Source organism: Cricetulus griseus, chromosome 8, assembly GCF_003668045.3.
Source record: "Cricetulus griseus strain 17A/GY chromosome 8, alternate assembly CriGri-PICRH-1.0, whole genome shotgun sequence".
NCBI lineage: Eukaryota > Metazoa > Chordata > Mammalia > Rodentia > Cricetidae > Cricetulus > Cricetulus griseus.
Genome location: NC_048601.1, coordinates 63,870,626 through 64,014,804, shown reverse-complemented (window position 1 = coordinate 64,014,804; position 144,179 = coordinate 63,870,626). Strand labels below are relative to the sequence as shown.

Genomic DNA, 144,179 nt, shown 5'->3' with positions numbered 1-144,179 from the left:
AGCCTAAAACCCAAAGAACCACTAGAGGGAAAACCTGTTTTAAACATGGTTCACATGCTGCCACCTACTGGAAGAAAACCATGTTTCATCCTATTATATAATAAGAGGGTTTTTTTTTGTTGTTGTTTTTCTTTTGTAAGTCTCCACTCTTTCAAACTCTTTCTTGTTTTCCCTCAGATCAACTAATATTATGGGCCAATGTTTCATTGCAACAATTAGGTTGCAATTTTCAACCACTGGAGTTTTTTTCTGTAAGCTGGGCATGATGGTGCATACCTGCAATTCTAGTCCTCCACTGGAGACCAAAGGCTGGAGGACTAACATCGAATTCACAATGAGTTTGAGACTAGCCCAGACTACATGAAACCCTGTCTCAAAAACAAAACAAGGGATTAGAGAGATGGCTCAGTGGTTAAGAGTGCTTGCTCTATCATGAGGACCAAATCCTAGCACCCACAAACACTCACAAACACTTATAACTCTATCCCAAGGGATCCAACACCCTCTTATGACTTCTGCTGGTACACACACACACACACACACACACACACACACACACACACACACACACACTCACACGTATACCAAACACAGAAATTCACACATGTGCACATACATACACACACACACACACACACACACACACACAATCTTTAAAGAAAAACAGCAGGGGCCTGGAGAGATGGCACAGTGGTTAAGAAAAACAGCAGCAGACCAACAGATGGTTATGGTGGTACAAATTTCTAATCACAATACTTGAGAGGCAGAGGCAGGTGGAAGTCTGTAAATTTAGGCCAGCCTGTTGATATAGCAAGTTCCAAGTCAGCGAGGGCTACACAGTCAGACCTTGACTCAAAAAGCAAAATAAAACAAGAACACTAAACAATAATAAAAAGGTCTTAGAAATCTTGAACTTTTTCAAGTATATTCTGCAATTAAGCAAATAAGTAATTATATGCTGGATAGTGGAATCAGAACCCATGTAGCAATAACACAGCTGCTCTGTTAGACTGGATCCTAGGCATTGGAATGAGCACAGAAATGGTCAGGCATTGGCACGCCACAGCACAGGTTGTTTTTAAGTTTATGGATGGAAATATTGGAACAAAAATTCCAGCAAGTTCCAGATAGCAAGACTTCAGATAGTGAGAACTTATCTCAAACAAAACAGACTTGGATTTGCTACTTGATGAGCAATTAAAATGGAGGTGAATAAAGTGTAGGATAGAGCCTTCAGCCACTTCCAGCATGCTCAGTGTCTCTCGGAGCTGTAAGCATCGCCTGCCTTGAGTCTCATTTGTGTGTGTGTAGTAGGACCTACTGTAGCTTTCTGTATCCTGAACAGGTACAGATAGTATCCTTCTCATCATTAACTCCTAAAAACATAGCATTCATTTTTCTTTTTTCAGTTGTATGTGTGTGGGTGTTTAGCCCGTACAATGCCTGTTCAACACATGCATGCTGTGCTTGAGGAGGTCAGAAAAGGGTGTGACAGGTCAAAAGTTCCTCTACCTGGTCTCAGGTGGAGCCATCTTTGGTTTAACCTGAAACTGACCCCTCTTTTCTACCCTCATATGAAAAGTGAAAAGTCTCACAGGAAAATACCCAACCCCATTCTAGAAATACCCCCAGATAACTACATGTTTTTCACTTCTGTTGAACTGATTTACTATCTATCTATCATCTATCTATCTATCTATCCATCCATCCAATCCAGGTTGACCTTGAACTGGTTATGTAGCTAAGAATGAGCTTAAACTTCCAAGTGCCGGGATTCTAAGGGTGTCACTACACTGGTTTTATGTGGTGCTGGGGATGGAACCCAGGACTTTGTACATGCTAAGGAAGCTCTCTATTGACTGAGCCACACACCAGAGCCCTGATATCATCTTATATTAGGAACTTGTACCTGTGTCAATTTTGATATCCTAGCTGAGTTCTCTTTGACAGACACTTGTAACGAGTCTTTCTCTGTCTCGCCAGCTCACAAATAACAACACAGAGACTTAGTATTATGAAAGCTTGGCCTTAGCTTAGGCTTGTCCCACTAGCTCTGATAACTAATTAACCTGCTTTTATTGATCTACGTTTTACCATGTGGCTCTTTACCTTTCTTTCATTTTGTATGTCCGACTCCTTCCATGTCTTGTTAGCTTCTCCTCTGTGTCTACTTTCCATCTCTGCCTACAAGTACCGCCTATACCTCCTGCTTAGCTATTGGCTGTTCAGATCTTCCTTTATTAAACCAAATCACAACAATTTATCTTCACACAGTGTACAAATATCCCACAACAGACACTAGGACTAAAGATATCCTATTACTATGAGACTTTTTTTTGAGACAAGATCTCATGCAGCTTAAGGTGACCTTGAACTCACTAATAAACCAAGGATGACCTTGAACTTTGACCCACTGCCTCTACATCCCAAGTGCTAGGTTTATAGTTGTGTGCCTCTACCTCAATTTTATGTAATCCTGAGGATCAAATCTAGGGTTTAAGCATACTAGGCAAGCACTCTGTCAACTGAACCACATCCCGGATGAGATATGAATGTACCACAGTTCACACAGGGAGGTCAGAAGGACATCTCGTGGGAATTGCTGGAGATGGAACTCAGGCTCGTTGGCAAGTGCCTTGCTGAGCAACCTTGCCAGTCCCCCAGTGAGAACTTGATCTTGAATATCATTCTATTTTTTTCATTTTTGCAGACAGGCTCTCAACCATAGTTGAGCATCATATGCTGTTGCTGGTCAAGTCTAGGAGAACTGGAATAATACACAATGATTTAGAATCAGACCAACGTTGGTTTCTCCATGTTGAAATAAGCAGAGTTAAATAAATAAGCTGTCAAGGGAAGAATGATGCTTTCTCCTCTAGAATTCCACTTGGTCAGGGGAGAAGGAATGCTGTAAATAGAAAAGCCAGGCTTTGGCTGACTTCACAGTAGTTAGTAATGGCTAGAAGATCATTTATAAAGCTGAAGGAAGTGGTAGGATATGGCAGACAAAAGATACTGCATTTTCTCAAAATGTCTCTTCACACAGCATGTTAATTTCAAAGGAGAATGGAGTGACTTTGCTTGTAACCAATCCATTGGGCACCACCTAATCCAAGTGATCATCTTACTGTCATCAGGAACAGAGGCAACAGCCTCTTGCCCCCTTGCTGGGATGACTGAGGACACAATGTCTCTTCAGTGGCATTCTTGCCCAACATACAGACCCACAATCTTATCATGAAAAATACCAGACACACCCAATGTGAGGAACATTCTGCAAAGTAACTGGCCACTGCTCTTCAAAAATGTCACAATCATGAAGGGTAAAGAATGAGGAAGCTGTCTCAGATCACAGGAGGCCACGGACACAGGCCAGCTCAATATACGATCCTGGGTTGAAAAAAGAACACCAGCAAGACAATTGACAAAAGTTAACTCATGTCTGGAGATATACTTCTGTTTCATACTCTGGCTTTGCTGATTAAGTTGTAGCTGTGTAAGATGTCAACATTGAGGGCTGGAGCATAGGGATAGAGCCCAGTTCTCCCAATGCTCTAGGTTCAATCTGTATCTCGAGGAGAAAGAAAGGGTTAGCATTTGGGAAAGCTGCAGTGCTGGGACCAGCACTTTACCACTGAGCTACACTCTCAGCACCCGAGTCTGTCAGTTATTTAATTTTTATTTGTATGAGTATTTTGTTTGCTTATGTCTGGGTACCATGTGTGAGAAGTGCCCTCAGATCTCCCAGAACTGGTGTTCAGATGGTTGTGAACCATTGCGTAGGTTCTGAGAATGGACCTTAGCTTCTCTGGAAGAGCAGCCAGCGCTCTTACCACTAAGCCACCTCTCCAGGCCCATATGTGATGTTTTTAATGTTTGAAGTGATTGAAAATAAAAGAAATAAAAAGGAACACACATATATGCTTTTTAAAAGGCAGTACATGGGGCTGGGGTGTAGCTCAATTGGTAAAGTCTTGCCTAGCATTCAGGAAGCCACAGGAGCAACCTTGAGTTCATGAAACTGGGTGTGGTCGTACATACCTGAGATCGAAGCACCCAGGAGGTGGGATCAGAGGACCAAGGTCATCCTCAGCTACACAGAGACAAGCCCGGGATACTTGAGACTCTCTCAAATAAAACAAAATAGTGTGTGTGTGTGTGTGTGTGTGTGTGTGTGTGTGTGTGTGTGTGTGTGTGTGAGTGTGTGTGTGTGCGCGCGCGCGTGCGTTGGGGGGGGGAGGGTAATTACAAAGTGAGCTAGGTTGTGATTGCTAAAGTTCCAACCCCTTTAACATTAGCCAGAGTCTCTACTCTTCATTCCCTTCCAGCAAATGGAAGGCATCTGATGTTGACCTGTGTCATACCTCAAAGGAAGTCTCTGGGCACACACCGAGTAGGTCAGATAGCAAAGGCTCATTAGGTGGTTGAACTGAAAAGCAGAACACACATTAAATGGTTTAAGCCTGTCCCAGCCCTCAAGTTTTCTGGTCATTGCTTCTGGCTGCTATTTCTACATTTCAGAGCTCTCCAGCATGGTCCTGAGGGCCGCAGGCCTTGACACTTCCTGCTTTTATAGACTGGTCCCAGAAGGCTATAGTTCTAGGGACTATTGGGACAGCTCTAGGCCAGGAAGATGGCTATGGCAGCTAAATGGGGTCCCAATGTTCTGATGGCTAACCAGCTTTTTGCTTTTGTTTTGTTTTGTTTTTTGAAGGGGGTTTTTCAAGATAGGGTTTCTCTGTGGCTTTGGAGGCTGTCCTGGAACTAGCTCTTGTAGACCAGGCTGGCCTCAAACTCACAGAGATCCTCCTGCCTCTGCCTCCCGAGTGCTGGGATTAAAGCTAACCAGCTTTTTTAGACAGAGAAAATTGCTCAGGATCTCTCTGGCTTCTAAGCCCTGCCACTTAAGTTGGGACACAGGCTCTGACCAGAGAGAGCTGCTTCCAGAGCCCGGGCCCAGATGAACAGGAATCAGAACATGATGCTGGGCTGAGTTGGGAGGACTTAGTGCAGAGCTGGCTAGGTTCATCCTCCAAACCTGTTCTTCTCTGTCTCTGCCCTCTCTGTATCTCTGTGTCTGTCCCTCTCTATCTCCCTGTCTCTGTCTTTCTCTCTTGTGGGGTTTGGACCACTAGCCTGGTGCGTGCTAGGCAAGTATTCTGCCACCACTCTTCATGTCCAGCCATGCTCCCCACTTTGAGTTTGGTACAAATCTTCATTGAAACATGGAGCAGACTGGTGCATCTGGAGCCTTTCTGGCCCTAGATTTCTGTTTCCATAGCTTCAATGTCCCTGGAGGGGGCTGGTACCCCTGCCCCTACCTACTGCTTACCTAAGCAAGTTTTTTCAGTTGAAGGTTCTTTTCCTTCCTTCCTTCCTTCCTTCCTTCCTTCCTTCCTTCCTTCCTTCCTTCCTTCCTTCTTCCCTCCCTACCTCCCTTTGACTGGGTCTCATGTATCCCAGGCTGGCTTCAAACTCACTATGTAGCTGAGGCTGACCTTGAACTTCTGGTCCTCCTACTGCCACTTGCTGAGTGTTAAGTTTGTAGACTTACACCGGGTGTTGGTGGCGCACACCTTTAATTCCAGCACTCAGGAGGCAGAGGTAGGTGATCTCTGTAGTTCGAGACCAGCCTGGTCTACAGAGAGAGTTCCAGGACAGGTTCCAAAGCTACAAAGAGAAACCCTGTTTCGAGGAAAAAAAAAAAAAAAAAAAGATTGTAGGCTTGTCCCACCATGCTCAGTATACTTGGAGCTTCCAACTTACACCCTTCCAGACAAAACCAATTCTCATTCCTGGGGTGCCTGAGGCCCCTCTTTGCTGCTGTGGTGCACACTACTTGACCCCTGAGGAGGAAAAAGTCCTAAGAAAGTATGGAACAGAACCTCAGCATCAATGTCTGAGTTTTTTCCCTCCTCTCAGCCCTCTGAGAAGTGTGTAGGGCAGGCCCACAGGACTAGCTCTGGAATCCCACGGCTGTGTGACCCTGATGCAGCCTGTCTTCTCTGGGCTTCAGTGAACTGAACCTGAAAGAGAGATGGAAGCAAATGATTTCTTCCTGGGGTTTCTGCTTTCGGCTCCTCCATTTTATGGCACCAGGAGCCCTCCACAAAGGCAGAAGGAAGCCAGGCCCATTCCTGGAGGACTTGAAGGTGTTTGCTCTTGGCTGTGGCTCTAGGGAGGGATTGTCTCTGTTCTGTCTGCAATTAGGGCTGAGTCAGAAGTGAACATGCCATGTGTTAAAATAAGAGCGGGTGTTTCTGAGAAGGGAAGTCCCAGAGCTGGCCAGCCCGGGATTAGCTGTTGATAAGGGGCCTGGCATTGTTCTAGCTCTCCCCTGAGGCCCACACCACATCCTAGAAGAGAAGCCAGGTCCCTTGGCTGGGACAGTTGTGGGCAGAGCTGCAGGGGCTCTCCTGGAGGCCATCTGTGGCTGTGGCTATGAGGAGGAGGGCAGCACAATGGTCAAGCACAGGACTTATCCTTGGTGCAACTTTCCTATTACAGCCTGGGTCCTGTCTTGTTGTGCAGCCAATTCTCACTCTCAGGAAAGACTAGAGGCAAGTGAAGACAACGGAGGATACCCCAACCAGGCAATCCAAAATCCTGTGTAAATCCAGCAATGTGGGCCAGCCACGTCCTTAACCCCAAGGTCAAAGCAAGAGCCAAGGAATGGGGAGGGAGGGGGGGACCTCTCCAGTTTAGACTCTTCAGTTTTAAAAAACAAAGGCTGACAGGAATGTGAGGAAACCACTGTTTACTTGGTTCTCATGAGTGTTCCACTCAAACGTGTCCTAGGACACTTTTGGGCTGAGGACGAAGGGGGAGGCATGCTGAGGTGGGAACAGGAGATGGGAGTTAGAACTCTGTGGGGAGGAGGCCAGCTCTCTTTCCACTTCCCTGAGGATGCAGGTGTCAGCCACTCTGAGGTTCAGTGGGAGCAGGACAAGAAGGAAGGCAGGGGTCTTAGTGGAACAGCAAAGATTTAGTATCCCTTCAAGAAAGTGGCTATGAGGGCAATGGGCATCAAGGTTGGATGGTGGCAGATGGCCACCCATGGTGGCCTAGTGACAGAAGGACATGGAGAGGGATGCATGGAACCAGGGGTCAAGGTTTTGAACCCAGTTGCTGGCTGGTGGAGGCTGGAATATTCTTGGAAATAAGGTTGCCCGTTTTGATCATTCGTGTTCATGACTCAATCTTTCCTCCTCCACACGGCCGCAGCAGACTGTTCGTGACCTTCTGCAAACAGAACACGCTTGCTGCTGCTCAGAGATCCTGGGTCTCAGCCCTAGATTCCAGGAAGCAAACATGACTGACCCTGAGTGCCACAGGCCTGGCCAGGTGAGACAAGCGCATGGGGACAAGGGATCCTCCCACCTCCTCAGCAGTTATGGGGAGGAAGAAATTCTTACAGCCCAAAGAAGGAAAACGGGAGACGGGGAGTGAGGGTGGGCAAGGAAGCCATTGATGCTGGGCTTCAGCGGGGACAGAGCCAGGCGAGAGCTGGGAAAGAAGCGTTATCAACTCAGGACATAGCATACCCACACCCATGTCCTTTACAAGTGATCTGAACTCTTGCCTGGGGTCATGGCTCAGGGGCTAAGAGCACAGGCTGCTCTTACAGGGACCCAGGTTTAACTCTCAGCCCCCTTCATGGTAGCTCTTGACCCAATCAAAACTACAATTCCGGATCTGATGCCCTCTTCTGGCTTCCTTGGGCACTGCATGCATGTAATGCATAGATATTCACGCAGGCAAAACACTCACACACATAAAAGAAATAAATTGTAAAAAAAGCAAACAAACAAACCCAAATGGCTGGACTTTATAAATTAGACTCTCCAGCTAGGTGTGGTGACAGATGTCTGTAACCCCAGCACTAGGGAGGTGGGGGCAGGAGGATCAGGGTTTGAGATCATTCTTGGCTACATACCAAGTTTGAGGCCAGGCTACATGAGATGCTGACTCAAAAACAAACAAACAAAACAAAAGCCCATAAGCAGACAAAAAAGGCCGGGCGTTGGTGGCGCACGCCTTTAATCCCAGCACTCGGGAGGCCGAGGCAGGCAGATCTCTGTGAGTTCGAGGCCAGCCTGGTCTCCAGAGTGAGTGCCAGGACAGGCTCCAAAGCTACACAGAGAAACCCTGTCTTGAAAAAAAAAAAAACAAAAAAAAAAGACAGACAAAAAAATAAGCAGAATTTTCATGAAGACACTATAATCTGTTTTCCACCAACTAATATATCAAAATGTCTGAATTCTCTGGGGGCATTTTAAAGATTTTATTTATTTACTTATTTATTTATTTATTTTCATTTTCATTTTTATTTTTATTTTTTGATTTTTCGAGACAGGCCCTTCATGGTGAGCTATAACTGGGATGTATAAGATGAAACAAACCCTTTCTTCCCCCAGTTACTCTGATCATGGTGTCTTATCACAGCTGTGGGAACCCAGCTATAGTCAGACCCAGGGCTTGAAGCTGTGGCTTGTTTCATTGGCGAGCTTGTCCTGGGGTTCCCTGCCTGCCTTTGGAGGCTGGAATTATTTATGGGCAGGCTGCCACAACCACTCAGTATGTACGTGTGTTCTGGGTACCCAGACTCTGGTCCTCAGGTTCATGCTGCAAGTGTTATAAACACTGAGCCATCCTCCTGGCCTTGGAGTGGGGACCTTTTAGATTAATTAAGACAACCTCAGAAGATCAGACACATTGAAGAGCATTTTATTTCACATATAGGAGAGACGTTTCTTACCTTTCTGTTCCCTGCTCTAGGCCACTGACACCAAACTTTCTGAGGTGGCACATAAATGCCTTGTTTATTCCACATGGGATGCTAACCTAGGGATAAACAGGTGCTCTTCACCACAGTCATTCGGATATGTAGAGTCTGCCAGCAGAAGTGGATGGGGGCCTTGGATTTTTGAGAAATGATGCCTGAGAGGCATCGGAGGAGTCTGTAACCACCTCATTTATTTCTTTTTAAATATTTATTTTATGTGTCTGCATAGCTGCCTGCTTGTCTGCATGTCTGTGTGAGTACAGGTTCCTTCGGAGGCCAGATGAGGGTACCAGGGTTACTAGAACTGGGGTTCCGGCAATTTTAGGCTACCCAATGCGGGTGCTGGAAACCAACTCCAGGTCTTCTGTAAGAGAACCAGCTCCTGCTCAGCAGTCACATTTCTGTCCCAGGAGCCACCAGGCCTCAGGAGGACAGCTGGATTCTACCTCTGCTAAGCATCCAGGAGGTAAAAATGGAGGTGATGCTCACACACCCACAACTATCATGGGTTTCTGGAACTTCCTCAGTTTAAGCTCTGCACTGTCTTACATCTCAGGAAACCTCCCAGTCCTGGTTACAGCTGAGGCCCTGGTCTCCCCAGACAGCAGCTTACTTAGGTGGTGCATATGTAGGGCGAGATCTCAAGCTGAGAACCAGAATAGCCCAGCCACCCACATTGGGCACCGACTCCAGCCCACCCCCACCTTCCCAGGGTGTTTCAAGTCCTGGGCCCTGCCCTGTCCCAGGGAACTCTAGCTTTTCTCACACCCACACTTGCACATTCATAAGCAAAGCAAAGGAAAAAAGCAGGTATTGTTCGAATTCATAGCAGGTTATATTCTAGGAAAAGGTGGTGTAAGTGAAAAAGATAAAAATTGGATCGATTTTCCCACAGAAACAATGCTGTGATGAGAAACCCTGAGCTAGGGGAAGGACTCTATAAGAAGTCCTGACCTGGCTGTGAAAACTCTCCCTAAACCCCTCTCAATATTCTCTCAGGTCATACACTGAGGACTTAGGGCCCAGATGTAACTAACCCAAAGAAAGTCACTCTCCAGGCACGACAGTGGAAGTTTTGTGCAGGGTCAATAAGCCATTAGCTTCATGTTGTACTATTTTCTTTGTTGAAAAAAAATCTAAGTGAGAGGGGCCTCAAGTTAAAGGTATGGTTCTCAACGTGGCTGCACATTGGTGTTTCTCAGAGGAGCTGTCAAACCCATTGTCCTGGGTCATCTTCTAGATATGGCTTGGGGCAAGGTGTCACTGTACAGCCCAGGTTGGCCTTGCCTCCTGCACGCTGGGATTGCCGCTATGCCAGCACATCTGGCCTCCAATGAACTTTAATTAAAAAAATTTATTATAGTGTGTATAAGGGTGGTAAGAGAGGGCTTGTGTGCCGTGGTATGTATGTGGAGGTCAGAGGAAAAATCTGTGGTGTTTCTCCTCTCCTACCTTTACATGCTTCCAGGAATTGAACTCAGGTTGCCAGGTTTACATGGCAAGAGCCTTTATCTACTGAGCCATCTTGCTGGCCCCAACTTTCTTAATTTGGACCTGTGCAATTAATAATGGACATTAATAATTTTACCTTTGCATGTTCCAGAAAGAAAGGCCTTCCAGGCAGATGAATCAGGGGACTAAGAATGTACTCAAGGTAGTCTAATTTAGGAAGAAAAAAAAACTTTGATTTCACACCCCCACCCTTAGAGGCACCTATTAGAAGCCCTGGCAAAATCACAAAGAATATCCTTTCTTCTCTGAGACACCCGACCACACTCTGACATAGAGGAATGATTTACCACCACAGGTGGGCAAGATGGCTCAACAGGTGCTTGCTGCCAAACCTGTGGGCCTGGACCTAAGTTTGAGGCTCCCATAAGTTGTCCTCTGACCTCTACACATACTATGGCATTCGAGCAAGCACACATACAAATACATAAGTGTAATAAAAATTAAAAAAAAACAATTAAAACCGCACTCACCATCACAACAGTGTGCAGGGATGTTATGTAGCAGGCTTGGGATGCCCTTGAGTGGGGAGTCTTGCCTTGGCTGGGCTCCTCAGGTTTGACATATGGAGAACATTCCACTATCTTGAATGGCCTGTAGGAAGAAATGCCATCTCAGCAAATCTCTGCTTCTCATCTCCTTCTTTTTTTTTTTTTTTTTTTTTTTTTTTTTTTTTTTTTTTTTTACTTTTTAAAGACTAGGTCTTCTATAACTCTGAGGATGAGAATGACCTGGCTGAGGATGACCGTGGGCAGCTGATCTCCGTGCCTCTACTTCCTGTATGCTGGAATTACAAATATGTGCCACCATGCCCTATTTATGTGGTGCTCAGTGTGGAACCCAGGGATTTGTGAGAGCTGGGCAAACATTTGGTCAGCTGCTCTCCCACCCCCAGAATCTTTCCTAAGCGGTATACTCTTCCTATGTGCTAAAATGAAATAAGGAGAAGCCCATCTCCTCACCCACCCCTGGTGTGTGTGTGTGTGTATGTGTGTGAGTGTGCATATATGTGTGAGTGAGTGTGCGTGTGTGTGTGTGTGTGTGTGTATGTGTGTGAGTGTGCATGTATGTGTGAGTGAGTGTGCGTGTGTGTGTGTGTGTATGTGTGTGAGTGTGCATGTATGTGTGAGTGAGTGTGCGTGTGTGTGCGTGTGTGTGTGTGTGTGTGTGTGTGTGTGTGTGTGATGTCGGGAATCATCCTTTATCACTTTCCCACTTTACTCTATGAGGCATGGTCCCTCAATCAAACTCAGAGCACATCAATAAGACTAATCTTGCCAGGGGGTGTGCTCTGGAGATCCCGTCTCTGCCTCCCACGGCTGGAATTGCAGGTAAGATGTCGCTACCTGGGTTCCGGGGATTCAAACTCCTAACTCCACTTCTTACACTTGTGCAGCAAGCACTTTAACCATAGAGCCATCTCCCCAGCCCCAGAAGGGATGGTTCTAAGTGTCATCTCTGACCTGACCCATTGGCAGAAGGCTCCTTCCAGTGAGCAGGCCTGTCTGGTGGCTGCCTCATGCACATGAAGGGAGCTGGGAGCTCTGCTAGGAACTCAGGACCAAGGACGGTTAGGTTGGGCTCCTGGGTCCTCAGCCTTCATTGTTTGAGGATGGGGTGCTGTCTGGGTGGGTGCTGTGGGCTGAGCCAGCTGTGAGATCTGGTAAATGAGCTGGGCAAACAGAGTAATGAGGGTGGTGGTGGTGGGGCAGGAAGATTGGACAAACAAGAGCTGGTTCCCAGGGATCTTAGCTGAGGCAGACAGCTTACCAGGCTAAATTACTTCTTCTAAATCCAAGGTCACAAACCACAAGGCAAGGAGTCCTACTCCAATGAGTGTCAAGAACAGATGACAGAGATGAAACTAAGTACTGGGAAGAGGTCGTGTGACTCCTAATGGTGTCCCTTTGACTGTGGCTTCTGATGGAAGAGGAAACAGAACCTTTGTTGGATCTCTAAATTTGAGTTCAAGTTCACCAGTGAATTCGCCATGGAATCCTGGAAGAGACTTGTAGCCTCCCTGGGTCACAGTCCCTTTGTCTTTGTGATGGGGATGACATGTGTCCTCTATGTCCTGAGAAGTGTTGGGAAGAGAGGGGGTAGACAGATGGGACCTGTGTGAGCAGTGATGATGGAGGGTGATACAGAAGGGTGACTGTAAATCAGGCGTCCAGGCTGGGGTTGGTGATACCAATAGTGTGATGGGAAGAAAATTCTAGAATGGTGTCTCTACAAATTTCTTCATCTGTGGGCACTGGAAACCTTGACCTTGTACTGTTTTAGAGAGCTGTCAACAACATCACGATGGCAGCAGCTTTTGCCTGCCCTTCCCCCATTCCATTGGGCTGTCTGGTTCTCAGAATTGGCTGGACCTGCGCCAGGTGGGCCTGACACCAGTGTGCTGTCTGAGACTGCTGGCGACCAGACTCCAAGCTGAGCCTCCTAGGGAACCCCCAGCCTGCTCGAGGCAATATGGCTTCTGGGGAATGTGAGGAGCTTGAGAGGAATCAGAGTTGGTCAATGATATTTCCTAGCTCCATGACTGCCACTGTACAGTTGCCTCACACACTACGCTTTGAAACTGCCTTTGCTTTCGGTCATTGTCCCATTAAAAATATTTGCCAAGAGCTAACATGGCCTCTGTACCGCTTGCAACCTAGTGAATAAATAAACATGAAAAGAATATGCTTCCAGTTGTGATGGGAATCTGTTGAACAGGGAGCAGTGGCGAGGTGGCCAAGAGACTCCCTGAGCAGTCTCACTGAAGCCAAAGAGGAGACCCAGCGGCATTGTGGGAAAGTGTCTGGGCAGAAGGGATAGCATATGCTAAAGCCCCAAGGCAGGAGAGAGCTTAGGGTCTCAAAAACCAAGCGGCAGAAAGTACTGGAGTAGAATATATGGGGAAGGCAGGGCCAAAACCATGCAGGGGGACAGACAGGGTTCACATCACACCCTGCTTCTCAGGTTGTGGGAAGGAATTTGGATCTCTCTGTCTCTCTGTCTCTCTGTCTCTGTCTCTGTCTCTGTCTCTATCTCTCTTGTGTGTGTGTGTGTGTGTGTAGGCCAGAGGGGTGTGTGTGTGTGTGTGTGTGTGTGTGTGTGTGTGTGTGTGTGTGTGTAGGCCAGACCACCTTGGGTGTTACTACTCAGCCACAGTCATGTTGCTTTGAAACAGTGTTTCCCATTGGCCTGGAACTTGTCAAATAGGCTAGACTTTCTGGACTGTGAGATCTGCATGCAGGGATCTTCTGAGAAAACAAGTACTGGCCACCATCTCCTACTCTGTGGGCTTTAGGGATCCAACCCAGGGGATCTTGCTGGGCACTCTAGTGACTGAACCATTTCCCCTGCCGAGTTTGGATTTCTTCTACATACAACAGGAAGTGCTGTGGGGCCCTAAGGAGAGTGATGGATTTGATCCACACCCTACAAAGGCTGTTCTGTGGGGTCAGATTCATAGAAGCTAGAGGCTGTTTCAGGAGTTTGGTTGACGGGCTATGAGGGCACTTTAGGCAGGATGATTTTAATGACTTAATGTATTAGGTATTAGTTTACTTTGTAGGTCAGCAGAGGGGTTTCTTAGCCACTTAGAGGCTCCAAAGACAAGTCTCCCTCTTGAACACAGTTCCTGTAATCTGCATGGCAGGAAGAAAGGAAGCATGTTGGCCTTGGGATTCACTATCAAAAGTGAATGTATGTATGTATGTATGTATGTATGTATGTATGTATGTATGTGCATGTGTGTATGTGTGTATGTGTGTATGTGTGTATGTGTGTATGTGTGTATGTATGTGTGTATATATGTATGTGTGTATGCATGTGTGTATTCATGTGTGTATGTGTGGTAGTTTGAATGTAATTAGTCCCCATAATCTCATAGGGAGTGGCATTATTAGGAGGTGTGGTCTTGTTGGAGGAAGTGTGTCACTGTGGAGGTGGGCTTTGAGGTGCTCAAGCCACCCCTAGTGTCACAGTACAGTACCTGTTGCCTTCTGATCAAGGCGTAGCCAGCAACACGTCTGTCTGCACGCCACCATGCTCCCTACCATGCTGATGATGGGCTGAACCTCTGAACTGCAAGCAAGCTACCACAACTAAGTGTTTTCCTTTATAAGAATTGCCCTGGGGCCTGGTGAGATGGTTCAGCAGTTAAGAGCACTGACTGCTCTTCCAGAGGACCTGGGTTCAATTCCCAGCACCCACATGGCAGCTCACAGCTGTCTGTAACTCCAGGTCCAGAAGACCTGACACCCATGGCAAAACACCAATGCAAATAAAATAAAAGTAAGTAAATTTAAAAAAAAGTTTCAGTGGTCATAGTGTTGCTTCACAGCAATAGAAACCCTAAGTAAAACAGTGTGCATTTACTTCTCACATGGTAATGGCTAAACCACACAGGCACATCTACTTTCAAATGCATAGGAAAGCACCCTCTGGATGAGACACAGTGGACCATGTCACTGGCCCATCACAGGCTGTGGGAATGAGGACAAGGAGAAGGAATGAGTTGAGGACATGCTTGAAAGTAAAACGCCAGATTTACTTTATACTGTACAAAGTTAAAGGAGTTGTGTACGCAGAGCAGAGGGCGGGGAGAGTCTAGCTGACTTACAGGTTCATGGACAGGTGCTAGCAGTCCCATGTGCTAAGAGCAATGGGTTCAAGTGGGAATTGGAATGAAAAGTTTGGACCATGGCAGGCTCCAGTCTGGCAACTGGATCTTTCGAATCTTAAAGCTCAATGGGGGAAGTCTAGGCTGGAGAGGAATCTGGGTGTCACCAGGACTAGGCCTTTGGAGGTGGATGGTTCTCACGCCTTTGGATTGAGTCTGTCCATCACCATGGGCTCCTCTGGCTCTCAGGCTTTCAGCCAGGCACCGAGTGATACCACTGGCTTCCTGGGTCCACTGGTTTGCAGGTGGCAGATGGTAAGATTTCTCACCCAGCACAGTTGTGTGAGCCTAGTCCTGTAACACATCCGTGTATAAACACAAGACCTGTCAGTTTTGCTTCTCTGGAGAATCCTTACCCAACATCCTTACCAGTTTGCATTTCCACCAACAATATTGAAGATTCCCATTATACCATCCCACACCCACACTGAAAGGGTGTGAATCCTCCAGGCTGGATGCTGAAATTTCAGCCAGTGCACCGGAAAGGGAGAGATTGGGAAGCAGGCTGACTGGTTGCAATCTTGCCTTCAGTTTGTGACTAGTGTGGAGGTCCAGGACAAACTAACATCCGTGAAGCTTGATCTTCATATCTGCAGAGGGGTAAAGGCATCATTCACTATGGCCTCTTTAGTGTCAAAGGTCAGAGCTGCCTCTGGCTAGCTTAAAGGGGCAAGTGATTCATTAGAAGGGCTTTGGGTAGCCCATGGTTTGTGAGGCAGGGAAGGGTCACTTCACCTCTAGCAGAGCCAGGAAGTCCAGGTTCAATATGACCAGCAGTGGGACCAGCCTTCTGTGCAGCACTGCTCACACTCCGTGCTTACAGGACTAAGGCCTTAAAATTCCAAATGTCATATTCTGATGCTTTTGAAAATGCAATAAAATTAGATGATTGGGCAGAGAGCCCGGAGCTTGGTGCTCTGGGCATCATTCCACCCTGGCTGGAGCCCTGACGACTGTCTTAGATCCAGGGTGTTGTAGCACCTGCTATTCAGAGAGATCTTCCTCTGCAGGGCTCTCTCTGCCAAAGTCACTCCACTTTTATGAGAATTACGGGCTCCCTCTGGGGACTGATCTCCAGAGGCTGGATGTGGCCCTCTTTTATGAAGGACATTTCTTACAGATGGGAAGGACAGGTCCAGCATTTGGTGTTCAAGTGCTCCCAGAGGCTTGTAACTTCTCAAAAATGATTCGCAGTGCTCATGTTACAATGCAGTGCTGCAGGAGGGGTTTGGTACTTTGGTTTGTTGTTGTTTGTTTTCTTTTGAGTATGGCTTTCATTTGTTCATTTTGAAAAAATGTTGATGCAGTTAAACCCCATTTTACCAGTTCAGGGCCAGTGTTGAAGAAGCTACTGATATCATTGACAAATATTTTAATTCCTATGTCTCCCTTTTGTGGTCACTCTAATTTTTATATTCCATAATGAACTTTCACTGGGGCAGCTTTTTTTTTTTTTAATTATTTTCTTTTGTTGTTTTTTTTTTCATGACAGGGTTTCTCTGTGTAACAACTCTGCTGTGCTGGAACTTGCTTTGTAAACCAGATTGGCCTTGAACTCACACTCACAGAGATCTGCCTGCCTCTGCCTCTGGAGTGCTGGGCCACCACACCCAGCTTAAACTTTTTCTTTTTGAGACAGAGCCTCACACAGGACAAGACTAGCCTTGAACTTGATATATAGCTGAAGATGAACTTGAAATTTGGATCCTCCGGCCTTCACATACTCACTGCTGGGATTGCAGCTGTGTACCACCACATCTGGGCAGAACTCATTTTTAATTATTGAGGTTAACAGGCATGAAGGTGTTTTGTCAAATCGACGTTAATGTTTTTAAAACTTTCTTGACCTGGATGAGGCTTGACAGCAAAGCCTGCATCCTCCCTGGCCCCAGACACAGCCTGGAGTTCCACCCTTACATTAGATTATTGCAAAGTGAGCTCACAGCTCAGCATCTTTAGTCTTTACCTCTCTGCACACTACTACACATTTTATTTTAGTCAGAGCCTCATGTGTCTCAAGCTGGTCTTGAACTTACTATGTAGCCAAGGATGACCTTGAACTCCAGAATCTTCTGCCTCCACTTCCAAAGTGCCGGGATTATTGTCATGCACCATTGTGCCCAGTTATGTGGTGCTGGAGATCAAATCTAGGCCTTCATGCAGGCTAAGCAAGCACTCTACTAACTAATATACATTCCCGACCCTGATATTCCACATTCTCTCTCTCCCCCTTCCTCCCCCCTTCCTGTGTGTGTCCCTGTCTATATGATATACATGTTCTGTGGGTTTATGCACATATGCGTTCAGGTATATAGGTCATAGGTTGACATATGACGTTTTCCTTTATCAGTCTCTGCTTTCTTTGAGACAGGGCCTCTCACTGAACCTGTTGCTCCTTGATTCAGCTAAGTTAGCTGGTCAGTGAACTCCAAGGGTCTCCTTGTCTCTACCCCTATCCTTAGGGTAGGGTCACAGACACATGTATTCACACTTGGCTATTATATGGGTGTTGGGGACTTGAACTCATGTCCTCACGCTTGAGCAGCAGGCACTTTACTGACTGAGCCATCTCCCTAACTCCTCCATATTCTCAAAGGGACAGCCTGTGTACAGCCTGTATTCTCAAATATCTCAGCCTGTGTCAGATGTCAGTCAAGACTGTCACTAAAGACATGACCTCACTTTGGGAAGACCTCATTTGTGGCTGGCCAAATCTGTTGCGAGAGTCCCATTGTTTTTACCCGGGGTGTATGACCTTCCTTAAGAAGAATCTAGAAACCTGCATCTCCTGACTACTCATGTTCAGGCTTTTGAACCCACTGTGTGTGATGTAGAGTGGCAGCTGGGGCAGTGATTTTGCTAACACGAGAACACTGGGGTTATTGCTTTCTGGAGTTGGCATGGGAACCAGTTCCATGCCAGGCCAGTTCAGCAGTGGGCTCCTAGGAGGTTTCTGGATTTTCTACCCCTCTGACTCAAGAGCTATCTAGTATTTCCTCCCAGACTGAGGACTGGACTCGGCTTCATGCGCAATAGAAAGTGCTCTGTCACTGAGCCACACCTCTGCCCTTTAGTAATTCTTAATAGAACCACTTCTCCTTTAGCTATAGTGGCTTCTGTTGTCTTCATCCATAAACCATAACCAACACAGGCCCACATCCCTGTGTGCTGGGGGATGATCCCCGAGAAGGGGCGTTGTGAACTGAGAGTCCACGGGAAGTTGTCTAGGGTCACAGTTATCATCCTACCTGGATGTTTTGAAGATGAATCATAGGTGTCTAATGAAACTGTCTCGTTATGAGTGCTCAGTGAATAGTTGATGGTGCTAGGATGAAATGCTGGACTTTGTCATTTGAGTAGCTCTGAGATTTGGGATGGTAGTGGCTCTTTGTTAAAACTTGTCTCCTATATTGGAGAAAAGGCTGGCAGAGTGCATGTCGTCAGAATCCAGAGCAAGTGCAGACACAGGAGGGTGGAGGTGACTGTGGTGTAGAGCCTTGCACCCTCAGAGTACCCCCTGTGAGTCTGCTGAGGGGAAGGTCTGTCACATGTGCAGATCCCAGGTAATACAAGTGCAGACAGACATGGGAGGGTGGAGGTGACTGCGGTGCAAAGAGCCCCCCACCTCAGAGCACACCCTCTGAAGGTCTATCACGTGTGCCAATCCCAGGTCATGGACACATGAGCCTTGGGTGAAGGGAAGAAGTGAGAGAAAGAGGAATCTTAGACATTTATTCACACTCATAAACCTCCGATACAAAAACTGCCACCTCCTTCAAGGAGCCTCTTCATGTCAGGCTTTCTTATGAGGTAACCAACCTTCCTCTCTGTCCCCAGTGCATGGTTAAAATCTCTCTCTCTCTCTCTCTCTCTCTCTCTCTCTCTCTCTCTCTCTCTCACACACACACACACACACACACACAAAGTCTTAAGACCACCAGAAGCTGCTGTTTCTCCCTCTGGCTGTAAAACCAAGGCCCCATGAGAAGCAGCCTGACTGTTCAACTACTGGAGTTGTCCAGCTGCCTCTGCTTCCCATGTGTCCCTGCTGGGGCTGTTGCCCTCTGTCCTGCAGACTGGCTTTCTCTACTGTGGGGCAAGTCAAGGGCCTGACGACTGTGCAGGAGGGCAGCCTTAGTCTTTTGCCCTTTCCCCATCCTCCTCTCTCCCTCCCCCTCCTCTTCTATTCTCTCTCTCTCTCTCTCTCTCCTTGAGTTCTGAGTCTCCCTTCTGCCTCTTCTAGCTTTTCTTCTTCCTTTCCACCAGGATTAGCAAAATAAAAGCCCAACCAGGCTGAAAACCTTGAATCTGAGAAACAGGCTAGAATTCTCTGAAGAGCTGGGCTGGCTTCTGTGCCGACTGCGTCTGATGTCTGTCGGTCCGTCCATGCAGAAAGACAGAGCAGATCCTCTTTGATGGGGAAGGAGCTGTGTCAGAGCCAGGGCTAGTGAAGGAAACAGAATCAAAGACCCTTCCTGAGGTGTCAACACCTTGCTTGCTGATGTGTGTGAGTGCACACATGCACGCGATCACACACAATTGTGACTGTGGGGGCCAGATGTCTCCCAGATTATTCCCGAGGAGGTGTCCATTTTGTTTTTTTGAAACAGGGTCTCTCGCCAGGACCTGGGGCTTGCTGAGGTGAGCTCCAGGAATTTGCTTGTCTCTGCCTCCTAGCACTGGGATTACAAGCATGTATCACCTTGGCCAGGTTTTTACATGAGTGCTGGAGGTCCAAAGTCAGGTCCTTAAGATGTACACATCTAGGCTGGGCGTTGGTGGCGCATGCCTTTAATCCCAGCACTTGGGAGGCAGAGGTAGGAGGATCTCTGTGAGTTCAAGGCCAGCCTGGTCTCCAGAGCGAGTGCCAGGATAGGCTTCAAAGCTACACAGAGAAACCCTGTCTCGGAAAAAAAAAAAAAAAAAAAAAAAAAAAAAAGATGTACACATCTTCACACCACCACCCTTTGAGTGACAGGCAGCAAGGAGTTCTCACATTGGCCAAGGAAGTGGTCTGGAAGGAAGGAGATGCTGTGAAGCTTGCTGTAGTCAGAATGGCCAATAGGGATTGCTTCTTTCCTCTATCCAAAGTATTAGACAATAAAGGAAATATATTTTTGTGGGAAAGTAGAGAAATTTTAGAAAATAATCTGTTATTAAGCCAAGTGTGGTACATGGTAAGACTTGGGAGGTGAAAGCAAGGGATTTGGGAGTTCAAGGTCATCCTCAGAGAAGTCCTTAGGAAGTGTCACCAGTAAGCCTTGCAAGATCATTGGCTGGACCGTCACTGGGCCACAGTGGATTTGCACCCTAGTTAGAGGGTGGCTGATCACCATGGACAATCTGTAACTCCCAGGTAAGAGCAGGACACTTCACGGGGTGAACAGAGTTCTTACACAGTCCTCCCCCGCAGAGGGCACTGAAGGGACTTCACTAGCACAAAGATGACACCGGTCAAGTATATAGATGCAGACCTGGAAGGCTGGGGATGATAGCATATGCCTTTCATCTCAGCACCAGGCAGATCTCTGAGAGTTTGAGGCCAGCCTGGTCTACAGGCAGATATGAATTCTAATTGGTCTTAATAATAAGAACTTGGAGTCAGATATTAGGGGGTGAAAGCCAAAACATCAGAGAAGCAAAGCAGCCAGCCACTAGAGTTCTTACCTCTACGAAATCCTCAGACTGAAAAGAGTCCAAGTTCCTGTCTCCTCCCACTTATATAACTCTCTCTGCTCAGCCATCTCACTTCCTGTCTCTCTGTACAGACCTACAGACCTCTATGGTTAGCTAGTGGCTAGCTCTGTCCTCTGATCTTCAGGCAAGCTTTATTTGTTAGAGTACAAGCAAGATGTCACCACAGGGATATGTAGTGAGGAGGGCACTAGATCTGGGCTACATCTCCTGGGATCTATCTACTCTATCTCCAAGTAGAATGGCTCCCTAAGACAATGGACATCAGGTGTATAGCTATAGTGAGAGCTAGGCTGCTTTCCCTGGGCTCTGCCTTCATCATTATCCTGGGTTCTGCTGCTGGCCCATTGTTCCTGTTTCCTGTCTCTCATTTTAGTCTGTGTTCCTTGTTCCACATTCTCCAGTAGCTTCAAGAAAAGGGGTGACTGTTAGGTCAATTTGGGGGGAGCTTGCTTATCTGAAAACACATTTTACCCCTCTCCATTTGATTGACAGTTGGCTAAGCTTATGTTCTAGACTGGAGACAAGCTTGCTTCACCAAGTGAAGCAAGTGGCTGTTGATCCCATTGCTACTAGACTTTGGAAGCTAGGAAGCAGCTGTGTGAGTACAACTGGGTTTAACAGAAACTAAGACAAGCTGATCCTAGAGACAGGAGAAGCTGAGAATCATCCAGATCTGTGGAGTGGAGTCCTCAAGAGTGGCTGTTGAGCAGCCGGAAACTGTTCTGAAGGGAATCTTTCTAACGTGTTCTGTTCCTTCTTAAGCCCATCCAATCCAATCGTTCTTGTTCTCCAGTGTCCTGAAATCTCACAGCAATAGACTTCAGTTCAAGTGCATTTTACCCACCTTTTCTGGGTTCATATAAGCCTTTCCTTGTCATCTGGAAACACACAGACTTCAATTTCTGAGTCTCATTTTTAACTGTCTTTATTGCTTTCTTCCTTTTTTTCTTATCTCTCCAGAATTTATAACAATTGTTTTGGCTGTTGGATTGCCTGGTCTTTCTGTTTGTTTGTTTTCTTTGATTTGTTTTTAATCTTTTTTCTACTTTCAGGGAAATTTCCTTAACTTTATCTTGCCTTCCTCATTTCTTCAGTTTTTCCTTACCCCTATTATTATTATCATCATCATTTAACTTAACAAATTAGGTCTCTCTGTGTTACATATGCCTGTGCACATATGTGTACCAGGACACATGCTTATTGTGCGGAAGTTAGAGGTTGCCATGCTGTTACTCTGCCTTATTCCTGTGAGACACAGTCTTTCACTGAACCTGGAGCTAGAATGGCAGCCAGCAAACCACAGCAATCCTCCTGCCTCTGTCCTGTAATACAGTGGGGTTGCAGACCCACAAGGCCACGCCTGGTTGTTTTAGTGTGGGCGTTGGGGCATTGAACTTAGGACTTCATGTTCTCAAGTTTACTGACGGCCTCCCTAGTCTATCATTTGTTTTTCTGAGGCCAGGTCTCACCATGTAGCTCAGATTGGCTTAAAACTGTGATCCTCCTGCCTCTGCCTTTTAAGTGCTGAGATTACAGCTGTGTACCCCAGCTCCTCGCTGCTGCCATCATTGTTATTTTCACTTTAAAAATTTTGTAAAGTTCATATAATGAGCTTTTTAAAAGCACAAGTATCTTGCGTCCATTTGATGGACATGGTGGTCTTTCTCTTTTCTGAAGTCATTAAATCAATATTAATAACATATTAATAGTCTTTCCCTTACTCACACACATTGCCTGTTTCTGTTTTCTCCCCCAGGGTGGGGAGACAGGGTCCCAAACAGGCTTCAAACTCACTGAGTGGTTAAGGGTGACCTTTCTACTCTTGATGCCGGGAATATAGTTATGTGGCACCATGTTGGGCTGTTCTGATTTCCGTGCTTGGGCTGTGCCTCTCATCTCAATATGGCTGGCATTCCTCAGTCTCTTCACTGAGCGAGGACTGAAACTAGGCATGAGGCTTGTCATGTTGAAGAGTCAGGCAGTGTGTTGCTAGGTGACTCAACTTTGGGAAACCTGATGCCAAGGGTTTTAGGTCTCTCTTCTCTGCTCCTCGATTTTCAGAGATGTTCTCAGATCTCTTGCTGGGAGGTGAAAGGGTGGCTGCTGTCATTGTGGGGTCCCAGAAAAGGAGAAGCAGAACTCAGCAGCCAGAATGCAGCCACCATGCAGCCAAATGGACTCTTCTGGAAGTCACACCCTCACCTGAACCCAAGCACCTCTGTTTCCCTCTCTCCAAGGATCCTTTAAGGCACATGCTCTCTCTCTTCTGGTCTCCTCTTCTTCATCCCCCTCCTGTCTCTGTGTGTACTGGGGAATCACCTGATACTGCAGAGGAGTGAAGGACCTGGGATGCTGATGGGCTCCCCTGAAGCTTTCTCTCATGCTCTAATCAAGCCCCTTTGGCCTTCACCTTACTCCAAAGCTGTACTTCTGGGGCTCTTGAGGACTCCACTCCACAGATCTGGATGATTCTCAGCTTCTCCTGTCTCTAGGATCAGCTTGTCTTAGTTTCTGTTAAACCCAGTTGTACTCACACAGCTGCTTCCTAGCTTCCAAAGTCTAGTAGCAATGGGATTTATCATCTGTCTATCTCTCATCTATCTATCTACCTATCTATCTATCTATCTATCTATCTATCTATCTATCTATCAATCTATCTATCTACCTACCTATCTATTATCTCTCTATGTTGGTGCTTCTATCATTTGTTTATAAATATAGTTTTTATACTTATTTATTTGTGTATGTGTATACACATGTGGGGGTCAGAGGACAGTTTACAGAATCCCATTTTCTCTTTTTACCACATGGTTTCTGGGGACTGAACTCAAATCCTCAGGCTCGACAGCAAGCATGTTTGCCTACTGAGTCACTTACCAGCCCATATTTATAAACCTTTACTATAGTGTTAATGACAGTTCAGAAAGAACAGTTGAGGGTGGGAACTCAGCCTACACTGGTCCAGGGAAGTCTCATCAGTGTCACCATGTATACAGAAATAGCCAGGCGAAAAGCAGCCAAGGATGGAAAAAGCCACAGTATGAAACAGAGAGAAAACCAGGACAAGTGGAGCAGAAAGACAAGCTGTTTGGGGGCAGAGGAGAGCTTCCCAAATGCATCATGGCTGCAACCCAGTCACATTCAGTAGGTGTGCTGGTATTTCTGTTTGCTTATTTCACTGTGGAACCCTGTCTGGTGTGGAACTTGATGTGTAGACCAGGCTGGCCTCAAGGTCACAGAGATCTGCCTGTGTCTGCCTTTTGAGTGCTGGGATTAAAGGCATGTGCCACCAGGTGGTTTTATTCTAGACATGAAGAATTTGAAGGACAAGAAACTTAAAACTGTGTAAATACATTAAAAAGCCTGTATGAAAAAGGTTTGGTTATACTATGTAGCTGGCACTGACTTTGAACTCTCTACACGGTGGCATTGAACTTGTGGCAATTTTCCTGCCTCTGCCTCGCAAGTGTTGGAACTATAAGCATGTGCCACTATGCTTGGTTGTATTTTTAGACTTTGGTTGACTATGGAAAAAAAATCATAAATAAGGGGAGATTATTGTATAACTTAAGCATTTGAGACTAGGAGTATAATTTAGTAAATTATATTGTGTAATTATAGTGTAACACATTGTAGCCCCTAAAGATGATGTGATAGAAACACATGCCAATGGGAATTTAGTTCTAGTGGTCTCATGGATAAGGAACAAACAGATGATTATCCTCATCATTTTAGAACACAGAATCAAAATAGCACAGTAAATCCAACTTTGAAATAAATGTATTTGTGCACAGAAAATATACTATTTGGACTAAAATATAAGGACTTTCAGGCTTCACTAAACAACCTCCATGTGCAGGTAAAACCCTGGAAAAGAGTGTATCAAGGTTAGTAGTTGGAGGGTGCTATTGTTCCCTTAGCAAGCAGTTGGCTAGCACACATGAAGTCCTGGGATCTTTCCCCAGATTAACCATGTGTGATGATAGATTCCACCCTCAGCAGATGGAGGCAGTCATCCTTAGTTACTTAGTGAGTTCAGGGTCAGCCTGGGATGAATAAGACTTTGTCTCCAAATAACAACCCCTCCTTTCAAGATCCCCAAACAGACAGAATTATTAGTAGTAATTATTTAGGAGTAGTAGAAATAGATGACTATTATTTTTCCTTTGTATCTTTCTGTATTATGTCAAATATGTATTCAAACAGTTGTATTATTTTACAATCAAAGAGAACCATTGGGAGGACGGGGTATGCTAGTTAATTCTTGTCAGTTTGTACAGACTAGAGTCACCTGGGAAAAGGGAACCTCAACTGAGGCAACGCCTCCATCATATTGGTCTGTGAGTATGTTTGTGAGGCATTTTCTTGATCACTGACTGCTGTGAGAGAGCCCAGCCCACTGTGGGCAGTGGCAGGTGGTCCTTGGTTGTAAAGGAAGGCGAGCTGAGCAGGCCATGAAGAGTAAGCCAGTAGCCAGTGTCCCTCTGTAGTCTGTTTCAGGTTCCTGCCTTGACTGCCCTCAAGGATGGACTGTAAGCTGAAAGGTGAAATAACCCTGCCTCCCTGAGTTGCCTTTGGACAGTGTTTTATCACGGCAACAGAGAAGCAAACCAGGATGGGAGTTTACACACACTCTCCCCGCCTTACTTAATAATAAAGTTCAACACTTTTTGTTTTTTTCTGATAGTTTTTTCATTTCATCTAGTAATTCACTTCCCAGGAAAATATACTAGAAAAATGAGCAAAGTTGATCATAAAATAATCTAGCAGGATTTAGTTGGAAGGAATCTAGGTCAGTAGATAGACCACAGAAATACATACCTGCATATCCAGGTTTACTGTACCACTCACTATTCACTAGCACTACTCACAAGAGCCAAGAAATGGATCCAGCCTAGATGCCCAGCAGCAGAAGAACTGGTGAAGAAAATGTGGTATGTATGCACAATGGAGTTTTATTCAGCCACAAAGAAGAGTGAAATCATATCAACCACATGGAAATGGCGGAACTGAAAATCACCATGTTAAGTGAAATAAGCCAGACTCAGAAAGACAAAAATCACATTTGGAATCTAGACTTAAAGGAAAAAAAATTTAGAGAGTATGAAAATAGAAAAAGACCTTTATGAGTAAGGAAGGAGTCTGAAGAGAGAAAGAGAAGTGAGGAAGAAAAGACAAATATTGCATCTTTTCTCTCTTATGTGACATCTAGATTTAAATATACTTCCCTGAAATGGAAACAGAAAGGATACTATCCAGGGAGGACACAGGGACCAGTGAGAGTGGTGTCTACATGGGGAACTGAAAGGGCAAATGTGAGCCACTTACAACGATGTGTGTATGGAGATGTCACAGCGGAACTCATTACTTTGTATGCTGTGATGGTTGGTTTTAAATGTCACCTTATCACAATTTAGAATGACCTAAGCAGAGATCCTCAGTGGAGGACTTGTTTTGATTGCCTTAACTGGTGTGGGGTGACCACCCCCAAATGTGGACCCCATATTCTGATAGCAGTCAGATAAAAGGGAAGAAGAAAGGTTTCCGTCTCTTGCTCTTCAGCCTCCCTCATGTTGCCAAATTGCTCTCCCCATCATGGCTGCTGCTGATTCCTTTGGTGATTACAGAACCCATGTTTCCAGGCTTCCAACTATGACTGAGGACCAGCCGCTCTCTAGGAACCCCCCACGTCTCCAGTACCGTAGGGGAACTGTGAAGACACCCAGCCTCAAGGATAGAACAACTACTATGTTCTCAGCCTCTCTGGGAACACTGATACATACACTTACTGAAAAAAATAATAAAAATAAAGAAATGGGTTTTAATCACACCATTATTTAGGATCTCAGAAAGATTGGAAACGAGAGAATAACAATACACGTGGTAGAATGTTTTTGGTAGGTAGCCTAAAGAGACACAGTATGACCTCAGTGCTTAAAATAACTAGGTATAGCGGCCAAGTATGGTGATGCATGCCTGTAATCCCAGCACTTGGGGGGAGGGGTGGAGGCAGGATCCGAACTAGATGAGACCATGTATCAAAAAAATAAAACAAAAGAGGGGTTATAGAGGTGGCTCAGTCAGTAAAGAGCTTGCCTCTTAAGCATGAGGACCTGACCTGAGTTTGATTCCTAGTTCACACACACACACACACACACACACACGTATTACATATATATAAAGCCAGGCATGATGGCACATACCTATAACCCAGCACTCAGGATGTGGAGATAGGAGATCTCTGGAGCTTGCTAGCCAGCTAATCTTCCAGAATTGAGCTCCAGATTCAGTGAGAGACCCTGTCTCCAAAAAATGTGGAGAATGATTAAGGGAGACATATAACATCAGCCTCTGGTCTCTACATACATGCCTGAAGACAGACAGACAGACAGACAGACAGACAGACAGACAGATGTGTACACACACATACATCAAACTCACCCCAAACCAAAACAAACTAGACGCATATTTAGATAATATTGAGCAAAAATGTGAAAGAAAGCCATCAAAGCACCCTTGGTGCTTGTCTCAGACACTGGGATGCCCTTGGCTGAGCAGGCTCTGGGTGGGCTGGGATGTGCTCTTTATCCCAAGGGGCTGCTCACTGGTACCTACCAAATGAATGGTTGTATTATGAGTAGGTTTGACCCTCTCTAGACTTTTTGTACGTTCTAAAATTTCTATAGTAAACGTATACTTTTATAATCACACACAAAAATGTTTAGTAAGGAAAAATTGAGGAAAGGAAGGGACATGGCACCGAAGCGTGGTGCCTGAATGGACCCCATTCTCCTTCTCCAGGTGGTGACGGCAGCAGCAGTGAGTGGTGTGAGCCAACTTCTTCCTCCTAACACCTCACCTTCCCAAAGCAGCCAAGGTTTGGGCTTCCAGACCACCCAAGGACCAAAGCCCTGGCACCTGGCCCGACGAGGTCCCGGTGTGGGGAGGTGGCAGGCCGTGGGGTGGGTGGGCTCCATTCTCCATTGCTGAGCCAGGCACACACTTGCCATCAGATTTGCTCGTGTAGATATCCAGGCAACCGTGGGGCTCATTATCATCTCCTGGGGTGAGACCGGCTGCCAACACTGAGAGGTAAGGGTGAACTGGGGAGAGTGAGTCATGAGGAGAGGGAGCTCCTGTCACTCATTGCCACCGCCACCTGGAGAAGAAGGCTGTGCATCGGGGAAGGATATAACTCCTCACCAGCTTCCCTCCTAGTCCCACCGTTCCCCATTAGTATGTTTTTATGTGATTTTAAAAGTGACTGTGCCTGTAAGATGAAACAAAACACTCCCCCTCAAAAAGTGATTATGCTCAATATTTGAATATATAGAGAAATCTTTTAAAAATTTAAAATTGCATTTATTTATTGTGTGTTGAGGCTGGGTGTGTACATGTGTGGAGGTCAGAGGACAACTCACAGGAGTCAGTTCTTTCCCTTCTACCACGTGTGTCCCAGGGGTCCAACACAGGACAGCAGGCTTGACGGAAAGTGTTTCTTGCCCACTAAGCCAACTCACTTGCCGTGTACACAGGAAAGCCTGAAGAAGAATGTTGAGCTCACCCGTGATGCATTTTTTTTTTGTTGTTTGTTTTTTCCAGACAGGGTTTCTCTGTGGCTTTGGAGGCAGTCCTGGAACTAGCTCTTGTAGACCAGGCTGGTCTCGAACTCACAGAGATCCACCTGCCTCTGCCTCCCAAGTGCTGGGATTAAAGGCGTGCACCACCACCCGGCACCTGTGATGCATTTATTCATTCAGCCAGCACCACTGAGCAGCCTCTGGTCCTAGGTATAGAACAGGGACAAGAGATCCCATCTCAGCTCTCCAGAAATCATGCATTGGGGCTGGTGATACAGTTCAAGGGTGGTGCAATGGCCTAGCGTGCACAAGGCTTGAGTTCAAGTTCCAGTACTGCAGGAAAAGAAGAGTAGAATTTTGTGTGGGCAGAGGCATCCTAGAGACAGCGAGGAGTGGGAACACAAGCACCTCTGAGAGCATCTTTGCTTTCATTGTAGCAACGGGGCCTGGGGAAGTAGCTCAACTGGTTGTATTTGTCTAACACAAATGGCTTTGATCCCCAGCACTGTATAAACCGGTGTGGTGGTGTGTGCCTGTAATCCCAGCACTCCAGAGCTGGAGGCAGCAGGGTCAGAAGTTCAAGCTCATCCTTGACTTCATAGTGAGTCTGAAGCCAACCTGGGCTACAACTACCTAGCAACAGCTGTCGTTTGTGTATTTGGGATTTATTAAACAGCTTTCATGTGTGGTCTGCTTTACACAACAACGGGTTGGAGTGGGATCCATCTTCAATTTGCAGATAAGAAAATAGATGCCCGGAAGATGAAGGGGGTCATGGAAGTTCATCCCTTGAGTCACACTGCAAAAAAGGAAGCCCCCCCCACAAACGCTCTTCTGTCTGCTTTTCATAGTACCCTATTGGGGTAGGATGTTCTCTGGCAGCAGAGGTGAACTCTGAAGGCTTGCTGCCTTCTTGAGAGCGAAATCTGGCTGCCTCAGCTCAGCCATGGCCCAAGAGCCACTAGGAGGCAGCAGAGGTCTGTATGCAGGGCTCCTCTGTCCCCAGCTGACTGGCTCTGGTTGGTTGTCCTGGGTCAGGCTCTGACGGCCAAGAATAGCAAGGGGCTGTAATTCACGTGGGTGGATGCCTGTCCAGGTTTCGAAAGCCCCTCGCGTCATCTCTGTCATTTCATAATCCTGCTCACAGGGTACATTTTCCATCTTCTTCAGACAGGTTTGGTGTGGGCCAGGCCCTCATGCTTCCCCGGGGTGGTGTGTTAGATACTGGTTGTGGCCTGGGGCCACAGAGATCAATAAAATAAAAGAAAATCCAGGGCTTGCCCTTGGGGAAGATGGACACACAAACGAATAGCCAAGGTACACAATGCTAAAGTGCAACCACATTCATTTTAGATTTTGTGGAGCGCAAAGTTAGAGAAAGAGGGGAGGAATTATGAGCTAGACGTTGGCTCAGAAGTAGCCCCGGGTTGGTGTCTGTTTGTGAATGTCCTTATTACACTTGATCGCCTATCCCCAAAATTGGGAATCAGTGGGTGTTGTCTTTAAAATGAGCTGAGGCAGAGACAGAGGCTCATTCTAGAGGCTGTCTGGTAAGGGGCCCCATGTTGAAAGGCATGAGACGGCAAGGGCAGGTTAAATGTTCTAGAGAGCGGTGTGGCTTGGTTGGCAGAGTGATGCCTGCATGGCTGAAGCCCTTGGCTTGGTCTTCAGCACTCCATAAACTGGGCAAGATAGAGCACACCGGTAATCCAGTACTCTGGAGGTAAAGGCAAGAGAATCCAGGGAAGAGTTCAAGGCCAGCCTCAGCCACACAGCTAGAGGCTAGCCTAAGCTACCCGAGACCCGGTCTAAAACAGAAGAAAACAAACAAGGGCCTGGGTGATGGGAATGGGTAAAGCGCTCCTCAAGCAAACTCGAGGACTGAATTTCTGATCCCCAGCACATACTTGAATCCTGGTGGGCATGGTGGCTTCCCTATAATCACAGGGTTCAGGGGACCAAGGAGTCCTAGGGCAAGTTGGCTACCTAGACCAGCTGAGTCTGCAAGCTCTGGGTTCAAATGAGAGACCTTGACTCAGTATAAAAGGTGGAAAGTGATTGATAAAGACACCCAATGTCAACCTCTGACCTCACCACACACTCACATACATACATATGTGTGAGCTCCTACACACAGAGAAAGGATACACACACACACACACACACACACCACCACCACCACCAATTAAAATAAAGAAAATAAAAACTAGAGTTCATGAAGCTTGCTCCTCTAAGTCCTGATGGGTGTGGGTTGGGACAGTGGAGGCAGGCCTCCCACAGGAGATGGTAAAGACAGGGTGAGGAGACTCACACATACAGTGTTAAGGCCAGCCTTGCTTACCTTCTTTGCACTGGACCCAAGACAGCCACAGCTCTTCACCTGCAGGGGTGTGGCCCTGCCTGGATCCTTTCCCCAGTGCAGGGACCGAGGGTCTCACACTTTCCCAGCTACAATTACCCCAGTGGGATTCCATGTCTCTCCCCAATTCCCCATTCTGTCCCCCCAAGAGAAGTCTGGAACAGGCCTGGCTAGATGAGGTAACCCTCACACCTGCCCTCATTCTTGGCTGAAAACCTGTGTGGTCTGTGATCCTCTGGGCTTGCCCAGGACTGGCCCACAAGGGGATGGAGTGCAGGGCTGGAGGGACTCTTATGTCTCCACCTGCTCACCGTAGCCCAGCAGCCTTCAGGGGTGCCCGTTCTGCTCCTTAGGCATCATGAACAGGTGTGCCTCAGTACCAGCAGGCTGCCAGGGTCACATGTGTGGGACACCTCTGCTTTGCCAGTAGTTAATTTTAGCACTAGGCCACTTCTCTTTGGGAAGGCTAGTCCAAAAGAGTGATATTAGGCAGCTGCCCTGGAAGTTCATCATGAGGCAGGTCCCAAGGGCAAGGGAGAGGGGAGGGCCCTGGAGTGGTCACACTGTGCCACACCTCATGCAAAGTGTTTTACAGCTATTCTTTTATTTTTCCCTTCTTTTGCTTTCTGTCCTTTTCTTTTTTGTCCCTTTCCTTCCTCCCTCCTTCCTCTTAAAAACTTTTAAATTTTATTTTGAATTGTTTATGTGTTTGGGTGTATGTGTACGTGAGAGCAGGTGTCTGCAGAGGCCAGAGGCATTAATCAGATAACCTGGAACAGAGCTAGCAGGCTGTGTGAGAAGTCCAACAGGAATGCTGGAACCAAACTCAGGTCCTCTGGAAGAACACGGACACACTCTTAACTGCTGAGCCAACTCTTCAGTCTGCCCTTTCCTTCCTACCTTCCTACCCTCCTTCTTTCCTTCCTTCTCCCCCCACCCTTCTTGCAAGGTTGGGTGGAATCAGGTGAGTGAGACAGAATCATCTCACTCATCTCTTGGCTGACCTGGAACTCACTATGCACACCAGGCTGGCCTCCAATTCTTGCTTGCCTCCCGAGTGCTGGATTAAAGGTGTTTGCCACCAAAACCAACCCCCATCCTTTCTCTTTATAAATGTATTCATGGGAGCTGGGAAGATGTCTCATTGGTTAATAGCACTTGCTGCTTTTGCAAAGGACCCAGGTTTGTTTACCAGCTCCCAGATCCCACTTAGCTGCTCATAAACACTGGGCAGCGGGCATACACACTGTGCCTATATATACTTGCAAACAAAACACTGATACATGTGAATTAAAAATAAATAAACTTTTAAAATGTGTATACTCATTCGAACTTCTGCTTTTTAGGGTGTCCTTGCAAGTTTTAGCACAATGACAGTATCTTAAATGACTTGCAGTTCCTTTTAGAATAAGTTAGGTCATTGGTTTATTTTCACACTTTGAAGATGGTGTGGATTGCAGGAGCTGCGGATGTAGCCCACTGGTAGAGGGCTTGGCTAGCTTGCATGGAACTCTGGGCTCAATCTCCAGCACCTCATAAACTGAGCATGGTGGTACACACTTATAATCTGAGAACTCAGCAGTCAGAGGCAAGAGAATTAGAAACTTAAGGTCATCCTTGGCTACATAGCAAATTCAAGGCCGGTAGAGGCTGCAGAAATGTCTCAAAGCATTTGCTGCTCTTCTACAGGACCCAAGTTCATTTCCCAGAACCCACGCTGGGCATCTTACAACTACCTCCAAATCCAGCTCCAGGGGCATCTGTCTGATGTCCTTCTCTCTCTCTCTCTCTCCTCTCTCTCACTCACACACACACACACACACACACACACACACACACACACACACAGAGAGAGAGAGAGAGAGAGAGAGAGAGAGAGAGAGAGAGAGAGAGAGAGTCAACTGCAAGAAGAATGCTAGCTACAATGAGAAACAAGAAGATGTATAATGCTTGACCTTGGCTTTGCATTCCCATCACGCAGAATGAGGTCCTGCTTGTTATAAGTTGTTCCTGAGTTTTCCTTCTGGTCACCTAAAATGTTCAGGGGCTCTGTTCTAGTCACTGGGGACATTTTGGTAAAACAGGGCCATCTGAAACACATGTGGATATGGGACTATTGTGAACTTACTGTGCAGTGCTGTCCTCCAGACACCGGATTGCTGTCACCACTGTGCAATCAGATGCTTGCCCATGATTCCCCACCCCACCCCACCTGCCCATGCCAAACAAGGTAGGGCCTATCAATATTTCCTCATGAAAGGAGTTGGGAGCCATCAGATCCCACTTGAGAGTGCTGGCACTCACAGCCTTTTGCACGCCCCTCCCCCCATCCCATCTGCACACGGTGGTGCTAGACTGTAGAAGAGATGGGACAGTAACTGAAGGGGGCTCCGTCCAAGCAGCTCTCCATGTTGCGGGGAAGGGAGGCTGTTGGTGATGTAGCTGCTTTTGGAGTCAACTGTGCTCTTGAAAGTAAGCACAGTTAGTTAGCACGTTGTCTCCATGCTGGGATTTTATTCTGCAATGCATTTATTTGCTTGTGTGTGTGCCTGCACACATATGTATGTGTGTGTGGGAGGAAGGTGAACTCAGGTCATCAGACTAGGTAGCAAGGACCTTTACACACCGAGCCATCCCACTGGCCTGGAGCTGATTGTTTGGTTTCTCACTGATGCTCGATTTGGGGTAAACAGGCATGAGTTCATGTCTCCCCACGAAAAGTTATACAACAGAACTTTCTTTTAAATTTTAAATGATTTTATTTATTTATTATGTGTACAACATTCTGCTTCCATGTATATCTGCACACCAGAAGAGGGCACCAGGTCTCATAATGGATGGATGTGAACCACCATGTGGTTGCTGGGAATTGAACTCAGGACCTCTGGAAGAGCAGTCAGTGCTCTTAACCTCTGAGCCATCTCTCCAGCCCACCTACAACAGAACTTTTTAAAACAGCCTCCCACAACACTCACTGACCCCTGCCATAGCTGGTTTCTCCACTTCTGCTCATGGGTGATGGATGACCTCACAGAATCCCTCCAGACTTCTCTCACCAACATGGGTTTTCTAGAACTGGGCAAAATGATCCCCTAGCTCACTGCTGGGCTACGTTTTCTTGTCAATCACTTTGTCACCTCTTTTTTTTTTTTTTACAACTGAATCTTATTGCCATAGATCTTCTTTCTCATGGAACCAAAGCATAAATTTCAGCTCTGACTGATGAAGTACCTTGCCTGGCATTGTGCAGGTGAGAGGGCAGGGCGCCCCGAGTCCCCAGGGCTTGCTTTCTTCATGGGCTTCCTGGGTACAGGAACTATCTGGGTGCTTTTGGTTTCACAAGAACAGTTGGAATTTAATATTTTTTAATTTCCTCTTCTATAACTAAGATCAACTTCAAATAACTCCAAGACATTAAGGAAAGGTCCTCATGGATTGAGAATTGGAGACAGACTATGATAAATGTCTTTTCAAAAATATATATTTATTTTTTCCCCAAAGGATATGACAGACTCTGAAGACCCCCTATGGTAGGCCTCACCCTCCCTGAGGAACAGAAAGGGGATGGGATAGGTAGGGTGTTAGTGGGGGACAGGGGAGGAGGGGAGGGAGAGGGAACTGGGATTGACATGTAAAACAAGCTTGTTTCTAATTTAAATAAAAAATGGAGAAAAAATATGTTTATTTTTGAGGTGAAGTGTCTTGTAGCATAGGCTGGTCTTGAACTAGCTATATAGTCATGAGTGACCTTGAAGTTCTGATTCTCCTGCTTCTACCTCCCAAGTGCCGCCTAGCTTCATGCTTTACTAGGGATCAAAACCCTAGTGATTAATGCATGCTGAGCAGAGCTCTACCAATGAGCTGGATCTCCAGTCAAATTAAGGCATATTTAAATGCATTCCCTCAGTAACTATTTGCTACTGCCCCAAATGTACCCTCAGCAAGGACAAATATGTCACCAGGGTGAGCTTGATATACTCATACCTGTCTGGAACCCTTAAGGACTGGCCCTGGTGGTCATATGTCTAAGGAAGACAAGTCATACCCCATCTCCACCAGACCACCTCAGTTGCCCTTGAGCCCCTGCTGGCTGGCAGGGTTGACAGACAGGTGGCTGTGAAGCCATCTGCTAACACAGCAGTGGGCACTCCGTGCCTGTGCATGGAGCTGCTGGGGGCTTTAATGAATCTGTTGGTGAGGAGAGAGGCAAAACGTGAGGCCAGTGTCAGGGACACTTGAGCTGGCCTCCTGAAGGCTGAATGGAATTTATCAGGTGGACAGAGGACATTCATGCTGGGGCAAAGCATAAAGACACAGAAGTCACAGCACACAGATGACAGTGTGGGGAATGAAAGTGTGTGTGTGTGTGTGTGTGTGTGTGTGTGTGTGTGTGTGTGTGAGAGAGAGAGAGAGAGAGAGAGAGAGAGAGAGAGAGAGAGAGAGAGGTGACTTCTCCAATGTTTCTCTATTTTTCACCCCACGAGTGCCATCTTGGCCCCCAGCAGTCCTCTGACTTAAGCTTGTTCTGTGAGAAAAGCTGTCTTGGAATCTGTTCCTCCTAAGCCTGTCCCAGGCTTGGCTTCCAGAGAGGACAGACACTCGATCCAGCCCAAAGCTGGGGAGCGGCACCACACTGGGGAGCAGCTGCCAGGGTGGTGTTGACTCCAGATGGAAAGCCTCTGGAGAATTCTGATGTGACATCACACCACCCGACACCACACAGGTTGTGCCACCCTTCCCAGCAGCCGGGTAAAGCCATCCCCCACCCCACCCCCACGTAGCTAGCCCAGATTAAGAACCCTGGCTTGCTGGAGGCTATGGGGAAGTGGGAATGGTATCTTCCAAGACGTGGCCTTCTGGGCATCCAGACTGGCTCTGAGCCCATCCTGGATGTGAACAAGTGCCCTTCATCTGTTCCCAGGCACTAGAATCTCGTCTGCCCTAGTCTGCCATCTATGCCCCTGGCTGGAAGAGAGACCCAGTATGGCTGCTCTGTGTTTTCCTACTCAGCCCAGAGTCCATTTCCAAAGGGCCACTGCCACCTGCCATGTGGCTTTCTGCAGCTCAGCCCCAGGCCTGATAAGCCCTATTGAGCCAGGTGAAGATCTGGGGCTGCCCCAGCCCTAGGCCGGAGGATGAAAGGGGAACCCTGTCACAGCTGACATGGTCCCCCTGGGCTCCAGCCCAGTGCTTGGCTTCAAGGCACCATCTGTCACCATGAGAGCTGATCAGGGATAAAAGGCTGGCAGGAAGGCTAGGAGGACAAGCTACAGCGGCCTGCACAGTGGTTTGTGGATGTCACTCTTTGCCTGTCTCCTGCCACCTTCACCCAGCTGGGCTGAACTGAGGCTGAAGGGTGGTAGCGTGGTCGGCTCCCAGCTAAGGCTGGCTTCAACTGCCCAGACTACCAAGAGTGCTGTCTTCTGGGGAAGCCAGAGGGCACAGCCAGATGGTCTCTAGCCCAGGCTAGCATCCAATTCCAGACGTCACTGCAGTCACCTCAGAGCCATAGGCATAGCTGGGCACTGGCATCAGCCACAGGAGAGGCTGCCTCGGGTTAGCACTTTGGCTGGCCCTCTGTCCCCTCCCAAGAAGCAGGGCACCGTCAGGGCACATAGCTGAATATGGCCAGGGACTCCTGTAGGTGGAGACACATCCCTGGCAGGGCAGAGCCCTTGGGATAGGGACATGTCCATACAGGCTGGATAGCAGGAGGCCTACCTGTGGCCTGAGCAGATCAGTTTTGCCACTTGTCACTTTAGAAAGGGTTTGTGAACTGCAAAGTAGACAGAAACAAGGGAGTCTGAGAATTTGGGAGGAGAAGAGGGGAGAGCAGATCAGTTTTGCCACTTGTCACTTTAGAAAGGGTTTGTGAACTGCAAAGTAGACAGAAACAAGGGAGTCTGAGAATTTGGGAGGAGAAGAGGGGAGAGGAAGGAGTAGACAAGAAATCAGACAGCAGGAGAGGGGAGAGGCAGAGGAGGGGAGATAGAGTTGGGTTAAGGTTTACACCAGACCCCAAAAGTAAGAGTGGCTCAAACAAGACAGAACCTTCACTACCTAATAGCTGTAGGGGAGTCTAGCGTTAGTGTGAAAACCCAAGCTCTTTTGCTCTAGACCCTTTCTAACACATCCTCCCCAGCCTTTTGTTTTGAGACAGAGTCTGACTGTGTGGCCCTAACTGAACTAGAACTTACTTTGTAGACCTGGCTGGCCTTGAACTTATAGAGTTCTGCCTGCTTCTCCTATATCTACTAAGTACTGGGTATGAAAGGTATGCGCCACCACTCTCAGCCCTATTTTAAGCAGCAGGTTAGAGGATGGGGTGTAGGGTACGGTCCTTACTTTAAGGACCTCAGTGTGAGCTAACATACAACGCTCTTAACCTTATCACTGGGCAGAATATTTCTTACCATGCTACATCTAGCTGCAAGGGAGTCCAGGCAATGTAGTCTTTTTTTTTTTTTTTTTTTCTGAACACTCATGGATCCAGAATAAAAACCTCAATGAAAAAGGAGAAAACAGAAACTAGGACAGAGGAGTGTGAAGAAGAGGAGACTCTTAGGAAGAAGAGGGGGATAGGAAAGTGCACAGGGGAAACTAAACAGCCTTGCTAGACCTGACCCTGAGCCTTCCTGGTTCTCACCCCAAGGATGACTAGGTCTAGGAATCTGTCTGTCATAGATAAGATCCTTGGAGTCCAGAGACTGCTAAGCCTGCTATGTGATCCTGGGAGTATGATGTAGAATGTTTTTGGTGAGGTTTTCCAGGAAAGGTCTATGTCTAACACTATGATCAAATGAAGGGGCTGGGGAGATGGCTCAGGCAGTAAAATGATAACCATATTAACATGAGGACCTGAATTTGATGCTCAACACCATGTAAGGCCAGGTATGGCTGTATACCCAGTGCTGGAGCGGTGGAGGCAGAAAGCTCCCTAGGGTTTACTGACCAGTCAGTCTAACCCAAAGCAGAAAACTCCAAGTTCATTGGGAGACTTTACCTTAAAAGAATGATAGCGAGATCCAGCAAGTTGACTCAGTGGGTAAATGCGACCTGATGACCTGAGTGTCGTCCTTGGGACCCACAGGGTAGAAGGTGAGATTCAGCTCCCACAAGCTGTCTTCTGACTGCCACATGTGTACAGTGGTATGTGCATGCAAAGCAAAAATGTAATGCACATGCACATATAATAAAGTAGAAGCAATTGAGTAAGCAAACTAATGTCAACCTCTGGCTTCTATGCCTACTCACCCACACACCTGTACGCACTCAGGAACTAGCACACACATAAATATAAAAACAAACTATATAGGTAAAGTAGAAATAAAGAAAGTCAGGGTAAAAGTCTAACTATCTCTTAAGCTGAGAAAAGGCTCCTGAGTATAGCTAGTGTATGATGTCAATAGAATTTTGTATTTTTGGCGTTCAAGCAAGAACCTTAAGGGGTTTTCTTCAAGGTAGCAAAGTTACATCCACTGTCTAGGACTGTCTCATGTAGCAATTAGGCTGCAATTGGATTCACACTATCGAAAACCCATCCAAAATGTTCACCAAGAGCATCTGCCTCTTTCAAAGCAACAAGTCCTGACGACTCCATCCAGGACTGGCTAATCCAACATCTTCTTGATGCTTGGATTCTTGTTTCATCTCCCAGAGCCACATGGTGCTTCCTTTTAGATGTAAGGTGGCAGTCAGCCCACCAAGAATGATACCCTTCCAAAATTGCTTTCTTTTTCTCTTTAAATATTTATTTTATTTATTAGTGTGGGGGTGAGGGTGCATGCATGTGTGTGGAGGTCAGAGGATAACTTCTGGGAGTTGGTTCTCTTCTCTCATCATAGATCCTAGGGATCAAATTCAAGTTACCAAGCATGGACAACAAGCCCCTTTGCCTAATAAGCCATTTTACCAGCCCTTTAGATCTCAATTTTGTGACTATCTGCATGTGTGTATGTCTGTGTTCACATGTGTGGGTGCACATGTGTGTCAGCATCAGTATTCTTCTTCAATCACTGTCTACCTTCGTTTAAATTCCAATGTTTTAATTTGATTTTATTTTGCTTGAATGTGTGGCTGGTCCCAGAAGAGGATGTCGGATCACCAGGAACTTGAGTTACAAATGGTTGTAAGACGCCGTGGGTACTAGGAATTGAACTTAGGTCCTCTGGAAGAGCAGCCACTGCTTTTAACTGCTGAGCCATCTCTCCAAGCTAACAATTTTTTTTTGAGATGGGATTTCTCATCACATTCAGAACTTGAAAATTAAGCTAGGTTGGCTGGCCAGCAAGCCTGTCTTATCTCTGATCCTTCTGCCTCTCCCTCCCCAGTGCTGAGACAACAGGTGTGCACCACTTTGCTTACATCTTAGGGGGACTGAACTCAGGGCCCCATGCTGGGATGGCAAGCACTCTACTGACTAAGCCAGCTTCCCAGGCCAGTTTTCTTGATGTTTTTAGGCAGGAAGGATCCTGCTTCTGCCTTGAATGCTTCTATTACACGTGTATGCTGCCATGCCTGCCCCCGGCCCCAAACTGTGTTCAAATAAGTATTCTTCTCACCAGTTTTATTTTATCTGGAGGGCATTCCTTTCCCAGGACATTTCGACCAGGACTTCCCTTCCCTTGACTAGACTGGGTACATCTTCATCTGCAAGTTAGCCACAGGTAAGAAGGAATGAACCTACCCTTTCCCATGGGTGGACGGTTTAGTCAGATCATGAAGCATCATCTAGGATCCACTTTCTCTGAGCACATTAAGGCTGGATTGTGAGCAAGGACAAAGTTCTGCTTTTTGTTGTTGTTGTTGTTGTTGTTGTTGTTCTGTTACCAAAAACCTAAGGAACAATGGTGCTTGTCTGGCTGCAGGCAGACATTAATAGTCAATCATAGCACTTTCTCAGAACCAATCAAACCATTGGCACATGAAATAAAAATGTGGAGCTGGGAGATATGGCTCACTGGTTAAAGAGTGTTGACTGCTCTTCCAGAGGACCCAGGTTCAAGTCCCAGCACCCATATGGTGGATCACAACTGTTTATAACTTTACTTCAGGGAATCTGACATCCTCTTCTAGGCTCCTTGGGCTCTAGGCATGCACACATTCAGGCAAAACACTCATGCACCTAAAAGAAAAATAAATAAATCTCAAAAAAGAATCAAAATATGTTATCTAGGCCTTAGACGGTGGGAAGTAAAGAAGCCATAATTCAAGTGTTTAGGAGATGCATTTGTTTTCACAGTGCTGGGGATTGAACACAGAACCTTTTAACTTTTGGGCAAGCATTCTATAACTAAATGAGTTACAGCCCCCCATACCAGACCTTCCCTGCTTTTTGAAGCAGGGTCTTACCAAGTAGCCCAAGTAGGCTTTAAACTCGCAATCTTCCTGTCCTCAGGGCACCTCTAGACATCCACCCATCTTGTCATTTCCTCATGTGGCACCTCTACAGAGGTCTACAAACACCATGGCATTCATTTCAGAAGGTAGACTACATCGGGACTGGTGACTTGCTTCTAATTGACAGTAGCTGAGAGATGGGGGTGTGACTTGTGTTTTTGTTTTTGTTTTTTTTTTTTTTTTTTTTTTTTTGGAGACAGTGTTTCTCTGCGTAGCACTGGCTGTTCTGGATGCACTTTGTAGACCAGGCTGATCTCGAACTCAGAGATCTGCCTGCCTCTGCCTCCACAGTGCTGGGATTGACAGTGTGCACCACCATGCCTGGCTCAAGGTGTGAGTTTTAAGAAGTCATAAAAGACAGTGTAGCTTATTACTTTCTCTTTCATATTATTTGCTCTGGGGTAATCAGCTTCCACACCATGAGGCCCTTTGGGGTGGGACCAGAACCTTCTGCCAACAGTCATTTTAGAAGTAGATCGAGCCCAGCAAAGCCTTCGGATGACTGAAGCACCCACTGACATCTGGACTGTACCTTACAACAGACTCCAAGCCAGTTCCCCCAGCTAGCCTCTCTCAGATTCCTGGCCCACAGAAACCTCCACAGAACAAATGGTTTTTGTTTCAAGTCAGCAAGTCTTAGGTAGTCTGCTGTGTAGTCAGGGCTGGCACTGAGGTAACAAATGGTACAGCTGGGGTACACGTCGGAAGGAGGTACACCACTCTCAGAGTTTTAGCAGGCCAGAGTCAGGCCTGTAAAAATGGCTCAGTACAGTGGCTCTCAACCTGTGGGTCTCGACCCCTGGGTGTGTGTGTCACATATCAGAGATCCTGAATATCAGATATTTACATTACGATTCAAAACAATAGCAAAATCACAGTTATGAAGTAGCAACAAAATGATTCTATAGTTAGGGGTCACCACAACATGAGGAACTGTATTAAAGGGTCCCAGCATTAGGAAGATTGAGAACCACTGGCTTAGTGGCTAAAAGTACTTGCTACCACACTGGTTGACATGAGTTCAATCCTCAGGTCCCACATGTGGGAAAAGAGAACCAACTCCTGTGAGTTGCCACTGGATCTCTACACATGTACCAATGCCACGTGTGCATGCCTACAAATTAACTACCTAAATAAAATTTAAAAAATTAAAAATGAGAAGGGCAGTATCAGCTCATGGCTTCCAGTGGGTGGGTGGTATTTGTTGTGTCCTTTGTTCCTCACGTGCCTAATCCTAGTCCCACCCCGTTCCTGGCAGGAGGTGTACCTCCACGTCCATTCCTCTCTCTGTCACCCTTCCAGCTTGATTCTGAAGTTCTGAAGATGCTGCTTCCATCTCTGTTTCTCAGCTGAAGTGGACAACTAAGCCAGCATCCAGGAACCTCTGGTAACAGAGACTGGGGTGGGTGACCCAGGCCAGTCCAATCAGAATAGACCTTGAGGCTTCTGCCAGGAATGCTGGTATAAATATGATCCCACTTTCCTGATGTGAACAACATCAGGCTTCTGGTGGCCTATGTGGGACCACCCAGGGGACCTTGTCTGGGGCTGGGAGGCAGTAAAGGTGAAAGCAGGAAAGTAAGAAACAGTCCAGGGGGAATGTACTCAGCGGCTAGATTAACACTTACCAAGAGCCAACCTCGACCTTGTCCTGGGGCTCCTTAGCCCAGTAAGCTAAGCATTTCCCTTTTAAAATTTAAACCAGTTTAGGTCTGGTTTTTGGTTACAAGGCAAAGGAAAGCATGAATGTGATGTTAAGCACACAGAAGAGACCCCCATCAGTTACTCACGCAGATGCTGCCAAGCGTGCAGCTGTTCCATGCTGTGCAGAGTGAGTATCCAGATGTTCGGTCACACTGCTCTTGTTTCGGCCAGATGTTTAGCATCTCCGAGACGGGAGGTTAACATGATCTCATGCTTAACCAAATGCATCCTGTATCCTTCCCATCTCTCCGCTCTGGGGCGGGGGTAGGGGGTGGTCTAAGGTATGCTTGCTCCTAGCCTCTTCCTGGTGGCCATGCCCTGCCCACATCCTGAGCAGGTGCTAAGTTTTGTGTCATGTAATGCCACCCCTTTGTCTCCTTCGACAGAGCCCTTTGGTATCCATATTCAGCACTAAGAGACAGCTCAATTCACTGTCTGATAATCCATGTTGCATGAAGAGAGGAGCTAGAGCCCAGGGTCTTTCTTGGCCTCTCTAAATGATGATGAAGAACAAGGCTGTCAGGCAGTGCTGCAAAGCACAGCTTAGCCCAGGAAGTGTGGAGAAAGCAAAAGTACCGTGGGAGCAGAGACCAAAAGAAGATCTAAATGAAGACCAAACCATCATAGAGTCCAGTGGAAAATGAGGATGGAACAGACCATAAAAATAGGAAGACAAAAAGAGAGGAGAATTCGGAGGGGGAGGGAAACAGAGGCAGCACAGAGGTCTGGTGATATGCCTCAGTGGGTAAGGCACTTGCTATACAAGCATGAGAACCAGAGTGTGGGTCCCTAGTACTTGTATATCTCTTTATCAGTGTCTCATATTGAAAAATCTGGCCAGGCATGGTGATGAGTGCCTACAATATTTGGAAGGGTAGAGACAGGTGAATCCACAGAGCTTGCTGGCTAGCCAGGCTAGCAGGAACAGTGAAAGATAACATCTTGAGAAATAAGGTGGAGTGTGATAGAGTTGGTTTCTGCCCTTCACACATGCTTACTGGCACAGCACACACACACATGCACACACACACACACACACACACACACACACACACACACACACACACACTCATGGGAACGCACAAAGGAAGAGATGCAGTGTGAGTATTTAGGCTAGGATACACTGTATTTTGGAGACAACTCGAAATCTTAGCAGTTAAATCAACCAGGGCTTCTTTTTTTTCCCTTAAATTTTATTTGCATGGGTGTTTTGCCTGCCTGTGTGACTGTGTATGTGCCACAGAGGTCAGAAGCTGGTGTCTAATTCCTTGGAACTGGAGTTACAGGCCATTGCAAGATACCCCGTGGATGCTAACAATCAAACCTGGTTCCTTTGCATGTACAACAGGTACTCTTAACCACTGAGCCAGCTCTGCAACCCTCAGAGTTTATTCTTGACCACACTGAATCTCCCCACAGATCAGAAGGGAAAACTTCAAGCCGTGGTCATCATGAAGGAAAACCTGGCATGAGCATTATGGCTGCAGAGGCAGGAAGAAGACATTTGGAGAATGGCACAGCAATTCTGAGGAGTCTGTCTGCAGGCGGCACAAGCCTTTTCTACTTATAACACACTGGCTAGTTTGAGTTTCATAGCCTCACCTAAATTTTAAAGGGAGAAAGAGGCAGACAACACTACCATAGGCACACACACAGGAACACGTGTGGCCATCCTCATCAATTGTGACAGAGACCCAGCTGGTCCCAGAACAGCCTGAGACATCGTGGGAAGAGCTTGTGAGGCTCTGATGTTCTGTGTTCACACAAGCTCTCTGTCCTTTCCTGAATTGCACATGCCTTGTGCATTTGTGTGTTATCACTGGAAGCATCCACCCACAGACTTCTTATTTCATCTGCAGGCTCCTTTTGCAACTGGGAATTCCTCCCTCCAGTGTTAGCAATGTGTCTGTGGGGTTGGTTTGTGTTGTTTCTGTGGTGCTGGGGAAGTGAACCAGACTCTCACACAGGCTAGTGTGTCACACTCCCAGCCCTGCTTCCTCCTGCCTTCCCTCTCTCCCTCATATTATTATTTATATTATTATTGTTGTTATCTTTATTATTGTTGTTATTATTAATACTTTGGTTTTGGTTTTTTAAGAGCGGGTCTCTGGCCTGGAACTTACTGTTAGACCAGGCTGGGCTCAAACTCACTGAGAGCTAAGATCCTCTTAGCTCTGCCTCCTGAGCACTGGGATTAGAGCACCACAGTGCCCTCGAGTTCTTTTACATTTATTTATTTATTTGTATGTGTATGGACATGTGTACGTGGCATGCATGTGGAGGCCAGGGAATAGCTTGCAGGAGTCAGCTCTCTCTTTATACCATGAAGGTTCCTAGAATGGAACCCAGGTCATTAGGCTTCATAGTTAGTACTTTTACCCACTGGCACTATCTTCTGTCTCTGCTTTCCTCTCTTCTCCTCCTCTGTCTTCTTTTTCACCTTCATCATCACTGTTTTTGAACAGTTACGGTGGCTCACTGGAGAGGCAGAGACAGGCAGATCCCTGTGACTTGCTGGCCAGTCAGCCTAGCTGAATCAGTGAGCTCCCATTTCATGGAGAGACAGCACCTCAAAAAACAGGGTGAAAGAGACCAAGGAAGAGGCCAGCATTGACTTCCGGCCTCCATGGGCTCACACACACAGTTTCACACATGCAGCACACTTTCAAAAAGATTTTTGGAGGACATTTAGAGAGACAACTTGTCCTTCGGAGATATAACAAAGCAAACTGAGGGGGACATTTTACAAAAATAGTCTTTGGGGCTCCCAACAATACAGTGAACTTGAAAACGAGTTGACCAACTTTTCCAGGGTTCTTCCAACATCCCTACCCTCTGGTTTCTCCAGGCCAGTAGAGACTCATTCTTTGGCATAAGATATGTCTTGAGTTTGGGTAACAATATCCTTTGGAAAATTTTGTGAACTACTTTGCTTGAAGATTGTGAGAGGGAAGTAGAAAGTCCTGGGGCTCCTAGGCCTGGGGAATAACTGGAAAAGGGCCAAGGGTTAAAGACTTGTCCCTTCCTTCGAGGGGAGGAATTCCTTACTTGGACAAAGAGAAGCTTCCAGGCTGGCCATTTGAAGTTCAGCTCCTTAGGATGAAGTCAGATGAAGCCCAGTCCACCAGGCTGAATGAATGGCAGGGAGCATGTTCAATGACACACCCCAGGTGGTCCTATCATGGTAACCCTCTGGGAGACACTGGTTTTTCTCCCTTGTTCTACATGAGTGAATTCCTGCTCCAACAACCCTTATCTGTCACCCTTATATGTCACTGCTCAGTCACTATAGCTACTTCAAACTCCATCTAGCCCCTCACCCTGAGGCCTCGTTCATCTTGCTAGTTCCCCACAGCCAGGGTCTTCCCTGTGTGGGGAGCTGGCATTATAGCAAAAGGCAAAATTGCCTGGGTCCGGGATTGTATTTACTCTCAACCCCCCCACCCCACCCCACCCCTCAGAGTTTTCCAGCTGTCTTGACCAGCTCAGCTTCTCCTGTGAAATGTGCCTGTTCCCTAAAGTCTGACAAGCTTTCTGGCTTGGCTGGAGGAAAGGCAACTCCTCCTGAGTGTCTAGGCTGGCCCCAGGACCTGGTCCCTGGTCCCTGACCATAATCTTTTTGGTTGCTCTGCTCATCTGTGTACTGATGGCATCTGTGTCTGTTAGTTCTCATCTAAGGATGGCTGCCCAATCTCTCTGTCCTCTCTCCTTGTCTACCTCTTCACCCTTCCCGGTCCCCACTTACCCTACACCCTGCCTCTCATCTCCAGAGCCATCCCCCAAGGACCGAGATAAACACCATGTCCCCAGACCACATCCATTAGTGAAGCTAAGAGCCCACCTCTTCCCCGAGGAAGGGCCCCCATAGACACTGACCTTCAGAATCCTGTCCCCACACACCCTGGCCCTTGGCTAACAGGCCTTGGCGGCACTCCCTTGCTCTGACACCTGGCCTTTGCCTGACCTCATGAGCAGGCCTGGGCGCCAGCCTCAGCCCTCCCTGGCTGGCCCATCCCCTGGCCGCCCCAGCCTGGCTTATGACATCTTTCCACTGAGCAGCCCTTATTTTGAGAAGGCAAACCCAGTGGCGCCCACAGGCATGTACACACTCTAACACACACACACACACACACACCCTGTCCTGCTAGCGCCCCGATGCTGCACGAAATGGCCTTCAAATCTGTCGGGCTGTGTTTATTTTTCTTCCTGTAATTTCCCCTTTGGAACAAACACTAGTGTGAAGCTCGGCCACCCGCCCCCCCCCGAACTGCCCCCACCCCTGTAGTCGTCTCCAGCCTCTTGTCATCTTTCTCTCCTGTTCTCCTATAACTCAGCTATGAATGAGAACAGAGTTGTCTTTAGCAGCAGCCTGAATGAGTTGGTTTCAGCCTCCAAGCCAGCATGAGAGGCGGGGTGAAGGGCTGCGTGTGGGTTTGCTTCTTAAAACTCTCTGCACCCCCTGAAGCTTATATTTTTCCATGTGCCTTGGAGCAAAGCCCTCACCCTCGGGTCCCCTCGTTTTAAAGTTTATTTTGTTGCAGTTTTTGGTCCCACGCATTTTGTTTTCTGTTTTCTACAAGGGAGACTGAATTAGGGCCTCAGAAAAACAAGGCCAGGCTGCCAACTGGAAATGTTTGCTCTGGGGGCGAGTTGGGAGGCTGGCGTCAGGCGGGGCAAGATCCGTGCCAGTGGAATGTGATTTGGGGAGGAAGCTGCAGGTCACTCAATCGCTGGCAGGCGGCCCGGGAGCAACTGGATGCTTGCTGGGCCGTGTGTGTGCATGAAGACTTTTTTTCCCCCTCTTGCAAACAGAGCCCCAGAGACGTGGAGACAGAAGCATTAGGAACAAAGTAGACAAGGGGTTGGAAAACCCAAAGAGGGGGGTAAGATGGGTGGAGTGGGATGAGCGGCAAGATCCTTTTGGCCACTTTGTTCAGTACTCCCTGAGTCCTTTGCTCCAAGGTGGAGGGGCACACTGGTGGGGTCCCTGTGCCCGAGAAAGAAGGCTCCCAGTACAGAGCACAAGCACATTGTCTTGGAAGTCTTCGGAGAGCAGGGTGCAGGGATAGACTCAAGTGTTCAGGGGAGGCTTCCTGGAGGAGGTGTGGGAGGTAAAATTAAGGCCCTGAACCATTGCACTCAAGGGAAAGAATCTGTTTGATTGCCAGATAGTAGTTACCATGCACCAAGCCTCTCCCACCAGAACTCTCCTTAATTCTTTTTTTCCTTTTTATTACACAGGGTATCCTGTATCCAGGCTAGCCTCAAACCTCCTATTGAGCTGATGATGGCTTTATACTTCCAGTCCTTCTACTGACACCTCCCCAGTGCTGGGATTACTGGAATGTACCACCATACCCAGTGTATGTGGTGTTAAGACTGTACCAGGGCTTCATGAATGCTAGCTATTAACTGAGCTGCAACCCAGGGCCCTGATCTCTTGAATACTCACCACAGCTTTGTGAGGCTCAGTAATCTTTAAGCCCCGACTTGGCAAATGAGGAAACTGAGGCCCATAGAGGTCTGGAAACTTGCTTGATCTGTGAGGTCATTAAGAGATGAGCCAGAGCTCAACCCCGGGCTGTCTCTCCATAGCCTGAGCTCTTGCCCCGCCACTGAGGTCTTTTAGCACACTAGTGAGAGCTAGTTTCTCCTCTGGCACCCTACATAGAGGATCGTTCTGCTCAAGGTGAGGGATGTTAAGGACCTAAGGAGGTGGCCAGATTTCTTAGGGCTCGGTGGGACAAGTGTCTGGAGATGAGATATGTTCCCAGGAGGTGGTAACCAGGCCTCTGGACAGCCTTGCTGCACTTTCTACCTCACGGGTCCTTTCCTATAGCCTAGCTACCTTCCTGTACCCCACCTTACACCCTCATCAGACTCCCTCCATGTGCCAAGTTCTTAACACCCAGACCTTATCTCAGGACCTTCTCTGGGCATCCTCAGAAGCTATTTGTGCTGTTCTGAAGAGTAAATGAATCTGAGGTGAACTCTATAGGATGTATTTACTCAAGGCAGGTGCCATGGATCTGTCAACCCCATGTGACGTCAGGTGGGTTCTTTCCAATCTCAGGCGGCAGGGTCCCTGGTTTTAAAAATGGGAGGTAGCCTGGTTGGTATTTGTGCTGTGGCAGACTTCGGGTAACAGAACTGGTCAGCAGGTGTGGTGGGGCCAGGAAGGCTTGTCTGAGGAACCCGGTGTACCTCAGAAGGCCTCTCTGCCAAGAGAAGCAAGGTCAGACTTGAGAGAGAAGGAAATGAACTGGGTTGGCAGGGCCCGAGGAGATGGTACAAAGAGGTGGGGTCGTGGGTAGAGCAGCAAGGCCAGCTCAACCCAAATACGCTGGACAGTGATTCATCCTATTTGGGCAACTTCATTGACTATTTGGGGGTTTTATTGTCCTGTGCCCAAATATTTAGTTAATCTTTCCCACAGATCCTGTCCTAACCAAACTGGCCACTAGTCTTAGGTCGACTGTAAAGGCCTGCCATGTCACCTGCAACTGTTGAGCCAACCGATCAGTTCAAGGTGATAACTGCATCTACCAGTTGTTTTCAGGAAACTGGCAATTAACCCAGCTCACCCAAGCTGTTAGTTGCCTTTGCTTCTGGAGACAGCCCTTGGATCTGACATCTGTAGCCTCGAGGTCAGGACTGGGTGCCATTTATCCAAAGCAGCTGGCTTCCCAAGAAGACTGGGGGGAAACCCTTATACAAGATGGGCTCTGGGACTCAGTCTCCCCCATCAATAATGTGGGAGGCATGGCCAGCAGCGTATGGTGTGAACACTGCCACTCCTCCACTTTCACCCATGGCAGACATCTGCCAATCAATTACAGTCCCCCTCTCCCAAGGGACCCAGATACCTCAGAATCCTTTTCAACATAGAGATTCAGGCCACCCCTACCAATCAATTAGATTTGGCATGCGTGATAAAAAGCATTTGTCCTTGGGACGTTAGATGATGGCCATGACCAAGCCTCGTTCCAGCTGTGGCAATCTAGGATTGCAACTGATGAGGTATTTTGAAGACTCCGCCAGGGCGGAGACCACCAGATTTCCAGCGGTCCCTGGGGCTTCCCGGGTCTATGGAGTGGGCCTTGCACTGGTATGCCTTATTAATTTCCCTCACTGCTAATAAATGTAGATTGCGTCAGCTCTCTTCTTCCCCCTCATGTTCTCCGACTGCCGCCATCAGCAGCGACTTTTTTAGAAATCTCACTGAAGAGGCAGCCAAGCCCCGCTCTCTTCTTTCTGAAAGACGGGGGGAGATGGGTTCGGGAAGACTTCACAGTGAAGGAATGTGCTCCGCGGGGAGTTGAGAGTTGTTTTCCTTAAGAAGAAGATGAAAAGAAAGGAGTCATCGCATTGTAGTTTCCCATCCAGCCCTTGAGCACAGCGGTGGGGACTGGGAGCCAATCCTGGGAGGATAGCGGCTGAAGCCTAGCCTTGTTAGGCTGTTGACAACTAGGTCGTGAAGCGCACAGCCTTAAGGAGCCACTTGCTGGCTCCCCGGCTGCCTCCTTGGCTGATCCGCTCTATTTCCAAGGGCCCGAGCCTTCCCTGCCTGTGGGGGAGGTTCCTGGGGCTTCTGTCTCCAGAGTGGAGGTTTCGCTTTTCCCCAGTGCTATGCTCTGAGGTGGGAGGAGGTTTAGCACAAATCCTAATTTGCTGGATCTCAGGGAAGTTTGAGGTCTGTGGTTCTGCATCCTCCTGCTTCTCCATTTACAGACGAGCTGAGCCTTGCAGGGGGCCAGGGCAGGGTGCAGACCTGTCTCGGAAGAGGACACAGCTCAGAGCTGTAGGAAACTCAGACACTGTTTAGCCCAGAACCCCGTGGACTTGAGTGACACCTACGGAAACAGTGTCCCAAACTCCTAGATTTGAATTAGATTTTTCCTTCTTTTAAAAAAGATTTTATTTAAAAATTATGCTTTAGACTTATTTATCTGTATGAGTGTGTTGTCGTCCCTCCCACCCCCTGGGTATAGGTATGTGCTGGATGGGTGCCAGGTGCCCAGGGATGTCAGGAGAGGGTGCTGGGTCCTCTGGAACTGGAGCTACAGATGGTTGTGAGTCAGTGGAGTGCTGGAAACCCAGGATTGCTTCGAGAGCAATAAATGCTCTTAACCTCTGAGCCATCTCTCTAGTCCTTATTTAAAAATGTTTAAATTACGTTTATATGTGTGTGGTGAGGACACATGAGTATAGTGTCCCAGGAGACTGGAAGAGGCTGTCAGATTCCCCGAAGCTGCAGAGACTGGTAGTGCTGAGATTCGAACTCAGATCCTCTGCAAGATCAGTGTTGTGCTCTTAACAGCTGAGCCATCCTTCCAGCCTCCTTTTTCTTCTTTTTGAAACAAGGTCTCATGTATTCCAGTCTGGCTTCAAAGTCTCTATATAGCTGAGAATAGCTTTGTCCTTAGATCCTCTTTCCTCCACCTCCTGAGTGCTGGGCTAACAGATGCGCACCCCCATGCCGATTTTATGTGGTACTGGCATGGAATTGAGCTGCATGTATGCTCGGCTCCCTATCAGCTAGCTTAGCCAACCCCAGCCCTGAATTATAGTCTTTGCTCTTCTTTTCCTTTAAAATATTTATTTTACGTGTGTGTGTGTGTGTGTGTGTGTGTGTGTGTGTGTGTGTGTGTGTGCATCAGATGTGTGCAGGTACCTAAGGAGACCAGAAGAGGGCGCTGGATCCTCAGGAACTGGAATTATAGGAAGTGCTGAACATCACAATATGGGTGCTAGGAACAGAATATGGGTCCTCTGGAAGAGCAGCAAGTGCTCTTAGCCACTGATTGGTCACCTCCCCTGCCCCCCTTTCTTTCTTGTATAACCAAGAGCTCCAAACAAACCAATAAAGGAACACAAAGGTGTTCCGTATTCCTACTGGCCACATGAAGTGACTAGGATAGATCTACCATCTGGTTGAAACAGCCTGGTAGGCAAACACAGCAGGAGCAGAGAGCCTTCCTGCCTGCACCCCTCAGTGTGTCCCCAATGCTGACCCTAGAAAGAGGAATGTAGAAGGAGGCCTACACTTCAGGAGTGAGGTCAGGGGAGGAAGAGGGCAGGACATGACAAGGGAAACTGGTGCCTGGAGACTTGCTTGCTCTCTCTTCACCTGCCAAATGTCCTTTTGGCTGACACTGTGTCAGCCTTGGGCAGAGATCCCTGCAGCTGAAGCCAGCCCACCCTTTCATAGCAAAACTCAATTGTTAGAGCAGCGCCCTGCCACCTGCCTCATGGGTCTTTGTTTACCCCAGACAGTGCTCCTATCTGATTCTTACTACTGCTGACTGGGGAGCACAGACCACAAAATCTGATGGAAAAGAAACACATGTACTGGAGGTTACAGACTGAAAAGGGTCAGGGTTCCAGTTGCAAATGGACAGAGAGAGTAGACCTCTGTGATCATGGGACATAACAGCACAGGCATGAAGAAAGAGAAGGAGCAAGCCAGGGGTATGGGTCCTCTAGGCAAACCCTACCTCCTTGTAGCCTGGTTCAAATGCTCCTTTTTCCAAGAAGTACCCCAGAGCTCTTCCACCACTCTCTACTTCCTGCACTCCTCCAGAAGCATGACATTTTGCAGAAGGTCAAACTCAGTCTTCTTCCAGGACTCTGCATCTCTTTGCACCAGAATGGTGGTTCTACTGAGGTCAGGGATTTTTCTGTATTCACTGCTGTATCCCCAGCCTTGGGAACAGCATCCAGCACTACAGATGCTCAGAGAAATGGATGGGAACTACCCACCCTTAGTATGTGGGCTCCTGACAGCAGGAACCTCATCAAATTCCTCCTGCTAGCCGGCACCATCATGGTACCTGGCTGAATCTGTCCATAGTATGAATGGCTATTGATTTGAACCATTGTCTCCTGCTCAAATTATCAGCACAGGAGAAGGTCTTAGAGAAGGTCTGTTGTGTCCCCTCCAAACCCCCAGCAGAATCACTGGGGCTCTACTCAGGGCTCCACCTGGCAGGAAGCTGACACAGCCAGTCCCTATAAAGCACAGGGTCACCTCCAAGGCTATGTTAGCTGAAGGAATCACAGGACAGCCCAGACCACTGCTCTCTTTGCAGGAATGCACAGAGAGAAGAACTCCGTAGAAGCCCTCAAGACAGTGGAGCAAAGTGAAGTTGCTGGGAAGATATGAGCAGAGAGATGACACATGCATCCTACACTTTAGCAGCCATCTCCCCCTCCCCCCCATGCTAGAAATCAAACTCAGCGCGCCTTGTGCATGCTGAGCAGGTATTCTACTGATGAACGACACCCCACTTCTCTTGTTCCTCCTTTGTCCTCCTGTTCCTCTGAATTTGAGAGTCAGGAGTAAGTCCTCCCCGCCCAACCCCATAGTCACTGCCCTTTTCCAGAGAATCTGCTCCACTAAGGGCAGAGCACACTCAGGACAAAGCTAGAACCACAGGGTCTCAGAGAAAGGCTCCTTCCTCCTCTCCTGCAGAGCCCTATTACTCTGTCCTATCCCCAAGACCTTTGGTTTTCTAGCTGGATAGCCACTGGGGTGCAGGAAGGTAGAAAGAGGATAGCTCATCCCTGGATCCAATGTCCTGTTGGCTAATAGAGCACAGTGCTGGCTCCCGGGCTAGATGGCTGAGAGGGGCTTACACGGACCCAGGATGATCCCGTTCTTTCTTTTCACTCCCCAGCTGGTCCTAGGCATGGCTGCTGTGAGCACAACTACAAAGGGCGCTGTTCGCATTGAATTCTGTTTGCACCTGGCTGTCTAAGTCTCACTCTTCCCCGATTTCTCTAGCAGGGCACAGGCACTTTGGAACAATCTGAACAGCCAGAAATAGACTCTGTGTTCAGGAATGTAGAGCTTCATGCAGCAAGTATTTAAGGTCCTGTCTTATGTGGCCAAGAAGACAGCAATCACAGAGCCCTATCCTGAAGAGCTGTCCTGTCCTCACGGGTTGTGCTTGTGTGCCATGGACTCGTAGGACAGGTTCCACTAGGCAGCACAGAGAAATAGAAGTGTATGGCTACTGTGGTTCAGGTTTTTTGAGCCTGAGATTCCAGACTGCTTAAGGTAGGGCTCCTTCCATTTGACTCTGATCTGGAAGGAACCAAGCAGACGTCAGGCTGGGCTAAAGGAGACCCGTGGCTCCAGTTTCTACTCAGGCTAGAAGCACAAGCAAGGGTCAGCCATCTGTCAATAATAGGCCAGTCCCTCATCTCCAGGTGCTAGGCACTAGGCTCTCAAGAGGCAGAGGAAGTACAATAGTTGAGAGCTCAGAGGTTCCAGGGTCAGTTGGTCTGGATTCAAACAGGATCTCACACTCCCTTTCTGCCAGCTACTTCTTCCTCCTGGAGCCTTGGTTTTCTTGTGGGTAGAATGGGTTTGCCTACCTGTGTCATGAAGATGACCTATGTGGTCACTCCCTATGTGGTGGTAATTATCAGCACTTGGCTGGCTAGCATGTCTCTCCTGTGGTGTAAACTCCAAGCATTTTCCTTCCCTTCCTTTTCTAGCTTCACCCCTGTGCCACAGAATAGGCATTTCAAGGATATGGAACCTTCCAGAGGCATCATTATGCTTGCTCTTCCAGTATAACCTCAAAAGGCTGTCTCAGTGGGGGAAGGTTTCACTAAGGATACAGATTTTCTTGGAGGGTATCTGTGTCATTTCATACAAAGCAAAGATGGAGAACTGAGAGCCTCTTCACCTCAGCACCTCTATGGATTCGTGAAATTCTTAGTATTGTCTTTATAGGGCCACTCTTCTTGAGGTCAGTAGTGTGGTGTCAGTCTCCTAAGTTTTGTGCCACCAGGGGGCGCTGCCCAGCTGGTTTCTATCCAGCTTCTCGAGATTGCTGAGGGGAATCCAGAGTACTGGGAGTGCTGGGAAAAGACAGGTTTTTGCTTAGGGATGTGTGCAGCTCGCCTCATCCTGCAGACTGTGGCCCGGCAGGCTGAGAATGCAGTCACAGGCACTCTTCCCATAGGTTAGGTTACTTACATTTCTCTTCTGTTCCTTCAAGCGCCCTTCCACACTGAGGAGGCAGATAAGGAAGGGACACTTGCCTGTTGCCAACTCCAGATGCTCAAGTTGACCAGAAGGAGAGGTGGCAGAGTGAGGGGCTGGAAGATATATCCAGCCTAGGTGCCATTCCTGTCTCTGCTCCGTCTCCTTCCATCCCAGGGGTCTGCAGTGGTCTTTCCCTTCTCTTGGGGATATCAGGAAAGGGCTGGGATTCAGCTTTTATGGGAAGCCCTTTGTATTCAACCAAAGACCTGCTTCCCGAGAATACTCACTGCCTCTTTAAGAATGATATCCTACCATGTGGAAGCTTCTAACACACTCCAACTGCCATGGGCAACCCAGTCTGCAACTCTGCCCCACTCTGGGTAGATCCTCAGACACAGCTTCACCACATCAGCGTGTCCGGAGCCACCATTCACTGACTTTGAGCATCATTCAAATACTATATGCAAGCCTCATTTAATCCTCTTAATGACCACGCCCCTCAAGGAAGAAGAAGAATGCTGGTAAACTCAGTGAGGAGAGAAACCCTTTGTGACTCGACTCGGGGGCAGGTCTTCGGAGAGGACCTCCTGGTTGGCCTCTTTTTCTTTAGTGGTGTCTCCAGTGGAATGGAGGACTGGGGATCTGGAGAGTGGGCTCTGCGATTATATCCACATCCTAGCCACAAGGAGAAGGAGGAGCACAGGGGTTACAGGACTGGGCCGAGGTCACTCGGTAAAGGATTAGGCTGAGCTCTGGAACTAAGAACTTCGCTTCCTTGAGGAGCCGACCTGCCTTGGCCAATACCATTAGCATTAGCACAGCTACTGTTGAGCGGGCACCCCCATGAGTCTAGTGCTTGAAGTCTTGTGTGACAAGCATGGATGTTCTCCCGACTTCTCATTTCACAGATGAGTAAATCTGGGTTTAGCAGGGCGCCTCGGGTGAGATGACTTCAGATCTTCACAGATGTTAGGTCTCCTAAACCAGAAACTTCCACTCTCCTCTCCCTCCTGTGTACTTTGGTGCCTCAGTTTCCCAGTGTCAGTGTGTCCTCTTCTGTTTCTAGGACCAGTGAGAGAAAGAAGGGAGAAGGCCTTGTAGTGCGATGACAATGACCAGCCACTCTGGGGTTCTCTCCCACTTACCTTCCCCTCCCAGCAGAAGTCACAGCTCTGGGATTTCTCCCTGTGTTGGCCAGTTTGGGTGGGAGGGAGACGGGAAGGTTCTGGGTGGGGAAGGTCGGCGCAGCGTCAACCCCCAGCCAAACAGGGCAGGGCAGTGAAGGGCCAGAGCGGTCAACGGCCACGTGCTCAGGACAGTAGTGGAGGGAGCCGACTGTCTTTGGGGAGAGGAGGCGGGCGTGCCCCTAACTTGAGTAGGGGGCGGGGAGGGCTAGCAGGAGGAGGCAGGTTCCGGCAGAAGGCATGGGGGTAGGGGGAGGCCGAGAGCACGCGGACAAAGGAGGCGGCCCTCAGCCCAGCTGTTTTGAAAAATGCTTCCTGTTTCTTTAAAGGCGCTCGCGGCTCGGGCGGCTTGGGCTGGGGAGGCGGCAGCAGCAGCGGCGGCGGCGGGAGCAGCCTCCTCTCCGGGCGGGCGGGGGCGGGCGGGCGGCGGCGCTGAGTGATCTTGCGAACTGGGCTTCTGTGTAAACTGAGGCTAAACAAACACAGATGGAGCGCAGCGGGCGTTCTGCTGAAATGCTGGCCGGGCGGCAGCGACTTCTGATGACACCCTGAGCGCTCCTGGGGGAACGGGCAACCCCCGAGGCTTCACGGAGCCGGAGGCACAGCTGCCCCGAGAGTGGGGGAGCGAGGGAGGGACCCGGGGAGGGAGGGTAGGAGGAGAGAGCGCGGCGACAAGGCGGCGCTGAGCACGGCGGCCACCGGGCGCAGCCAGGCGCTCAGCGTGCAGAGCGATCGCAGCGGGCGCGCGTCCCGGGCAGTCCCACGCCCCTGCCTGGCGCGGTGCGCGCCATGAAGCACATCCCGGTCCTCGAGGACGGGCCGTGGAAGACCGTGTGCGTGAAAGAGCTGAACGGCCTGAAGAAACTCAAGCGGAAAGGCAAGGAGCCGGCGCGGCGCGCGAACGGCTATAAAACTTTCCGATTGGACTTGGAAGCACCCGAGCCCGGCGCCACGGCCAGCGCCACCGCCGCCACCAACGGGCTCCGGGACAGGACACAGCCGTTCCCGATCGCGACCCCAGTGCCAGCCTCAGTGGCGCCGGCGGTTCCTCCAGGTGGAGGCACGGACACAGCCAGGGAGCTCAGGGGCATCGGAGCGCCTGAGGTCTCAGACGCGCGCAAACGCGGTTTCGCTCTGGGCGCAGTGGGACCGGGACTACCCACGCCGCCACCGCCGTCCCAGAGCTTGGCACCCGGGCGTCCCGAGGTGCAGCCCTACCGCGAGCCGGCTCTGCGTCCCCGCATCTTGCTGTGTGCCCCTCCCGCGCGCCCCACGCCGCCTGTGCCTCCCGAACCCCCAGCGGCGCCACGAGAGTCCCCCGTGCGCCCTGCGCCCCCCACGCGCCCGGGGGAAAGTTCCTACTCGTCAATTTCACATGTAATTTACAATAACCACCCGGATTCTTCCGCGTCGCCTAGGAAACGGCCAGGCGAAGCGACCGCCGCCTCCACGGAGATCAAAGCCCTGCAGCAGACCCGGAGGCTCCTGGCCAACGCCAGGGAGCGGACGCGGGTGCACACCATCAGCGCAGCCTTCGAGGCGCTCAGGAAGCAGGTACCCGCTCTCCGCCCAGGGGCAACAGTGGCAGCAGTGGGTGGGTGAGTGGCCCCAGGATTGGAGTCAGGATAAAAGGGATCCCGCGGCGCAGGCAGGTTTGAGGTATCATTGTCGCTACGAACCTTAGTTTGCAAAGTGGCCAAAGCTAAGGATCTCTAGTCCATACACACACCCCGGCGTTCCCAAGGGGTAAGTAGCCCTGTCAGTGAGACTGACTTGTATGGCAGGGAGTCTTTTGGAATCCCTTGGGCTTGGTGTGGAATCTGGGAATCTGGGAATCTTCCCCTGGCAGGGGAGGGGAGGGAGCAGAGTACAACCTTGCAGCTCTGCACATATGGCCTGCTTGGGGTCTTGGCCCCCTAAAGGTGCCACACACCACAAAGGTGCGTTCCTGGGGGGAGGGGTTCCTGCAATGTAAAGGGCAGTCGGAAGCTTGTAAGCCGCTCTCAGGCCCTGGCTTCCATGTTCACTCAGCTTCCTTCTAGGATCTCTGCACTTGCCTGGTCCCTGGAGTCCCTAAGGACACAAGTTTGTGGTCCCTCCAGGGACAGCTTCAGGAACTGATCTGTGGGAACTTTCCCAGGAGATCCTGCCCACCACTGCCCTTCCTCTTCTGGTCACATCAGTCACCTCTGCCCAGGAGATTGCCGCTTGGAGCATTCCCTCTAGGGAGTCTGCAGAGCTGAGTCAGCTCACCCGGTGCTGGTGGGGACCGCTCTCACCTGACAGCGCCTGTTGGGGAAGCAAAAGAATCCTGAACTGGAGAATTAGCCATGGTGGAGGGGGGCAGTTGACCATTCCACTTAAGATAAGCTTGGTACTCCCCTGGGGTTTAGTTTCTCATATTCTTAGGGACAAGTGAGATCTAAAAAGGGTGTGGCATGGGTCTTCCTGTCCAGGCCACCTAAAGGGTTAGAGTGGGTGGTGGATGTAACTGCTTTAATGGGTGAATCTTTTTGTTTGTTCTGCTACTGATTAGCTGTTTGTCTCCTGGAAAGTTACTCAACCTCTCTGGGCTTAAGCCAGTCACAGACAATTTCAGAAAACATCATCTTTTTGGCTCACACTCTCCTCTTCCTTTTGTGGGTAAGATCAGGCAATGAAGACTTAGTCCTTCTACAAATTGGACATGGAACCCCCTAGGAAAAAGTGGCCTTACTGGCCTTTCATCCTGAGTGTCTCATCCGAGTTTGGGAGAAACATTTGATCCCTGAGGTGGGGTGGCTGTCGCTGCTTGCTAATATCAGCTGTTATCCTGAGCTGTGGAACCATCCATTCTACCCTAGCCAGCTGCTGTGTGCCTGTATGCCTGGCCACTGACAGCCTGGGGGGTATCTTGCGGTCCCTGTCTCAGGACAGGAGGGCAGGAAGCTTCACTCCTCTGCTTCACTCGCTGCTAGGTGAGCCTTTCCTGAACTGGGGAGTCACGAGCCCAGGGCCTCCATCTCATCTCTCTTTATCTGCGTCCAGCCACCTTCAGCCTTTCCCAGAGAGAGCATTCATGCCTGTGGGTTCGTCTGTGTCTCTCGTGTCCTGTGACTTTAGTGACTTTCAACAAGGAGTCCTGTTTTATTTTACTCCTGTCAGGACTGGATAGACCCATTTTGTAGTAAGCAATACTGAGACCAGGAGAAGTTAAGAGACTTAGCCAAGATCATCTTGTAGTGAGTTAGGAGTTCGATGGCGGCAATTTCTGGAGATCTTCTCTGGCTAAAATCTTCCCACTGGGTGGTGCCCTTAGCGACTCTCAGTGACGAGGTTGTTACTACTGTCTCCTTTCATTTCTGCCATCTGTGAGGCAAGTTCTGCACCAAAGAGTCAAATTCAGTGTGTCTCTGCAGAAGGTGAGCCCACGCATTCTCAGAGAGGCTTTGTGTGTGCACACACACACATACACAGTTCAATGTATGTATGTATGTTCAGTACATGTACTTGAAGAACACACAGACACACACCCCTCCTGTTGCCTCTTCCTAGCCCTAACCATTTTGTCCTTTCCCTACAAGGACTGCTACTGGACATCTGCTTGTTGTCTGAGAAGGACAGACATATAGCCAGGGACTGAGACTGTTCCTAGCATGTCTCCACCACCGTAGCACCCATCTGGTCGATGGAGTCCTGTGTCACAGGGAGTGTTTTCCTTTCCTGGGTCCCAGCCTCCTACTTGTCGTGCCTCGTGGTCTTTCTGTGTGGCCACGGACAGTCACCTGTCCTCTCTGGGCCTCAGCTTCCAAGGTTGCATCATGATGTCATACCCTACCCCGTAGGCAGCTCTTTTGTACAAAGGGAACAAAGTAAGGCAGGACAGTAAGCAAGAGGAACATTTCTCAAGCATCCACAAGGACCTCGGGGCTGAGCAGGGCTCAGTAAGACGAGACAGTGTGGAGTCTTTATTATTTTACCCCTCCCTTTTTTAGACAGAATCTCTTTATATAGCCTTGGTTGGCCTGCATCTTGTGACATCGACCAGGTAGGCCTGGAATTTCTAGAAATCTGCCTGCCTCTGACTCCTAAGTGCTGATATTTAAAGGTACACACCACCATACCCATCTCATTTGGAAATTTTAAATTGTATTTGTGTGTGTGTGTGTGTGTGTGTGTGTGTGTGTGTGTGTGTGTGTGTATAGGTCAGAGGACAACTTCAGAAGTTGATTGTCTCCTACCACGTGGGCCTTGGGGATCGAACTCGGGCTATTGGACTCGGCAGCAGGCACCCACTGATCATTTGATAATAGGCATAGAAAGCTCCAGGCTCTGTGCTTAGATCTTCTGTGTTCTAGCTGGTTTTTGTGAAACAGGTGTTGTCATCACTCTGCAACATCCCACTTCACACAAGGTGATCCCAGGGTCTCAGGAAGCCTATGTGAACTGGCTGAGGTCTCGTGCTTTTGGTGGCCTCCTTGTGTCACTCTTCAGTTCCCAGTTTGGCAATGCATCCATGGCGTTGTGCAGTTGCAGAGCTGTGTGGTCACCACAGAGCCTGGAATGAATCAGGGTTAGTGAGTCTTTCCAGTGGCCAGTGCTTAACAGCTTTGCTTCTTGGCTCATCCACCCAGGGAACCCGTCAGGCCTCTGCCTGTCATTGCGATCTACTACCCTCCCAACCAGGAAGAAACGGCAGAGGGGGCTGTGTGGCTGCTGGCAGAGATACAGGTGGGAGAGAGTCCCCTGGTTTAGGGAGAGGGGGTATGAGGCAGATGGTCAGACTACAGCACTTGCCACCAGCCCAGCTGCACCGGAGCCCTCCTTGCTGCCTCATCTGAAGGCCATGTGTGTGCAGCTGGGCCTGGCCACGTGCAGGCTGCTCCCTGCCAGGTGGGAGGGGTCCGAGGGAAAGGCCAGCTGTATTGGGTGGAGGACAGAGGGCCTGAGCTGTGGGACTCCGTTCCCTGGCGGGACCCTCCAGCTGTGCCCACCTTTGGTATGTCTAGACTGTGGGTGGTTTTGTTCTCTCCCTTGAAGCTCCTTGATGTCCATGGAGAAGTGGCAGCAGTAAACTGTGATAGGCCCTTATCGGCTGCCTCTCCCCATGGAGGAGGCATTGAGAGAGTGGGGCCAAGGCTACCTCTCGCAATGTGCCTTGTGGGGTCCCCAGGGTTCCCACCAGGTTAATTCAGAGTTGTCCCAGAAGGGTAGGGGGATGATGGTCTCAGCTTAGCCTCTCTTGGACTACCAAATCCTCTGAGGTGATAGAGACACAGGGGACCCCCAGCAGTGTCTGCATCCCTCGCCACAGTGACTAGAGGTGGGGGGGGTACACCTGCTTACACTGGAAGCAGTTGGGAGGGTGATCTCTCCTACCCCCAAGCTCACACTCCAAGGGAGACTGTTTACTGAGATTCCTATGACATGGATATATATCTTTGGTTATATGTCTGTAGGGCTACTTGTCATCGCACTGACAAGGACAGTTGTAGAGAGTGGCTAGGGTCTCTCTCCGGGTCTGTCAGGCCCTAGGTTGGTGTTGTGCCCTACTTCATATTGTAGAGACTTTGAATTTTTAAGGACCTTTCTAAGTAGACCAGGCAGGGACATTGAACGGCTCTAAATCACGGGGGTTCACCCCACAAATCTTGTCCCACGGACACAAGAGAATAGCATCATACAGAAGGAATCTAAAAGTCGCTGTATGCAGGGACATCACATGCTTGTAGCTCTGGGGGTCTCTGAGGACTGCCCCCGAGGGACCGTCAGAGGGCAAAGGGCTATGAAAGCTTTCCTGCATGTTCTGGTAGATTCTTGATTTTTGCTTAGGTTGTTTTTCCCCTCACTTGTCCACTGTGACCCCATTCTGAGAAGCAGCTGTTGGGATGCCCACGTTTCTGGTGAAGAAACAGGTCTTGTAAGGCCTCCTCCTTGAAGCCGGGAAGATGTCCAAGGGACAGCCAGGCCCTCAGGCTGCCCAGTGAGTGTTTGCAGGGGCCAGGGGAGGGTCTAGCTTGGGCAGTGGAGGAGAGTGGAATGTTTGGGGGCCTAGAAGATCTTGTGAACATGCCAAGAGCTGATCCTTTGTGGAGTTTAAAGTCCAGCAGCAGGGGAGATAGCTCAGCCAGTAAAATGCTTGCTATACAAACACGAGGTCCTGAGTTCAACCCCCACCTACAAAGGCAGGCAGGCTGGCGCGCATCCCGTCGTCCCGGCACTGGGGAGGTAGAAAGGTGAGGTGGGCCTTGATAGCCAGTCTATTTCAGCTGAACAAGCAAGCTCCAGGTTCAGGAGAGACCTTATTTCAAAAATTAAGGTGGAGAGTGATGGAGGAGGACACCTGACATTGGTTTCTGGCCTTCATGGACATGCTGGAACATACACACGTACACCCGCACAGACGTGTGCAGACACGGCTAGGCCTTATGGATGAAGATGAGGGAGGTCCCCTTACCATTCCAGGAAGCTGGGGAGTCTAGATGAAGAGTGGGAGCCAGGTGGCCCTGCCTACTCCTCTAACTCCAGGCTCTTGACCAGGCAGGGTGCTGTGCAGACAGCGGGGTGTTGGTGGGGCCTGTGACTTGCTGTGGATGCTGTAATGTGCAGAAGTGGGGTCATTTGGGATCCCCAGCCCAAAACTTGTTACTCAAAGCTATCCTCACCCCCAGCTTAAGCCAGCTGAGAAGAACCCTGGTCAAGCCATGATGTCAGAGCCCAGCACATCTCTCCACAGGGGGAGTCAAGTGCATCTTTGTGGAGAGGACATCATTTCCCCCATGATCTGCTGAAGAGATGGGTACAGACAGTGCATTCAGAGTGCCTCCAGCCACAGGGCTTTGTAGGAGGTGGCCCTTGGGGACCTTTTGCAACAGCAATATGTGTCCTCAAGATTCAGTGAGGAGGGGCAGCAGTTAAGAGCACTGGCTCTCTTCCAGAGGACTCAAGTTCAATTCTCAGCACCCACATGGAAGCTCAAGACTGTAACCTGAGTTCCAGGGTTTCTTTTTAAATTATTTATTTTTAATATGCATTGGTGTTTTGTTTTACCTGTATAAGGGTGTTGGTTCTCCTGGAACTGTAGTTAAAGACCGTTGTGAACAGCCATGTGGGTGCTGGGAATTGAACCTGGGTCCTCTGTAAGGGCAGTTAGTACTCTGAGCCGCTGAGCCATCTCTCTAGTCCCCGAGTTCCAGGGTTTCTGACACCCGAGCACAGACTTACATGCAGGCAAAACACCAATGCACATTTAAAAAACAAAACAAACAAAAAACCTCAGTGAGGAACACAGGCGTTGCTGTTGGTACTCTGTAAAGGGGGAAACTAAGGTTCAGAGAGGCGACGGCATTGACCTAAATCATGCCACTGTAAGTACCTGGAATTAAGCCAGCTCTTCCTATCCCCTCAGCATCCTAGAAGCAGAATCTTCTAGACTCTTACTTTGTGGTAGCAGCCAGGCCAAGGTGTCTCCAGGCTATGTTGTAGCTGAGCTGTTGAGGGTCAAAGGGTGCTTAGGCACCAGGAAAATGAATGATAGTGGGTTTTTTGTTTTGTTTTGTTTTGGTTTGGTTTGTCTTTTTGTTTTTTTGAGACAGGGTTTCTTTGAGACTTTGGAGGCTGTCCTGGAACTAGCTCTTGTAGACCAGGCTGGTCTCAAACTCAGAGATCCATCTGCCTCTGCCTCTGCCTCTGCCTCTGCCTCCCGAGTGCTGGGATTAAAGGCATGTGCCACCACTGCCTGGCTGAATGATAGTGGTTTTATGGGTTTTGTTGTTGTTTGTTGTGAGTGGTATATGTGTTTTATCTATTTGTGACAGGGTCTAATGTACCCAAGGCTAACCTCAAACTCAGTACTTAGCTGAAGATAACCTCAAACTTCTGGCCCTCTGATGTGCTGGTATTACAGGTGTGCACCACTACTCCTGGTTAATCCAGAGCTGGGGACTGAACCCGGGGTATCAAGGCATGCTAGGCAAGCACTCTACTAACTGAGTGTCTCTCTAGTCATGGCACCAGGATAACCTAGAAGGAGCCAAGTAAACCAGGGAGCTAGCTTGGGGCAGGGGAGGGGAAGGGGCAAGCCATCTGGAAGCCACTGTTGCCTCATGTGGTCACCTTGGTTAGCAGAGGAGTGTCCTATTGTATGTGCCTTCCTTGGGTGCCAGGCAGATGAGCTGCTGGCTCCAGCCAGGTCTCAGCTAATTGGTCTGAGACTCAGAATATCACCTGTTTTCCTCATGTGCATATGGGACATTCATCTTGACTTGGGGCAGATTTCAAATAGGCTAATGCTCTGAGAGGCTCTGGCTGTGTCAGAGGGACAAGGGCTCAGTCCATGGTTTTCTTTCAATTTGACCAGGACCTTGACCCAAGCAATAGCACAAAGGGACAAATCTAGGACAGATTGGCCCAGAACCTGGCATGGTGCTTCTGACTTGGCCTTGGTCTCACCTGGCATTCTGGGCCCCAGCACATAGATCTTTCCCAAAGTCCTGCTTCCTTCTAGAAGCCCAGCTGTTTGGGGGTCCCGGTGCAGAGTTGGCTGTTGAAGGGAGACTTCAGAGTGATCTGTAAGTGACAATAGTCCTGGGTCCCCAGATTCCCCCACCCTGCAGGCAGAATGTCGTCATTTTGCTGACCTCTGCTAGACTTTCTGTGTACAGTGCCTACGTCATCCACTGAATCCCTGCTGCCCTGTGAGGTCAGTCTTGTTCCCAGTGTACAGAGGCACCAAGGCTCAGAGCAAGTGTATCATTTACTCGGTCTCAGGCTGGACAGAGTCAGAGTCAGGTGTTGGATCCAGGAGACAAAGGTAGTGCATAAGTTGTTTTTTCATCTTCAGTGAGATGAAGGGCGTGTGTGTTTGTGTGTGTGGGGGGGGGGCAGAGGACAGCTCTGCTTTGCCTTGCCTTTTTTTTTTTTTTTAATTTAGGTTCTTTTCTCTGGTTGGTGTGGAACTCGCCAAGTAGTCTAGGCCTGCTGGCCCACAGCTCCGTGACAGTCCCTCTTCTGCCTTCCCAGTGCTGAGATTACAAGTGCATGCAATCACGCTGGATGTTTTAATATGTGTTCTAGGAACTGAACTAAGGATATCATTTTTGCAAGGCATAGTGGCTAAACTATCTCTCAGCCCAGATAAGATTTTTTAACTTTATCTTTTTAAAAGGTTTATTTGTTTTATGGATATGAGTGTTTTGCCTGCATATATGTCTGCATACCATGTGAGTGCCTGGTACCTGAAGAGGCTGCAAGAGGGCATTGGATCCCCTAGAACTGGGGTTATATGTGGCTTTGAGCTGTCATGTGGGATCTGGGAATCAAACCCAGGTCCTCTGGGAGAACAGCCAGTATCCTAGCCTCTGAATAATCTCTCCAGCCCTTTATCGTTTAATTTTATTTTTAATTATGTGTATATGTGTCTGAATGTGGGTTTGTAGGCTAGTGCAGTATCTGAGGACAGCATAAGAGGCCTGTGGTCCGTGTTGCTGGAGTTATAGGCAGTTGTGAGCTGCCTTATTTGGCTGCTGGGAACCAACTTCTGGTTGTCTGGAAGATCAGGTGCTGTCTTAACTGTGAGCCATCTCTCCAGCCTTCAAATAGTGTTTTTGGAACTAGATTCAAAATATTCTGGAGTTAATCCACTTATTGCCTTATTTAATCAGTCTCTTTGAAGCCTGCTCTGGGCAGGACCTGGATTATACTCCACAGCAGTGAGGCTTCCCCCAGCATGTGGGGACACCAGTCATTAATGGTGGGGGCAAAAATGAGGACTTAAAGACAGATAGGTGCCATTACAGGACCATTAAACAAGGCTGCTCCCTTGGTCTAGGATAAGCTCAAGAAATCAGAGAGAGTTCCTAGATGAAGTGCTGGTTAAAGTAAATGGTGTGTTTTAGGAAACAGTCAGAGGTCTTGCTCATACTTAATTCTGGGGCCCCCAAGTAGGGATTTCATTGTTGGCATTGCTGAGCTTTGGGGCCAGGGAGCTGTTTATTGTGGAGGGCATTGAGGACCCAGTACATGGTGTGGTGTTCAGCAGCACCACAGGCATCCCTCCAAATCCTGCTGCTCCTCTGTTGTGACAACCTAGAATGTCCCCAGACCTTGCCATCTGTTCCTTGAGGGATAAAATCATTCCTGGGTCAAAACCATTGACTTCAAAGAGCCCCTGGCCCATGAGAGTGCTCCCTAAATACTATAGCAGTAATCTGTGTGGGCCCCCCCCCACAGTGGAGAAATGGGGAGTTGGTCATGTGGATGCTCTGGGCAGCCTTGGTTGCTAGTGGAGCATTTCAGCCATTGAGTGAACAGGGGAGAGAAGGAACAGGTCAACTGGTTGGCAGCTGTCGGGTAGATTTTGAGGAGTTATATCCATGTTACGATGCCACACTCAGTTCCACTGTCCTGTGGTGATGGCTGTTTGGTGGCTCACACAGCACATGTATGGGGTGGACAATGCTAAGAAGACAGAGGCTCCGCCTCCTCTCCTAGCACACGCCTCTGTAATTAGTGAGTGATTAGTGCCTGCTGAATCACAGACAAATGAATCAAGTCTGGTTGGGGCTGTTGGCATTTATTGCCCACCTGTTGTGTGCCATGCTTGGCAGTAGCCCAGGTCCAGAAGGCATAGGGAAAGTGATGGAAGAAAACACATCACATATTTGTCTCTGAGTATCTGTACTGTCCCCCTGAACGTCTCAGGGTCCCAAGAGAATGATGATATCTTTAAAAATGTTATTTATTATTAAGTGTGTGTGTGTGAATGGTACGTGCTTGTGGGCTTATTGCCTCAGCACATGTGAGGGGTGCAGAGGACAGAGTGGGTTCTTTCCTTCCACCTGTACGTGGGAGTCCCAGGATTGGCCTCTTGTTGTTAGGTTTGCACGGCTAGAGTTTGTACCATGATTCTTCTTGGGTCTAAATTCTTTGAATGTAGGAATTGAAGTTTGTTTGTTTGATTGTTTTCAGCCCTAGCTAGTTTGGGATTCACTAGGGTGGCTTCAAGCTCACAACAGTCTGCTGCCTTGGCTCCCCAAATGCTGTGATTATAGGTGTGCACCTCCATACTTGGCTAGGAGTCATGGTTTTTCTTTTAGAAGCACTCTTATTTACATATCCATCCCCCATTCCCTCACCCTCCCATCCTCCCATGCTCCCCACCCCTCCAAACCCACCCCCACCCGCTCCCCAGGGATAGTGAGGCCCTCCATGGGGGACCATCAAAGTCTGTCACATCATTTGGGGGAGGGCTCAGGCCCTCCTTCCTGTATCTGGGCTGCAATAGTATCCCTCTAAAGGGAATGGGCTCCCAAAGTCCATTTGTGCTCTAGGGATAAACACTGGCTCCACTGTTAGAGGTCCCATAGACTGCCCTGGTGTCCTAGCTGGCACCCACATTCAGAGGGCTCGTGCTCTGGCTAGGTCAGGTCAACTGTTAATTCGGGTTTCTCAAGGAGTCATGTTTTTATTTTAAATTTATTTTTAAGTTGTTTTGAGACAGGGTCACATGTAGCTTTGTGTGAGCTCACTATGTAACTGAGGTTGATTTTTGAATTCCTGATCCTCCTGCCTCCATCTCCCAAGTGCTGGGATTATAAGTATATAGTACTAGGCCCATAGGAGTCAAGTTTTTGCAGGGCATGGTGGAGTACACCTTTTATCCCAGCCCTTGGGAAGCAGAGGCAGACAGATCTCTATGAGTTAGAGGCTAGCCAAGTCTACATCATGAATTCCAGCCCATCCAGGACTACATAGTGAGACCCTATTGCAAAATTTTTTTTAATTATTGGGGCATCAAGTGTCCAACAGAAAAAGTGTCAATGAATGAATGAACATATGAAAAACAGCACCAGGAGGAAGAAGATCTGCCCCCTCAGACGGGGAGGAGGAAAGGGCTTTGTCAGGGCAGAAATCTGTTGTGCTTCACCTGGTGCTTGGTTGTGGGTTGGTTCTCGTTGTTTTCCCCTGTCAAATGGCAATTCGGGCACACCCTAGAGTGTGGGAGTGGAAACTTCAGATGCTTAGTATAGGTCATAAAATCCGGTGTCAGGCTGCCTCTACTCCCCTGCCAACATCGGTGGGTACTGAGGGGTACATGTTCAGCAAGGGGCCACTGCAGCTGTTCCTGATGTGTTCTGCCATTCCCAGGTGCCATGCTACTCCTACGGGCAGAAGCTGTCCAAACTGGCCATCCTGAGGATCGCCTGTAACTACATCCTGTCCCTGGCGCGGCTGGCTGACCTGGACTACAGCGCCGACCACAGCAACCTCAGTTTCTCCGAGTGTGTGCAGCGCTGCACCCGCACCCTGCAGGCGGAAGGCCGTGCCAAGAAGCGTAAGGTATGCACCTGCATGCAGGCAGGCAGCAACCTTAGGGGAGGTGGGGACAGTAAGGAGGGATACCCTGTACATGCCCAGGATTCCTGGGCAGCCGGAGAGATCAGTCTCCTGGAATGTTCCAGCAGACACCTCAGATTCAGGGATTTTCACATCCCTGGGATCATGGGTAGGATCGTGACTATACAGATGCCGGGTGACCTTGGATAGACAGCCTGAAGTCTCTGGGTTTGGGTTTGCTTGTTGCTTAAATGAAGTCAATGGTCCATCTTTGAAGCCCTTCCTGCTCTTGTGTGATCTGAGGCCTAATTATCCACGTGGCCCGACAGATGTTCTATCAGGATGAGGTCTACTCTGAATAGGTGGCAACTCAGGAGATGCCTTCTGCAAGTTTGGGGAATGTGGTTTTGTCTAGGGAGTGATAAGAAATTGCGGGTGAGGGCAGATGATACCTGTTCATTCATTATTTCCTTTATTCATTTTGGAGCAATTCACTGAGCAGGTTGGATAGAGGTATGAACTTCTTATACCCCTTCTTATAGTGATAGGGTGGTCAGAACCATATCCCTGACCTGAGACTGTGGCCTATTCTGGGAGAGACCAGATGGAAGAGTCACAGAGTGATTGTTCTGCCCAAGAGAGCTGGGCATAGCATCTTATTGGAAGTGGCATTTGAGCTGGGAACAGTTAAAAGGCCACCAGGCAGATGAAACAGTGGACAGCACTGGAGGCAGAGAAGACAGCCTGTACTAAACCTGGCACATTTAAAGAAATCTGTGGAGGAGGAAGGGGGTTGGGCACAACCATAGTTTCCTACTTGCCTGATGCCTCAGGATAATATCCAGTCAGGGGCCAGTACTTAGTGGAGTTTCTGTAGCTGTCTGGGTCTCTGTTCCCCTGTCATGCATGGAGAAAGACAGAGAGTGGGACCCAGTCTGTCTGTGAGATGCTCTTGAGGTCCTGGGAACAAGAGCCAGGACTCTGGTGTACTTCATCCAATCCCCTGCGTCCATCCTTTTGGCCTGCCCCTCCCCCAGGCTCTTTTTAGGTAGGGAACCTATGGCTTGCCCTGATTTCCCAGAGGCTCCTGAGGCCCCAGCGGGGGCGGGGGGGGGGGCTCCTCAGGGGGTGCTACCAGCCCTAATTGCACATTGCATTCCTGGGAGTGATTTAGCAGGGCCAATTAGGAGAGGCCCTCATCAAGTGGGTGAGGGAGGAAGCAAGCGCCACTGGCCACTCTGGGGGCTTGCTTTCCTTGGGAGAGTGACATGGGTAAATGAAGGTGTGATTGATGGCTCCACGCCGCGTGCTCTGTGACAAAGGAGGTTGGTAAACTCTCGGTGAACTCCTGTGGCATTCAGCTGTTGGTGTGTCCCTCAGTGGTGCAGACAGGCAGCACGGGCAGGCAGGCTCCTTACCTTCTTCTCTCCCCTCCTACTCCTCCCTGCCTCTTTATACCCCACCTCAACTCCAAGCAACCCCTGCCTCAGTCCTTTGATTGGAGTAGGCAGTGTATTGCAGCCCCAGCAAGGGGAAAAGGGCCAGCAGAGTGAGGCTGCTCACAGAGCCAAGCTTTTGGAGTCTGGTGACATCACCTCAAGGCTAAGAAACCATAGAGCCCTCCATGCTCCATGGATTATGGATGAGTTCCCCTGACAGCCCTGGCTGTTACCTACCCGTTGAGAACCATTTCCTAACCCTTCAAGCTTCCTTGATAATTGGGACTAGTCGGGCACTCACTCAAGGCTGCCTCAAAGATGAAATATGTTCATGGCCCCGAAAGGGAGGGCAGATCTGCCTGCTTGGTGACTGGTTGGAGGATGCCTTCCCTTTGTTCTGGGGTGGGGGATTACTATAGGAAGCACATATTTAGCTATGTCCTATCCACTCACGGCAGAGCTGGGACCCTCACTCGTCTCCTTGGCTCTTGTGGCCTCCCAGGGTGTGCCTCCCAGGTCCTGCTTCTGCTCATCGAGGTTCTCCTTCGATGTACAGAACTGCCTCTTTGAGAAAGCCTCCCGTGGCAAGAGGGGATGGAGACTGTGCTCTAGCTCCAGGGTTCAGCATTGCCATGCAGCAGCCTGGGATGCTGGCAGGGTCTGAAGGACACCACCCCCAGCAGGTACTACCCTGTACATGGCATTGACTGCTACAGGAGTCCTTAAGCAGGTGATGGAAGGGGAGCTTAAAGTCCCTCTGTACAGTACCCTCTTTGTGATAGCCATGGGGGTATAGATACAGAATAGTTTGTTACGTTGTCCCTGCCACCTAGTAGCAACAGGACATTGTGGTTGGAGGATTTGGAAGCCAAGAGTGATGAGAGTGAAAAAGGCAAAATCTAATGAAGAATTCTTGTTCTTCACATGGAATCTCCAGCCATCAGAAACCACCAGGAAGCCATGGGTATAGGGAAGTCTGTTCTACAGGTGGGAGGACTGGACAGATTTCCCAGAGCCCTGTGGGAACTTAGAGAATGTAAGAAGGTAAGAACCTTCCATGCAGGTGTCTGTTTTGCCTTTCTGGGTCTGGAGTAGCATGTTGGCTCCATGCCCTGTGCTTGTAATTAACTTCACCCTCGAGGAGGCCCTGGGATAGGGTTCATGGACCTTTGCAAGCTCTGAATGACAATGAGTGTACACCTTCCACTTGGCTTCTGGGCAATTCACTTAGGGGCCTTTGCTGTTCTTCCCTGGAAAATGGGACGACCATCCCAGGCTACGCTCCCCTCCAGCCCCTTCCTACCAAGGCTGAGTCATGGTTGGTTGCTTGTCCGTTCATATGTCTATAGGGGACACTTTTGTTCCCTTCTGTTGCTGTAACAGAATACCGCAGACTGGGAAGTTTGTAAAGATGGGGTTTATTTATTTAACTCTTGGTTCTGGGCTTGGGAAGTCCAGTAGTCAGGTGTTGGTTTCTGATAAGCACTTTCTTTGCTTTGTCTAACCTGGCCAAGGGCATCACACAGTCAGACAGCAAGCCTCTTTCACTTACAAAGCTAGTACTGCCACATAGGGCCCCACCTTGATGACCTCATCTCATGTAATTAACACCCAGAAGTTCCTGTCCCATTGACAACATGAGTTTTGGAGTTGAGTTTCCAATACATGTAATCAGGGGCACATGTATTGTGAAATTAAAACTTCTTTACAACTCATTTTCATTAAAAAAAAATTAATTCCCTGGGGTAGGGAGGGATGTGTGCCATGTTTGTGGGGGTGGTCAGAGGAAAACTAGTCGGTTCTCTCTTTTCTACCACATAGGGCCCAGGGACACACCCAGTTCATTGGGCTTTGTGGAAGGTGTGTCGACCCTCTGAGCTGTCTCACCAGCCACCTGACTCAGCTCATTTTAACTCAAGTTTAAAAACTTAAGTAGTGCCTAGTAAGATGGTTCATACCTGTAATCCCAGCACTCTGGGAGCTGAGGCAGGAAGATTGCCAAGCATTCCAGGCCAAAAAGCCTTAAGTGGAGAGAATACTTCTGACTTGAGACCACCAGGAAGGGTGGCAAGAGGCTGGGGGGCAAGGGCTGTTGGGTAAAGACTGTGAACAGATGTCTGCTCTGCCTCTGTGTGTGATGCTTGGTGGTCCTGGCCACTGTGACTGGTGACAGTTTGAGCTGGGGGATTGCTCCATGATCGATCATGTCCTGAGAGGCTGGGGACCCTCCTTCAGGGTTATCTGTTTGAAAGCCTGAGTCCAGTGGCCCCTGACCCCTACCCCCACCCCCACCCCATGAGCCACCGTGTCCTTTCAGGTCTGTGCTAGGAACAGGGTCAGCACTGAATGTGGTCCACTCCCCAGGCGTCAGGTGTGCCCCTCTGTCCATCACAGCCCTTCGCCAGCCATTCTCCCTTTCTAGCTTTGAGTTTTCACACAACCCATATGCTCTAGCAATGCAGAGAGCCCTAGGAGAGGCCATTCAGCAGAGACAGGATGGGAGGAGGGAAGACTCTAGGGAGGACTGTCTCAACTCTGCTGTTCTGGAGAGAGAGCAGCTAAGCACCTGGCCCTGGGCCATGCTCCTGCAGCTTCAGTTTCCATAGTGGCAGCTTCTGGGAGCCTCACAGAAGAAGGACTGACCTGTTCCTTCATACTTGGTCTCTGTGGTCTTGTCCAACCCATGGAATAGGAGAGCCAGTACCCCCAGTCTAGAACACACCTTTCCAGGGATTTCAAATAGCTCTGCTACATCTCCTGCTGACATTGATGGAGTTCTTTGGGTCTTGGGAATGAATGGCATTAAGCTCCTGCCTTAGTTGCTCACAGACAGTGGGGTGGGATGGGAGTATAAGATAAGCAGCAATCCATTGAGGAAACCAGGGTACCAGCCTGCCTGTGTGGCCTGTAGGGCTAGGAAGGGGAGAAGCAACTCTTGGTGTGGGTGCCCAGGACTCTGAGGCCGCTAAAGCAGGTAAAGCTTTAGCTGTCGCTGCCACCTGGGGGAGGGGAGGATCTTTTCAAGGTTATAGCAGGTGGGGTACCGGACTTGGTTAGTTTTGGAGACAGACCAAGGGCAGACTTGTTTTGGATGTAGTCAGTGAGGGAGAGGGGAGAGTAAGTATGAACTTTGGGTGTTCAAGGCTGCTTCCTATCTAGATGGCCGAGCCCTGGATAGCCCTTTTGTGGGCTGTTCATAGAGCCCGAGTGCATGTGGTGTACTCTCAAGAGCTCCACCCTGGCTGGGTCCAGTTCCCCCAACTCTGTGTGGGTTTGAGCACCCACTGAGGGTACTGTCCTAGTATTGTCCCCAACCTGCCTCGGAAGTGGACACTCCCCTTGTGACTCTCCCCCAGGCACTGACTACTTCCCATGTGAAACTCAGGCAGGCCAGGGTGGCTCTCATATCCAAATCCTCCAGGGTAGATCATTGAGTTAAATGCCATTTGCTCCCAAAGCCGGTGGAGTCCGTCTATGCTGGGAAAAAACAGAGGTGTGTGGGAAACTACCATCCAGTTCCCCTCCAGTCGTAAAAATGGATGCAATTTATTTTTTCTGGCATTCCAATTACATAGATGTTTGTCGCCAGCTGTTCCAACACGGAGCGTTCTTTCAGCTGCCATTTCTTCTCCCACATTTGACACTGTTAGGCCACAAGTCTGGCAGGGCCTGGGTTAAGGGGATCATTAGCTGGGGGGGCCTCCCAGGTGAGCTGGGCCGGCTTTCCTTGCTATGGCCTGTGATGTTCCCTGGGTGGTCTGAGGTGAGGTGGAGGCTGGAGTGCTGCGGTCCCAGCCCTGTGGGTCAGAAATCTGCTTTTTACTGGCTGTGCTAGATATATATGAATGAAGACTCAGGAGCAACTGCCCCGAATGCTCAGACATGAAAGTGGTCTCCTATGGGAACTGGCTGTGCTTAGGACATGGATGCTGCACAAAGATGTCTGTAGAGAGTTGGGATGAACCCCTGGAGCCCTACACCTCTCAGGAGTGCTGCTGTCTCTACCGTGTTTGTGTTGAAATATGAGATAAACAAAATGTAGGACTTCGGGGGTAGACAAGGTTTTAAATCCTGGCGGTGGTACTTCTTTCCGGGTGCCCCTGGAATCATTATTTCATCTATCTGATCCCGAGGTCTCTTCACCGTAAAGCAAGAACTGTGTGTCAGAAAGGATACCCTGGTCTCAGAAAGGGAATCTCTGAATTTACAGCCACAGGGTGACAAGTTTGCAGCCAACTCTAGGAAGGAACGTCTCAAGAAAGGGCAGGTACCCAGAGTCACCCGTTGGAGTTAGGGATTCTCCTATCTCTAGCGCTTGAATCCGAAGCGTTGGTTCGGTCCTTTAAAGTGAGGCCAGCAAGCAGTCAGTCCATAAATCCTAGATTTCAAAGGGCGTGGATCTATACCAAGAAACCTAGGCAACATTTGGTGCCGAAGAATGCCAATAAACAGACCGCCATCAACAGACAGCAGCCATATGGTGAGGCCCACTGTGCACCTACCAGCTCTGCCCCTTGTTAATCATACTCCTGGACTCACTGCACAGAATGGAAACTGAGGCCAAGAGAAGGCCCAGGGCCACAGGGCTAAGAAGTAGGTTTTCTTTCTTTGGTTGAAAACTGCAAGCTCTTTCTCCCCTGAAGCTTGCCCTGGAGCGCCCTCCCACCCCCCACCCCCCCACGTCCTGTTCCCTACCCATTTGGAGCCCTTATGTAAATAGGCATCTGCAGCACGTGGAGGTTCCATTTAGCTGCAGGGAGCCAATAGCCCGCTGGTGGTGGCGAGGAGTGGGGTGGGCTGAGATTCGGGGGGCCGGGGGGGGGTGTCATCAGCTCCGAGCACCCCCAGGGCTGCCCCGCCAGTGAGGCCTGACACCGGGTTAAGTCGCCTGGCGGCCTCCGGCTGCAGCTGGGAGCGCCGCCTGGTTCCCATTCGGTGCTGTGGTTTTGATTAGCTGCTGGGAGAGGCGGGCCTGGCTGCAAGTCTATGGGAGCTCCGCAGGAACAGCGGGTCCCCCCCCCAGGCCGCCCGCCCCCCCTCCTGGCAACCCCAGACTCCAGATGTTCCGAGCGCTCGCTGGGAAGGCCTGCTGGCGCCACGGAGGGCAGAGGGCAGGGAAAGCACGCGAGCTGGAAGCCCAAGAACTCAGTCACCGCAGGCCTTGGCAGCCCGCCCGGCCCTCCGCTGGCACATTCCCCAGCTCTCCCCTGGCCATCTGTTCCCAAAAAGCCCTTTCAGAACCTCATCATCACTCAGGATACAACAGCGCGAGCAGCTGGTTTGGAGGCAGCAGCGAAAACCGTGCAAAAGGTTCTTTGTGAGAGAGGAAACTCGCTTATGAATAACAGGGCTGGATGCCGTAAAAGTTGGCGGCTGCAGTTCGTGTTTCTCAGGCGCCGCTGTTTGCTCTTGACTTTTTATCTCTGGTTTTTATTCCTCCCCGCCCCCACGCCCTTGTTTGCGTTCAGTGCTTTTTCTTCCTTTTCTGACACCAGGTGTCATTTTTTCCTCCTTGGGAGTACCTGAAGGCCACCTAATTAGTTCTTAGGATAGTGTCAACTTTTTTTTTTTTTTTTTTTTTTTTTTTTTTTTTTTTTTTGGTCTCAAAGCTGTTAACCCTGAGGATAGTGGGAAGTGACTGTTTTCCTCTGGCTTGGAGGAGACTGGCAAGTAAGAAGGTCTGGGAATCTATTGGGAGGACAGCCACTGGGGAGATGGCTCAACAGGAAAAGTGCTCGCTGTGGAAGTCAGGTGTGGCATCGTGATGTGACTAAATGACAAGAAAAAAAAAAGGAAAATAATGTATAGAAGTGAGGGATATACCCTGATGTTAACCTTTGCCTCTCACAACCCGCCCCCCCCCCCGGTGAGTGCGCGAGCACACACACACACACACACACCTGGATCAGCGTGGCTAGGTCCTGACCTGTTCATTGCTGAGGTGTCTCCAAAAAGTCCTGGTCCTAACTTGTCCTCGTTGGAGTTCTAACTAAACAGTAGCACTGAGGTGGAAAGATATCCCATTGTGACCCTGACCGACCCCAGCCTGCAGAAGCAAGCATTGTGCCTGCAGAGACTGGGGTGAGACCAGCAGAAGAGAGCACACCCTGGGCTCCTCAGAAGGTAGCACAGAGGAGCCTTAGGGAGAACAGTGGTAGCCATAAACACCCCGGTGCCTGGCCCCCACAGCTGACTGCAGCCTGACGTGAGGCCTTTTTAAAGAACCGCCAAAGGCTTCTGGGACATGTCTGCTCAGAATCTGGGCACCTTCTGGGGACAGTCGCCAGGTGGCCTGTCCTGGGCTGTGGGGTCCTGGGGCAGGGCTGGCAGCTGGGATGAAAAGAGAGCTGAGCAAGGCTTCCTGTCTTCCTGGCACCCCTTGGGACAGGGAACAGGGTCAAGACTACCCGGCAGGGGCAGAGCAGGGTACAGTAATGGGCTGGGGGCAGGGGACAGGGCTGGAGTCCCCTTTTGCTTCCTCAGTTCCTTGTACTTTCTGTTTTCCTTTTGCTGCCTCTCTGCTGTCCCTTCAAGATCCCAGAGCTTGTCAGCCCCTCACTTAGCAGTGACTGCGAGTGGCCTGCTTTCCAAGCCTACCACTTTCGTCTTTGGAGAGCATGTTGCATTTCTTCTGAGCTCTCTTCAAACTTCTCACCTCTTTCCTCCTGCCTTACCCTCTGCTTTCCTCCCACCTACACTTGGGCAGATAGGGCAGGACCAAAGGTTTATTTTATCATAATTTCAGGACCATTAATCTCATGTCCAGAGGGGCTTGGCGCCAGTCCTTAGGTTCCTCCCTGTGTGGCCTCTATGGGGGTGGGGTGTCTGAATCTTCGATCTGGACTGGGTCTCAGTGGTTCTCTGGAGACCATGAGACCTTGTTCAAGAGTCTCAGGCTTGGCTGCAAAGAGGGTTCAGAGCTTAAGAGCACTGGCTTATCCTCCAAAGGACCAGGGTTCAAGTCCCAGTACCCAGGTGGCAGCTCACAATTGTCTGTAAAATTCCAGTCCCAAGGGGTCCCAAGCCCTCTTGTGTCCTCTGTGTGCATGTGGTACACAGACACACAGTAAGGCAAACACACATACACATTTAAAAAAACCTCAGGCTCATGCTGGGAGGCACTCTCGGGGCTGACTAGAGATGGGCAGTTGAAAGGCTATAAATTTGACTTGTGAATTCTGGCCCCACCTATTTTCCACATGAGAAGTTGGTTTTCCAAAGATCTGGAGGACCTAGGAAGAGTGACTACTGATCCCATGTTCCTGGGGACAAAGTGGAATTGGCCCAGTGACCAGGAATTGATTTCAGTTCTAGGTTTCCAGAGGACAAGATTTCAGGAGGGTTACCTGCCCACTGTTTAGCCCTGATTGCCATTAGTGGAGGGCCTTGGGCAGGGTGGGTTGACTGGCAGACTGGCTGTCCCCTTTATACCCATCCCAGCAGGCCTGACGACAGATTCTCGGAGAAAAAAAAACAAAACTTCCTTCCCTGATTTCTCAGTGTGTTTCTAAATGACAAAGTCAGGAGCCAGACCCTCCGCAACCATGTACCGACAGCCAAGCAGCTCGGACGCCAACAAACTCCTCCAGAGCCCATCCAGATACTCCGCTGAAAGCCAGTCCTGTGGCTTCACTCACCCACTCAGGATTCCCAGGTATTCTCCATAGGCAAGACATAGGGCAGATTCAGCAGGACACCTGACTGTCCCCACTCCCACCCCCACCCTTGTTGACCCAGCCAGCCCCAGCCACCTATTCATTGTTTCCCAGTTTTCTCAGAGTGCCCGGCCTGCTCTGTGCATAGGCTTATTTATGATCCGACCCCCAGCCATGTGATCTAGCTCTGCCTCACTCCTACCCACTCATTGTGAAAGGCTCAGTTCCTCCAGGAAGCCCTCCTGGATTCCTACTCCAGTTTCCCCATGGGGCCTGTACAAACAGCTTTGGAGATCTAGGCTTCTTTTTCTCTTTCTCATGGCTACACAGTGGCTACCACAACTCTAAGCACTTCAGCCTCAAACTACATCCAGAATCTGGGTTCGGACAAAACCAAGATGAAGGCTTTTTTTTAGCACAGTCAGTTCTGCCTAGATATCTCCTACCTTCCCTGAAGAGTGACTCTCCTTGAACCCGAGAAAACCATCAGGGCTTGTCCACAGGGAGAGCAGCAGAGTACCCCTCACATAGGTCAACCCAGGAAAGTAGACTCCAATTGTGTCAGAGGCCAGTGTTCTAACCTCGACCACTATGGCAGAAATCTGTTTCCCTAGCTCACTTAATCCTAACCATAGCCTTACAAGACTGCCATCCAGGTTCATAGAACATAGGTGGCCAGCTCCCCAGTGACCTCACACCTCTACAGTTACTAGGTGTTTTACAGTTTGCCCAATCTTCTCATGTCATGATTTCCTTGATCCCACCACCTTTTGGGATCTCTGTTATTTAGGGGTATGAGATGACACAAAAGTCACCCAGGGTCAGAGCAGGGTGGGACTGGACAGGACCCACGCAGGCTGGTACATCAGGCTACCACCACCACCCTTTGACGCAGCCCTCTCTCTGGACTGCCTACCAGTGTGGGTTCTGGGGACGGGAGTCTTCATTTCTGTACAGCCGTTTGTGTGTGCTCAGAGCTTGGGTGTTGCCTTCAGCAAGCACCATCTTTCTCCTAAAATGCAGTGACAGCTGTCCAGGGGGAAGGGGACTGGAGGGCACAATGGCTACGGAAAGGTTTTCTCAACTGCAAGTCAGAAGGGGTCCTGAAGGCCCATATGAAAAGTGGCCCATGAGAAGCCAGGTGTCATACTAGCTGGGGAGATTCCCAAGAACTTGACTCTGGTGCAGGAAGAAAACGCAAGTCTGTTGGTTGTGCACCACCACCCACACCCGTGTGTGTGTGTGTGTGTGTGTGTGTGTGTGTGTGTGTGTGTGTGTGTGTGTGTGCGCGCACACGTGTGCGTTTGCGTGCCTGTGCTCACAGGACTGCCTATCTGGCAGGATCAGATGGAAGTTTCCTGCAGATTATACCATTTTTCCAAGATGAGAACAAGGGTCATTTCAGAACGCAGTTAGTTGATGCTCCAAAGATCAGGAGTCCTTAGAGATGGCCCTGTGGTGGCAGGGAGGGCAGAGACATGCATCCAGGTACATGAGCTGCTCAGAGCCCACCAAGAACAGAGGGGGCATGACAGGCATATCTGGGAGCCCCCCTCCCATCACAGTAGCAGTGTTTCACGCCTCCTTTTCCTGTTTTTTTGTCTCTAAAACCTTGGCCAGGAAGGACATGGATTGGCACCAAAAGGGTTATTGCAAAAGGTGGACCACTTTGTACGCTCCCCAACACACATACATGAATCTTAATTTTTATTTATATTTACAGTTTTGATCCATGTAACCCAACATGGCTCCAAACTTCTTTCTGGTGGAGTATGACCTTGAAGTTCTTGATTCTCCTGCTTCTGTATCCCCAGAGCTGAGATTACAGACCTGTTCCAACCAGCCACTTCCTCCATGCTAGGGTAGAACCAGGGTTTTGTGCATCCAAGGCAATCACTCTACCATCTGAGCTACACCCCAGCCCATAAAATGTTACGTCTTCAGTCTTTTTCGATCCCTGAATAGAAAATGATGATGATGACCCAAAGGGTCCTGCGTTTTTATTTAAGACTAAATGAGTGTCAGTGTTTACTCTGTCAGGCTTTGTTCCAAGTCCTAGGATTACTACAAAGAATAAAACAGACAGAGCTAAATGACACAAAAGTGATAGCTAAAAATCCAGAGGAGAGTGCTGTGTGGACCGGAGTTCACCATACTTAGTGTGGTGCGTAACTTCTGACCTTGACTCGCAGGTGCTTGGGGTCTGAGCATCAAAACAGAAACAACCTGTTACAGCAAGGCCAGCTCTGGGAGCAGTGCAGAGCTGGCCAGTAGCACGTCACCAGGGAAGAGGTAGAATGGTCATGGTGAAGAGTCCAGAAGCAGCAGCCGTTTGTGTTGGAGCAAAGGGCTCCCTCCATGAGTGGCAGGGACACAGGGACCTGTGCAGACCTGTGGTGCTCATGGGCTTGACCCTGAGTTATCCAGGAGGACGTTGACTAACATGCTCAGGTCATACAGCTAGTAGGATGGGGATCTCAGACGGAGCACAGACTCCCTGACGCCGCCGGTTGGCACCTTTAATCGCTATACTGGATTGCCTGCTGGGCGGGTGGCACACATTTGGACGTCTATGAAAGGAAGGAAGGAGTCATTTCCCTCACCACATTCTCAGCCTTTCCTTAGCATAGCTAGAACCTCCTTTTATGGTGTAACTGATAGGGTGTCAGGGGAATAAAAAGCCCTGAAGAGATGTCCCCACCTGTACCCACATCCCACCGTGCTCTGGATTCTAGCTAAGGTGTGGGCTTAAGGATATTAGAAGAGACAATGGAAGGGGGGGTTATCTCTTGTTAAAACTGCATCTGCAGGCTAGGGATCGTTCCGTTGGTAGTGCTTGCCTAACATGCATGAAGCCCTGAGTTCCATCCCCAGCATTTGCATAAACCAGGAGTATTGACTCATGTCTGCAGTCCCAGCACATAGGAAGTAGAGAAGGATAAATACAAGTTCAAGGTCATTCTCTGCTCTATAGCAAGTTTGAGGCTACCCTGGGCTACTACTGAGATCCTATCTTAATAAGTAAATAAATAAGAAACAAGCAAAACAAAAACCCCATGTTTTCATGGAACTCCAACTGGCTCTTTCTGAAATCGCTTGATTATTTGGGTCACATGCACACACACACCCCACGTACTCCATTGGTGTCAGGCTCCCTCATGTGTCTTCTGGATACAGATAGGGATTTTTACAGAGACCTCCTGGCCAGAGTGAATTGGTTTATCTGGTGCTGTCCCCCTTTCTGTCACTTGGCAGAATTGGGAAGGAATATGCTGAGAGATGCAGAATAACAGAGTAATTGCCATCTCAGGGCAGATTGCTCGGGGACCTGAAGGTCAAGGCCAGGGTCTGCCTTGCTCTGCTGTCCCCAAGAAGCATGAGGTGAGGCAACCTGGTGGGAATGGATGTCTCTAAGGAGACACTGTGCCCCTCCCTTTATCTGTTAGACTGTTTAAACAGCGAGCCCCCCAAAATCGGAATTTCCCCAGGGACTAGGCTGTGTACACACATAGGGGTTTTTGTAAAGTCAGGCCCACTTGAGAAGATTGAGGAGTGGGGCTTTTTCACTTGGCTGGGCTCTGCCATTCAGCTGGTTCCCTCCAGCCTGGTGCTGCATGGTAAAGTCCCCAATCCTTGGGTGGGGTTTGGGGTGGCGGCTTCTGTGAGTGAGCCCACAGAACTGGAGGCAGCTGTGCCCTGTAGCCTTGCCTGGACCAGCCCTGCCCTTACAGGGCACCAGACCAAGAAAGACAGATAGACTGACAGACCCGAAGAGACACACACAGAAGAGGCCAAGAAAGAGTTGGCTCAGAGAGACACAGTCAGAGCTCTGAGAAACAAAGCGGCAGCCAGAGAGAAGGCGTCAGCATGGCGTGGCAGTCCCCTGCAGGCCCTGGGGGCTCCTTGTAGGCTATGGGCTTGGCTTTGGGTGTGCCAGGCCTCTCCTGCTGCCAGCCAGGAGAAGGAAAAGGCTGGAGCCTTGCCTCTGCCCCAGGAAGAGATTTCACACAGTTCTGACAGCTTGTCAGACCACTTCTCAGGAAGAGACTAGAGCTGAGGTGGTGATGATGGGCCAGACCACACCTTAACAGAACTGTTGTTATACCTACCTTCAATTCTCTCTATTTAATAGATTTGGGGGTCACTGGACCTCTTCATTCCTCTTCCCACCCTGGCCACATTTTCTGTTCTTCATGGTTACTCTCTGTTTAATTGGCCCAATGAGGGCAGATGGGAGAAGTTAGCTTGTTGAGGACTGCCAGGGCCTGGACTCTGTCCACAGCAACTCCAGCAATAGGGTGTTAGGCAGGCCTCTGTTTATTCATCTGCTGAATGGACACAGTAATACCCATTTCCCAAGAGTTGTCTCTGTCACTGTGAGCAAGGAGGTGAAATAAGGTTCCTGGCACATGGCCACTTTTCCAAAAAGGTAGCCCAAGCCCCAACCTCTTGCTTCCCTGCCAGGCCATGGGAGGATCAGCATGCATAGGGCAATGCCCACTGGGAATTCAGAGGAGGGGTGGGCAGGGCAAGCAGCCCCACTATCAGTGACCCAGGCTACAGAAAGATGGAGAGACTGGGAAATGCAGTGCTTTGGGTGTTGGGAGCAACAGCTCATTCTCTCCAGGTGGGAGCTGGTGGCATGAGAGGGTGGACTTGAGCCTCAGTATCCCCTGTGGGACAGTGTCAGTAAAAACATAATTCATAGTGCCCACTGGAGTTTGTATGTCCATGGGTAGGATAGTTCCATTGGTCTCCAGAGCCAGTAGTCAGTGGGTGTTGGCCCAGGTTCCCTGGGACTCTACCTTTGACAACATGATAAGGAGTCTCAGTTCCCAGCATTGGCAGCTGTTGATTCTTACTACTGGAAAAGTCCATCTCTACACTATCCTCTGGAATAGAGGTGGGGCCTGGATCATTGGCTTCAGCAAAGGGAGGGTTTGGCTTGCTGGACCCAGTACTCTCAGTCTCACGGCCTAGGACCTGTGGGCCATATATACTAGCCTGGAATCCAGGACAATGTCTTTCTCTCAGGGAGCAGCCCTGGGGGGTACAGGGGACTGAACGGGGTTGACAGCTCTTCTGTGAGGAGAGATAAGAAGCAAGGCAGGGCCTACAACTCAGTGCCTGTCACCAAGACTATGTGACAGCAACTCGGTACAACTGGTTGAATGAATAGATTCTCTGTGAACCTGGCTGTCCTGGCTCACAAAGGCTTTGACTGTGACATTGATGCCTTTAGGTTCCCAGGAGCTCTGAGGATCCTCCCAGCCAAAACATAGGGGGAATCACAGATTCCTACCATGTCCCTGTCATGTGTGTGTCCTCAGTAAACAGCAGCTAACTGCAATTGCTCCCAAATTCCCTGCCTGCCTCATGGTGTCCAGGTCAGGTGGGACAACAGTGGCTATAGATGATGGACTCTTGTCTGTTTCTAGTTCCCTGGGAACTCTGAGGGCCAGAAGCCTATGGAACACATCTGCAGTTCCCAGCTCAGAAATGCTGGGGTAACAGACCCGGGCTGTGAGATGAGCAGCAGTTGGTCTCTGACTTGTGTGCAGGCACGCACACACCCACACACGCTAAAGATAGAGGGAGTGAGGAGGGCTGGGGAGATGGTACAGCAGTCACAGGTGAGACGCAGCCAAGCCCAGGGACCCGAGCTGCACTCCAGGAGGAGGGAAGGAGAGAACCAACTCCTGCAAGTTGTCATCTGCTGCCACATGAGCCCTGTGGCATGTGCATCTGCACACACACACACACACACACACACACACACACACACACACACAACACACACACACACACAGAGAGAGAGAGAGAGAGAGGAGAGAGAGAGAGAGAGGTGCATCTATACACACACACACACAGAGAGAGAGAGAGAGAGAGAGAGAGGGCATCTACACACAGAGAGAGAGAGAGAGAGAAAGAGAGAGAGGGCATCTACACACACACACACAGAGAGAGAGACGTGCATCTACACACACACACAGAGAGAGAGAGAGAGAGGGGGGCATCTACACACACACAGAGAGAGAGAGAGAAAGAGAGACGTGCATCTACACACACACACACACACACACAGAGAGAGAGAGAGAGAGAGAGGGGAGGCATCTACACACAGAGAGAGAGAGAGAGAGAGGGCATCTACACACACACACACACACACACACACAGAGAGAGAGAGAGAGAGACGTGCCATCTACACACACACACATACACACACACACACACACAGAGAGAGAGGGGGGGCATCTACACATACACACACACACACAGAGGTGCATCTACACACACACAGAGAGAGAGAGAGAGAGAGAGAGAGAGAGAGAGAGAGAGAGAGGTGCATCTACACACATACAGAGAGAGAGAGGAGACAGAGAGAGAGAGAGAGAGAGAGAGAGAGAGAGAGAGAGAGAGAGAGGACATTTTAAAATGAGGAAACCTTTGGAGAGTGTAGCTGGCCTTACCAGTCCCCACAGCTGACTTGATCACCCAGCAGCAACAAATGTGGAGGCTAAAGGATGAGCAATATGGTTCTTGTAGAATTCTTCCGTCTCCCCACTTTTCTATTGCATTTTAGTTTCTTAAAAGGTGCTTAAAATCTGCCTGCTCTCTTTAGGACATAATAATTACAAAAAAAAAAAGCTTCAGATTTCAAACCCTCTGAGTATTTGTTCATACACATGGATGACTGTATCCAAATTGCATAAATGCAGAAAAATACATAATTTGAAAATAGTGAAAAAATGGTTAAGGAGATAAAGCAGACATTATAGATGAACAACGGATTTTTAAAACTTAGGAGGGAGATGGAGACTGGAGACTGGAGAGATGGCTAAGTGGTTAGAGCACTGGTTACTCTCACAGAGGACCTGGGTTTGGTTCTTAGCCCCCACATGGTGACTCACAACAGTCTGGAACTCGAGTTCCAGGTGATCCAGTGCCTCCTTCTGGCCTCTGTGAGCTCCGGGCACACGTGGTGCACACACATGCGTGCAGGCAAAACAGTCACATGAAAATAAGTTATTATATTCAGGTGTGTGCAATGGCACCCATGTGAAGGTCAGGGAACAACTTGTGAAAGTTTTCTTTTTCCATCACTTAGGTTCAGGGGTAGACTTGGGCTGGTCATCAGGCAAGCACTTTTCCCTTTGTGTCATCTCATTGGCCTGAATTTTTTCCCCCCACGTCAGGGTTTCTCTGTGTAGCTTTGAAGACCAGGCTGGCCTGGAACTCTCAGAGATCCTGCCTCTGCCCCCCCCCCAAGCACTGGGATTAAAGGTGTGTGCCATGACCGCCGGGCTCTGAAATCAATTTTTAATGTCCCTAAAGTGATTCAATTCTGCATGACACAAGTGATCAAGAGGAGAGAGGGAGAAACAAACTGAGGTGACAGGTGAGCTGGCTGAGGTTGCTCTAGGTTACAGGGGAAAAAAAATTCTCTAAAGGACAGTCATCGTTACACAGTGCTCAGTGTTCCGCCTGAGAATGGAGGAACACCGCATGGTACAAGGAGCTGCAATACACAGAAGCCTGCAACCAAGAGGAGTGTGCTCGTTCTATAAGTGTTTACAGAGATGGCGCTAGCAGCTGGAGTTGTGCTGGGCACTGGGCTACCTCAGTGAACAGAGCTGTCCGCTGGCCCCCATGGGGCTGGGGTTCTGACTCCCAGATGAATAGACAGATATAACATCTATTTGTGATGATCTCATCCATCTGCCACACTGACTGGATTGCAGCAGTCAGACCCAGAATTCCAGGATAGTCAAAAGCAACAACATGCAACTGTGCTTGTGTCCTTTCCTTCTGCCCCAGCTGATTGGTCCAGAGGAAGAAACCAACTGAAGACTGAAGCTAGCCCAGTCAGCTTCCTTTGCTGGCCTGGGGTAGGATGCTCAGAGCTGGGAGTCCATCATCAGCTCAGTCTGAGTGCTAGCAGGGCTTGTATCTGGAGCCAGGCTGCCCTGGCCACCTTTGCAGTGTGGCTAGGAGAATGGTTCCAGCCCTCCACTCCTTCTCCAGACCACAGTCAAGCTGGATGAGAAGGGGCTCCAGGCCCAGTCCATGGCAGGGCCCGCCCAGGCAGTCAGTGCTGGGATGACGTGGCTGTAAACCATGCTGTGGACCACAGACGCAGTGCCATCCCCATGGGTTTCCTTTCCACCTCTTAATCCTTCTCCTCAGACTCAGTAACAGAAAGCAGATCTCTTTTGGGGCCAGCCATGCACAATGGGCTGGGAGAATGCAAGCCTGGGATTTACCACATCAAGATCCTGCCGGCCTCTCACTTTTCCTTCCCCCTGCTTAGCCACTGGACAGCCTTCCTCCCCCATGGCCTGGCTCACTCACCCTCCTTGGACCCTGCATCCAACGTGGCTCCAAACTCTTATTTTGGATCTTGGACCACATTTTGGTGATGTTCCTACCAGCATCCTGGGGCCTCCAAAGGAAGATATACAAGGTCTGTGGTTAGCACTTCTCCAGCCTCATGGTTTGGCTCCTACCCACTTGCTCTCCAAAGGCAGACTTCAGTAGGAGCAGCTTCTGTTGGTAGGAGAAACAGGGCTGATCTGGGTTCAAACCCCGACACTGCCGGGGTGTAGCACTCATGCCACGCTCTGTGTGGCTCACCCTGACACATCAGCGGTGCCTGATAAATGGTTTGCTTTAACAGCAGCATGAGCTGCTTGTTCAGGAGTCTTGCAGAACCGGGAGCTTCACCAAGGTCTCTTTTTTCCCATGTTCTGGGTGGGTTCTTGGAACCCTCGTGAGCCTTACTCTGATAAACACAAACACACACACACACACACACACACACACACACACACACACACACACAGAGAGAGAGAGAGAGAGAGAGAGAGAGAGAGAGAGAGAGAGAGAGAGAGAATCTGATGCCCCAATGTGTCCTTGGCTTGTCCTCCTCTTCTGTTCCTTCCTGGAAGCTTAGGACTTGGAGATGGCCTAACCCAATAACTCATGGTTCTCAAGATGTCCCAGGTTCCTCAGTGAAGGCAACACTCTTGGGTCCTCTGTGTCCCCACCTCCTGATGTTTGGAATCACAGATCTCTGTTGGTTTGTTTCCTGGGTTGGCATTCTACAGGTCCATTCTCATTTCCACTTAGAAAAAACCAACAAACAAAGAAACCAAGGGAGCAGATTATTGATGTCCTTCACATGATGTCAGAGGTGGAAACCTTGGACTGGAGAATTGACTCTGTCAGGTCACCTGGGTGGCAGGTGATGGGCCTCAGGACTTGTGGCATGCTCTTGTCTGAACAGGGTGGGGACATGGTAAAAGTCTCAGACAGACAGTTATTTCCATGGGAACCAGGGAAGGCCCACCATTCACCCATCCCAGCACCCCATAGTAGCAGGACCGATTCTGATGTCCCTCACAGGTGTGAATGTGGGGTTCATGACATCAGTACCAGCTAAAAAGGGCTTTACTTCCTCAGTGTAGCAGGTCATGGAGGTGGAGAGAAGGGTAAGCATGAACTTTGGGGACAACTAGTCTTGGGTCCAACTCTGGCCCTGTTGTCTAACTGAAACACTGCCTGGGCAGGATGGGTTTAATGTCTCCAGAATGTTCTGTGAGTATCAGCGTCCAGTTTCAGGGTGAATAGGGGATGTTGCTGATAAATGTTTTTTGTTTTTGTTTTTGTTTTTTAGGAGTGACCTGCCACAGGCTAGACCATGGACACTGCTCTGGGTCTCTTCCCAGTTGGGCCTGAGGAGAAAGAAGCTGAGTCCATCAAGACAGCCAGCCTCACTCGCTGTCTTCTTCAAGATGCTACCAGATACTCAGCCCACTTACTGCCTCTCAGGGTCACTCAGGACCAGGACAAGGTCAGCCTGCCTCACTCTCAGTCTCCTGCTGTCCTCCAGTCATCCAGAGTTGCTACAAATTTTGCCTTCTGACTGGTGGGGCAGACTATTGCCAAAGATTCTACAGAAGTTGTCCGAGAAAACTATGGGATGAAACCCCAACAGCACAAAGCCACACCACTGCTGCCTGACCAAGTCCACCTCAAGCCAAAGATGGATTAGCACTTCTGCCAGGAACTCATGCAAGGAGTGGACATTTGGTGACCTTCAGAAGCACTTAACCCTCTGAGCCAGTGCTCTGTCTATGCTGGGCCCCAAGCTGGCCTGGGTGCAAGACAGGCTTTCTAGGGCTGTGACAGGCAGGCTTTGTGCCTTGGTGTGGTGGAAGGTGGGGTCTGAGATCCTTGTCTCTTCCCATTAACTAGCCAGGCCTCTGACCCCATCCCGATATTTTTTGGGTCCTGGCTCCTCCTTGGACTCCAAGCTTCCTGAGAAGAGAGGAAAGGGAGAGAGTGAAGAAGCAATATTGCTCCATACTCCACCCAGGACATGCCCCAAGACAACCTGTCTGAGGGTCTTTGCTCCCAGAGCCTGCCCCGCCAGGTGCTCACCAGTAGCCAGCACATAAGACAGTGCCCTGCTATAGGCCAGCTGCCCTTGGAAAGGCCCGGCAAGAGGACATAGGGAGGAAGGGACCAGGGGAATGGGCCAGTATGTGGGGAAGGGGGCACGTTCAAAGCCAGTGCCCGCTCCATGTGCTAGAGGCCAAAGCTGTTCACATCTGTGTGCAACCATCTGCTTCAAATTGAAGTAAAACCTGCAACATATAAAGAAAGAACTGGTGTGTGTTGAGTGGACTCGGGGACTGAGCAGGACTTTGGGCAGTCATTAGCTGGGGATTGTGAGGGAGGGGTGGGGAATCCTTCAGAGTCAGTGTTGGTGAGAGACCCCCACCATGGCCTTAGGCTAGACTATGCTAAGGAGGGCTGGCCAGGTCATGTGAGAAACCCTCTCTATGTCACCCTTCACTTAACACCCACCACAAGTTTTGTGTGTCCAGGATCACTCTTACTGTCATTTTCCAAATGAGGAAAACAAGGCCCCAGGAGACAGGGCCAGTCATCAACAGAAACGGCCCTTGGATCAGGAGGGCCTTGGCTCCAAGCCTCATGCTCTCAAGTCCTTTCCAGTTCCAGCACATTGCTTTTGGGTGGCCTTGTTCCTTCCTTTCCTTTGAGGGTCATTTTGGGATAGAGACAGGACAGGGCAAGGGAATACACTAAGAAGGTTGGGGTGTTAGGGAGCAGATGCAGGGAATGTGATGTAGTTTCCCTGACACAGTTTTCACGTTAGTTTCACTCTGTGCCACACTCGCCTCCATGTCCAGGGACCAGATGGTAACAGCCACGGCTATAGCCATGCTGGTTGCTGGAGGAGAGCATGACCCAAGCACTTGCCTGTGGTCCTGGCCAGGGCCAGGGTACAGCTGCTTAAGTTAGGACAGGCAGGCTGGGCTTGGAGAGATGACTCTGGTGATGAGCTCTTGATCTTACGGAGGACCCAGGTTAGGCTCCTACTACCCACACTGGGCAGCTCACAGCTGTCTATTACTTCAGTTTCAGGAGATCCGAGGTCTCTGTGGGCACTATACTCACATGCAAATACCCATCATTAGAAAGAGAATAAATCTTTAAAAGAAGAGGAAACAAAAACAAACACAAAAGGGAAATGAGACCAGGCATGCTACAGATTGTTCCAACATCTCTGAAATCCGTAGCTTCTGCCCATCTTATCGGAGCTCCCATCCTGACTGGGCCAAGTCCCATCCCAAGACCATCAGTCCTTCTTTCTCAAGTCCCTCTTTCCTTTCCTTTCCTTTCCTTTCCTTTCCTTTCCTTTCCTTTCCTTTCCTTTCCTTTCCTTTCCTTTCCTTTCCTTTCCTTCAGAACGAGGTTCTTTTCTGGAGCCCTGTGCTTGCAACAGTGGAAAGAGCTCCTTTCAGTTCCAACTGAGCAATTCTGTCTGCTGCTGCTGGGCCTCTGGCTCCCCTGGGAATTTTAGTTCTCTTGAGCCAGACCCTGGGGCTGATGGGGAGGTTGGATTCATCCAGCAATGATGACCTGGGTTCACGCCCTTCTATCATGGGGCACAATTTTCCTTTCACATATAAATAAAAAGCATCACCCCACCCTGTGTTCCAAGGAAGCAGGCACAGCCCACTCACACCCCAGATTCCTGACAACTCTTGGGACTAACATCCCCAGATCTCTGCCTTCGGTCTCTTGGGTCAGCTCCCTGTGGCCCTTTCTTCAGCTACCTCTCTTAGCCAATTCCTTCTTTACCCCCTGTCCCTGAAGCAGGGCCCATACAAGGCGGTGGTGTGGAGAGCTGTTAATGTTTGCTGTTTGTGATAAAGTTTACAACATTTACAAATTGCACAGAGCAGGACATTGCCTTGACGTCCCCATTTATGGAGCTCTTCTCATCACGTTCCCAGCAGTTGTGATTCTCCCTGACACTGCATTTCTGGGCTGTGACTCACCCTAAGGTTGTCCTGCAGCTGTGGCTGAAATCCAGTCTTTTTATTCTAATGTCCCAGATCCCAAAACAGAACTTTTGTAGAATGGGTGCGCCATGAGAAAGGAGGTAGCTAGCATGGCTAGTCCCCTGCCTCAGCTGAGTGAGGATCTTGGTTTTGTTGTGTCCAGGAGGACTGAGGCTTCCCTGGACCAGCCACATTCCCACTCCCAGGTACCCTGTACTAAAGACTGGTTCAGAGGCAGCAGATGAACCACAGAGAGAAAGACGGGACAGCACAAAGGATGCCCCTCCCCAACATGCAGGAGCTTTGCCCCAGACTTTGCCCTAACCCATCTTCAAAGCCATCTGGTCCACAGACAGCATGCTTTCATCTCTGGGATTGCATTTCCAGCCTTACAACCAGAAGTTCCCAGAAATTCCCCTCTTACATGCATACACAGGCGCGTAATATGTATCACACACTATGTGTGTGTGTCCCCGTGTGTGTGTACACGTGTATCTGTGTATGCATGTGTGTGTACCTGAGTGTTTATGTGTGCTCATGTATGTATGTATGTGTACACAGTATACGTGCACATGTATGTGCAGGCATGTCAGGAGGCCTGAGGAGGGAGTGTTGCATGTTCTCCTATTTCTCTGGCCACCTTGTCTCCCACTGAACCTGGAACTTTCAGCCCCAATGTCTTCCTGTCTGTGCTCCACTCAGTGCCGGGGTTCAAGGCATGCGAGGCCATGCCCAGAATTTTTATGTGGATATTAGGGTCCAAATTCCAGTCCTTGTGCTTGCAGAACAAGCCTTCCTAAACACTAGGCTACCTCTCCAGCCCCCCACACATACTTTTTTAGAAATAATTGAGAACTACAGGTCTGAGAGTGAACTCAGTCAGTAGAGTGCTTGCCTAGTGCACATGTCTTCAGATCCCAAAGATACATGGCACTGCTGGTCCTGGCAGTCTCAGCTCTGGTGTGACCTTTCAGGGTTACCTTCTTTGGCCTGGGGGACAAGATCCAGGAGCCAAGCCTGAGGAAGCAATTGGCCAGGAGGTGGTAGCCCCGGGTCCCCATGAAGCTTCCTGGGTTCCACTACTACAGCTGTCTTGATGACTGACAGTCTTTGAGTCTCTCCGTTGTTCCCTTCGTGGAAGCAGACTTGAAGACTAATGACTTAAGGGTCCCTTGAAAGACACTATGGCCCTCTGTCTATGGCAAGTGAGAAGACAGACACCCAAAACAGCCTCCAGTGACCAACCAAGGTCCTTCTGGGAATCTGAGGATCTGGCTTCAACCCCATGGTGACCCTCTTGAGCACAGCAGGCCTTGTGACCTCTGGGGTCCCCCTGGCTAAGTGATGTCCCATCCATGTCTTTAAATGTCTTTTTCTTGTTTAGGACTCAGATTATAACTCCCCACATAATTGCTAACCCATGGAGTCTGAGGGCCACCTGTTCTCTTTAGGCAGCCTCTGTTTCTGTTCCCAGGAAATGAGCACACGGGGCAGGGGTCGGGGTGGGAAGAACACTATCCAGAGATTTAAAACAGAAAGTAACAGAGCCTCTAGAGGAATCACTCACAAATGCTCATCCAGGCCAGCGAATGGCTCAGCAGGTGGAGTTGCCCACTGCCAAGTTTGATAACTTGAGTTCAGTCCCTGAGTTACACATGGGGGAAGGAGAGAAAAATGTCTTTTTAGAAAAGTCCCTCCCTCAAATAAATAAACAGAAATAATTAAAAAAGAAGTGGTCATCCTTCTATCCTGGGTGAAGGTCACCTCCCCAGACCCTAGATCTCCAACTTCATACCCCATGGGCCTTCCAGGACCCTCTCCTTTTCCTTCATAGCACAGTGATTTATATGGCTAGCTCCCTGGTTCAGCCAGGCAGACTGGATAGGAAGTAATACACCTGGCTTATCTCCCCAGGACAGCACACAGGGCATGGGGGGCAGGGGTGTCACCTCCTGCTTTCTGGCATGCTGCTTGGCTGAGCAGTGAGCCCACAGGGTCCTGCCTACCTCACCCCTGGCCTTGGCTGTTCTACAGAACCTGGTGGAGATTCATGGCAGGGAACAGAAGATGAAGTAAACTGTTCTAGGCATGAAATAAAGAAGGCTCTGGGAACTGGCTCAGCCTGGTAACGGGAAACAGGAAGTATTGCGCTTCTCCAGCCCAAAGCTGTTCAGAGGGTTAGATGGTGGCAGGTGTGTGTGTGTGTGTGTGTGTGTGTGTGTGTGTGTGTGTGTGTGTGTGTGTGTGTGTGTGTGAGTGTGTGTGTGTGTGAGTGTGTGTGTGTGTGTGTGTGAGTGTGTGTGTGTGTGTGTGTGTGTGTGTGTGTGTGTGAGTGTGTGTGTGTGTGTGTGTGTGTGTGTGTGTGTGTGTCTGAGGCTGATCTCCAGACCTACCTTCTCACATAACTCTACCTCTTCTGCCACCTGGGCTGGGCTATTCTCGCCACAGTCCTTCCCTTCCACAGGTGCCCACTCTCCTCAGGCCCAGGTCTCTCTTCTCTTTCTTGTCCTCCATCTGGAACCATTTTCTTTGGGTCCTGCTTCCCCCTCCCAGCCTGGTCTCCTAAGTGTGTTGATGTTGGTGGCTGCTTGTTGTCATGGGTGTCAGAGGCCTGCTGTGGTTCCAGCCTTCCTCTGTTTGGGTGACCCTGGACAATTTAGTCCCTCTCTGAGCCTCCGTTTCTCCCTCGGGAAACAGGATGATAAAGTCTCGCCCCATAATTCTATCTCACTAGATAGTGTCGAATCCCCAGCAGTTAAAGTGCAAGTAGCCCTTACTCTAAGTTCACAATGTTGCGCCTGCCCTGGCGGGCGCCCCAACAAAAGGAAGGAAGAAGCATTTTGCTCTGTCTGCTTTTCCACTCAACACTGGCCTCATCTGGCCTGGCCGCTCCCAGGCCTCTCCCAGGGCTGTGTCCTTCCTCTGGCCCAAGCCTTAAGTCAGGGGACTGTCTTCCTCTTCCAAGCCCAGCACTATTCCCAGGAGCCAGCGCTTGAACTAGTTGCCCGACTGCTCTGGGCCAGAGCCTCAGTCAGTGAGCCCTGCTCTGCTGCAGTGGAGACAATTAACGGAGGGACCTGCTTTGTCCTGGCCCTGGGTGAGAGGCCTCTGGAACACAAGGAAGGACACAGGGCATCCCATTGTTCTAGAGAAACAGCTGCCTGTGCGCAGCTGCTCAAGGCTGTGTCACCTGCTGCCCTCTTGCTCTCCGAGTCCTTTCTGCTTCCCTCCTTGAGGGAAGCACATAGTGCCCACCCACATTGATGCAGTCCTCCTGACCTGGCACCTCCCATGCTTTCCTCTTCTACAGATGTTCCTCTGCAGTGTTCAGAGCACAGTCTTAGTCCTCATCAAACACGTCCCTCCTCAAAGCCTAAGTTAACTTGGCTCCACCCCAGTCCCAAACACTGTCTGGTTCTATTCATGGTAAAACTGAGTCTTTACTGTCAACTCCAAGGCACTGTGGCATTTGCCCCTTGTCCCTCCTTGCACTTGCCATCTGCTAATACCACCCCCTCCCCGCCGTGTGTGTGTGTGTGTGTGTGTGTGTGTGTGTGTGTGTGTGTGTGTGTGTGTGTGTGTGTTCTAAGGTAAGGTCTCATGTAATCCAGGCTGGCCCTGAACTTCATATATATCCACGGTTGATCTTGAATTTCTGATTCTCTTGTCTCTCTCTGCCAAATGCTGGGAATTCAGGCTTTCTCCACTACATATGGTGCTGGGAACCTGACATAGGTCTTTGTGGATGCTAGGCAAGTGCTCTATCAGCTGAGCTCCAGCCTCCACTATGTGGCTTTCGTGACACACCAGACTCAGTATGCCCCTAAGATTTGCATTAGCTGTTTTTATTGCTTTGGATGCTCTGTGCTGGTCAGTTTTATGTCAGTTTAACCCAAGTTAGAGTCATCTGGAAAGAGGGATTCTCAAAGGAGAATATGCCTCCATTAGACTGGCCTATAAGGCAAGTCTGTAGTACATTTTCTTGATGGATTATTGGTGTGGGAGAGAGCCCACACTGTGAGCAATGCCACTTCTGGGCTGGTGGTGCTAAAAGAGAGCAAGCTGAGCAAGCCATGGGGAGCAAGTCAGTAAGCAGCACTCCTCCATGTCTTCTACATCAGCTCCTGCCTCCAGGTTCCTGCCCTTACTTCCCTCAACTATGGAGTGTGACCTGAGAATTGTAAGCTGGAATAACCCCCACCCCCAAGTTGTTTATGGTCATTGGTGCTTTATCACAGCAAAAGGAACTCTAACCAAGACAGCCTCAAATGTCCCCATGGCTAGTTCCGTCATCTTCTATTCTTCAATTAAATGCCAATCCTGATGTTGAGTCTTGTCGACTAGATGGAATATAGAATCACATGGAAGATACATCGCTGGACGTGACTGTGAGAACATTTCCAGAGAGGGTTGACTAAGGAGGAAGACGCACCTTGAATAAAAAGAAGAAAGCGGGCTGAGCACCGGCATCCATAGCTCTGATTGCCGAGTATGAACTCAGTATGATCAGCTGCCTCACACATCTGCCTCCAGGCTTTTGTCATCATGATGGATTGTCCCTGAAAATAATGACCCCAAATAAACCTTCCCTTCCTGTCCTAGTTTGCTTTCTGTTACTGTGATAAACACCATGACCAAAAGCAACTTGGGGAGGAAATGGTTTATTTCATATTAGAAGTTACAGTCCTTCATGGAGGGGAGTCAGGACAGGAGCCTGGAGCAGACACCACTGAGGAACTCCACTTACTGGCTTGCTTCAGGCCCACTACCAACTTTTTTCCTTACACAGCCTAACCCTGCTTACCTATGAATAGTAATACCCACGGTGGGCTGGGCCTTCCTACATCAGTTAGCAATCAAGCAAATGCCCCACAGGCCAGTCTGGTAGAGAAGTTCTTTAGTTGAGGTTCCTTCTTTCCCTGTGACCTTAGAGTTGCGTCAAGGCAATGTTGAAGCTAAAACTATGACCCTTTCTTAAGTTACTTTTGTCATAGCAACAAGAAAAGTAACTAACACATGGCTCTTCTCCATGAGGCTGTCCCTCACACACTTAAGTCCTGCCCCTCATCCATCCTGTCCCCTCATCCATCCTGCCCCCTCATCTACCCTGCCCCTCATCCACTCCCATGCTTGACCAAAGTCTCCTCCTAGTGGGTAAACTTGTCAGGAGTCAGTTTTGTTCCCAGCTATATTCCTGGTATCCAAACGGTGGGTGGCTCATCGTGGCTGATTAACAACTATGCATTGAATAAATGAGTGGGCGCTTTGGTAAAGATCCCGTGTCTTCAAGTTCTAGGTTTTTATCTGGAAGTGGGGAGGGTCTGTGATTGTTCTTACAGAACATGTTAAATTTCCATCAACAGCCCCAGATGACTTTCCCAAGAGGTTCTAGCCATGTGTGCCCATTCCCTCGCCTGGCCTAGACCTTATCACACTTGAACCTTTGCCAATCTTCCAGGGAAGGGGGAGGGAGACATCTCATTGTTTTAACCCTCTTTTTTTCTGAGTAATAGAGAACATTCTCTCATGTTTATCGAGCACTTCCACCTCTGTTTCTGGCGATGGCCTTGCTCATAGCCCACTCTTTTGAAGGGGAGGGATGACTTTTAATTTTGATACTCCAGCAAAGTTCGAGAACTGTTGCCCTAGTAGGAGAATGCTCCTAGTTTTCTACTGGCCAACAAACTGTGGAGTCCCTGATGGACTTCAGAATGAATGGTGTTTTCAAGTTTTTAAAACAAGCTTCACTAATTTTTAACCTTTTTTGTTTTGATAAGCTCTCACATAGATCAGATTGTTCTTGAACTTACCATGCAGCCAAGGATGACTTTGAACTCTCAAGCTTCTGCCTGTATTGAGTACCAGGGTTTCATGTATATGCCGTCATGCCTGGTTTATGGGTGCTAGTGATCAAACCCAGGACTTCATGCATCCTGGGTAAACACTCTACCAAATGAGTTGCTTCTCCAATCTCTAAAGTGTATTTTATTCTTTTATTCGTTCTCTATAATGAGGTTGTGTTACTTTAAAAGAAATCACATTAAGAAACAATCATAGGAAAGTCCTGTACCGCCATGCCAAGTGGAAAAAGCATTTACAATTAGGACAGACCTTTTGATTACAACTGCATAAAAAAGCTCTGTGTATAGAAAGTCTATCGGTGGGTCAGCCAAAATGAGAAGGGTGGAGTTGGAGATAATTTTTTCTTACTACAGGGGGCATCCAAGTGGGGGAAGAGGAGATGAAGGTGAGCCACCAGTGGGAAAAGGAAGAGCTCCAGAAATGATGGACTTGGCCATCACATCACCCTCCCAGACCCTTGCAGACATCACCAACCAATCGCTTTCTTCAATCTTTTTTTTTTTTTTTTTTTTGAGGCTGAGTCTCTCCTATCCCAGGCTGACCTTGAACTTGTATGTAGCCAAAGATGTCCTTGAACTTCTGATCTTGTGAGTACTGGGTTTCACACTTCATTTGGTACTTGGAATCTAATCCAGTAATTCATGTATGATAGGTAAATTTTCAACTGAATCAGCTACACCCCCAACCCTTAAACCCTTTACCATTCCTTCCTGAGCTGGAGCGTATGGTCAACATCTGCATTAGATGTCATTGCTGATGCTGAGAGTTCTTTCTGAAATCCCTCTTCCCCTACAGACCTTACAGATGCTTAGAACCAGGACCATGACCCTTAGCCTGGATGCTTCTATTAAACCTTTCCTGGCCCCAGTCCATGCCTCTGGCACCACCCTAGGCTCACTCTGCTTTTAAATTTCATTTTATCTTTTATGCATATGTGATGGGTGGTTTGCCCATGGAGGCCAAAAGAAGGCATTAGACCCCCTGGAGCTGGAGTTACAGGTGGTTGTGAGTCACCTGATTCGGGTGCTAGAGAGCAAACTCCAGTTCTCTGAAAGAGCAGCAAGTGCTCTTAACCTCTGAGCCATCTCTCTAGCTCCCAGCTGTAATTTCATGCCTTGCTTGCTACTCTGTCTGCTGGCTTAGCCTGTCTAACCAGGCCCTGGCCCTGCCCCTCCTGCCTCCCTTGCACTTGGCATGCCTCAAAGCTGACAGGCTCATAGTCATAGAAATGAATCTCGGACAGTTATCTACTGAGTGGTGTAAGCCTAGCTGAAAATCTGTTGCTGTGAGAGAAAAAGGAGACATGATTTAGTTTCTGCCTCGGAAGAAGAAAATATACAGCTGTGCTAGTAGGATGGGGGGAAGGGAGAGGTAGAAGAAGAAAACGTACTTACTACCTTCTAGGAGGTCGTCCTAGCCACTGTTCCAGTTGTGGAAAGAGACCATGACCAAGGTATTTTGTATAAGGAAGCATTTAGTTGGGGTTTTGCTTACAGTTCAGAGGGTGAGTTCGTGACCATCATGGTGGGGAGCATGGCAGCAGGCAGGCATGGCTCTGAAGCAGAAGCTAAGAGCCCACATCTGATCCACTAGGGACTAAATATTCAAATATATGATCCTATGGGGGCCATTATCATTCAAGCCACCACAGAAATACAAACGAGAGATGCAAACATACTTTTGGCCCCTGATATTTTTTAGGGGTGTTCATAGAATTTGATTGGATGAAAAACGCAGTTGAGTAGCATCGTGATTGTGACAGCTTACAGTTACCTGGAAAGAGCCATTTGTCAAGTCATGAAATCCACCACGCAGCCCTATTGACTGGCCCTTGAACAAGGGATCGAGGTTTTCTGCCTGAGTTAGCCACTTGAGAAGCAAACCTCACATCCAGTCAAGGCTTCCAAAGGCTGCCATCCTGTATGACACCTTGCTCATAGCCTTCACATCCTTGACCCACAGAAACCTAGTTAACAAGTGCTTACTGTTTTTAACAAGTATGTTGTGCTATTATTTGGTATACTAAGACAGCTGATGAGTGTTCTGAAAGGGCCAGGCTGACCATTCCTTCCTCTTTACCCTCTGGATGAATGGTGGATGTGCCGTGGTGAGGGCAGTATGCTGGGATGGAGGAGCAACAACATGGATGGGGTCTGGGCACTTGATTGCATCATAGAGCACAGCAGAGTAACAGCTCAGATTTCTGTATAAAAGATAAGTAAACATCTATATTGATTAAGCCAGCACTTCCAAACCAATGCTGAGCCTCTCTCACGTGCTACAGATGAGTTACATGTGTGTGAAGCTATGTCCTATGCCCTGGGATAGTTGTCTACACTCAAGCAGTCTACTATAGATTATATTTTTTTGTCTGTGTTTGTGTCTATCCCAAATTCACGTGCTGGAACCTAAGTGATGAGATTAGACAATGAGAGAAGAGCTTTCATGAATGAGATTTAGTGTATTTCTAGGAGGCTGAAGAGGCCAGATGTCCCCTCTTTCACCATGTGAGGACACAGCAATAAGATGTCATCCATGAACTAGAAAGCAAGCCCTCATCGGTCTCCAAATCTGCTGACACAAGATTCATTGGCCATTTCCTTCTCCTCCTCCTCCTCCTCCTGCTTCTCCTCCTCCTCCTCCTCCTGCTCCTCCTCCTCCTCCTCCTGTCTTCCCCCTCTTCCTCCTTCCCCATCTTCTTCTTCCTCTTCTACTTCTCCTCCTGATACCACTAGTATTGTTTTGTTCTTGCAGTGCTAAGAATTGAACCCAGGGACTCCTACATGCTAACCCTACCCCTGCACTGCACCCCCATCTCCCAGTGGGATTCCTCAGCCTCCCTCCAGGACTGTCAGAAGTAAGCTGACATTTACTGATGTTTGTTGAGCTGTCTGTTGGTTTGTTTTTAAACAGCTCTAATAGATGAAGACACAGCCGTGTTCTTTTACCCAGTGTCTTAGCATTTCTGTTGCTGTGAAGAAACGCTATGACTAAAGCAGTTTGGGGAGGAATGGGTCCGTTTCACCATACAGTTGTAGTCATCAGGGAAGGAACTCAAGGCAGGAGTTGAAGCTGAGGCTGTTGAGGACTGTGGCTTCCTGGCTTGCTCGCTCGGGAAGCAAGCCCACTGTGAGCTGTGCCATTCCCTAAGCAGGGGCCCTGGATGTTGTAATAAGGAAGGCTGAGCAAGCCAGTAAGCAGGGGTCCTCCATGGCTTCAGCTTCAAATCCTGCCTTGAGTTCCCTAAGTTCCTGCTTTGATTTCCTGTCCCGACTTCCCTCATCCATAGACCATCTGTTATACCGTTCAGGACCATGTTCCCAGAAATGGCACCACCCACACTGCTCTGGGCTCTCCCCCACAAACTACAAATCGAGAAGATACCCTATTGACTTGCCTACAGGCCAATAATACCAAAGAATTTTCTCAATTAAGATTCCTTCTTCCCACACGACCTTTAGCTTGTGTCAAGTTGACACGAAAACTAGCCAGCACACCCAGTGAACTTTACAAGTGCTGTCATCATCTCTGTGTGCTGTAATGGGAATAAAATTTTGGAAGCTGCGGGTTTCTCTCATAACAACCAAATTTTCTCCTGAGAAACAGCCTCCAAAGCGAGGTGCTGCTTAGTACAGTTGGTGTGTGTCAGTGGGTTTTCATCAAGGGCTGATGTTTCCTAATCATTCCATAGATGACCAGTCTCACAAATGCTTGTTATCCTGGGAAGGTTTTATTTTTTTCAACTTGACACAAACTAGAGTGTCTTAGTTACTGTTCTATTGCTGTGAAGAGACACCACAACCAAGGCAACTCATAAAAGATGTGGGGTTTGCTTACATTTTCAGAGGGTTTGAGCATGGTCATCACTGTGGAGAGTAGACAGGCATGCCGCCAGAGCAGTAGCTGAGAGCTTCACATCCAAATCTACTGGCATCAGGTGGGAGGTGGTGGGGGATTGGTGTGGGCTTTTGAGACTTTAAAGGGACACACCTCCTCCAACAAGGCCACACTCTTAATTCTTTCCAAACAGTTCCACTACCTGGGGACCAAGCATTCAAATATGAGACTTTGGGGGTCTCATTCAAACCACCACCACACTTGAGTTATCTGGGAGGCAAAACCCCAGTTGAGAATCTGCCTCCATCACATTAGCCTTTGGGCAAGTCTGTAGAACATTTTCTTGATTAATGATTTATGGGGTTGGGGGGCCCACTGTGAGCAGTGCCATCCCCTAAGTAGGTAGTCTTGGATGGTGTAAGAAAAAGGGCTGAGCAAGCCATGGAGAGCAAGCCAGTAAGCAGGCTTCTTCAGATCCTGCCTCTAGGTTCCTGGCTTGAGTTCCTGTGTTGATTTCCCTTAGTGATGGACTAGGGAAAAACAAACAAACAAACCTTTCCTCCCCAAATTAACTTAGTGATGATCTTTCTCACTGCAAAAGAAAGCAAATAGGAATACTTGTGGTGGTTCAAATGAGAATGGCCACCCATAGGCTCATGTGTCTGAATACTTGGTCCCCAGTATGTGGAACCATTTGGGAAGGACTAGAAGGTGTCTTTATTTAGTGTTTCTATTGCTGCAATGAAACACCATGACCAAGAAGCAAGTTGGGGAGGAAAGGGTTTATTTGCCTTACACTTCCACATTGCTGTTCATCACCAAAGGAAGTCAGGACAGGCAGGTAGTATCCTGGAGGCAGGAGGTGATGCAGAGGCCATGGGAAGGGTGCTGTGTTGATCACTGGCTTGATCCTCATGGCTTTCTCCTCCTGGTTTCTTGTAGAACCCAGGACCACCAGCCCAGGGCACTACCCACAAGGGGCTGAGCCCTCCCCCATTAATAACTAACTAAGAAAATGCTTTGCAGCTGGATCTTATAAAGAATTTTTTTTCAGTCCTTCCTCTCTCATGACTCTAGCTTTGTCAAGATGACATAAAACCAGCCAGTACAGGGGGCATGGCCTTGTTGAAGGAGGTGTGTTGCCTTGGAGTTTCAAAAGCCCACACTAGTCTCACTTAGCTCTCTCTGTGTGTCTCTTTCTCTGCTGCCTAATTGTGGATCAGATGTAAGCTCTCAGATTCTGCACCAACACCATTCCTGAATGCCTGCCTGCTGCCATGTTTTCTGCCATGACAAACATGGAATCTAATCTTCTAGAACCATGAGCCCCCAAATTAAATGCTTTATTTTGTAAGTTGTCTTAGTCATGGTGTTTTGCCATAGCAGTAGAAAAGTAAGAGAACTGCCTTCCCTCTTTCCTGAATCCTATTTTGAGTCCCTTGCAAATATGAGGTCTGTTTGATATCTACAGAGCCCAGCAGGATGTTCCATTCTTCAGTCTAGTGTTAGACAGGAACTCCTGGCCTAAGCAGTACTTGCCACTTAGGGAAGTCGATTTTTGCTGCTTGCCAGTCTGGGTGACTATTACTCCCTCTGGTGATCCCCATGAAAACAGAATAGGGACCCAAGCCAGCTTGCATTGTGTCAGGGAAACACAGGGGGCATCACCCTGTGTTCCTGACACCCGTTACCAACTCAGAGACAGGTCCAGTTGGTGAATGTGACCTGGCTCAGTGCTCATTCCTCCTTCCTGCCTCTTCCCTGTCAACACACACATGAATACACTTGTGTAAATGCAATTCTAAAGATGGGAAACAATGAGCAAAAGACCACTGTTGAAAAGGGTCAAAGACAAACGTATGAATGTTATAGAATTGCTAAAGGCTAGCAGTGCCATAGTACTCGGGAGAATCTGAAGTCAGCCTGAGCTACACAGCAAGTTCCAGGCCAGCCAAGATTACATAGTGAGAACGTTAAAACAAAACAAAACAAAACAAACAACCTCCCCAAGAGAGGGGCGGGGAGAATATGAGGTGGGCAGGCATATATATGTGGTAAAATCAAGATACTCTTGGAATTGCACCAATGTCCAGTTCCTAGCTTTGATACTGTCTCATGGTATACTGATCATATTTATTTGTTTGTTTATTATCATCTTGGCATAAGGTCAATTCATCTGTGAAGAGGGAATCTCAGTTGAGAAAATGCCTCTATCAGATGGCCTGCAGGCAAGTCTGTGGGGGCATTTTCTTGATTAATGATTGATATGGGAGGGCCCAGCCTGATGTAGGCAGTGCCACCCCGGGGCAGGTTGTCCTGGGGGATAAAAGAAGTACACATAACAAGCCATGAGTGGCAGATCAGTGTTCCTTGATGGCTTCCACTTCAGTCCGCTCCTTGTTCTTGCCCTGACTTCCTCAGTGATGGACTGTGAGTGGAACTCACAAATAAACCAAATAAACCCTTTCCTCCCCAAGTTGCTTTTGGTCATGTCTTTCTCACGGCAACAGAAGGCAAATGAGGACACATAGCAATGCCAGACACTGGGAGCAGCTGGGTGAGGAGGGCTTGGGACTCCCTGTACTTTGTACTTTTCTGTGAATTTCTAATTATTTCAAAGTAAGGCCATAACAACAAAAATCCCTTCAGGCCCTTCCCCAAAGAAGTATGCCCTGGGGGTCATTTTGCTCATAGACATCCATGTATGGTGGTACCACATCTCATCAGTCCTTTAGATGTTCCCAAGATGGTTGTCTCCTGACATTAGCACTGAGCCCCGCCCCCCCCCCCACACACACACACCATGAGGGATTTTGCCTGTTCACAGCTTCCTCTCAGGAGTCTTTGGGTCCAGGAAGTTAGGGGTTTGCTTTGACTAAGGAGGACTAGGAAAGTCCTGCAATGCCATGTTATTTATTAGATAGGCTGCTTCATCCCAGCCTGGGACAGCCCTGGTGGCAAATGTGTCAGACCAATGTTCACAGATGCAGATTCCCAGGTAGTAGGTACCAATGGCCTGAAATGTGTCACCTGAAGTCCCCAGTGAGCTCTGTTTAGGTCAGATTCAGCTCCAGTCATTACACATTTGCACACATGCTTGGTTTTCAGAGCCCCTGGACTTCCAAACATCGGAGCAGAATGCATGGTGCCTCTGCTGGGGAGGCTCAGGCCCTGCCTGACCTGAGCTGAGTGCAGAGGGTACAGTGCCCAGAGTGAGTGTCCCTGGAAGGTATGGGGCCAGTCCCTTGAGAGTGGGGCACTCAGAGCCCCCACACTGAACCCCTTCACACCCAGGGAGTATCTAGTCCTCTGTCCCCCATCAGAGCTGGCACACCTTGCTTGCAGGCCTGGCTTATGTCAAGAGTGGCTTGGGAGACACAACCCATTACTGCCACCAATAGCCGGAATGCACCCCCAACCCTCAGGAAGGGGGAATCCGTGCTAAGTTGAAGTGGGGTCCTTGACTGAGCCACAGAAAAGAATTTCAAGACAAGTCAGAGGGAATAACTCAGTGAGTTTATTAAGTAGTAATGCATTAAGAACTGACTAGGGACAGGAGGGGACAGGAAGAGGGGAAGGGGGAGGAAGGGAGGGAGAGAGAGAGAGAGAGAGAGAGAGAGAGAGAGAGAGAGAGAATGAATGGCCACTAGGAAAAGCAAGTCCACACCTAAGATTTTGGGGGTAGGTTTTCTAGAGGACATCAGTACAGTGTGCATCAGAACAGTGGCATAATGTCTGACTCTGTGGTTTTCTAAATTGCCATTCAAAGGATGTCATTTACCACAAGCCTTAAAGATTAAGCAAAGTTTAAAACTGAAGTAAGGTTTAAGATGGGTGTGGTGGCTCATGCCCCCTGTAATCTCAACACTTGGGAGGTGGGGGCAGGAAAGTCAGGAGTTCAAGGCCACCCTCAATTGCATGTCAGTTCTCAGCCAGCATAGGGTAGCTCATCCTGCTGTCATTCTCCACCACCACCACTTTAAAAAACTAAGTTTAAAAAGTGAACTGGTTCGCTTACTTTGGGGATTGCCTTTTGTGAATTGTCAATGAATTTTGGGGTGGCTTTTATTAGACTTAGAGATGGGAGAAGAAAGCAGATCCAGTTAAGTGGAAGGCCGAGGCACAGCCTCTACCCTGAGTGTTCATCATTTGTGTCCTCAAGACAAGCCCAGCCTCAACTGGCAGTTCTGGTTTATCAATTGTGTTTCTGGACTCAGCCAGCAGGCATGGCCCACTGGATCCCAGGGTGAGGGACTCCTCCTTTCCCGAGACGTTAAGTTTCTGTGTCTATTCTTCCTCACACACGTATCCATATGCTGGAACTAGAGCTGCACCGAAAGGAGTAGACAGACACACTTACATACCCTTGGGCTCTACAGAGGGAGAGAACCTGGACTCAGAGAGGTTGATTGAGCTGAGCAGACTCACACAGCACAAGGGCAAGGTGTTTCCACCCTGGGGGTGAGTGCGTTTAAAGGCAGAGATTAGAAGCGGGTGCTCAGGTCTATCCTCTCAGCCACAGGGAGCCTTCTCTCTCCAACCCCCACCACTGTCCCAATGAACATGGGAAAGCTTCCGGGACTCGGGGGGTGGGGGGTAGGGTGCGGGGAGAAAGGGGTCACGCAATTACGCCTTCGCCTCTCCCCATGAGTGCACCCCAGCCCCTGAGGTTTGCTCAGAAGCAGATCAGCCAGCTCCTGGCAGGCTGGGCCGTTTGCGTGTGGGCGCTTCAGAGTCCCCTCCCCGCCTGCGTCCCCTTGCCCCCGCAGCTGGCGCCTTTCTGCGTGCTTCCATCCCCCCCAGCAGCTTCCCTCCCGCCATCCGCCCCTCCTTGCATAGTCCCCCACCCCACCCCAGGCGCCCTGGTCCCTGTGTGGGCTTTGACTCAGCGCCGGGAGCCTGGCTTAGGCAAACCACGCCGCACTGGACGCCGTTCAAGCTTTTACAGGCCCTCAAATTGGGGCTGGAGCCGGAGAGGAAATACTAAAATCCTGTGTACACAACTTCTGTCTGTGCGCGCTGGGTTCCAGGAGAATCCAGGGACACATTTGCGCTCTGTGTAAGGGCTCCTTCCCCCACCCCAGCTTTTAACAGGAGAAACAGGACTCCTGGGTGTGGGTGAGGGGAGGGTCAGCAGAGCTGATGAGCCTGCAGATTGAGGTGGGAAGAACTGATGCCCACATGTCCTGTTCCAAACCTCCAGAGCCATCAGCCTGCATGGCCCAGGCCCGTTCCCCAGTGGGTCTTTGGAACCTGGGAGGTAAATAAACCACTCATCACCTTGGCCCTCTGTGACTGTGGCAAGGGCCTCTACTTGCTTATCTGTAACACTAAAGCAAAAGTGTAAGCCAAATATTTGTTTGTTCCCATAGATCAGTATGGCCCTCAGCCTTGGCCAGAGAAGCTCCTGCCCTGGGTAGAGACTAAAAACTGGCCGAAGTGCCAAGAGACTAAGTGGCCACCGAGGACTCAAGCTTAAACAGGTCCATCAAGTCAGCCTCCTCTCCCAAGAGTCAGAGGACAGGACAGAAGGAAGAGGAAAGAATGGGAGAGTCTGAGGGTGGGGAGGAGAGCTGTGACTGCCGACTGCCGGACAGGACACTCCGCACTCGGGAACTGCCTGGGGTTCGTGTGGGGGGGGGGGTTTACCTGCACAAGACCAAACAACAACATCAGTCAGTATTCCAGCAGGCAGCACTAATCAGACTCAGTGGGCTACAAAAAAACAATAATATTAATAAATTGAAAACCCTAGCTTGGCGGTGGTGGCCAAGTCTCTCTTCACAGTCCAGACAGCATGAAACTATAAAGGAAGAGGAGCGAATGGTCAGGGTTGCTGAACTGGCACATAGCCCCCACACCTGGGCCCACCCCACCCCACCCCACCCCACCCCACCCTCCCCCGTGTTAAGGTAGCATCTCCCCAGCCCCTGGCATCCATATACCCAGAGTCAGGGATGTTATGATAAAAAGCTTTGCCCCAGTCACTGGCATCCATACACAGTTCTACCCAAACCTCCTCCCCCATCTCCCTCCAAACCTTGCTGCATCTCAGAAAGCCAGCCAAATGATGCCCCTCCCCCTAGAGATGCTCAAGACCACTCCCACAGGATATTTAAACTGACCCCCAGAAACCAGACTTGTGGTTTTCCGGGTCTGTCTTTCCTGTCTCCTCTCTGGGGGGCTGGAAGGCCATCCTGGAGCGCTGTATCCATTAAACATGGGCCTTTTCTAATTCGGTTTGATTTGGTCTGATTTGGATTGCTGCATCAGTGGAGAGGCTTATATCCAGGTCTGAAAACTTTTCACCCCACACCTGGGTCCACCCCACCCTCCCCCACACCTGCGCCCCATCCTGGGTTCATCCCTGGCAAGTGCTGTCCCGTGTCTCCTCTTTTCCCCTAGTCCACACCTGGCTCTACTGGAAGGCACCTGTCCTGCTGCCCTCTCCAGACGGGCTCCTCCTCCCCCCAGCTGCCCGCACCTTCCCTCTCATCCTCTTGACCTTGATCAGGATGAGGTTATTCTCAGCATTTCTAGCTTCTCCTCTGGGCTCCTGCAGCTCTGGCCAGTGTCTTACACAATGCAGTGCCTGTCATTTCTGAAGATGGGTTTTCTCTGGTGGTAAATCTAGGGGATTGGTGACATTACTCCCTCTGCTGATCCCAGTCAGGAGGACAGAAAAGGGACCGAAGCCAGCTTGCACCTGGGTAAGGAGACACAGGGGGACATCACCATGTGCTCCCATACCTGCTGCCAATCCCAGGAACTGTTCCAGTCAGTGGATGGCTCCCCCGACAGCACCCCCTTCCTCCTTAATTGTCCCATGATCAGGACCTGACAGGAGGCTGTATTTAGTCATAGGTGAAGGCTGACACCTCCCGGAGCATCCAAGTGCCTTCTTATAAGTCACCCATGCTGGAATCAGAGGGACTCCTGCCTAGCCCCACATAACATTCATGTGATCTGTACCCCTGTACCCAGCCTCTGACCACATAGCGACTCTTCTAGACTTCTAAGTGGCAGGAGCTGCCGTGCTGCTCCCCCCAATGATTGAGCCCCAGAAACTCACAGCCAAGAGGTTCACTGGAATTCAGACACACTTGGAGGACTTCAGGATTAGTTTTGTAGGAGTCACAGTTGGGGCACCAATCCTACCGATGAGACTGAGTAGCTGAGCTTGAGGGGCTGGCTGGCCCAGAGTTCGTTCCTAGCACGGGGAAGGGAGGAATCAGTGTTGGGGAGGCTGGTGTGCCCTGGTTTGGCACCTGCAGGATTTGTAGCTTGGTGGCCCCCACCTCTGTCCTGACCACTCTGTAGCTTTGGCATTTTAGAGAGCAGCCCATATCTAGGAAAAGGCTGCTCTGAGCCTAGCTACCCTGTTGGGGACACCTGATGCCTAACAGAGCTCTACAGTCGTGCCTTGTGGACCCACAGGGCTTCCCAGGCTCTCAGAAGGGTTCTCTAGAGAACCTTGGAATATGACATTGGTGCCTACACACTGGTGACCCAAAAATCTGAATATTATACTGGGAAGGGGCGGGGCAACTGCCAGACACCACTTCTTACTTGGTTAACATCCTTCAAAATTAGTGGCTTTGGATCAGGGAAAGTCTTCATGGTGTGGCAGCGCCATCTGCTGGCCAGGATGGGAAGTGCTGTCGACACACCGACTGTGACCATCCAGTCCTCCTGAAGCCTGGTGGGACCTGGTAGGTGGAAGCTCACTCTCATTTTACAGACTAGACGCTTTAATAAGCTCAGAGAAGTAAGAGAAGCCACTCAGGGCTCCTAGGGTTCAAATGGCCAAGACAGCCTTGACTTTGTAATGTTTCTGAGAACTGCACATGGGATGGTCTTGTGAGGGCTTGAGATGTGACTCAGTTTGTAGATTGCCTGCCTAGTACTCATGAGACCTTGGATTCCATCTCCAGCACTGCATGAACGGGGTGTGGTGGTGCAGCCCGGAACCCAGTATTCAGAAAGCGGAAGTGGGGGACTAGCAGTACTCAGTCATTATTGGCTTCTTAAACTGGAACTAAGACACGAGACCCTCATGCCCTTGTGTGTGTGTGTGTGTGTGTGTGTGTGTGTGTGTGAGAGAGAGAGAGAGAGAGAGAGAGAGAGAGAGAGAGAGAGAGAGAGAGAGAGCCTGTGAGAATGTAACAGGATTCACAGCTTCTAGAAAATTTTCTTTAAAATCACTGGTTGTGGTGATGCATGCCTTTAATCTCATTACTTGGGAGGCAGAGGCAAGTGGATCTGTGTGAGTCTTGAATATGTAGCAAGTTCCAGGCTAGTCAGGGCTACATAGCCAGACCCTGGCTCAAAAAAGGACAGAAGGAAGGGAGGGAGGAGTTAAAATCAAATTCAACCTGACTCACTGGTGAGAAGGCCTCTCTTACTAGCTTTGGGAGGTGGGGATACATGGCCTCTTTCCCAGGCTGTGGCGTACCCAAGATCTCAATGTGACACAGGGAATAAGGTGAAGAGGCATGTTCAAATCTTCACAGGGGCCACCGTGGGCTCAGGGAGGCTGCTTCCTGTGATGATCGGCCACCCTGGGCCTGGCCCGTGCCCACTCCTGCCCTTGCTGCCCCCAACCCCCCCCCCAGATGTTGCCTGTGGCTACTGAATGGGCCCCTGAAACTGCACTGGAGTCTTTCTTATTTCCCAATCCCCTTGAGGTTCTGGGAAATGAAATCAGGGAAGGCAGATTGTCCAGGGGGAGGAAAATGCCTGAGGACCAAAGCCCAGTGGTCACCTGAGGAAAAGTCCCTGCTCTGGGCTGGGTTACAGTTTGTGCCTGTGGGACAACGTGTGTTCTGGAGTGTCCCTGCACGGAAGCTGAAGCTAGTATACGTGTTCACCTCTGACAAGCTGGTACTCACCTGCTTCTGAAGACACTTGGGTCTGGATAAGGAATGGGACATTCTTTGTTAGATTCTGGGCAGGGCATCTCCTAATAAGCCAGGCTTGGCTACCTGCCTTAAACAGGGCAATTAATCAGATAAGTGACCAGGGAAACAAAGTAAGGCAATGTGTTAATACAGCCAAATTGGGAAGAGAGACAAAGAGGACCAGTGGCCCCAAAGCCCCTTCTCAACTCCATCTTCAGGGTCCTGAGGTTTAGGTTTCAATAGGAAAGCAAGAGGTGTGCCTAACTAAAGCGTCTTGGTCATCACTGCACAGTACCCCGCTATCACTGCACAGTCCCCATCATCACTGCACAGTCCCCATCATCACTGCAGAGTCCCCATCATCACTGCACAGTCCCCATCATCACTGCACAGTCCCCATCATCACTGCACAGTCCCGCATCATCACTGCACAGTCCCCCATCATCACTGCACTGTCCCCCATCATCACTGCCCAGTCCCCCATCATCACTGCCCAGTCCCCCATCATCACACACAGTCCCCATCATCACTGCACAGTCCCCATCATCACTGCACAGTCCCCATCATCACTGCACAGTCCCCATCATCACTGCACAGTCCCCATCATCACTGCACAATCCCCCATCATCACTGCACAGTCCCATACTCACTGCACTGTCCCCCATCATCACTGCACTGTCCCCCATCATCACTGCACTGTCCCCCATCATCACTGCACAGTCCCCATCATTACTGCACAATCCCCCATCATCACTGTCCAGTCCCCATCATCATTGCACAGTCCCCCATCATCACTGCACAGTCCCCATCATCATCATGCACAGTCCCCCATCATCACTGCACAGTCCCCCATCATCACTGCCAGTCCCTCATCATCACTGCACAGTCCCCCATCATCACTGCACAGTCCCCATCATCACTGCACAGTCCCCATCATCACTGCACAATCCCCCATCATCACTGCACAGTCCCCATCATCACTGCACAGTCCCCATCATCACTGCACAATCCCCCATCATCACTGGCGAGTCCCCATCATCACTGCACTGTCCCCCATCATCACTGCACTGTCCCCCATCATCACTGCACACTCTTCATCATCACTGCCCAGTCCCCATCATCACTGCACAATCCCCCATCATCACTGGCCAGTCCCCATCATCACTGCACTGTCCCCCATCATCACTGCACTGTCCCCCATCATCACTGCACAGTCCCCATCATCACTGCCAGTCCCCATCATCACTGCACTGTCCCCCATCATCACTGCACTGTCCCCCATCATCACTGCACTGTCCCCCATCATCACTGCACAGTCCCCATCATCACTGCACATCCCCATCATCACTGCACAATCCCCCATCATCACTGGCCAGTCCCCATCATCACTGCACTGTCCCCCATCATCACTGCACTGTCCCCCATCATCACTGCACTGTCCCCCATCATCACTGCACTGTCCCCCATCATCACTGCACAGTCCCCATCATCACTGCACAATCCCCATCATCACTGCACTGTCCCCCATCATCACTGCACTGTCCCCCATCATCACTGCACTGTCCCCCATCATCACTGCACAGTCCCCATCATCACACACAGTCCCCATCATCACTGCACAGTCCCCATCATCACTGCACAATCCCCCATCATCACTGGCCAGTCCCCATCATCACTGCACTGTCCCCCATCATCACTGCACTGTCCCCCATCATCACTGCACAGTCCCCATCATCACTGCACAATCCCCATCATCACTGCACTGTCCCCCATCATCACTGCACTGTCCCCCATCATCACTGCACTGTCCCCCATCATCACTGCACTGTCCCCCATCATCACTGCACAGTCCCCCATCATCACTGCACAGTCCCCATCATCACACACAGTCCCCATCATCATGCACAGTCCCCATCATCACTGCACAGTCCCCATCATCACTGCACAATCCCCCATCATCACTGCACAGTCCCCATCATCACTGCACAGTCCCCATCATCACTGCACAATCCCCCATCATCACTGGCCAGTCCCCATCATCACTGCACTGTCCCCCATCATCACTGCACTGTCCCCCATCATCACTGCACTGTCCCCCATCATCACTGCACAGTCCCCATCATTACTGCACAGTCCCCCATCATCACTGTCCAGTCCCCATCATCATTGCAGTCCCCATCATCACTGCACAGTCCCCCATCATCACTACACAGTCCTCCATCATCACTGCACAGTCCCCCATCATCACTGCCTAATCCCTCATCATCACTGCCCAGTCCCCCATCATCACTGCACAGTCCCCATCATCACACACAGTCCCCATCATCACTGCACAGTCCCCATCATCACTACCCAGTCCCCATCATCACTGCACAGTCCCCATCATCACTGCACAGTCCCCATCATCACTGCACAATCCCCCATCATCACTGCACAGTCCCCATCATCACTGCACTGTCCCCATCATCACTGCACAATCCCCCATCATCACTGGCCAGTCCCCATCATCACTGCACTTTCCCCCATCATCACTGCACTGTCCCCCATCATCACTGCACTGTCCCCCATCATCACTGCACAGTCCCCCATCATCACTGCACAGTCCCCCATCATCACTGCCTAGTCCCTCATCATCACTGCACAGTCCCCCATCATCACTGCACAGTCCCCATCATCACTGCACAGTCCCCCATCATCACTGCCTAATCCCTCATCATCACTGCCCAGTCCCCCATCATCACTGCACAGTCCCCATCATCACACACAGTCCCCATCATCACTGCACAGTCCCCATCATCACTACCCAGTCCCCATCATCACTGCACAGTCCCCATCATCACTGCACAGTCCCCATCATCACTGCACAATCCCCCATCATCACTGCACAGTCCCCATCATCACTGCACTGTCCCCATCATCACTGCACAATCCCCCATCATCACTGGCCAGTCCCCATCATCACTGCACTTTCCCCCATCATCACTGCACTGTCCCCCATCATCACTGCACTGTCCCCCATCATCACTGCACTGTCCCCCATCATCACTGCACTGTCCCCCATCATCACTGCACAGTCCCCATCATTACTGCACAGTCCCCCATCATCACTGTCCAGTCCCCATCATCATTGCACAGTCCCCATCATCACTGCACAGTCCCCCATCATCACTACACAGTCCTCCATCATCACTGCACAGTCCCCCATCATCACTGCACAGTCCCCCATCATCACTGTCCAGTCCCCATCATCATTGCACAGTCCCCCATCATCACTGCCTAGTCCCCCATCATCACTGCCCAGTCCCCCATCATCACTGCACAGTCCCCATCATCACACACAGTCCCCATCATCACTGCACAGTCCCCATCATCACTACCCAGTCCCCATCATCACTGCACAGTCCCCATCATCACTGTACAGTCCCCATCATCACTGCACAATCCCCCATCATCACTGCACAGTCCCCATCATCACTGCACTGTCCCCATCATCACTGCACAATCCCCCATCATCACTGGCCAGTCCCCATCATCACTGCACTGTCCCCCATCATCACTGCACTGTCCCCCATCATCACTGCACTGTCCCCCATCATCACTGCACAGTCCCCATCATTACTGCACAGTCCCCCATCATCACTGTCCAGTCCCCATCATCATTGCACAGTCCCCATCATCACTGCACAGTCCCCCATCATCACTACACAGTCCTCCATCATCACTGCACAGTCCCCCATCATCACTGCACAGTCCCCCTTCATCACTGCACAGTCCCCCATCATCACTGCACAGTCCCCCATCATCACTGCACAGTCCCCCATCATCACTGCCTAGGCCCTCATCATCACTGCATAGTCCCCCATCATCACTGTCCAGTCCCCATCATCACTACACAGTCCCCCATCATCACTGCACTGTCCCCCATCATCACTACACAGTCCCCATCCTCACTGCACAGTCCCCATCATCACTGCACAGTCCCCCATCATCACTGCACAGTCCCCCGTCATCACTGCACAGTCCCCATCATCACTGCACAGTCCACCATCATCACTGCACAGTCCCCATCATCACTGCACAGTCCCCATCCTCACTGCCTAATCCCTCATCATCACTGCCCAGTCCCCCATCATCACTGCACAGTCCCCATCATCACTGCCCAGTCCCCATCCTCACTGCACTGTCCCCCATCGTCACTGCACTGTCCCCCATCATCACTGCACTGTCCCTCGTCATCACTGCACAGTCCCCCATCATCACTGCAGAGTCCCCATCATCACTGCACAGTCCCCCATCATCACTGCAGAGTCCCCATCATCACCGCACAGTCCCCCATCATCACTGCACAGTCCCCATCCTCACTGCACAGTCCCCATTCTCACTGCACAGTCCCCATCATCACTGCACAGTCCCCATCATCACTGCAAAGTCCCCATCATCACTGCCCAGTCCCCCATCATCACTGCACACTCTTCATCATCACTGCACAGTCCCCCATCATCACTGCCCAGTCCCCCATCATCACTGCAGAGTCCCCATCATCACTGCAGAGTCCCCATCATCACTGCCCAGTGCCCCCATCATCACTGCCCCAGCTCCCTCTGCATGGTGGTCTGTGGAGTTGGTTGTCTCCTTCTCCCTTTTGTGGGTTCTGGAGATTAAACTCAGGTCATCTGGCTATGTAATCCTTGTGTGTCAAATGCCATATCCACTGGGCCATCTCCCCATCCCAAAGTAGCCAGACAAGTTGTCAGCAATGTGAAATATCCCCTGGGACCAGGTCCAAGGGCCCAGCCTTTTCCCTTTTCTAGCATGAAACTCCTGAGGAAATTCCACTCCTTGCAAACCATTGTGTCAATGGTCTGACATGGGAGGGAGGCAGGGACGCAGCTATTTCTTTACAATGTTTTCATTCCTGTCAGGATGGTTATACTGCAACCCCTCCTAATGAGTAGGGGTCACGTGCCCGGAAAGTCAGGGTCAGCGCTGATCTGCCTGCCCTGTAATTGTAACTATGCAGAGAGCCTGGTTGGCCCTTCTGGTCATGGTGGAAGCTAAGTCAACAATCTCTGACCAACATTCACTGCAAGTCCAAGGTCACCAGTTCCTGGGCCTCTTGGCCTGCTGGGGCAGTTCACGTTGTCTTTGAGAACTCTCTTCTACCCTAGGGACGTTTTACTGTGCCAGCTATGAACAAGCTAAGCCCTCAGGAACCAAAACATTCCACGTTAGGCTTTGGAGTGATCTCTGTGTTAAACTGTTCACAGCGTATTAAGGATGGACAGATTGCTGACGCCTCTAGTATTAATTAATTAATTAGTTAGTTAATGTGTGGAGGTGTGTACCTGTGCACGTGGGTACACAAGTAGAGGCCAGAGGACACAGGGTCTCTCACTGACCTGGAACTCACCAAGTAGGCTAGACTGGCTGACAAGTGACCCCCAGAGACCCACAAGTCTCCCTCCCTCCATTACTGGGACATCAAGAGCCATCACATCAAGCTTCTTTAAAATGTGGGTTCTGGGGGCTAGAACTCAGGCCCTCATGCTTGCAAAGCAAGCACTCTGCTGACTGAGTCATCTCCCCAGCCCTGCCACTTTCCAGTTTAAATGGGTAATAACATTTAGACTTGTAGTTTTGAGGAGAACAAGAAGGAAAACTTGACTCATTTTTGTGTTTCTCCTTGGACTTTTAAAGAAAACTGGTGCTGCACTATAGTAATAAGTTTTGTTTTCTAGATTTATTACTGAGTGCTTGAAGGATTTTGCTTGCTAAGGTCATAGTTTGCTTTGTTTGACAACTAAAGTACTTGTGAGAGAGAGGCAGTGTGCTAAATTTACAATGCAGTTCAAAGTGTTTAAAGGAATGTAATGAATTACATTTGCAAATGATCTCTGAGGGATTCCTGTGTTTTCAAGACAAGCTAATTGCTCATTAGCTAGAGAACATTGAAGCTCATTGTTCTTAGACTTGCGATTATAAACAGAATAACAAGGTTTGCAGGAAGAACACATCAGCTTGAGGATAACTGGGTCACTTCTATCTTAATCAATGAATCATTAACCAAAGACCTAGTCCTTTCTGGACTCAGACTAAGAAACCGATTCCCAGTGGCTGTTATGAAGACTAATGGCTGCACTGTTCTACCCTGAAGACCTCATCTCATCCTCCGTTATAGAGGAGAGACTCAGGAGCTTAGGGACTTGCACAGCTGGGCAGATATTCAGGCTGGACTTGAGCTTGGATCCTTGGCTCCAGGTGGTCTATGGTTTTGTTTCTTGAATTCACATTGGAGATCCTTGGAGAAAGGCTGACATGTTCCAAACATCTGTATTCATTCATTGGTACCCTTAGGGGATTGATTCCTGGATCCTGGGAGATGCGAAGTCTACACTCAAGTCCCTTAAATAAAATGATGAACTATTTGCATATAACCTATGCATGTCCTCATATGTGTGCTTATTTTATTATTTAATATTATTTTATTTTATGTGATGTGTAAGAGTGTTTTGCCTGTGTTTGTGCGCGTGTCTGGGAGCCCTCTTCTGGCCTCCTCAGATGTCAAACACCGGATCCTTTGCAACTGGAGTTGCAGATGGTATGAGCCACCATGTGGGGTGCTGAGAATTGAACCCAGGCCCTCTGGAAGAGCAGTTGGTGCTTCTAATTACTGAGCCATCTTTCCAGCCCTGTATCTTATTATACTTTTGAGAAATTTCTTACTCTGTAACACAGGCTAACCTGGGATTCACTATATAGCCCAGGGTGGCTTTGAACTTACATTGACCCTCCTGCCTTAGCCTCCTGAGTGTTGGAACTACAGATATGAACCACTATACCTGGCTCCTCATGTATATGGCAACCCCTAAGGTGATATCAATATTACATAACTAGTTGATGTCCCGTGTTGCTTATGTAATAACCACAAAAAAGGCCTCTATGTGTTTAGTACACATATAACATAGTAGGTCTAAATAAACAGTACACCAGCATGACTCAAGGCAAACAATGCTAAAGCAAAGAATGTTAGAGAGAAATGGGTGATCTGTGAGATGGCAGGAAGCTGCAGCAGGCTTTGCCACAGAGCTCGGAGCTGTAAGAGTTAGGATTTTAACATCTGATGTATTGTTGTGGAGACATTTCCATGTACCCCAGGCTGGCCTCCAATTCACTGAAGATGAACTTCTGTTCCTCCTGCCTTCAGTACTGAGGTTATTACGTGAACACAGGAGACGATCTGTAGTCTGTATGGTCAAGATTTATTGAGAGCCGGGTGTTGGTGGCACACGCCTAATCCCAGCACTTAGGAGATCTCTGTGAGTTCGAGGCCAGCCTGGTTTCCAGAGTGAGTGTCAGGATAGGCTCCAAAAGCTACACAGAGAAACCCTGTATCGAAAAACAAAAACAAAACAACAACATCAAAAAAGATATCTTTATTGAGATAAATACCAGCCAAACACAAGCCAGAGCGTGCTCAGGGCAGACAAGCAGCAAGGCCAGGAAGAAGGGGAAGGAGAAGGGGCTTCCATGTGCTCTGCAGCCCCTTAAGAGCCCATGCCATCAAGGTGTGGTCAGGCACACCTGTAGCCAGCCTCTAACAGGAGTGGCTTACTGTCCCCTACACTGAGATGACTGACCATTTTGGGCACCATGTGTATAACTCATGATAAGAACTTTTGAGGACATAAAAACTGAGGTAATTTGTGCTGGAGAGATGGCTCAGAGATTAAGAGCGCTGACTGCTCTTCCAGAGGTCCTGAGTTCAATCCCCAGCAACCACATGGTGGCTCACAACCATCCGTTATGAGATCTGGTGCCCTCTTCTGGTGTGCAGATATACATGGAAGCAGAATGTCGTATACATAATAAATAAATAAAATCTTTTTAAAAAATTGAGGTAATTCCCCTGGCTCTGTGCTCGACAGTTGGTTCTTCTACCTGTGGCCTCTCTTATAAACCAGTCACTTTGGGAATGATTCTTCTTATGTCTCCAAATACTTGGATGTGTACTTTTGTTCTTTACTCCTGTGCATCTTATTTTATTTGTATTTCCTATACCTAAATTTATGACTTTATTCCTACTTCTTTTCAGTTGTTATGCTTTGTAAAAATGTCTTACATGTATTTGCTTTGTGTGTGAGAGAACGGGTACACATGAGCTAGTAGGAATCGGTTCTCTTCTTCCACCATGATAAGGCTCCCGGGGAGTGAATTCAGGTCATCACACTTGATGGCAAGTGCCTTTACCCACTGAGTCATTTTGCCTGCCTAAAATTGTCATGCTTTCTCTTCTGTTACTTTTAGTCCTTTAATTTGTACTTCCTTGTAATACTTAACATCATCATTAGCAGTGTCCTGACCTGTGTCCCATGTCCACAGCCTGCTATGCTAGAGTGTGTTACCATCCGAGGGACCACATATGGTCCTATAGGTGGGCATTCCCCACCTCACTTTCACTAATAGTGTCAATTTGAAGGATTGGCTGACAGAACCCAGTTCTCAGACATCTCTGTCTCCGAGATGACAGAATTGAGGGTGAGGGGACTGGGGACTGGACACAAGTCTCTAGTTTTGTCAGCAGAGCATTTGGTGACTTGCCTTCTTGTTGGGGACTTAATTGTTCTAACTGTGAAATGAGTCGTCACATGCTTTTAGAATGTTATTGCCATGATTAGAGATGAGATATACAAAGTGTTGGACTTTGGTGGCACACACCTTTAATCCCAGCACTTGGAAGGCAGAGGCAGAGGCAGAGGCAGAGGCAGAGGCAGAGGCAGAGGCAGAGGCAGAGGCAGAGGCAGGCAGATCTCTGTGAGTTCTAGGCCAGCCTGGTTTACAAAGCTACACAGAGAAAAACCTGTCTCGAAAAACCAAAACCAAACCAAACCCAAACCAAAGTGTCTGGTGGAGGTTTTGTGGCTTACAGGTGGTTGCATGACACTGTATCTGGGGAGACACAGATGTCTAATCACTCAAATAGGGAAACACTAACAGACCAAAATGATGATAACGGAAAAAGCCCAATTTTGTGAGTTAATGAGTCACTGGGGCAGAGGAGTCATTAACAGGAATATAGATGAGGGTTACTTACAGGGCCATGGGGGCAACTTAAAAGTAGCTGTGTCATGGAAAGCTCTCCCCAGCATAAGTGGCAACTCATGAAGACTGGAATCTGGGAGCTCACTATATGAGTTGCTAGCAGCTTGACAAGTCAGAGAGTGTTTCTCCTAGACTGCTCAGCTGGTTTTTGTTCTCAGCAGTCTTTATACTGCTTATGTAGCCTTTGGGAGGGAGGGGCCTTGTGCACCTGGTAAGCTTCACGGACTTCCTGAGATTTCTGAGTGGTTTACTTCCTAACATTCCTTCAGAATTTCTTAGTGATCTCCTCTTTCAAAATTTCCTAGTCTTAACAAGCCTTTCTTGATACTTTCTGGGTTTTAATATGACTCCTGGTGTAGGCAGCTTGTCAGTGAACTTGGTCACCTCCTTGGGTGTGGCCTCAGGCAGAGCTTGAGGTATGGCTTTTCTTGGTGTGCTCAGCACTCAGTGATCCTGTAGGAAGAGCAGGGAAACCCTCCTGAGGTTCTCTGTATTTTTCTGTGTAATTGTTCCCCAATAAACACCTATTTATCATTTATCTTGGGTCTAGTGATGTAATTACATCCTCGCCTTCATCCTGGCACCAAAGAAAATCACTGCACAACCTAACAATAGTTTCCATACTGTGTTCTCTGACTGCTTGGGCATATAAGTCACTGAAAATGCCATGGGAGTCCAGACTTCTTGGTTTCCAACCTGTCCACGGGGAACCCATTACTCTGGTCCTCTCTGTGCCTCTGAGGTATGTTCTCTTTCTTGCTTTTTTCTGTCCCTGGTGTTGGTATATACACTTTCCCACTTCCTACTTGTACTTTCACTCCTTCTTAGCTCAAAACTAGCAACTTTAGGGGGACTTCCTGGTTCAGCTTTGATATGGCAAGGGCTTAGAATCCATGCTTCCCAGGCTAGGAATATAGCTCATTGGTAAAGTGCTTTCCCAGCATGCACAAAGCCCTAGGTTCAATCCCCAGCATCACATAAAATCAGGCACGGTGGTGCAGGTCTAAATCACAGCATTCAGGAGAATCAGAAGTTCAAGGCTATCCTTGAACTACATAGCTATTTTGAGGTCAGCCTGGGCTGTAGGAAACTCTATCCTCTCTCACACCCTCCTGTGCACAGACAGTGTGACCCGTGTGTAATGGAATACAGGAACAGGAGAGGGCACAGAGAAAGGAACAGCATCACGGTGTCATCATGGTGAAGTATTTTCAAAACTTAATGACAGACACGAACAGCTCAGACCCAGAGAGCTCTCATGGCACCAGCAGTGTAAACTGCAGTGGCCGCAGTGATTCTGTACCTCAGCTTATTGTGTAAGTACAGACAACCCAAGAGAAACACAAAGCCTTCAAGGAATCCAGAAGTGAGGGTGTCAGAGAATGCACAGGAACACTTTAGAAGAAATGGATGGTAATTGCATCCAGCTTCTTATTGGAAGCCAACCAAGTAGACCATAATGCTATAAAATATTTAAGTTTTTGAAAGAAAACATAACCACTAGAATATCTTTTAGATTTATTTATCTAGTGTATGTATTGTGCATGTGTGAGTTCATGTGTACTGCATGTATGCAGGAACCTGAAGAGGTCAGAGGGTGTCAGGTCTCCTAGAACTGGACTTACAGGCTGCCGTGAGCTGCTTGCTGTGGATGCTGGGAACTGAACCGTGGTCCTCTCTAAGAGCAGTAAGTGCTTTGAATGGCTGAGTCATCTCTCCAGCCCAAACCATTGATTTAATTAGTGTCTTATGCTTTGCATATGCAATGGCCTGGTAAAACTTATGGGTTTAAGTCTTGATGACCAGACGTGGGGCTTTGGGGAAGTGATTGGATCATGAAGATGAGTTACTTTGTTATTAATCAATGGATTAATGTATTGATGGAGTCATGATTCCATGGCACTATTGGAATATGGGAGATAGTAGGAGGTGGCTCCTTGCTGGTGGAACGTCTTCACTGAGGATGTGCATGCCTTTGGAAGGTTTATCTTGTCTCCACATGCTCCATCCCTCCTGTCTCTCTTTCGCTCTCCATCTCTCTCACATCCCCCCCACCCCCATGTTTTCTGAACACCATGAGCCAAGACAAACATTTTCTCTTGCACTGGCTACTTTTCCTTTTCTCATTGTGGCACAATACCTGAGGCAATAACTCAAGGGAAAAACAGGCTTACTTTGGCTTAGAATTCTAGGAGATAACATTCCATGAAGGCTGGAGAGGCACAGCGACACAAAAGGAAGCAGCTGCTCACATACAGTCACAGTCAGGAAGCAGATAGTGAACAGAGGCCCACCCTGGTGACCTGTTTTCTCTAGTGAGGCTGTATCTCCTACAGGTGCCACAACCTTCCCCAAATAGTGCCACCAGCTGGAGACGGAGTGGGAGACAGTTCACTTCAAACCACCTCTTCTAGATATGACAGGGGAGCAAAATGGCTGTCCAAACAAGACCTGAATGATGCCAACACCAGCTGACATACCAGTGTAGATGGGGAAAATCTGGCAGGGCCCCCAAACCTAGATGAAGAGCTATAGGCATTTAAAAACTACCCAGAAAGGAAGAATTAGTCTTCCCCAGGGATAGGGATGAGGCCCTAACTAGTTAATCAACACCAAGTGGTCGGTCCTAAACACACACACACACACACACACACACACACACACACACACACACACACACACACACACGCACACGCACACACACACACACACACACCACTAAATGAACTCAGCCAGTCAGCAATTTTCATTCTGTATGTGTATGTAACACAATTATAATTATAACAAAAATAGCAATAATCATTAAAGAAAAATCGGTCATGAATTTGAGAGGGAGTGGAGAGACCGTGGGAATGGTTTGTGGGGGAGGAAAGAGAAGGGAAAATTATATAATTAAAATAAAATAAATTACTTAAAAACCCAAGTGCACCATCTTTGAAGTTGATTTGCTCAGTATTTTGTCACAGTGTTGAAAAAATGACTGACACAAGCATGACTGAAGATTCAACACAGGGACTGGAGAGATGCTGAGCACAGAGATACTCAGAGGAGGAGAGATGCTGAGTGCAGAGATGCTCAGTGTAGAGATGCTGAGTGCAGAGATGCTGAGTGCAGACATGCTCAGTGCAGGAGGGATGCTCAGTGCAGGAAAGATGCTCAGAGGAGGAGAGATGCTCAGAGGAGGAGAGATGCTGAGTGCAGAGATACTGAGTGCAGAGATACTGAGTGCAGAGATGCTCAGTGTAGAGATGCTGAGTGCAGGAGAGATGCTCAGAGGAGGAGAGATGCTGAGTGCAGAGATACTGAGTGCAGAGATGCTGAGTGCAGAGATACTGAGTGCAGAGATGCTCAGTGTAGAGATGCTGAGTGCAGACATGCTCAGTGCAGGAGGGATGCTCAGTGCAGGAAAGATGCTCAGAGGAGGAGAGATGCTCAGAGGAGGAGAGATGCTGAGTGCAGAGATACTGAGTGCAGAGATGCTGAGTGCAGAGATACTGAGTGCAGAGATGCTCAGTGTAGAGATGCTGAGTGCAGAGATACTGAGTGCAGAGATGCTCAGAGGAGGAGAGATACTCAGTGCAGAGATGCTCATGGTTAAGAGAGCTCATCCTGTTCTTGTGGAGGACCTGAGTTCAGTTCCCAGTACCCACATCCAGAATCTCACAACACCCTGTAATCTAGGCCTCCGAGAGCACCACCACTCACATGTAGAATCTCCCCACATATTTAAAAGGGAACCCTTAAAAAAGACAACACAATGGAATGTACATAAGTTCCCAGGTTTGGAAGTACCAAGGCCCACCTATGTTCAGTTTCTTTTACCTCTTCTGTCCTGCTATGAACAGTTTCTAAGACGCCAGGTGTTTCACTGTACCTCTAGAGGCCCTAAAGAACTTATGGTGAGAGATGACTTAGAGCACAAAGGCCCTTGTGGAGGTATTGTGGCTCTGTCACTCACTTTTCAGAAGCTGGGTTGCATTGCTTGACCCTGTGGTTATCACCTTCCTGGTGTCCTTTTTTGCTTTGACAGACTGATCCAGTCTCTTAGATCTATATGAATAAACACTCTATAGCTCACTTGCTTCTCACTTAAAAAGGAAATATGCACAATTTCTAGATCTCTGTGATGGTTGGACTTTTGTCAACTTGACACAAGCTCCAGTAATTTGGGAAGAGGGAACTTCAAGAGAAAATGCCTTCATCAGGTTAGCTTGTAGGCAAATCTATTGGGGCCTTTTCTTGATTAATGATTGATGTGGGTGGTGCTACCTCAGGGCAGGTCATCCTGGGGTATGTAAAAAAAGCAGACTAACAAGCCATGGGGAATGTGATGGCTATTCTTGGTTATCAACTGCATCTGTAATTAATTAAAACCCCCAAATGGAGGGCACACCCGTGAGGGATTTTTTGCTTAATTTGAAGCAGGAAAATCTACTTCTAATTTGGATCTATGAAGCAGGAATATACACCTTTAATCCAGATCTTTTGAACTGGGAAATCCACCCCTAAACTGGGCCCTACTGTCTGCTGGAAGCCCATATAAGGACATGGAAGAAGGAAGCCTTTGCTCTTTACTTGCTTGCCCTTACTTTCTAGCAGGTCCATTCCTTTACTGGCATTAGAGTCTACTTCTTTGGGATTTCAGTGTAGACAGAAGACAAGCTGAGACATCAAGCCTTGTGAAGTGATAAACTACTAGATTTATGGGACTTTCCATTCATTCATAGCCAACTATTATTGTGGAGTCATTCCAACAAATCTTTCTTCTCTCTCTCTCTCTCTCCATATATATATATATATATATATATATATATATATATATATATATTCTGTAAGTTCTGTTACTCTAGAGAACCCTGACTAATACAGATTTTGGTGCCAGAAGTGGTTCTAGAGCAACAGAAATATAAGGATGGATCTTTTAAGTATCTGGCATAGGCTTTCCAATTTGCCAACATCTACAGTTACCAAAGCCTCTCCAGTTGCTAAAATCTCTCCTGGGAGCTCAGAGAGTACTAAAAGCCATGGTGTGAACTATTTACAAACTTAAGGAGATAAATGCATTTGATTTTCCTGATTCACTAATTGTGAGCAGCAATGGATTTGCTCACTCTGCCTATAAAACTTTAGGTAGTTTATGGGAAAAGAAGGGAAGTGATAATGCTCTTAGCATCTCTGGGTAAATGAGCAAAGGATAAGAATGAGATCCATGTTGAAATTAACTTCTAATATATCAATCATATGGGGAAGGAAAACAATGAACTCAGTGATGAAACTGACCTGCTCCAGATGTGCATAGACAGTCTAAACATTTATAAGTGTTCTCTGGAAGAGAGTCTCCTCTCCAGAAGCCATAGAGCTCAAATGAGGGAAAATCAATCCAAAGTCCTCATTATAAGTTTAGCTGAATTACAGCAAAAAACTCAAGTCCCAGCTTCAGAGTGTCAGCGGTTAAAGTAAAGGCATTAATTGGTGTAACTTGTGATGGGGATGTGTGGGAGGACCCTAGTGAGGCTTAGAACTTTGAACCCTTAGATTCTCAAGGGTTAGCACACCTGATGAAGTAGTCTCTCCACCTTCAGCTCCATCCCTTAAGATATTCCCCTTTTCACCTTTGACTGAGGAAATTAATCCATTGTCTGCTAAACCGTAGTGACTTTCTCTGAAGAAAATGCCAGGCAAGACAATACTGCTGTTCCTCAGGGCCCACCAATAGTTATCCCTAGACCTATAACTAGACTTGAGTCTAAGCAGGCTCCTAGAGGGGAGGTAGAAACTGTAGTCCATGAGGAAGTGTGCTACTCTACTAAAGAGCTTAATGAATTTGCTAGTTCATTCAAGCAGATGTCTGGGGAACATGTATGGGGATGGATTTTTAAGGGTGTGGGGCAGTGTGGAAGGAACATAAAACTGGATCAGGCTGAGTTTATTGAGAGAGACCCTCTGAGTGGAGATTATAGGCTTAATATGGAAGCTCACACAGTTAAAAAGGTGTCAAAGGTTTGAATGGTTGGCTGAAGCATTTATCAAAAGATGGTCCAATGAAAAGGAGTTGGAGATGGCTGATATTCCTTGGCTTAGTGTTGATGAAGGGATTTTAAGGGTCAGGGAAATTGCAATGCTAGAGTGTGTATGCTGGGTAAAACCAAATCCTTCACAATGGGAAAGCCCAAAGGACATGCCCTTCAGTAACCTTCTAAGACACAAAATGGTGAGAAGGGCACCAACACATTTGAAGATCTTTATTGTTGCCCTTTTCCTGTGTCAGCCCTCAGGGATGGAGATGCCACTGCTCAGCTGAATGAATTAAATGAATGAATGGGTTTTAATTGGGCCCTGAGGTAGCATGAAGCCAAGTGGCGGCACTGAATGACCAAAGGCGAAGTGATCATAGTTACAGTGGGCATCACAGACAAAACAATCTCACAATGGCCTAACTTGTAGGGTTCAGCCCAGGCAAAGTGAATTTTATGGTGGCATGACTCATACAGACCTTTAGTGCTGGCTAATCATGGAGTTTCCAGACATGAAATAAGTAAGAAGTCTACTGAAATTTTGTTTTATCTGTATAAGCAGAAAAGTTCTCAAACAGGTGAAAGAATAGCTGCATTGAATCATGGCAAAAGGCAATGTTGGCTAGTGAATCAATTTCCAGAGTTGAGCCAGTTTGCAGATCCAGAACCCCTTGAATGAAGGGACTGTAGGTTCCCCCAAGGAAGGGCCTTGATAAAATACCTAAGAAGTTTAACTGTTAGCCTTTCTCCAGTCCTTCCCCAGAGGGACCTATGGCTTTTCATAAGGGTAAGGAAATTATCCGGCTTTGGGGTCTGTTAGATACTGGTTCTGAATAAATGCTGATTCTGGGAGACCCCAAGAAATACTGTGGCCCTCCAGATAAAGTAGGGGCTTATGGACGTTAGGTGACTGGTGGAGTTTTGGCTGAAGACTGACTCACAGTAGGTCCAGGGGGTCCCAAAACTCATCCTGTGGTTATTCTTTCCAGTTCCAGAATGTATAATTGGGATAGATACACTTAGAAGTCAGCAGAAGTCACACATTGGTTCCCTGATCTGGGGGGTGAGGGCTGTTATGGTTAGAAAGGCTAAATGGAAGTTATCACTGCCAGGGGAAATAGTGAACCAAAAAAACTATCACATCCCTGGAGGAGCTGCAAAAATTATCAAGGACTCGGAAGACGAAAGGGTAGTTAGCGGTTCCTTTAACTCTCCTATCTGGCCAGTGCAGAAGTCAGATGGATTGTGGCGACTGACAGTTGACTATGAAAAATTCAATCAAGTAGTGACTTCAATTGTAGCTGCTGTAGCAGATATGGTGTCCTTACTTGAGTAAATTAACATCTCCTGGTACATGGTATGCAGATATTGTTCTAACAAATGCTTTTTTTCTCAGTGCCTGTCCATAAAGACCACCAGAAGCAATTTGATTTCAGTTGGTAAGGCCAGCTGTTTACATTTATAGTTTTACCTCAAGGATATATTAACTCTCCTGTCCTGCGTCATAACTCAGAAAGGATCTTGATTGTCTCTCCCACAACATATCACACCGGTGCACTATATTGATGACATTATGCTATTGGACCAAATGAGCAGGAGGCAACAACCACTTTGAACTCATTGGTAACACACGCCGGCATCAGAGGATGGGAAACAAATCCAACCAAAATTCAAGTGCCTTCTGCCTCAGTGACATTCTTAGGAATCCAGTGGTGTAAGGCATGCAGAGTTATCCTTCTGGCCCCTCCCACCACCAAGAAAGAAGCACAAAGTTTACTGGACCTATTTGGATTCTGGAGACAGCACATTTGCCACTTGGGTGTGTTGCTCTACCCCATATACCAAGTGACCCGGAAAGCTGTCAGCTTTGTATGGGGTCTGGAACAGGAGGCGGCTCTTCAACAGGTCCAGGCTACTGTGCAGGCTGCTCTACCGCTTGGACCACATGATCCAGTGCCGCGCCTGCACGGCCTGAGACCGAGAATCTGCAGAGGGTATTGGGATTAACAACACAGAGAGCTGGCTTGGTGGTCAGAAGGCTCTTTATTTTTTTTTCCTGGACTGGTTTTATACCCAAGCACCAGAAGAGGGAGGGGGAGCTCAGGAAGAGGCGGTTAGTCTCAAACCTGGGTTCAGGGCAGGGTCCCGGAGTTCTTGGAGGGAAATAACATTCTGCTCCAGTAAACATGTTTTGCAACGACATTGGGGGGGGGGTTGTTGGGTTTCTGTCAGGGCCACTTTTTCCCCACAATTCTCCCTTTTTTGTTTTATATGAGGGGTCCCTGTCTTGGTCACATAGGCTTTCCTGCCCCTTACCCGTCATTGGAGAGCCCTGATCTCCTGTCTTAGGTGGGGCGGTGTCCCATGGGTTGCCCATCGTGGGGACCCCTTCATCTCTTGTTGAGCATCTATAGCCAAATCACATGGCTATTGGGGACTTGTGGAAGGTCCGCCGGACCTTGCATAGTGCAAATAACCCTAGACCGGCCAGAAGTACTCCCATAATGGCAAAGGACATAGTGACTCCCCATCGCTGCACCCAACCCCCTAACTGGGTCATGGCATTCCACCACCCCTTGCCTGGGAGCGGAACAACCCTCGTCTTATTAATTTCTACAATCTGATGAGCCAAAACATTGGTAAAATTTACAAAAGAATCATTCCAGGGTCTAGCCAAATATGCATTCAATCTGGACATTCCCATAGAAACATTTTTTAAGAAACCAAACTGAATATGGGAATTTAGGGTATTCTGCATGGCCAGGGCTTCGCTGACTCTGCCAGCAAGGTTATTAACTAACAGTCATTGCATTGGAAGCAGACTGAGCAATGGCAATACCCGCAATGGCGGCCATGGTCACTGAGATGGCTATAGCGGCAACAACAGCAGTGTTGATCCCAAAATCTCTTCTCGTCCGAAACAAGATGATTTCTTCCCTGGTATGGTGGTCTTCCACTACCATGGGAGCTAGGAAGGGGATTCAGACGATCAGGGCATTGGCATTCACAGGAAACCAGCAGTTACTCAGGACACAGGGGCTGGAAGAACAATTGAGAGATTCTCCCCCTCTTCCGTCCTATTCCATGTAACAAAGAAAAAGGGAGACAGCACACAAGCCTTACTAAAATTAACCTTTTATGATGTCTCGAATGCTTGGGAGGTGTTCCAGCTGGCTGCTGCGTGAAAGGCAAGGCCTTGCTGCAACATAAAGGGAGCAGGTGGCGGCACAGGCCCGAGGCCCACATAAATACATCCTGGAAAAGGTGGGGGTTACCCCCGTTTTTCTCCACGGTTGGAAGATTCTTAAATGGTGGTCAGTGTCTGAAACACCAGAGAGGACCTTCTCCTTTAAGTAATCTGAGTGGCAACAGGTAAGGAGCCGCTGGTATGAAACTTAAGAGAGCGTGCATTTAGGTGGTATTGCTCATGAAGCTGGCGAGTGTGTTGCTCCTCTGTAAACATGACTATTGGGGGTGGAGTTAAGGAATCAGCAAGCTGATTGCCCTGGGCAAGGGGTCCTGGGAGGCCTGTGTGTATACACCCACAAATACAGGGTGTATGCGCTGCCAAATGAAATGTTGAAGCTTAACTAGAAGAGAATGAACTTGAGAGGTGGGAAGAACATGGAGAAGTCTCTAATGGCTTTGCAATATTAGCAACATAAATGCTGTCAGTATATAAATTAAAAGGTTCTTTATCAAACAACTGGAAGGCCATTAGGCAAGCAATCCATTCGGCAGCTTGTGCAGGTACTTGCCCCGTAGATAATTTCCTTTGTATTTGGGAAGAAACCACCACTGCAAAACCCTTAGAGGAGCCATCTGTAAATACTGAGCGCACCCCTTTAGAATCTTAGGAAAGATTACAGGGTGCTGCCTAAAAAAGGACAGCAAGGGGCTATTTGGGGAGTGGTCATCAAATTTGGCTCCCGTAGATGTGATAAAGAGTGTCCATCCATCATGAGAGGTCTGTAAATATTCAACCTCTTCCTTATCATAGGGGAGAATGATCTTATCAGGAGGCTTTCCAAAGGTTTGGACGCGAAATTTATGTGCTTTCCATAACAATTGTAATATCAAATCATAATAGGGATACACAACCTTCTTAGGAGAGGCTGACAAGTGGATCCAATATATAGGGCCATTTTGCCAAAAAAACAGCAGTGGGTGAAAAACTGGAGGAAAGTACAACCACAATAAGGGCTTGTCCATAATCTAGGCGCCGAAGATGGGCTTGTTCAATGCTCCTCAGTAGCAATTGTATGGCTTCCTTGGCCTCTGGGGTAATTTTTCTGGGAGAGGTTGGAGCTGGATCCCCAGGAAGAATATCATAAAGGGGTCTAAGCTCTCCTGTTTTAATGGAAAGAGAGGGGCGGATCCATTGAACATCACTCAAAAACCTTTGCCAATCATGGAGAGCCTTTAAATTTGAACAATCAATTTGGAGCCTTTGAGGCCGGAGGCAGGTCTGTTGGCTCTGATGGCCTAGATAGGTGTAGGAGGTTTCTTTTGAATCTTTTCTGGGGCCAAAATAAACCCGTGGGCCTCCAGGAGCTCCTGTAATTTAGCAAATGCCTTAAGACACCTCTCCTCAGCAGACACTGCTAATGGATAATGTAAAGATCAGAAAACTTGTGCCTGACAGGATCCAGGCAGGCAGCCACATAAGCCTGACATATTGTAGGACTGTTAGCCATTCTTTGGTGGAGCACTACCCATTGAAAGCAAAGGGTGGGTTCCTTAAAATTAATAGAAGGAAGGCTAAATGCAAACCTGGGGTTATCTCGGGAATGCAGCAGAATGGAAAAGAAACAATCCTTTAAATCAATAACAATTAAATGCCAATTTTTAGGGATGGCCACGGGTGAGGGCAAGCCAGGCTGAAGGGCTCCCATAGGCTGCATTGTTGCATTAATGGCCCTCAAATCCTGGAGCAGTTTCCATTTTCCTGAAGCCTTTTAAAATCACAAATATAGGGGTGTTCCAGGGGGAGGTGGAGGGGATCACATGTCCTGCCTCCAATTGTTCTTGAACTAGTTGGTGAGTTACCTGAAGATTCTCCACCGGTAAGAGCCACTGTTCCACCCACACCAGATGGTCAGAAAGCCATGTAATGGGTATGGGGGCTGGTGGCGCAACAGTGACCCTCATTAAAAATGTCTGAAACCTTTTCTGTCCCCGGGGCCCAAGTATCTAAGGGGAGGGATGTCACAGGGCAAGCCTCTCCTTGTTCTAATTTACCTAATCCTTTTCCCTGGTTCCAACTCATTTTCTGCATCATTTGGAGGGCCTTGTTTTGGGGCTTGGAGCCTTGGGTGGTGAGGACAACTCCCATTTCTTTTAAAAGATCCCATCCCCAAAGATTAGTGGGGAGGCCAGCCAAAACATAGGGCTGAAAATATCCTGTATGACCCTCAGAGTCTTGCTATTTTAGAATTCTGAGGCTCTTTTGTGGGATAGCCTGCCCGATTCCCTGGAGGGTGGCTGTCCCCTCTTGCTTAGGTCAGGTAGAGGGCCAGGACTCCTCCGAGAGAGCAGAAACATCTGCTCCAGTGTCCAAAATGCCCTTAAAGGGCTTATCCTCTATTATTAATGTAAGTTGGGGACGGTTAGTCATAGTGGCAACCCAAAAGGCCACCTGACTGGAGCTTCCAAAGGCTTGGTTTCCCCTTTTCTCTCTGACATTTTGAGTCTCATGTGGAGCCATAGGGAGGAGGAACAGTTGAGCAATTCATTCTCTGGCTGGTATGGCAACAACTCCATGAGTCACTGATGTCATTATCTTAATCTCTCCTTCACTATCCTGATCTATAACTCCAGGATGTATCTGGATGCCTCGGAGGATGATACTAGAGTGCCCGAAAATTAATCGGACTGTGCCTTGAGGCAAAGGACCATATATCCCTATAGGGAGGGCCTGAACCCCCATCTCAGGTGTTAGAACTGCTCGGGTGGAGGGACCGAGGTCCAATACTGCACACCCTGGAGTGACTCTGAGGAGGTCTGAGAGGTGAAGGAGGGGTTGCTTTGAGGGAGAAAGAGAATCCTGCCACTGCCCGAGGCAGGGGTCATTGTCCCATACTCATTGGCTCTGGGGCCCTGAGGCGGGGCCCTTCTCCAGTTTCCCTGATTGGCATTGGGAGGAAGAGGATTACCCTCCGAATCAGTTTTGGAATGACAGTCATTGGCCCAATGGTGCCCTCGCTGACAGCGGGTCTCTTAGGACCAGTGATATTATTTTGAGGGCATTCCCTACAGAAATGTCCATCCTTCCCGCAGCCAAAACATGTCCTTGTTCCTACCCCTGGCTGGATTTCCCCTTCCCTTCTTGGGTTCTGATAGCAGCACCCAGCACCTGCCCCTGGATGAAGTTGCTATCAAAGTCCCTGTAAATGCGAATGTAATCATTCAAACTTTTATTACGATGGAAGTGAAGAGCCTCTTTGCAATATTGTTAGCATTTTCAAAGGCCATCTGCTTGACAACTGGCATTGCAGGTCCGATTCCCCCAAATATCCTCTCTGCCACCTGACTAAGGCAGTGCACAAACTCATGGAAGGATTTAGAGGCTCCTTGAAGGATCTTGGACAAGTGGTCCCCTCTCTCTTTGGAAAGCAGCGCCTTCCAGGCACCCTGCGCCGGGGTGGCCACTTGGGCATAAACCTCGATGTCATATTGCATTTGCTGTTGGATGGTGGCATGTTGGCTGCTCTCCATAAGCATGTCTAGATTTATTTGGGGCTGTCCAGCCTGTGTGTTTCTCTGGGCCGTTTGGTTATACCTCTCTTGAAATTTGCCTCACCAAATCAAATAATCTCTACCAGAGAGAGCCGCATAGCAAAGTTGCTGCCAATCACTGGGTGTCAGATTAAGAGCCATAAAGGACTCTACCAGGGAAATTGTAAAGGGGGCCTGGGAGCCGTAGTTCAGAGTCGCCTCTTTGAGCTGTCTTATCTCCTTGAACCCCAGGGGATTGTGGCGTCGGATAACCTGTCCAGGATTGTTCGGGTCTGGAATTTCCATTACTGGGGCCACTATGGGGCAGCATTGGATTCTTCCCCTAGGACCCCCTTCAGGGCCTGGGAGGGACTGGGCCATGGGGTAGGAGGGGTCTCCTTTTTCTGAGTACGGAGGGGGGGCTGCTCTCCCTTTCTACTCTCTCCCTAATTCGGGTCCTTCTCAGTTCCTTCTTGAGAGCCAAGATCTCAGCAATCAATCATTCCTCCTCTGATTCTGACAGATCGGAGTCTGAGTCACTTTTATTTTCTATATCTGATAGAAAGGGATATAGGCAGTTCCCAGCTGGGCACCTCTCCTTGGGCTCCTTCTCCTTGGACCCCTCCAGGGTTCCTCTCTGCCTTTCTCTCATTTCTTAGAAACATATCCTTTCTTTTGCCACCATAGGCTCCCTTAGTCTCCTTAACCTTTCTTTCATGTATATCATCATCACTCCCTGCCTCGGAACATAGGGAAGCTTTAGTCTCCGTTTCCTGTATTTCTGACAAAACCTCTTTAGTAGCCTGTACCACCTGGAGAAGGCGAACTCTATCTGTCAGGAGTGCATCTTTCACCAATCTCCATAAGGTGAAGGTGGAAATAGATAAAGTGTCAGGGCCCTTTTTCTCTAATAATTTCTGAAGGTCGCAGTGAACCTCCTCCCAATCTGGCACATTTAGACCTCCGCCAGTAATGAACCATGGGCTCGCTCGTTCTATTGATTTCAAGAAGCCTTCGAGAGTTTTGGTTTTGATTGCAGTTCCCTGTTCCTCTAGTAATTTCTTTAGTTGATATTGTAATTCAAGTTTTCCGGGTGAATTTCCCATTTTTTTTTTTTTTTTTACTATCTACCCCAATACATCCTGGCCGGCACAAGGGACTACCCATCCACTTACTTCGTTTTCAGATTTCGGTGGGACCTCCAATTGCTGCACCTGCATGGCCTGGGACCGAGAATCTGCAGAGGGTGTCGGTCTTAACAACACAGAGAGCTGGCTTGGTAGTCAGAAGGCTCTTTATTTTTTTCCTGGACTGGTTTTATACCCAAGCACCAGAAGAGGGAGGGGGAGCTCAGGAAGAGGCGGTTAGCCTCAAGCCTGGGTTCAGGGCATGGTCCCTGAGTTCTTGGAAGGAAACAACATTCTGCTCCAGTAAACATGTTTTGCAACGGCATTGGGGGTTTGTTGGGTTTCTGTCAGGGCCACTTTTTTCCCACACTTGAGGTGTCGGTGGCAGATAGGGATGAAGTTTGGAGCATTTGGCAGGTCCATATAGGTGAATCACAGAAGAAACCTTTGGAATTTGGAGCAAATCTCTACCATTATCTACAAACAATGATTTTCCCTTTGAGAAAGCTCTTGGCCTGCTATTGGGCCTTAGCGGAAGCTGAATATTAAACAATGGGCTATCAAGTTACCTGAGCCGCCCATCAGGAGCTGAGTGTTATCTGACACACCAAGTCATGAAGTAGAACATGTACAACAATGATCTATTATCACATGGAAGTGGTATTTATGTGATCGGGCCTGAGCAAGTCCTGAAGGCACAAGCAAGTGACATGAAGAAGTCACCCAATCACCTGTGGTTTCTGCTCCCATTACAATGCTGTTCGCTACCTATAGCTTCATGGGGTGTGCTCTATGACTGGTTTACTGGGGAAGAGAAGACTAGGGCCTGGTTTACTGATGGTTCTACACTCTATGCAGGGACTACCCAGAAGTGGACAGCTGCAGCACCACATCCTATTTCTGGGACAACCCTGAAAGATACTGGTGAAGTGAAATCTTCACTGCAGGCAGGATTTCCAGTAGTACACATGGTCACACAGTTCATTTGGAAGGAGAAATGGCCATATGTGCGATTCTTCTGATTCATGAGCTGTAGCCAATGGATTGGCTGATGGTCAGGGACTTGGAAAGAACATGATTGGAAATTTGGTGACAAAGACATCTGGGGAAGAAGTGTGTGGGTAGATCTCTCCAAATGGACAAAGGTGAAGATATTTGTGTCCCATGCTAATGCTCACCAAAATGTGACTTCAGCTGAGGAGGAGCTCAATAGTCAAGTAAGTAGGATGACCCATTCTGTGGACAAGTCAGCCTCTTCGCCCAGCCATCCCTGTCATTGCCCAGTAGGCCCATAAACAATCGGCCCATGGTGGAAGAGATGGGGGTTATGCATGGGTTCAACAATGTGGACTTCCACTCACCAAGGCTGACCTGGCCACAGCTGCTGCTGAGTGCCAGATCTGCCAACAGCAGAGGCCAACACTGAGCTCCAGATATGACACTGTTCCCTGGGGTGACAGCCAGCAACTTTGTGGCAGGTTGACTACATTGTACCACTTCCTCCCTGGAAGGGACAATACTTTGTCCTTACTGGAGTAGATACTTACTCTGGTTATGGATTTGCCTTTCCTGGATGTAATGCTTCTGCCAAAACCACCATCAGTGGACTTACAGAATGCCATATCCACTGTCATGATAATCTACACAGTATTGCTTGTGACCAAGGAACTCACTTCACAGCCAGAGAAGGGTGTCAGTGGTCATATGATCATGGAATCCACTAGTCTTACCATGTTCCCTACCATCTTGAAGCAGCTGGCCTGACAGAAAGATGTAATGGCCTTTTGAAGACAGTTACAGTACCAGTTAGGTGTCAGCAGCCTGGAGGACTGGGACAGGGTTCTCCAGAAGGTAGTATATGCTTTGACTCAGTCTCCAATATATGGTGTAAGGGTCCAGGAATTAAGGAATGAAAAAGAGAATAAGTCCACCCACTATCACCCCTAGTGACCCGCCTCTAAAATTTTTGCTTCCTGTTCCTGTAACCCTAAGTTTTGCTGGCCTAGAAGTTTTAGTTCCAGAGGCAGGAGTACTCCTGCCAAGAGCACAACAAACATGCCATTGAACTGGAAGCTCAGACCCTTCCCTGGCCACTTTAGGCTTCTAATACACTTAAGTCAACAGACTAAGAAAGGAACAACAGGCCAGCCTGGTCTACAAAGTCAGTTCCAAGACAGTCAGGACTGTTACACAGAGAAACCCTGGCTCAAAAACCAAACAAACAAAAATGTGGTGATAACCTTGTTTGTACAAATAAAGCTTGTCTGAAGATCAGAGTGGAGCTTGCCAATAGCTAACCATAGAGGTCTGGAGGTCTGTACAGACAGACAGGAAGTGAGATGGCTGGGAGGAGAAAGGAATATCGGTGGGAGGAAACAGAAACTCACTCTTTTTGGCTGGGAAGTTTCTCTCTGATCTCTCAGCATTTTCCCCTATGTCTGACTCCGGGCCTTTATTATTAAGACGTACTAGAATTCTTGTTACTATTGGCATCCAATGTTAGGGTACAGATTCATGAAAAAGCTGCTTTGAGGCCACCTGCCCAGGCGCAGGCCCAGGCCTGAGCAGCAGGCAGGACTCAAGCCTGAATCCCAGCCCAGCCTGCTAGGTTTTCTTTTGTTTTTTTTTCCCAAGCCTCTGAGTGAGTGTGGGATTTTTTTTGGTTGTAATTTTTCTAAACAGTCTTCAGCTGTCTTCCAAACTCAGGAGGCTTTGCTCTCAGGCCGTACCCACCGCACGTGTATCTTCTTAGAAATCCTGTGTGTGGTTTTTTTTCAGACAGCCAGCTTGTTTTTTTTCTCTCTCTTTCTCTCCCCCACCCTACCCCATGGGTTTCTGGCTTTTCCTAGAGCCCCACTCCTTGGGCTGTTACTCTTAGCTCACAGCCACATGCTAGTTTTCACTGACATTGTGGGCAGAGTTGGTAAATCTATTGGGAATACTTAATGGAGGAATTACTTTTAAAAAGGGGATTTTTTCCCACACTAAAAACATGGAAAACACAATTACAATGAATAATGAAGGTCTTTGTATGATTACACAATGCAGGATTTAAAAATGGAACAATTAAATGAAGGGCTAATCAACTGGGATTGACATACTGTTAATTATCACTTTGATAATTCTTTTATCTCTAAAAAAGTTGGTTGCTATGAGTGCCAAGATGCAGACCTTAGAAAAACTTATTAAAGCAAATCATAGAGATATTCAGACCCAAACAGAGGGATTTAATGGGGAACCAAATTCAGCATTGCATTTTAAGGTTAAAAGGGAATCTAACGTCTTAAGAGAACCAACCTTAATATATCTAGTAACCTTACAGGAAGGGCCAAATGAAAGAGATTCTCTAAGAGCTATTTGGAAGCCTGTGACAATGGTAGGGAAATTCAAGGAAGCGGTAGTCTCATATGGCATCCATTTACCATTTGTGAAGCAGAGTTATCCCTATAGACTGGATAGACTTGATTAAAGCTGCTTTAGAGCCTGGTCCACAATTACAATGGGCTTCCTGGTTCAGAGAAGAGGCTAAGAATATTGAACAATGGTCTAAAGCTAGAGATATAGATATCTTCCAAGATCAAATTCTTGGAGAAGGAGATTATGCTACTTTAGAAAGGAGTGTCTATATGATGACCACCTCTTGGGTTTATGCCATGCTGCAGCTTTGAATGCTTGGAATTGGAGAAATAGGAAAGAAAATTGAGTCATTTTCAAAAGTTATACAGGGAAGCCTTCAAGAATTTCTTACAAAGTCTGATCATAGCAGTAAATAGAATGATAACAGATTCAGAAGCTAGACAAATAGTAATTGAAACTATGGCTTTTGGAGATCCCAATTCCCAATACAAAAGGATATTTAGGCCTTTAAAAGCAAGGTCAGCACCTTTAGAGGATTGGATCTGAGATACAATTAATATTGAAACTCATGACCATGATGATGATACATGGATAGGAGTGGTGATTTCAGGAGGTTTTTAAAAAATTGTTGAAATGTAAAATGTTTTAATTGTGGCAGACAAGGTCACTTTAAAAGGGATTGTAAACAGGGAATTCCTAGAAACAATTATTTTTATAAACATAATTCAAACAGAATGCCCTTCCCTTGTGGATTATACAGGAGGTGTGGCAAAGGCAGGCATTGGACTAATGAATGTAGGTCAACAAGAGACATTCAAGGAAATACTCCTGTCACCATGGAAACTCCAGAGCAATTAAAGGGCCTAATACCTATTGTAAGAATTCATACTGCTCTGCATGATAGAGAGCTATAAAAGAGAGAGGAAAAAAGTCAGTAAAAGCCACAAACTTCTATAGATGAGCAGAGATCAAAGTTAAATGTATACATTAATAATGTTATCATTGAAGGTTTGGTAGACACAGATAGGGAGGTAACAATTACATCACAAGGATCTTGCCATCCAAATTGGTCTTTTCAGGAGGTAAATGTTCAACTCTTAGGGATTGGAACTTTATCGAGAATGAGGTGGCTCAAATGTATAAGGCCAGAAGGACAGAGAGGAATATTAAAGCCATATGTTGCTAATATTGCAATGAATTTGTGGGGACACGATTTGTTACAGCAATAGAATACTCAGATAAACATTTCCCCAATCTTAGAAACAAAACATATATTAACATATGGTTCTGGAAAATTTATAAGAAGGTATGATAAAGAACAATCACTGACCATTCCGGTAATACAAGAACAGGTCACAACAGCTGCTAATCTTCCAAGTCACCACCAGCCCCACCTTTAAAATGGCTGACAGACAAACCTGTATGGGTTGTACAATGGCCTTTAACAACAGAGAAACCTCAGGCTTTAGAAGAGCTGGTACAGGCGCAATTGAATGCTCAGCGTATTACAGGTATGCCACACAATCCTACAGGGCAGGCAGTTATAGAAAGATCAAATTGAATTTTAAAGGATATGCTAAATAAACAGAAAGGAATAATAAAGAACCCCAGAAATGATTGCATAGTGCTTTATTAACTTTGAATTTTCTGAATGCTAATGAGAAATGAGCAACAGCTGCAGAGAGACATAGGATAATAGAGAAAAAAAAACTATGGAATTAAATCAGCCAGTATAATTCAAAGATGTGTTGACCTCCAAATGGAAACCAGGATATGTATTACATTGGGGAAGAGGTTTTGATTTTGTTTCCATAGGTGAGGAAAATCTATGGATACCATCAAAATGGATAAAGATTCGATTTGAACAAGAGACATCTCTTAATTAGAAGAGATGATGGTTCATCAAGCAGCATGGACATTTAACCAACTAACCTATAAAACTAACAAATGATTCATTTGTTCAGATATAACTTGCCAAAAGAGAACCTCCCCAAAATTAGGATTGGGGAAGGGTTTTATTTTTGTCTTTTCAGGAGAATAAAGGAATCTATCTAAGGAACCCAGAGACCACTGCACAAATGAGACATCTGAAGAAAAAAGGACAAATTATTCAGACAAACTATCCCAAGAAAAAGAGTAAATTGGCCTATTGGTATATCACATTTCCACGGGATAAAATTTCATAAGTCTTCCCAAATATTTGTTTCTGCTTTTCTCTACAGACATATAATGCAAATGGCCTTTTTGTAGTTGAGCTAAAGATTAAAGCTGGCTTTGGAATTGAAGTGTGGCTCTCTCCTTCTCTAAACCCAAGCATGCTTGCTAAAGAAAAATCAAAAATCTCTGTTTCATGTCAGAAGAGCCACCTGATATGGAATAGAAGAAAAACAAATATTGAAGGACTATTTTATTGCCAGTAATCTCATAATCCTTTGGTTTTTATAATAGTATCTAAAATTTGTAAGGTTAATATATATGTATTTTTAAGTTTTGTCATGATATTAGTGGTCTTATAAAGTACTAATTCTAGAAAAAGGTTTCATCTACCTTCCTGTACATGATTTTGGGTTTGAGTCTCTACCAGTGAAACATGAACATGCCTGGCAGAGACTTTTGAAGTCTCCAAAAGGAGGATGGGGTCCCACAACAACAATTCCAACAGGACTATGATAACATTAAGCTAAAGATCAGCTTTGGACTACAAACTGCTCAGAACAATTTTGAGGAGGACAGCTGAGATGCTCCAGCTTCACAAACTACTCTAGCCAGGATGTGAGACAAGCCCTGCACTTTCCCATTATACAGAGACTGAATAAAAATGATGCAGCTTGACAGTTAACCCACATTTTCTTTTCAGGATCCCCTAAAGATGCTGTTGCCCCCAGACAGCAGGAAGTAACTTTAAGAACACTATACTCACATTCCCAAGAGGTGGGGTGGGTGGATTTTGGTCATTCTTTGGGTTATGGATATTTGTCATCATTGAGGGGGATTGGTTATAAACTGTAGGTTACAGTCAGGAAGAAAGTTGAACAAAGGGGATTAGATTCAAGGTTTTTGTTTTGAACAGAAAAGAAGGAATACAGATATGATAGGATAAAAAGGGTAGATTATTGAATCTACTCTGAAAAGAAAAAAGGATATAGATATATGATAAAAGGTAGGTAATAACTTACTTTTATTTGTTTTTTTTTTGTTTTTGTTTTTTATTTTTCAAGTCAGGGTTTCTCTGTGTAGCTTTGAAGCCTATCCTGGCACTCGCTTTGGAGACCAGGCTGGCCTTGAACTCACAGAGATCCACCTGCCTCTGCCTCCTGAGTGCTGGGATTAAAGGCGTGCGCCACCACCGCCCAGCCATAATTTACTTTTAAAAAGAAACTACTAGTTTTAAATATTTTTACATTGGATTGGACTTCTTATATTGTATACAAATATTGTATATTGATACAAATTTGAGATTAATTTTGTTAAAACAAAGTGTACGTACGTTTCTAATTTTGTTCAAGGTATTGTACCTGATCAGCCATCTATGGTATGTGTAGCTGGTAAAAAAAAAAAAAAATCCCATTCTCTGTAGCCTGCTATTTTGTCTGAATGATGGTGTCCCTTGCCATACAGAATCTTCTCATGAGGTCCCATTTATGAATTGTTGTTCTTAGTCCCTGTGCTACTGGTGTTCTGTCCAGAAAGTCTTTTCCAGTGTCTGAGTTCAAGGTGGCTCCCCCACCCTGTCTTCTATCAGGTTCAGTGGATCTGAGGCCACTGATTCATACAGATCTGAGCTTTGTGCAGTATAGATCTATATGGATTCTTCTACATGCAGACATGCAGTTTGACCAGCACCAGTCATTGAAGAAGCTATCTTTTTTTTTTTTTTTCCTTCCGTGTGTGTTTTGACCCATGGGGATAGATGTTCTACCAGAAAGAGATGACAGAGAAATATCAGGGACAAAGACAGGAGACGGCAAGAGGAGCCTGTAGCTAAGTGGTCAGATAGGGAAAGCGCAGGTAGGGCAGGATGGTGAAGCTGCCAGAGAGGGCTGGAACCCTGCCAAGAACAGCACAGCGCTAAGAACTGTACACATGGCTTCATGACACTAGGTGGCGCTGCATACCGGCCCATTAATGATAGTCACTCCCACTGGTTTTCTTTCCAAAAGTCAAGTGGAGTCAAGGTGAACCTGGCTCTGCTGAGGCTTCACAGCAATGGAGGAACTGCCAGAGGGGCTACCTCACTGGCACACGCAGGTTAACGCAGAGGGAGGCTCCTAGCTCCCCTTCTTTGCTCTCAAAGGATCTAGATCAGTGCTTCTTCTCCACCTTGTGGTGACCCCCAGCCATAAAATTATTTTCATTGCTACTTCACAACTGCAATTTTTGCTACTGTTACAAATCATAATGTAAACATCTGATATACAGAACAGCTGATATGTGACTCCCATGAAAGGGTCGTTGGACACCAAAGGGTCTTGACCCACAGGTTGAGAAAGGCTGGTCTAGATAAATGGCTAATGGAGAACTGAGTCAGGAGGCAGCCTGAAGGATGGTAAGGTCCAGACCATCATCCCCAATCAGTTTTCAGTGTTGCCCAAGGTGAAGTCAGATCCCTGTGTCTCCACCAGCTACACACACACACACACACACACACACACACACACACTACACTACACTTAATTCCCAGGCCCTCACAGCTTCTTCCATCCGAAATCATATTATTGATTTTTAAGTCTCCAGTTGACATTTTCCCAGGAGTTCAGTTGCCCTTTACCCCAACATTGGTCTCTGGTTGGCCTGCAAAGTTCCAGCCCTCAACGAAGGGAGGAACCTGTGTTTGCCATCTGGTTTAAGATGATAGGATAAAGTGAACCATGCCGTGCTCTGCTTTGATAAAGTTTAGCCTGATGTCTCACGTGCTCTTAGCAAGGGAAGCTCGCTCTGCCTGAACTTAGTTCCAGCCTTCTGCCTCCCACTGCCCACCCCGTGGCCTCAGTTCAGGTTTGCTGGACATGGAATTCTGTCCCATGGTTAATGACTTCCCATAACTTTGATGTCCACTGCTACTGTTGCCTCCAGCCACAAGGCCTGACCTTGGGTCCAAAAATTTGTATGAAGAGAAAAAATGGGGAATGGGGAGAACGGCTCAGCTGGGAGGCCTCTTTCTGTGCAAGTGTTGAGGCTGGGAGTTCAGATCCCAGAAACTATGTAGATGCCAGATCGGCAATCCCAGCGCTGAGAAGGCAACAGTGGTTCCTAGAGCAAGCTGGCAAGCTAGACTAACCAGTATTGGTGAGTAGTTCTGGTGTCAATTGAGAGATGCTGCCTCAATGATTAAGATAGAGAGAGGTCAAGGAAGACTCGATATCAATCTTGGGAGTACATGCGCGCGCGCGCGCACACACACACACACACACACACACACACACACACACACACACACGTGCACTCATACACGTGAACACACACACAATCTGCCTTAATGTTGTTTACAACGACTTTACAACATGTGAGAGAGACAGAGAGAGACAGTTAAGAAGAAACAAGGCAGGCATACGCAATACAGAGGCAATCCCAGGTCATTTTTCTTCTAACGTCCGAGTTCCTGTGGGTGGCCCATCTTTACCTCCAGCATGGAATTTTCCTAGAGGAACCCTGATGCCAATGCCCTCATTACACTACCTTTACTTAATTACTCCCTCCTCCTTCCCGATGGAAACTCTGGTACAATGGGTTTGAGTCTGTGTGGGCTTAGAGGCTGATGGCGGTCATCCCACAGAGCAGGGCAGAAGCCCAGGGAAGTGTCTTTGAGAGAGCCCTACTGGACACTAAGATACAGCCACCAGTGTTTTGTTTGCACAAACAGCATCAACAATGGAATGGCCCATCAGGAGAGTCAGCCAGAGCCATAGAAGCGAGTATCCCACAGAGGGGCCTCTGCTCAGAGTCATGTCCATAGTCCAGGATTCTAGAAGCCACCATCAGTTCAATTTCGACTCCTAGTTTTGGGAAACATGGGGGTGCATTTTCCATGGACAGACCACATAGGGTTTTATTCTGCCTCTGTCAGAGCAAGGCCAAGTGTGTGTGTGTGTGTGTGGGGGGGAGTGAACTCTTGTGTCAGATGATGCTACATGGAAGGCCCTGCAAGCTGCTGGAATGGCAATTCCTTGGTTACACTGACTTTGCCTGTGGCTTCTAGGATGAATATTTCAAACGTATTTTTTCTCTTTGTCCACAATCAGTTCCATCTATGTGTGTTGATGGAAGTTTTTGACAGTTCCAGGGCAGGGTGGGACTGTTTCTGGGCTTCTGGGACATAGGGTTGTTCCACAAAGGAAGTTACTATGATTTCCTTATCCACATAGAGACACCAAAAATAAATAAATCCAAATGAGTGTTTCTTCTTTCTAACTTAAAATGAAGTAAAGGACACTTAAAATTTGTCACCTTTCATCAGTATCCAAAACTGGACAAGAAAAGGACAGCTTTCTGTCTCTGCAGGAAGTTGGGTCTTCAACAAACAGGAACAAGGCTGTGGCCTTCCAGCTGCCTCAGAACCATCACTCAAGCCATGCCTCCTCCTTCCTGGTTTGGGGAGCTGAGCCAAAGTACAGTATGGGAAGTGAGCAGTATGAACCCAGGAAAAGTCCTGCAGACAGATTGAAGTTGCTTCAGATTGTGATGGATGAGGTCGGGAGGCCACTGAAAGTGACTCTGGAGATAAATCTAAAAATAACAAAGTAGATACCCTAATGGGTACAGTGTCATATTGTCCAAAGGCAACACTGGGACATCCGATCTGCTCATGAATAGACAGACTGCCTGTACCTTCCAGACAAGCCACACCAGGGTCCTGTGCACAGATGCAGAAGGAAACGCTGCTCGGTGAAGCCGGAAGTCAGCCAGATGCTTTCTCCATCCTTGTCAGCCTCCTGTGATGAACTGCACCATGTTAGCTGAGCAGGGAGTTTAGCAGGAAGGCCGAGGTTCTGACCCTGCTGGCCTCGCCTCATCCAACGTCTTGAAATCACAGAACACACAGTGCTCTCCAATGGAGGATCTGCGATGTACGTTGGGCAGAGGCAGAAGTGGGGAAGGAAAAGCCATTGACAGGATACTCTAACAAAAATCTTTTGTGTGAGTCCAAACTGTTGGTGTAAGTTTCAATCTTTAATTTTGCTTATTGGCTTGTGTGTGTGTGTGTGTGTGTGTGTGTGTGTGTGTGTGTGTTTTAAGCCCATTTTCTCCTTCTGAGCAGCACACTGGAGGAGCAGAAAAGATCTGTTGTCCTCTGTTACTTTGAAGAGACCACTGCCTAACTGAAAATGACCAAATCTGTCCTAAATACTACTAAGCTTTACTGAGTAAACAAGGAATGCCACCCCCCTCCAAAAGTAGAGAGATGTATAATACAATTGAGCTTGAAATACTGGTTTATAAATCTGCTTTAAGAAGCTCATTACAGCCAGGCAGTGAGAGGCAGAGACAGGCAGGTCTCCATGAGTTTGAGGCCAGTCTGGTCTACAGAGTGAGTTCCAGAACAGCCAGGACTATACAGAGAAACCCTGTCTCAAGCCCCCAGCCCGCCCCCCCCAAAAAAAAGAAGGAAGGAAAGAGGAAAGGAAGGAAGCTCATTACAACTGCCTGGAATAGGAAACAGCTTCCAGCCCGGTACTATCTGTCCTGGCTTCACTTCTGTTGCTCTGATAAAATGCCCCGGCCATTCCAGGTCACACAGTCCATCTCAGGAAAGTCAATGCCTAAAAGAACTGTTAGTTTCTGAAAAGCCAGATGAACAACCTGTTTTGCAAACTTAAGCAATAATATGTTTCCGCAAAATGTATGGCTATGTGTCCAGCTATGAATCAAGTCTATTCAGCTTTGGATGCCTTCTTCTAAGACATTACTTACATTGCTAGGACAATTGTAAATGGAAATGTGTGTATATTGCTTGTATAGCAAAAAAAAAAAACAAAAAACAAAAAACAAAAAACAAAAAACAAAAAAAATACCCCCTTGGGCTAGGATTCTAGGCTTGAGCTCTTCATTATGTATGACCTTAGACCATCACTGCCCAACTTTAAATTCTATCAAAGATGATGTATCTCAGAGGGTAGCATGTTCCTCTAACACTCAGGAAGCCCTGGCTTTGATCCCCAGCGCCCCATAAATCAGGGGTGGTGCACACCTGTAATCCTAGCATTTGGGAGCTGGATGTAGGAGGCTCAGAAGTTCAAGATCATCCTTGGCTACATAGAAAGTCTGAGTCCAGCCTGTGCTACATGAGATCATGTCCTGAATGCCTAAGATAAGCAAGGCCTTATTATGGATGCCTTAGAGGGAATAAAAAGAGTCAGCCAAGAGTGGATGACTTAGTTATAGGCGAACACAGGGATTCTGAATTCCTTACAACTAACAGTTTCTTCCCACTCCAAACAACCAACCTGATGCCACACCTTTCTTGCTTTTGTTTGTTGGCATGCACAAGCACATGGCAGCATGCATGGGAAGTCAGATGACAACTTGCAGGAGTACATTCTGTCCTTTTGCCATGTGAGACCTGAGACTCAAATTCAGCCCTCCAGTTTGGTGGCAAGCACCTTGTCTCATCTTACTGAGCCATCCTGCTGGCCCTGAAAGGATCTTGTGACCCGAGGAACTGTCAGTGTGAAGCTGTCTTTTCACTGGCCTACTGTCCCTCCCCAGCCTTAACTGTTCCTCCCTGCACACAGCTATTTCAGCTATCATCCTGGTCACATGACTGCTTGTTCATTTAGGGTGTGACCTTCCCACTCAGGAATTTAACATTTTAAATTAAATATTTTAAACGTTTAATGCCAACTTTTATTGGAACTGAATTTCTTCAATAAGCCAAACATAACCCAGATAACAAGACTAAGTAGTAATATATTGCTTGCTTAGAACATCCCAATTCTTAGTGTACAGTAGGTCTCTCTTTATACAGAATTCCATTTTCTGTGGTTTCAGTGCCCTGTGGATGGCAATGGTAAGAAAGTATTGAGTAGATAGTCCCAGAAAATAAATAATTCATACATTTTAAGTAATTTTGTATTATATTACTTTAATTGCACTTTTTATTATTAATCATTGCTAATCTTTTTAAAAATAACATAGTTATTTGTATTTTATGGTAATAGGTGTTTTGCCTGCAAGTTTGTTAAGAACATCACCTTATCTTCCAACAGCCATGCCACATCTTCACCCATCCTCCAACAGCTGTGCCTCAGACCCCACCCATCCTTAGGTATTCATTCCAAGACTCCTTGGATGGTACTGAACCTTAGCCGTAACTATTTGCTCCTGGGCTCAATACCCATGACAAAGCTGACTTGTAAAATCAGCCACAGTAGAATTAGATGAGGCTGGGGAGACAGACGGGCCAGCAGTTAAAAGCACTTATTGCTCTTGTGGAGGATCAGTGTTCCTTTCCCAGTATCCATATAGAACTCACTTTGTAGACCACTCTCAGAGATCTGCCTACCTCTGCCTCCTGAGTGCTGGGATCAAAGGTGTGCACAGCCTGCGATCGCAATGTCTTATTACTGGGAGTTAGTAAGAAACTTATTCAGACAATGCAAGTTAAATTGTTAAACCTGCACTTTGACTGTTGAGAACATGGCCAAACACATCTGAACATGCATGTTTAATGAATACCCCTCCTTCCTAATTTCACTTAGTCTTCCATTGAGTGTTAAGTGCTGATCAGAGTTATCTCCAGCCACGTAAGTTCGTTGCTTCATGAACACAAATTCATGCTCTGTAAAATGACCTTGGATGGTAGAACAAGAGTTAGTAAACAGTCAGAAGGTTGGACAGTGATATCTCACCCTCCAGAGGAAGGGGTGCTTGTGTGTTCACACGCCCTGAATGCACCTATGTGTGTCTACATATGCCAGTGCATGCTCTCTTTCGTACACACACACACACACACACACACACACACACACACACACAAATACACACACACAATACACACACACATACACACATATACACAGACACACAGACACATACACATACACACATATACACAGACACACAGACACACACACAGACACACACACACAATACATACACACATACACACATACACACAGACACACACACACACACACAAATACACACACACATACACACAGACACACAGACACACACACACACATACACACAAATACACACACAATACACACACAGACACACAGACACACACACACACATACACTCACACACACACAAATACACACACACAGACACACACAGACACACACACAGACACACACAGACACACACACACAGACACACACACACACACACACACACACACACACACCAATTTGGATGATGTGAAACTGACCAGGGAGAGGACTCAAATCATGTTCCTGAATTTTGCTACAGTACTGGTCTAAAATACTTTCTTAGAGGATAAAAGGGAAAATCCTACAATCCCTTTGATATCTAGTATGGGACCAAAAGGCGGCAATGTTGCTAAAATAAAAGGATGTTTGGCATTAACAATTGCCTTTTGTATCATTCAGTAAGAGTAGTCCAATCTGGGCCCAGCAAATAATGACA

General features: G+C 48.3%; 1 protein-coding gene and 1 long non-coding RNA gene across 4 annotated transcripts; one reads left to right on the top strand and one right to left on the bottom strand.

Moving 5' to 3' along the window:
* Positions 1-48,082: 48,082 nt before the first annotated feature.
* Positions 48,083-53,826, bottom strand: LOC113839323. The gene is made up of 2 exons (XR_004771050.1): positions 53,698-53,826; positions 48,083-49,476 (listed from the first exon to the last, which is right to left on the bottom strand). It is a non-coding gene; the product is annotated as an uncharacterized LOC113839323 (long non-coding RNA).
* Positions 53,827-55,105: 1,279 nt separating this feature from the next.
* LOC103164338 (protein atonal homolog 8) lies at positions 55,106-86,969 on the top strand. 3 transcript variants are annotated; one of them, XR_004771049.1, is made up of 4 exons: positions 55,106-56,444; positions 67,017-67,208; positions 76,145-76,298; positions 85,976-86,969. XR_004771049.1 is itself a non-coding variant. In XM_027429499.2 (3 exons), the coding sequence occupies exons 1-3, from the start codon at positions 55,680-55,682 to the stop codon at positions 67,076-67,078; spliced, it is 924 nt and encodes a 307-aa protein (XP_027285300.1). In that variant the 5' UTR covers positions 55,106-55,679; the 3' UTR covers positions 67,079-67,204. The 3 variants fall into 3 exon arrangements, 2 of the variants coding, with proteins under 2 accessions (XP_027285300.1, XP_027285299.1); XM_027429499.2 differs by lacking the exons at positions 76,145-76,298; positions 85,976-86,969 and adding an exon at positions 59,504-59,600 and having other exon boundaries at positions 67,017-67,204; XM_027429498.2 differs by lacking the exon at positions 76,145-76,298 and having other exon boundaries at positions 55,297-56,444.
* The last annotated feature ends 57,210 nt before the right edge of the window (positions 86,970-144,179 follow it).

What these genes read in the sequence shown, in the direction of transcription:
- LOC103164338 (XM_027429498.2), top strand. Translation starts at nt 55,680, where the DNA reads ATGAAGCACATCCCGGTCCTCGAGGACGGGCCGTGGAAGACCGTGTGC. An exon ending in TCGAGGCGCTCAGGAAGCAG is followed by an intron (nt 56,445 to 67,016) that starts GTACCCGCTCTC and finishes TGCCATTCCCAG; the next exon opens with GTGCCATGCTACTCCTACGG.